Source organism: Thalia democratica, chromosome 4 (assembly GCF_965202585.1).
Source record: "Thalia democratica chromosome 4, ktThaDemo2.hap1.1, whole genome shotgun sequence".
Taxonomy (NCBI): domain Eukaryota; kingdom Metazoa; phylum Chordata; class Thaliacea; order Salpida; family Salpidae; genus Thalia; species Thalia democratica.
Genome location: NC_139168.1, coordinates 81,105,860 through 81,250,038, shown reverse-complemented (window position 1 = coordinate 81,250,038; position 144,179 = coordinate 81,105,860). Strand labels below are relative to the sequence as shown.

Sequence of the window (144,179 nt, the reverse complement as noted above, 5' to 3'; positions counted from 1 at the left end):
TTTAATTAAATTTTTAAGAAATCTATTGATTTAACATACTGAAATTAACCTTGTACCAAAGATGTTTCTAAAAAATGTCCACGTATAAAAGAACCAAGGTCAAAACAATTATGAAAAAATAAAATGTTTTTACTCAATAAAGTATCCTTTCTAGAAAATAAGACGCTGTAAACTCAAAGTTAGTAATTTGAATTAAAAGTTCAAGTTTTTCTAATACAATATATCTTAACTTTTAACAGACTTTTCTGTTTTTTTAATTTATTTTTATTATCATAGGTACAATTAAGTTTTTACTTAAACATTGTTATAATATTTTAACTTGTTAAAGTTTTAATAATAACCTTATATTTTAGTTGTTTATATACAACATTCTTAAAAGAGTTATAAGTCTGCTTTCCACCGGTTTTAATTCGGTAAATTACAAAAACTAAGTATATTAAATTCAAACAATAAAACGTTCTAAGTGTTATAAATATTTATATTAAAAATATCAAACTTGACAAATTCTGACGTAAACGTAAAACACTTATCAATATAACATTTCGTTCAGCTTTAATTTAAAACAATATTACAGTTATTTGAGTTTATCGAAGTATAGCTCATGTGTATTGTATTATGTATGCACTACAGAAGAACACAAGATAGTTGTTTATAAAAACAATATAAAACCTTGTGTTTCATAAACTTACGCTACATACATAAAGGCTAGACGAAATAGCTGTATACACTGTTAGAAAACACAAGTAAATCGTACCTAAGTGCATAATGTTGAACGCATGTTTTATTTGCAGTAACAAAAGTATACACATGTTTAACTGAAACTAAACTTTAAAACAGCAACAATTACGTTCAGTTTCTGTTTAACATCTGACAAATACATATAGAGTTGTACATATTTAGTGTTGATACAACATTAGAATTAAAGAAAAACTAAATTATTTACAAAGTTTTGTTTTATTGCATGGCAATTTTTTAAATATAACAATAAACAATGCTTCTTTTAGAATTTGGTTTAACACACCATAATGCTGTATGTGTAATAAATTAATTTTGATTTTTTCTATTACTCAAAAAATTTTATTAGTATTACAAAAAAAGTAATATTAATATGATATAATGCAATTGCACCATTAAATTAAACTTCAGCTCAATTGTTTTATCAATTTATGTTCTGATTGAACTGTTAACTTGTATTAAGTATTATGAAATACTCCTTTTTATAATTTATAATAATATCTAAAGTAGTTTGTTTCATAAAGTTTGTTATCATTTTTAAATAAGAAGTTATTAAAAAATGTTGATCAAAAACCACAAGCATACTTTATTAAATGATGAAATCTAGCAACAACAGTATTATACATTACATAACTCAAACCATTTAATAATGATATATCTAACTTCAAAATTTGGTATTGGTGCAAAATTGGATTACGGTTTATTGGTTAGTTAATAAACTCAAATCTGACAAATATCTATCAGAGTGGGTTACGAGAGGTTTTTCAAGTGGAAAAATAACATGCAAAAACAAAATAGTTTTGTAAAGTTTTATCAGTAATTCAAATCAAACATTTTGAAAAGCTTTACAGAAACATTTAAATTATTAATAGTTTTACTAAAGAAAATATTGTTTACTTAAAATATATTAACAGCGTAATATATAAAATTCTTTATAAAAAGATACTTACTGAAAAAAAGAAGTAATAAAAGTTGTTGTTAATTATCTAAGAGACCTTATAAAAATAACTAAATGTTTATTTTTTAATTTGTGCAGTATGCAATATTTCAATGCCTTTACTGAAGGAAATTTCAAAACTAAACTAAAAAGCCTTTTAAAATTATTTTTATTTCGCAATCAAAACACAAGCCTTTGAAAATTTGCCACTTTATATATGTTTTTATTGAATTCTACATATACTAAGTTAGTTTTATCCGTGACTTTTATCTATTTTAGATACACTTAACTTAACATTCTTTATTTTTCCAAAAAATTGACGAAAGTAACATATAATGTTCAACTTTAATTTTATAATTTACTCAAGACACTTTAGAAGTTCGTAGAAAAACTAATTATTTTTTTTTAATAAAATGATGCTTATTGCTAATAAAATTAGCAAAAAGTAATTTTGACTATTTTTAAAAAGCTACACAAACTTAATAATGTTGTTTAAAAAAAAAAAAAAACTTCAGCTATATTCTTTAGTCTATTTAAATCTCGTTATACACTAAACATGGCAAAATAATTAAATTTTTGACTTTTTTTACAGTAAAAGATTTTAAAAATAAAACAGCTTGACCGATTAATATCTGAAAGCTAGATTGATGTGCGTATTTGTCTTACCTAGCGAAAAAAAAGTATTTTAAGCTGTTTTAATACCTACTTAAAATGACCAATAAGATAAATAAATTAGTATGTACATCTTTACAGCTATAAGTTGTTTTTTGTTTGATTTTCAACAATAAAGGTGAGTTTTGTATAGCTTTCAAAAGTGTAATATAAATAGTTTCTGCAAACTTTTTTTATTTTTTAAAGTTTTATTAATATTTTTTCGAACTTTATTTAGATAAAGTTGTTTACATAAGGTAAATACAATAATAAAGTTCACAAAATTTTCGAAAATATAAAACTTGAAAATACTTTTAGTAACTTAAACTGTCAAACTGATTATTTATTTCAAATTAGTTAGCATTAAACAAACTACTTATAAGTATATTTTGGTTTTAGTTTAAGGCTATTTGAAATAGTTTTCTATGCATTTTTGCACTTAACTTTAAAAAATGTAGAAAGTAAATTTTTGTGAACACTACCATTAGAAATAAACATTTAATTATTGCAAAATGGATTGTTTTAACCGCAAAATAAGTTACACGCTTTGTGGTTAGTCCAAAATTTAAATACCTTAAAAAAGACTTGGTATTTATTTAAACATTTAAAACATAAAATTATAACTTTTTAAACTGAAAAATTTTAGAAATTTTACTACATGTAAAAAAACTAATATACAATGACCTATTTACAACATATGCTTTGTACTTTTTGATTGATTTTAAAATTAGTGCATAATTTTTAAGCTTACTCAACTAAACTTTTATATTAGAATATATATATATATATATTAAAATACCTGCTTCATACAACCAGGTGTCAGCAAGTATTTAGTTTTAAAGGGTAAAGTTTCCAACATAAGATATATTTTTGCTGCATTTGTAGTTATAAATTTTGCAATAAAAAACTAAACAAACCTTGTTGTTAATTATATTTATTTGTTTCAATAACCTAAAAATAAAACTTTGTATGTTAATAAACAATTCTGTAGTTGTTTACATATTGTATAAACTTTCACTACAAGAATGTTAACGAAAAAAATGTTTTATTAACTAATCTGCCTTAGGTGAAGTTTATGGTTAATTTCGCTAATTAATTTTTACTTGCTTTATTTGGAAACTATGAACTTTAACTTTATTTTAAAATGTTAGAAAAATCTTAATGTGTTTTGTACTACATGAAATAAAATCCTAATGTAAACTAAAAAACATTTTAGCGAAAAACATCTTTACTTTAACTTCGTTGTTTAAACACAGTATATATTACAATCGCACCTTTATTCGGGGTTTTATAATTTTTTTACTTTTAGTAGGAATTTATCTATCTCGTGACTTTTATCTACGATTGAGATACGCATTGTCATGAAACTTAGATTAGTTTCGACATTAATATACCTTTATTAACCATGATATATATTTAAAAGGGTTGTAAAAGAGAAAAGTAGCACAATTGTCTGAAAATTTGATAGTAATGTTTTAATTTATTTGAAAAAACTTTTGTTTTTACTACAAGTTTTAGTTATTTAAAAAGTTAAAAATATTTGATAATTTTTTTTTGATAAAATAAGTATACCGTCGAATGTTAAACAGTTTTTCAATGGCTTTAGTCAAAATAGATTGCGAAGTGATATCAAATCACTAAATAGTTGTACATATTCCATGAAATAACCTAATTGCTATTTTTTTTTTATGTCAAAAATTTTTTTTTAAAGATTTTAGTAATTAAAAGCTGAACGAAGTTTATGAAATATTTTAAAACGAAATTTACAGATCAAAGTGATTGCAAATACAAATAACAACTTTAGAAGCTGTTTTATTTTTATTTTTACTTTAATATTATTCAATAAAACATATTTTTCACAGACTGCACAAAACAGTCTGATTGCAAATGTCCTGAAGGATACCAAAAAACTCTTGATGGTTTCAGTTTCTACCTGATTTCAGAGGAAAAAGTTCCTTGCGCTGATGCTAACACTATGTAAGGTTTTTGTTACGTCATAATAAAACGATTCATACATTATACACAATAAAATAACATGTAACTTCTAAAATCAATGAAGTTTTATTTTATCTAACGTATTTATTTCCTACTTTTATAATCAACTACAAATTGATACAAGCATTTGATATATTAAGTCAAAATAAACTATCAAAAATTTAAGAAATCTTTTTTAAATTTGTGCTACTTTAACCAAACTGCGGCATTTTTTAAATTTGTTTTATAATAAAACATAAACAGCTCATCAAAAATTAATTCGATGCCATCTGGATTTCTTTATTTGAAATTTAAAAGATGTGGCATAATTTTTATTTCCAAGAAAACGTTTCAAGCTTGTGTTGTCAATTTAACAAATTGTTACCACGCCTAATGTCCTTCGTTTAAAATGTTTTGTTGTAATTTAAACCGTTTTTATAATTTTAAATTTATTAGTCATTATAAATTTGAATCGGTCGGTTAGATAAATGAAAAATGTATTTGATATATTTAAATTAAACAGATAGTTAATAAATTTAAATTTAAGTGTGCACAAATTTTGCATGTATACATAGGTAATCGTAAACTTTGTTACTTCTTTTTTTGCTGAGTTTTATTAAATTTATTGTTAAAACTTACTTAATGCATTTGTTACGTTTAATACTAAAAACTGAAAGTTAGTATTAATAAAATGATTTTTTTGCTCGAAATTATACTTAAGCTATACGTATCATCTAAAATTTAAAAAAAAAGTTAGTTTAACTTGATATACAGCTAAATCAAATATTTACTTATTTAAACAATAAAAAGAGATTAGTATTTCCCAAGACCTGTTACTTAATTTTTTTTTTCTAAATACTGTTTTGTGTTTTACAAATAATCATGTTGGCATATAAAACTTTAAAGTTATACCTAACATAATTTAAAATTGCATTAACTTTAGAAATTAATGTTTAATACTCTGGTTTACTTAGTTATTGAAAAATTGATTATTTTTTAGTTTGTTTTTGCTTATTCATTATTTGTTCATGTTAAATCAAGTTTTTTTTATTTTAAACTAACTAACTTTAATTTTAGAAAAAGAAATAAAGTCGAAACTTGTTATTTTAATTATTGTTACTTTGATTGAAACTACGAAAAAATGGAACTTGGTTGTTACCGTTTGTTTATCTTTTTATTTCAATATTTGCAAAAAAATAGTTCTACTTACTTCATTTTTATCTTTTAAATTACTAAATTTATAAAATCAAATGGTCAGAAAAAATATATATAGAAATGCAAACTATACCAACGTATGTATTCTTACTTTTAGTCTGTAAGTTTTAATAACTAATAAACAAAAGCTATCTTAAAGTGACTTTATAAATTTATTTTAAAAGTAATCTAAGGTTTTATAGTGTTTTACTTGATAAGGACTATGTTACTACAACAATAAGAAATCCTCTGTACGCACTAAATTCTGCTAATTGTTCGATTATTATTGTTTTTATTATGGCTACAGATGCATTTACAATAATTTTTTACCACTAAATTACTGCACATAAGATTGATTAGTAGTTTGTCTTACCTTTTTAACAATGTATTTAAACATGCTTTAGTACCAACATAAAACAATTAATAAGGTATATAAGATCGTACCTATTACATCTTTACAGTTGGTTTTATTTAAATCAGATAAAGAGTTATCTTTTAAACGAAGAAAAATTTTCTGGTTTAACTTTAAAAAAGACAAAAAGAAAAGTTAGTTTGTTTACATTAGTTTACAAGTTATAATTTAAGAAATTGTATGCTTATTTTTTGTTAATTAATATTTTTAGACGTTAAAACTGAACACAGCTTAAAAGTACACAAGTTTTTTGATTAAAAACTTGAACACAACTATTACTATTTACTATCTGAACAAGACACAATCATGGGTTTAAAACTAGTCAATAAAAACTAAAATTGACTTTAATGTTTAGTATGGTATTATACTAAAATTAATTCAAAGTATATTTAAAAAAAGGTTTAATAATTAAGTCAATATATACGCGTTATCAATTTGTTTGAACAAACTACACGCTTCTAGTTTGAATAATAAGTGATATTAGTTAAAACTGATTATCAAATGCCAATAGTTAAATTTGAAAAACAAGCGATATTAGTTAAAATTTATAAAAAAGTAAAAGTATGTACTTAAAAACTTTTGTTAACTACAATAGCACGCTTACTTGGTTATTCATATATATCATAATATTCATATAAATTCAAATATATCATAGTTATTCAAACTAGTTAAGCTACGATAAGCTAATATAAACTATTTTGTATACTTTAAACTCTTTTAACTGCTTTTAATGATGTTTTTGAACTTAATAAAGCTACTTGCAATCTCATAAACATTATGGAAAACTAGAGTAAGAACTAACCTTAAGGTTTGTAGACTTATGGTCTACAAAGTTTAATTTTACCATTCAAAATGTGTGTTTTTGATCAAAATATGTGTTTTTCAATACTTTAAGTTTCACTATTTAAAATTGTTTTAGAGATAAAAGTTTTTAAAATTTAAACTTATTAGAAGTTATGAAACAATGTAGATATTAATAATAAAACCACCAAACGTGTTATTTAACAATACAATTAGTTTACGAAGTAAATAAACGTGTTACATCTAATATAACTAAGATATACCTTATCAGTGTAGATATTTAATTTCTTTATTTTTCTAAAATTAAGTATGTTTTAAAGTTTTTTGGCTTGTCTTTCTTAACACAAAACAATCTTTTTAATCCTATAAATAATGTTTTTTTATATGGCCTTAAAATACGATTAAAAATATTTTAGTCAACAATAAAATGATAAAAGTATTATTGATTTATAAAAATATATTGTTTTCTATTTCCAATTATTAGTTATAACATAACTCCATTTAAAAAAACTATTTTGACATTTAATATAACAATACTTGTTTAAAATAACCAAAATTAGTAGTAGAAAGTATAAGTATAAGTAAGTACAACAGTATTTAAAACAAAACAAGTTTTAGAATTTAAGGAATTTTTTCTACTTACATCTATAGCTTTGAACTTAAAACAAACTTAGAATAAAGTTTTAAAACTTAATTTAAATCAAATACGTCGGAAAACTTCTATACGTGATAAAGTCGTTTTAAAACTAAAAACCTAAACATATTATGATTATATTTAATTTCGGGGAAAAAATAAAAACCCTATAAAGTTGTCAATAACAAAATACCAACGTCAGCTCATAGTTTTTGAAAAGTATGTTTTTTTTATGTTTGATCTAGACATCGATGTGAAAAAATTTAACCACTACCAAATTACGTTTTTAGGTTGTTAAGGTTAATTAAATATTAGTTTCAGTTTTATGTTGGAAATTTATGTGTGACTTATTAATTTGTACCGTAGTTAGACGATTTCTTAGATAACGTTCGAAAAGTTTTTATATCATGTTTTGAATTAAACTATTCAAAATTAAACTTGCCTAACCTTGTTTCACAGTTTAGGTTTTTAAATTTCAACTTCAAAACATTTAGTCTCAAGAAAAATTTCATTAACAAGCAGATTAAAAATACTTTATGTAAAAACATTATTTTAATACTTTTTCAAATGCTATACCAAACCCCATTTTACAGTTTATTTAACTAATTATATTTTAATAACAATTTTATTAAATTGAGATCTAAAATCAAAATAACACTTATGCTCAATAAAGTATTAATAAAAGTACAGTAAATAAAATGAAAATTTCACAGTTTCGTTGGAGGGGATGTCCCGATTGAGAGAGTTGCGATCAGCAAAGACATGGAGGGAGCGAGATGGAAACAGGAGGAGTGCGGAGTTAAGAGAGGAGGTGAAGTGTCTATGCACCACTACGTTTGTGAATAGTGAGTACAAAAACAATATATATATATATATATATATATATATATATATATATATGTATAAGTTAATGTAGAGTTAAGAGTAGTAGTGAAAAAACTCTGCCTCGCGTTTTTGGATTAAAAATATAAAATTTCTATTGAAGCTACTTGGTTTGTTTGTTGTTATATATGTAAAAGATTACTTAAATGTAATGTATAAAATGGATAGACTGTTTATTTAATTCAGATAATACATTTATTTGTGATGAATGTTTGTAAAGTTTTGGTACATTGTGTTCTTGTAATAATTATATACAAAACAAGTGTTTTTTAATGATGATTGTTACTTACATTCTGTATGCTATCAAACAGAGAATCAATATAATTAAAATGAAAATGGTTTTTGAGAACTTAACAGCTTTATAAAGCAACTAGAATACTAAAAACTATAAAACTATTCAAACATACATACTTTTATACTTACAATTTACACTTTGTAAGCCATTGAATAAATTATTGCTCAATAAATGTTTAATAAAAACATCTTAATCAATCACCGAACTAGGTCAATGAATAGAAATAATTGTAAACACCAAGTACCAATGCTTACAAAAATGTCATAAATCATGTGATTATATAGACAAATATAATTTAAAAAAACATTTTTTTTAAATATATTGCTACTAGCAGTAATTATATACTGTTGGAACATATGAAACGTGTCTTTAACTAAAAATATTGCTAAGTAATTTTAAGTCATAAAACACTTCCAATGCAGATACTCAGTAACTCAGTTGTAGCTAAGTTAAAATAATATTTATAATATTAATATAAGAGACTAAATATACTAGTAATAAAGAGTAGCTCATAAATGAGTTAACTGCTATAACATAAAAATTAAAAATAAAATTTATTTTAACACAGCACTATGTTCAAAGTTGAAATTCTGAGCGAAGAATAATGATACCAGAATAAAAATCAACAAAATGATCTACAAAATGATCTACAAAGTTTTTTTTTTTATTGGTTCCAGTTTTATTAGACGTTTAAACTTTATAGTTTTTAGTTAATTTTGCTTCTGTAAATACTCAACGACAAATAAAAGTGTCCTTATGCAGTTATTATGTGATAAAAAAACAGATTTCAAATATGTTTTTATTTTTATGGCTTTGTGTGCTTTTATGAATTTAGTTTTTTTCTTAAGCTTGATGTAAATAAACTTATTTTAAACCTTGAAATCTCAATTTAAAAAAAAACTTTTTCGATTTTGTTTTACTTAAGCATAAAATTATATTATTCAAGAAAAAATTTACTTTCAGTTTGTACTACATTTTTTTATTTATTTTTGGGGTTACTTTTTAAAATTGTCAAACCGTTTTGATACGATATTCATTGTACAAACGATATTTTTTATCACTTAATAAAATTCGTACGATTATTTTTGTTTATTGTACTGTAAATAAGTTATTGCTTGCTAGAAAATAAATGATTAATAATACAAAAAGTCTTATTTTATTAGCTTCACTTGTGATTTAATTATTAAACTGTATTTTTAACAATTCTTTATTATCATTATTAAGTAGCTTAAGTTTGAAAATAAAACTTTAATAAAAGTTTTTTTTTATGTATGTTAAACTATATTTTTTTAATATTTTTTGTTTTGGTTTTTCTCTAATTTTATCATACGTAAGAGTACCTAATCCATAGTAAAAATTTCGTTCATGCATAGATAGGTTTAATGTAATTAAAAACTAAAGTATTATTCTTGGTTTTAAAGTAATTATAAATTATTCAAGTTAATTTATATTTTACAATAAAAATAGTTAAATAAGATAGGAATTTTAAGTATACCTTACAAATAAACACAAATAGTTTATTTATAAGTAAAAAAATATTTTTAATTACAAACTGCATGAATTATCTCTTATTCTATATTAGTATGTAAATTTTTAAATAAATATGAACTGTAATTTTTTTAAGGGATTTGCAAATTAATTGCTCAGAAAACTAAATCAACTTTGAAAATTAGTTTACAATTTTCGTTTCTGAAAAATAAACATTTTATATTTTCTTTAAGAGTTTGAATCAAGTTGCTCTAGCGTTTTCTCTATTTATAGACTATTTAAGGCTTTTCCACTAATCAAACTTACAAAAAACACAGTTAGAAAATACTTAAAAAGTAAAGATAAGATATTGGTTAATAAGTATACTCAAAATAGTCACATGGTGAAATCCAAACGATTATCAAATAATTATAGTAGTGCAAATATAGTTATTATATATTTATTTTAAAGCGTCTTTAAGTCTACCCATTTCAGAACTTTTTTCTAAAAATAACTAAAACAAGTATTCAAATGAATGATTAAAAACTTTTAAATTGTAAGAAATCCTATATAACCATAATAAAAATGTTAACACTTTAAGCTTAATAAAACAAGCACCAGACCGCTAAAACGTGATGTGACTTTCAACATTTTTGTTTACAAAATAATTGAACGTGTTACTCACACATTTTAGCAATTACATGTAAAGTTATCAGTAAAAAAAATATAAACAGTGGTATTCATTTTTTATTGTCAAATTAAAACATTGGATATAAATTAAATTCTTGAAATTTTACTGAAATATTGACGCAGCAATTAATATACTACGCTGTAAATGTAAATTATGGTACATTTTATTATTTTTTGTTTTTTAATTTTTTTTTATAGCTTACAACTTAAACTTACATTAATTTAGCTAAAACTAATTTCTATGTTTTTAATGAAAGATATTTTAAACTATGGGGTAAATAAACACAGATTTTTTAAATAAAGCTGCATTTAAAAGTTTATGGATAACTATAAAAAATAGTTTAAAGTAAAGTTTAATATAAAAAAAATATTTCATTATTTAAGATAAACATTTTTTACTTTTTTACCAATCATTGTAAAATTCTCAAACAAAAACTAAAACAAATAGTTTATACCGTATTTTATTTTATCAATAAAAATTTATTATAAACAAAATTTAAACGATAACATTTAAACTTTAAAAACATATTCAATTTTATTTATTTTTGAAGTTTGAAAACTATTAGCTAAATAGTTAGGAAATATTCAGATATATTTTTATGTTTTTGACTAGTTATCTTTAAGCTCTTAGCTGTAAGTTGAACAGTATTTTCTATTAAATGAAATTATTATAAAAAGTGTAAAAAACTTTGATATATAGTTGGCTTTTAATGTGGATTTATAACAAACAGCGGTTTTTAATAATTTCTCAAATAATCAATAATCCAATTTTCAAAAAAATAAAGTATTATTAAGTTAGCACCAATAAAATTAAATAATACTATGTTATATAACTATGTTAACCTCGTAAAATATCATTTTTTATAAATTTTTAATGTATAACACAATCAAGGTTGAAACATATTTGAAGAAAGTAATATTGTATAAAATGTTTAAACTAAAAAATTATTTAAGTTTTATATTTAGTAGATAAAACCCTATTAAAAAATTTTAGTTAGTTTAATTCAAAACTTAAGGTTAACTTTTTCCTTAACAAATTATATATTTTTAATAACTAAAATACAAAAGAAAATGGATATAATTAAAGTTTTTTTAAACCAGAGTAATGGTATGTAAAATTTTTTAAATTTCTTTCAAAATTTTATCATAAGCTTCACTTTATTGTAATACAAAGAAAGAAATATAATTTTACTTTCAACCAAATCTAAATATGACAAATTTCGAAATACATTTTATTTTCATAACACATACATTTAATTCAAACAATAAAATGTTTAAATTTTACAAACATTTATGCTTAAAATATTAAACGTGACAAATTCTGACGTAATTGTCAAATACTTATCAAGGCAAAAAATTTTTCTTAAAATTGAATTAAAAACAGTGTTTCAGTTATTTCTGTAATATCGAATTATAGTTTATTGCATTATATACAGTACACCACAAATTAGCGAAAAAAGTTTTTACAAAAACTATATAAAACCTAATGTTTTGTTTTATAAGCTTACATACATTAAGGCTAGACGAAACAACTATTTACATTGCTAGGAAACACAAGTAAGTTGTATATAATGTTAAATGCATGTTTTATCTACAGTAACGAAAAAAACCCACAAGTTAAACTAAAATTGAACCTTATAACAGAAACAATTTTGCCCAACCTTTGTTAAAATTTTAACGAAATGCTTATTAATAATGTTGATCAAACATCAAACGTTGAAATAAATAAGTTATAATTGTACAAAGTTCTTTTTATTGCATATAAAAATTTCCTAACAATAAACATTGCTACCTAAAACATTTTGTTTTAACATCATAATGTTATGTTGTATATCATAAAGTTGTATGTGTGTTAAATTAATTTTTATTTTTCTGTTGTTACTCAAAAAATATTGTTTAAATTTTTTAACGTTTTTATTAGCATTTTTTAAAAAGTACTATTAGTATGATTTTTTGTATCGCAATTGCACCATTGAATTAAACTTTAGAACAATTATTCTATTAATACATGTTCTGATTGAACTGTTGACTGCTTTTAAGTAACATAAAATATGTTTACTAAGAGAAATATTGTAAATTAATATCTAAAATATGTTAATAGCGTGTTCAAGTTAACAAAATTTTTTTTATAAATACATACTTACTGAAAACAGAAGTAATAAAAGTTCTTGTTATCAATCTACCAGAATTTATAAAAAAAAACTAAACGTTTTTGTTGATTTGTGCAGTCTGTAATATCTTAATGTCTTTTACTGGACGAAATTCCAAGACTAAATTAAAAACCCTTTTAATTTTTTTTTCGCAATCTAAACAACTGCCTTTAAAAAAGTAATTACTTTATTTATGTTTTTATTGAATTTATATGTACTAAGTTAGTTTTATCCGTGAATTTTTTATTTTTAAGATACACTTATCTTTTAAATGTTTAAAATATTTGAGACGAAAACAAAAAACTATTAACTAAATAAGATTTTTTTTTCTTCGGAAAACATACTTAATTTTTCTGAAGAATTAAAGTTGATTGTATATAATATTCAGTTTTTATTTATTAATCACGTACACAAAACACTTTCAAAGTTCGTAAAAAAACTTTTTATTTTTTATATAAAATAATGCTTATTGCTAATAAAATTAGTACAAACTACTTTTGATTATTTATAAAATGTTACACTAACTTAATACTGTTATTTTGAAAAAATAAATAACTTCAAGCTTTATTATTTAGTCTATTTAAATTTTGGTATACACTAGACACTGCAAAAATTAATAGTTTTTAGACTATGTTTTCACAGTATAAGATTAAATAAATAAAACAGCTTGACCTCTTAATACTTGAAAGCTAGATTAATGTACAAATTTGTCTTACTTAACGAAGAAAAAGTGTTTTAAATTGTTTTAATCCTACATAAAATGACCAATGACATAAATTAGTATGTACATCTTTACAGCTATGAGTTTACGTTTTTTATGTTTGAATAATTAAAATTGATATTTTCTAACCATAAATGTGAGTTTTGTATAGCTTTCAAAAGAGTAATAAAAAAGTTTGTGCACATTTTAATTTTTTTTTTAAGTTTCAAAAAAATTTATTTTTTTTAACTTAATTTAGATAAAGTTGTTTACATAAGGTAAATACAATAAAAAAGTTCACAAAATATTCGAAAAAAGAAAACTTGAAAATACTGTAGTAACTTATGTCACACTGATCATACATTTCAAATTAGTTAGTATAAAATAAACTACTCATAAGTAGAATTTAGTTTTATTTTAAGGCTACTTGAAATACTTTTTTATTTACGCATTTTTGGACTTAACTTTATTAAGTGTACAAAGTAAGTTTTTGTGAACATTACCATTAGAAATAAGCACCATTTTTTGCATAATGGATTGCTTTAACCGTAAAATAAGTTACACGCTTTGTGGTTAGTTTAAAATTTAAATTATTTCAAAATAACTTGGTATTTATTTAAACAGTTAAAATATTAAATTCTAATTTTTTAAATTATAAAATTCATGTTATGAATAAATCTCCTACAAAAATAACTACTACATATCATTAAAATACAATACTGTAGTATCATTTGTATGATAAATAATTTATAACACAACGTCTAAATCAAAAACATTTTTTGTTAACTATTTTACTATGGGTATAGATTCGGCTCTTAATTTTTTTAGTTTTATTTTGTTCTAATAAACATTCTAATTTAATTTTTGACAGTTGAAAAATTTTAACTTTGCATCAGAAATATTAATTTTAAGACATACAAGTTCAAAAAGGCAAATCGAGAAACACTTGTAGCTAAAAGCATTTTAAAATTTTTATTTGTTGCTTAAACACTTGTAAATACAACAATTGCATTTTTATTCATGTTTTTATAACTTTTATTTTCAGTAAGAATACTTTAACTTTGTGTCTTTTAATTAAAACTGGTAGAGTTAACTTCAGTAATTTACAAAAACTTTGACAGAGGTATACTAAGATTGAATATTATATAAAATTGAAAGGATTTTATTTTTATTGTAATTCAACTTTAGATTTTAGAAAATATGATACTATCTACCGCACCATTTCTTCAAACTTAAATCACATTAAATAATGCAAGTTAAAATGTTGTAATTAGTTTTTATCTGTTTAAAGGTAGTGTTGATTTTGATAACTTTTTGTAAAACTATACATATGGTGATTAAAACCTACTTATCATTTATTTTTAAACTACAAAGAACTACGTTAAATTATATAACTTTTCTTGTACAAACCAAAACGTATCTAAACTAATTTTGTGTTGTAACAACTTTATGACAGCTTATTTACTAAAAATAATTATAATAAACTATAATAGTTATAATGTACATATTAATATTTATAATAAAAATTTAAAAATATTTTAAATTCTACTATATGTAAAAAAACAATAGTACAATGACCTATGTAACAACATATGCTTCCTACTTTGTAGTTGATTATAAAACTAGTAAGTAATTTTTTAGCTTACTCAACTAAAATTTTATATTAGAATATAGTACATTAAAAAAGGTGTCAGCAAGTAATTAGTTTTTAAGAGTAAAGTTTCAAACAAAAAACATATTTGGTCGCACCTGTAGTTAATGAAAAACTATACAATGCTTATTGTTAATTAATTTTATTTGTTTCAATAATTGAAAAACAAATTATGTAAGTTAATAAACAGTTCTGTAGTAGCTAATATATTTTAAAAACTTTCATTACAACAATGTTAGCCGAAAACATGTTTTATTAACTAATGTGCCTAAGGTGAACTTTATATTAAATCTTATTAATTTACTTCAACATGCTTTATTTGGAAACTGTAAACTTGAATTTTATTGCCAATATTTAAAAAATCTTGATGTGTTTTGTAATAAATTAGCCGAACTTTATCTTTAAGTAAAAAAGAAGCGCTGCTAATGTAACTAAAAAACGTTTTTGCAAAAAAGCATTTTAACATATATTTTAGTGGTTAAACATACGCGTATACAACAATCGCACCTTTATTCACAGTTTTATTACTTTTTACTTTCAGTAGAAATCATTAATTTCGTGACTTTTATCAACGATTGATATACGTATCGTCATAAAATTCAGATTAATTTTAAAGTTCATATACCTTTATCAACCATGATTTTAAAAGGGCTTCATGTGGAAAAATAGCACAATTGTCTAGAAATTTGACAATAAACTTTTATATTTTTAAGCAAATTTTCGTTTTCGTCTATAAGTTTTAGAACTTTACAAAATTTTATAATCGTTCTTTAAAAAAGGTATACTGTAATTGTCATATAAAATCTAATGGGTCGAAATGTAAAAAAAATCAATGATTCTATCAAATAATTCTATATTTTTACAGATTGTACAAAACGGAGTGGTATACATTGTATATATACGCTGTTTTTACTCAATTTTATTAGAATACCAGTTAAATAAATAACTTTAAAGATTGCACAAAACAGTCTGGTTGGAAATTTCCCAATGGATATTAAAAAATTAAATTAAATTTATAACCTTTAATTAGCTATTTCTTATTTTATAATAAAGAAAATTAAAAAATATTTTTTTCAGACTGTAAAAAACTATCTAATTGCAAATGTCCTGTAGGATACCATAAGACTCCTGACGGTTTCAGTTGCTACCTGATTTCAGAGAAAAAAGTCCCCTGCGCTGATGCTAAAACCATGTAAGTCTTATGACGTCATAATGATAATTTTTTGTTTTGATTTTTATTTAAGATTTCTTCGTGCTAAAGCTCACACAGTGTAAGTTTATTGTGACGTCATCATAAAACGAATCAAACTTTCTAGGCCATTAAAGAAATATATAGATAACGTCTTAAAACAGTGAAGTTCTGATTTTCATATGATAACTAGTTTATTTTCTACCAAAAAAGTCAACCAAAATTAATATTATGATTCAATGTTTCAAGTAGAAATATTTTAAAACTTCTTCATGTGAAATAATACAATCAAAAAACTTCATAAACATTTAAATTTATGTCAAAATTGATTTGGAACATATTTAAAAAAATTTTTATTGAAAAAGAAACATTCCAATAAGTCGTAATTCGATACCACCTGGTTATGATGTTTGAAATCTAAAATGATGTGGTGTTATTAAAAAAAAACAATAAAAATTTGTGTTTTCAATTTAATAGATTGCTACCACACATAATATCCTGCTCTAAAGTTTGAATTGTTTTTATAATTTTAAATTTATTTGTCATTATAAATTTGTATCGGTCGGTTAGATAATTTAAAAGCCATTTGTTATAATTAAATTAAAAAGAAATTTATTAAATTTAAATTAAACGAGTTTCGCATGCATACTTAGGTAATTGTAAACTTTTTTACTTCTTTTTTCCTAATCTTAACAATTTATTTTTTTAAATACGATGAAGTAGGAATATAACTGAAAAAATATTAGTATCAGACAAGACAGTTTTTTTATTAAAAACGCGGACACAACTATTCCTACGTACCAAACTTAACAATACACAAGTTATGGTTTTAGAACTAGTCGGTATAAATAAAAAAATTATCTAAAGATTTTATCCGGTAATTAAACTTAAACTTAAAAACTTAAACTTTTAAATCAAAATATACTTTCATCGATTTACTTACTTTTTGTTAAAAGTAAACAATTTAGGTTTAAAAGTAAGAAATTGTGTATATATATTTTGAATTACGCATTATCATTTTTATAATTTCATTTCGACCACAAGATAAGTTACACGTTTTTAGTTTAAATATCAAATTGTGATAGTTGAAGCTGATTAATAAGTAATAATATTTCAAAACTTTTGTGAAGCGCCTAAAGATTTTTTTTAAGTTTGCTATATAGATTAACGAGTACGCTATTTTAATTTATGTCAACCACAAGACAATTTATACGTTTCTAGTTTAAATCGTAAATACTAACAAATAAAATTTTATTAACCGCAAAGCACGTTTATTTGATTAGCATAATCAAACTAGTTGAAGTAAAATAAGCTAATATAAAATAACTAGCTGACTTCTAGGAGGGTTTTTTTGATTTTACTTACAATAATCACTTTAAGCCGTAATCTATTGACTAGGTTTGGAATTTTATAAGTTAACTCGGTTCATATACTGGCCTTATTTGACAATAAATGTTTGATAAAGAAGAATGATGTAAAAATTAAGTATTTAATTGATTTATAAACAAAAACTTAAGAGCTTATTTTAAGTATAATATGTTAGTTTTAAAAATCTTTCTACACTTAGCACAATCTACAGAAATTGTTTATCAAAAAATACTAATTAATTTCTTAATAACGTTATTAAAGTATGTACTTTAAACTATTTTAGCTGTTATGTAAAAATTATGCAAGTTTTTACTATATGTTAAAGTGTAAAAAAATATAATTCAATGGCTAGATATAAAAAATATATGTTATAACACATTAATTCTACAAACAAATGTCAAATGGAGTTCGAGGGACAGTTAGCTGTTGCAAAAAGTGAAAAAACTTTTATGAGTTTGGCTCAATTTATTAGTGATAATGATAAAAATGATAGGGAATTTTACTGTTGGAGATTAATTAGAGAAAATGTCATGTATTTATATATAAAAAAAAATTTAAATTTTTGTGATTATTTTAATTTTAAGTTACGTTTATAGTATACTTTGTAATTTCAATAAATATGTTTCTTTTTAAGTTTAAAAAAGCAATTAGCCGTTTTACTCGTTTGATGCTTATAATATCCATTTAGAAAATTATATATTGTTTATTGTTAATTTGATACTTCAAAAATTAATCTTAATCTCTAAAAAACATAAATTTGTCTTTCGATACCTACTACTCTAGTAAAGATAGTTGTTAAACAAATCTAAGAGATTATCTAAAAAGAAAACATTTACATATAAATAAAAAGAATTATTCCTGGGAATAAGCTTTAGTTTGTAAACAAAAGCCCTTTTACAATGAAAAACAAAGAATTGTTTTGTTATTGTTTTTTGTAGACAAGAATGTTTTGTTTACAATTTTTACAGAACTGAAATTATAAAATTTTGCGTTTTATATTATAATTTAAAAACGAAGTAAAATACCGAAAACATTAAAGCGTATTTATAAAAACTTTTACTCATAACTTTACCTTAACTTTACTCGTAACTTTTCAAGTAACGCGATGACAAAATATACAATGAAAAAAAGTTTAGATTAAATTCTTTAGAATTAATACTTTTTTCAAACAAACTGTACCTTTGTAAAAATTTATTACATTAAAGCATATTTAAAAAAAAATATTATTACTTTGCCTCAACTTTCTCGTAACTTTTCAAGTAACGCGATGACAAAATATACAATAAATTAAAGTTTAGAGTAAATTCTTTAGACTTAATACTTATTTAAAACTGAAAGTACTTTTGTTAAGATCATAAAAATTTTGAACTTTTGAAATTGAGATTTCAGACTACATAAGCAAAAATTATGGTTTTATAAGTCTGAAAATAATGGATTTACGAAATAGGTCAAATAAATTATTAAAACATATTTGCGTAGTTTAACATTTCTAACAACAATGAAAGCTATAGATTCTGTAAAATTACTTAATTTGTTTTCAAACATAAAACTCTGATTTGAAAATTACATGTTATGTAGGTATATTTAAAAAAATTATGTTTGTATCTCGCCTATATTTACCCTTTTAACAGTTATTCAAGTTTTTCAAGTTTAGTCCTTTAAATCAAGTAAAAATAATATGACTTTAATAAGACTTTGTAAATAAACAACAATTAAACAGAAACACAACAGGTCTTTCTTACAACACAACTATTGGTAATTCACCAGTTTGGAAATGGTCTGACGGTAGTAAAGGTAAATACGAAGTAACCAAAGAACTAGATAGTAAACCAGCAAGTGTTAAGAAAAGCCTATTGAAGTACGTATTGTTGTTTACTTATATTTTTATTGTTTCAGCTAACGCTGTACAATTAGTATATCATAAAAAACAGTAGTCTGAAGGAAGCATTGGTTTTTATTCTTTAATTCGGTAACTAGTCTATTAAGTTCGTTAAAGTAGCTTTTACTTTAGCAAAATTTATTTTTATTTCTAAGGTTTTGTAGCAAGTCCTAAAGTACTTAAATAGTTCATACATTATCGATCGTGTACTTAACTACTTTTTTAGTTTTTAATTAAAGATAATAATTTTTTAAGTTAAATGTTTTGTCAATAAAATAATTTAATTAAGGTAGCTACAACTCTAGCTAGACAGACAATTTTTAAATACGTCTATATTTTTTACCGACCTTGTAAAAGGTTATTAAAGTTATAGTTAGCATGAATTTGGTTAAGCTTTAAAACCAAACATACCTCAATTATTTTCTTCAATAACTTTACTAACACTTTACTTCTATTTATTTTTTTACTTCTGTAAAAGCTACTACTGTGTATTACGTAATGAAAATTAATATAGTTATACATATCAGTCTTAAAAAAAGATTATAAATATTAGTTAAATTTTTTTTAAATAGTTACATTGCTGGTATGTATATAACATAGTAAAAGATATAAACGAATAGTTGTAATTAACATTTATATGGTAAAATTTATATATATATATTCTATCATCATTAAAACAGTAAAAATTTCAACAAAATTGTTTTTGACTTTTAACAACTCAAAGATATAGATAAATTTTTAGGAAAATATCAATTTAAGTTTAAAACTACCAAATTCAGTTATATTAGGTTTTTTTTGCGTGGTACGCGAAAAAGTTTGTTAACTTACAAAAAGATTAAATATGTTAGTTCCAAATGGAAGTTTCAAATACTAATTAGCCAATGCTAATAATTAAACTTACGTGTAGTTTTGTTAAATTCGTGGAAACGCTAACATATTTATAATTTTATTCTGAAATAAAAAAACTGCAAGTTTTTTAAACGTATATCTACTAATAATTAAACCAGTGTAAATAATTAATTGTAAGTTTTTCTATGCAGTACAATTTATTTGAAACCTTAGAAGCATTTAGTTTTTAGAATTGTTTTTAGTGCCTAGTTGTTTTGTTTTTCTACTTTATTCTAAATTAATATTTACATTAGATTCAAAATTTTATACAGCCAGAAATATAGCTTAAACTTCTTGATGATTTGTTAATATAAAAGTTAATACATTTAATATATTCGTATTTTTTGCAGTTATTTAATTGCATTGTCATATAGTTCAAGATAGAATAAGTGCAACGCTATAAGAGTTTTACTTACAATCCTGGCATACTAATACGAAATTTCATGCTCTTTGAATTGATTAACAAAATAGTTTTTCAAAAACAACGTTAACATAAGTTTATTCCTATTTTTTATTTCAAAATATATTTTTTTTAATTTTTTTTATCCAAAACTTAGACTAACGTTTTATGGAATTTTTTACGTGCTAAATAATTGTTGTTTTCGTTTAGACAGTACGTTATTCACTTGTTTTTACGCAGTAACAAAATTACAAGGTCATTAAACTTTAAGTAACGTGACACTTCGAACATTACAATTATGTCGTAAAGTATTTGTAAAAGTATCAAGTTACATATAGTTATACTTCTTTCATTTGTATATTTTATTTTTTTCTTTTGTTGGTAAAACAAGTTAGTTTCGAGACAGTTTTGTTATTTAATAGCTAAAGATGTTTTTGTCTTGATGACGCTTTTTCACAAAGATTCATTGAACTTGTAATCTTTATTTCTAATCTTAATTGTGTTTTAACTGCTTCTAATAATGTTAACAAACTTAATAAAGCTACTTGCAATCTCAAAAACATTATGAGAAACTAGAGTAAAAACTAACTTTAAGGTTTGTAGACTTATAGACTAAAAAGTTTTATTTTACTAAAAAAAAATCACAAGCAAGTTCTTCATTATACAAAAATTAATAATTTAAGACTATTTTAAAGATAATAATACTTAAAATTTAAACCTGTAGAAGTTATGTACAATATTAACAATACAATTAGTTTACAAAATAAATAAATAAAAAAACGTGTTACATCTAATAGAATTAAGACATACCTTATCTGTGTAAATATTTGAATTATTTTTTTTCACAATTAAAATAGGTTGCAAAACCTTTGGGTGGTTTTTTGATACAAAGAAACCTAAAAATAGTGTTATTTAATACGGCTTTAAAATTATCATTATTTAATACTTAAGACCACATTAAATTGGTAAAACTAATAATTTATTATACAAATTTTTTTTTTTTTTTAATTTTTAGCTTTGAACATAACTTAATTTAAAAAAACTAACCTGACATTCAATATGATATAACTTTTTTTAAATAACCAATATGATTAATATAAAACACAAGATTCAGTCCATATATTTTGATATTTTTAAATAAAAACAGTATTAAAAAAAGTTTAGGATTTTAGATAGTTTTTTTGTACATACTTAGAAGAAAATTTTAAAACTTATATTAAATCAAATACTTTGGAAAGTTTGATTTTGTGATAAAGTCGTTTTAAGACTAAAAAAAACAACATACTTGTATATACTTGTATATACTGCAGTGACAAAATTAAAACCCTATTATATCGTCAATAACAAAATACCAACAAGTTCATAGTTATGTAAAAAAAAATGTTTTTTTTTACGTTCGATGTAGACATCGATGTAAAATATTAAAACAAATTATGCTTTTAGGTTTTTAAGGTTAATTAAATATTAGTTTCAGTTTTATGTTGGAAATTTGTGTGTGACTTATTAATTTATACAGCAGTTAGACGAGCTCTTAGAAAACGTCCGACAAAATTTTTATGTCATGTTTTGATTTAAACTATTCAAAATTAAACTTGCTTAACCTTGTTTCACAGTTTTGGTTTTTAAATTATAACTTCTTAATTTTCAATTTTAGGAAAAATTTCATTAACAGGCAGATTAGAAATATCTTATGTAAAAACGTTATTTTTACAAATGCTATACCAAACCTCATTTTACATTTTCATTGAACTAATTATATTTCAATAACAGTTTTATTAAATTAAGATGTAGAATAAAAATAACAATAATCCTCAATAAAGTATTAAACTATATAAAACATTAAAATTTCACAGTTTCGTTGGTGGGGACGTCCCGATTGAGAGAGTTGCGATCAGCAAAGACATGGAGGGAGCAAGATGGAAACAGGAGGAATGCGGAGTTAAGAGGAGTGGGGAAGTGTCTACGCATCATTACGTTTGTGAATAGTGAGTACAAAAACAATGTGTATATATATATATATATATATATATACATATCTGTATTGTACATGTTTATAAGTAAGTGATTAATGAAATGTTAAGAGTAGTACTGAAACTATTATGTATCGTGTTTTTGGACTATGAACTGATAGCTAATTAGTTTGTTAGTTGTTAAATATGTTAAAAACATTATATATATATATATATATATATATATATATATATATGTATTAATTATTGTAGAGTTAAGAGTAGTAGCGAAAAAACTCTGCATCGCGTTTTTGGATTATAAATATTAAATGATAGTTTCTATTGAAGCTACTTTGTTTTTTGTTAGTTGTTAAATAAATAAAAGATGATTTAAGGTAATATATGAAATGGATAGACTGTTTGCTTGACTCAGATAATAAATTGGTTTGTGATGACTGTTTTTAAAACTATGATACAATGTGTTCTTGTAATTATTTTTCATGAAAGAAGTGTTTTTTTAATGATAGTTATTATATACACTTTGTATACTATCAAAAAGAGAATTAAATTAACAGTTTTGTGAAAACAGTTTTTGAGAACTTAACAGCTATATAAAACAACTAAAATGCTAAGACTATAAAACTATTCAAACATACATACTTATCTATCTTACAATTTACACTTTGTAAGTCATTGAATAAATTATTACTCGTTAAATGTTAAATAAAAACATCTTAATCAATCACCGAACTAGGTCAATAAATAATTGTAAATACCAAGTACCAATGTTTACAAAAATGCCATAAATCATGTGATTACAAAGACATATATGATTTTAAAAGTTTTTGATTTTTTTAAATTTATTGCTACTAGCATTAATTATATACTGTTGGAACATATGAAACTATACTAAAAATATTGTTTAGTATTTTTTTAAGTCATAAAACCAATGCAGATACTCGGTAACTTAGTTGTAGCTTAGTTTAAATAATATTTATAATATTAATAGAAGAGAATAAAAATATTAGTAAAATATTTTACCTCATAAATAAGTTAACTGCTATAACATAAGTATTAAAAATAAAATTTATTTTAACACAGCACTATGTTCAAAGTTGAAATTCTGAGCGAAGAATAATGATACCAGAATGAAAATCTACAAAATGTTCTACAAAATATTTTTTGTTGGTTCCAGTTTTATTAGACGTTTAAACTTTAAAGTTTTAGTTAATTTTGCTTCTGTAAATACTCATCGACAAATAAAAGTGTCCTTATGCAGTTATTATGTGATAAAAAAAGACATTTTAAATATAGTTTTATTTTTATGGCTTTTGTGCTTTAATGAATTTAGTTTTTTTTTCTTAAGCTTAATGTAAATAAATTTATTTTAAACCTTGAAATCTCAATTAAAAAAAAAAAACTTTTTAGACTTTGTTTTATTTAAGCATAAAATTATATAAATCAAGAAAAAAATTACTGTCAGTTTGTACTATGTTTTTTATTTATTTTTGGGGTTACTTTTTAGAATTGCCAAACCGTTTTGATACGATGATTTTCGTACAAACGATATTTTTTATCACTTTTTATAACTCGTACAATTATTTTTGTTTATTGTACTGTAAATAAGTTATTGCTTGCTAGAAAATAAATAATTGATAAAAAAAAATTCTTATTTTATTAGCTTCACGTGTGATTTAATTATTAAACTGTATTTTTAACAATTTTTTATTATCATTATTAAGTAGCTTAAGTATGAAAATAACACTTTATTAAAAGTTTTTTTTATGTATGTTAAACTATATTTCTTTTATATTTTTTGTTTTGGTTTTTCTCTAATTTTATCATACGTAAGAGTACCTAATCCATAGTGAAAATTTCGTTCATGCATAGATAGGTTTAATGTAATTAAAAACTAAAGTATTATTCTTGGTTTTAAAGTAATTATAAATTATTCAAGTTTATTTATATTTTACAATAAAAATAGCTGAATAAGATAGGAATTTTAAGTATACCTTACAAATAAACACAAAAAGTTTATTTATAAGTAAAAAATTATTTTTAATTACAAACTGCATAAATTATCTCTTATTCTAAATTAGTATGTTAATTTTTGAATAAATATGAACTGTAATTTTTTTAAGGGATTTGCAAATTAATTGCTCAGAAAACTAAATCAACTTTGAAAATTAGTTTACAACTTTCATTTCTGAAAAATAAACATTTTATATTTTTTAAGAGTTTGAATAGAGTTGCTCTAGCATTTTCTCTATTTCTAGACTATTTAAGACTTTTCCACTAATCAAACTTACAAAAAACACAGTTAGAAAATACTTAAAAATTAAAGATAAGATATTGGTTAATAAGTATACTCAAAATAGTCACATGGTGAAATCCAAACGATTATCAAATAATTATAGTAGTGCAAATATAGTTATTATATATTTATTTTAAAGCGTCTTTAAGTCTACCCATTTCAGAACTTTTTTCTAAAAATAACTAAAACAAGTATTCAAATGAATGATTAAAAACTTTTAAATTGTAAGAAATCCTATATAACCATAATAAAAATGTTAACACTTTAAGCTTAATAAAACAAGCACCAGACCGCTAAAACGTGATGTGACTTTCAACATTTTTGTTTACAAAATAAATGAACGTGTTACTTACAAATGTTAGCAATTGCTTGTAAAGTTATCAGTAAAAAAATTATATACACTGGTATTCTTTTTTATTGTAAAAATAAAAACAATAGGAATAAATTAAACTATTGAATAGTTACTGAAAAATAGACCCTGTTGTTAATATACTAAGCTGTTAATGTAAATTACGATACATTTTATTATTTTTTGTTTCTTAATTTTTTTTTAATGCTTACAAGCTTTTTACATCTTAAGCTTACATTAATTGAGCTAAAAATAATTTCTATGTTTTTAATGAAAGACATTTTAAACTATGGAGTAAATATACTCAGTCATTTTTAAATAAAGCTGCAATTAAAAGTCTATGGATGATTATAAAAGTATAGTTTGCGGTCAAGCTTACTATAAAATAAATATTTCATTAGTTAAGATAAGCATTTTTACTTTTTTACCAATCATTGTCAAATTCTCAAATAGAAACTAAAACAAATAGTTTATAATTTTACCGTGTTTTGTTGTATAAATAAATATTTATAATAAACACTACTTAAATGAAAACAATCAAAGTTTAAAAACATATTCAACTTTATTTATTTTTGAAGTTTGAAAACTATTAGCAAAATAGTTAGGAAATATTCAGACATATTTTTATATTTTTGACTAGTTATCTTTAAGCTCTTTGCTGTAAGTTGAACAGTATTTTCTATTAAATGAAATTATTGTAAAAAAATGTAAAAAGCTTTGATATATAGTTGGCTTTTAATGTGGATTTATAACAAACAACGGTTTTGAATAGTTTCTCAAATAATCAATAATGCAATTTTCAAGTAAATAAAGTTACATTAAGTTAGCATCAATATAAAAAAATAATACTTTGTTATATAACTATGTCAACCTTGTAAAATAACAATTTTTATAAATTTTTAATGTATAACACAATCAAGGTTGAAATATATTTAAAGAAAGTAATATCGTATAAAATGTTTAAACTCAAAAGTTATTTAAGTTTTATATTTAGTAGATAAAACCGTATTAAAGCAAACTTAGTTAGTTTTATTTAAAACTTAAGGTTCTAAAATGTATTATAAATTTTTAGTTAGCAGACTATTTTAATTAATTTTTAACTAAAATACAAAAGAAAAGGGATGTAATTAAAGTTTATTTAAACCAGAGTAATGGTATGTAAACTTTTTATTTTTTTTTCAAAATTTCAACATAAGCTTCACTTTATTGTAATAAAAATAAAGAAATATAATTCTACTTTCAACCAAATCTAAGTATGACAAATTTCGAAATACATTTGTATATTTATAATACATATACTCAATTCAAACAATAAAATGATTAAATTTTACAAATATTTATGCTTCAAATATTAAACGTGACAAATTCTGACGTAATTGTCAAATACTTATTAAGGCAAAAACTTATTCGTGAAATTAATCTAAAAACAATATTTCACTTATTTCAGTTATATCGAAATATAGCTCTAGTTTATTGTGCTATATGTAGTACACCTCAAATTAGCAAAAATCAATCTTTACAAAAAAAATATAAATTCTAATATTTTATAATCTTACATGCATTAAGGCTAGACGAAATATATGTATACATTGTTAGAAAACACAAGTAGATTAAACATAAGTAAATAATGTTGAACGCATTTTTTCTCTGCATTTACATAAATATACACATGATTAACTGAAACCGAACTTATTAAAAGCAACAATTACATTCAGTTTAAGTTAAAATCTAACAAAATTCATAAAGTTAGTGGTGATCAAACATCAAACGTTGAAATAAATAAGTTATAATTGTACAAAGTTCTTTTTATTGCATATAAAAATTTCCTAACAATAAACATTGCTACTTAAAATATTTTGGTTTTACATCATAATTTTATGTTGTATATTATAATTGTGTATGTGTGTTAAATTAATTTTGATTTTTGTGTTGTTACTCAAAAAATATTGTTTAAATTTTTTTACGTTTTTATTAGCGTTTTTAAAAAAGTACTGTTTATATGATTTATTATAATGCAATTGCACCATTGAATTAATCTTTAGCACAATTGTTCTATCAATATATGTTCTGATTGAACTGTTGACTGCTTTTAAGTAACATAAAATATGTTTACTAAGGGAAATATTGTAAACTAATATCTAAAATATGTGAATAGCGTGTTTAAGTTTACAAAAAATGTTTATAAATATATACTTACTGAAAACAGAAGTAGTAAAAGTTATTGTTAACAATCTAACAGACTTTATAAAAAAAACTAAACGTTTTTGTTGATTTGTGCAGTCTGTAATATCTCAATGTCTTTTACTGGACGAAATTTAAAAACTAAATTAAAAAGCCCTTTAAATTGTTTTTTTTTTCGCAATCTAAACACTTGCCTTTAAAAAAGTAATTACTTTATTTATGTTTCTATTGTATTTTACATGTACTTAGTTAGTTTTATCCGTGATTTTTATATTTTTAAGATACACTTATCTTATAAATGTTTAAAATAATTGAGATGAAAACAAAAAACTATTAACTAAATTTGATTTTTTTTTTTCGGAAAACATACTTAATTTTTCTAAAGAATTAAAGTTGATTGTATATAATGTTCAGTTTTTATTCTATAATTACGTACACAAAACACTTTCAAAGTTCGTAAAAAACTACTTATTTTTTTATATGAAGTAATGCTTATTGCTAAAAAAATTAGTAAAAACAATTAAAATTAGTAATTTGTTGATTATTTATAAAATGTTACACTAACTTAATAATGTTATTTTAAAAAAATATATAACTTTAAGCTTTATTCTTTAGTCTATTTAATTTTTGGTATACACTAAACACAACAAAAATTAATAGTTTTTAGATTATGTTTTCACAGTATAAGATTAAATAAATAAAACAGCTTGACCTCTTAATACTTGAAAGCTAGATTGATGTACAAATTTGTCTTACTTAACGAAGAAAAAGTGTTTTAAATTGTTTTAATCCTACATAAAATGACCAATGACATGAATAAATTAGTATGTACATCTTTATCTTATGTACATCTTAATCTTATGTACAGTTTATTTTCTTTTTATGTTTGAATAATTAAAATCGATATTTTCCAACATAAATGTGAGTTTTGTATAGCTTTCAAAAGAGTAAGAAAAAAGTTTGTGCACATTTTTATTTATTTTTTAAAGTTTCATAAACATTTTTTTTAACTTTATTAAGATAAAGTTGTTTACATAAGGTTAACACAGTAATAAAGTTCACAAAACATTTGAAAACAGAAAACTTGAAAATACTATTAGTAACTTATGTCACAGTGATCATACATCTCAAATTAGTTAGTATAAAATAAACTACTCATAAGTATATTTTTGTTTTAGTTAAAGGCTTTTTAAAATATTTTTTTACATTTTTGCACCTAATTTTTTAAATGAACAAAGTAAGTTTTTGTTAACATTATCATAAGAAATAAACACAGTTTTTTGCATAATGAATTGTTTTAATTGCAAAATAAGTTACACGCTTTGTGGTTAGTTAAAAAATTTAAATACCTTTAAAAGTACTTGGTATTTATTTAAACTGTTAAAATATAAAGTTATAACTTTTTAAATGATAAAATTCATGTTATAAATAGTTTTTTTACAACAATAACTACCACATATCTTTAAAAAACAAAACTATAGTATTATTTGTATGATAAATAATTTATAGTACAACGTCTAAATCAAATACATTTCTTATTAAATAATCTACCATGGCTAAAGATTCAACTCTTAATTTTCTTAGTTTTGTTTTGTTGTAATGAGTATTCTAATTTAATTTTGACTGTTGCAAACTTTTTACTTTGCATCAGAAATTTTAATTTGAAGAAATTCAAGTTCAAAAAGGCGAACCGATAAATACTTTTAGCTAAAAGCATTTTTTATTTTTTATTTGTGGCTGAAACACTTGTAAATACTACAATTGCATTTTTATTCATGTTTTTATAACTTTTAATTTTCAGTAAGAATACTTTAACTTTGTGTCTTTCTTTTAATTAAAACTGGTAGAGTTAAGTTCAAAAATTTACATAAACTTTGACAGAGGTATACTAAGATTGAACATTATATAAAATTGAAAGGATTTTTTTTAATGTAATTCAACTTTTAGGAAAAGTAACACTCAGAATTTTGAAAATATTATACTATCTACGTTACCATTTCTTAAAATTTAAATAAGATTAAATAATGCAAGTTAAAATGTTGTAATTAATTTTATCTGTTTGAAGGTAGTGTTGATTTTGATAACTTTTTGTAAAACTATACATATAGTGATTAAAACCTACTTGAAATTTAGAAATTTACTTTTATTGTATAAGGCACTACATTAAACTAAAATAGTTTTTCTATTTATGTCAGCAGGTATTTAGATTTTTTGGGTAAAGTTTCAAATATAAAACATCTTTATTCCGCATTGTTGTTATTGTATTTGCAATGAAAAACTAAACAAAGCTTATTTTAATTGTTTTAAAAAGCAGTTCTTTAGCAGCTAATATATTGTATGAATTTTATTACAAGAGTGTTAACCAGAAACATGGTTTTATTAAGTAATCTGCACAGTGTCTAAGTTAAACAGTTTCTCAATGGTTTTAGTCATAATAAATTACGAAGTGATACTAAACCACTAAATAGTTGTACATATTTCATGCTATAATCAGATTGTTAGTTCTTTTTTTTTATATCAAAAATAAATTTTTGAAGGTTTTAGTAATTAAAAATTCAACGAAGTCCTTGAAATATTTTAATATATAATGTAAATAAAACAAATTGTACAGATCGTAGTGATTGTAAATATATATAACAATTTGAGAAGCTGTTTTTAATTTATTTTTAACTGAATGTAACTTAATAAAACTTATTTAACAGATTGCAGAAACAGAGGGATTGTAAATGTCCAAAACATTCCTGATGATTTAAGCTGATACCTGATTCCAGAAGAAAGAGTTCCTTGCGCTGAAGCTAAAATTATGTAAGTTTTTTGTTACGTCATAATGAAACGATTTATACATTTTACAAAAAAAAAGTAACTTCTAAAAACAATAACGTTTTTTGATCATAGCTAATTTAATTTTTGGTTTTAAAATCAATTACAAATTGATATTAATATTTTATTTATTAAGTAGAAATATAAAATCGAAATCGAAAAATAAACATTTTTAATTATGGGAGGCTTAAATGAACTGTATTTTTATAAATTTATTTAATATTAAACTTCAATAATTCATCAAAATATAATTTGATGCCACCTGGTTTTTTTTCAATTTAAATTAAAGAAATTACTGTATCATTATAATTTCAAAAAAAACATTTTAATTTGGTTTCAATTTAATAAATTGCTACAACACCTAATTACCCGCTTTTAATATGTCTTTTTATAATTCAAATGTTTTTTGTAATTTTAAATTTATTAGCCATTATAAATTTGTATCGGTCTGTTAGATAATTGAAAAATACTTATGTGATAAATAAATTATGAAGAAAGTTATTAAATTTAAATTAAAGTGTTCACGAACTTTGCATGTATACTTAGATAATTGTAAATATTTTTTTTTTCTATGAGTTTTTTTAATTTTGTTCTAAAACCTTACTAAATGTATTTTAATATGTTTTATACATCTTAACTAAAAAGTTACTAACTATACTTAAACTTTATGTAATATCCAAGATTTTTAATACAAGTTAGTTTAGCTTGATATATAACTAAATCTTATGTTTTAAACATAAATTTAAACAAAATTAGAATTAGATTTTTCTAAAACCTATCACTCAAAAGCCTTTTTAATTTACTGTTTTGTACTTTGCAAATAATCATGTTTACTATTCATCTTTAAAGTTGTATCTAACAGTAGTTAAAATTACATAAATTTTGAAAATAGTTATCTAATACTTTGGTTTAATTTATTACAAAGAAAAATTAATTTTTTCTTAGTAATACTTTTTTATATTCAATTTTTGTTGATGATGTAAAAATCTTAGTTTTTATCAATAGAATAGTTACTGATGTAAAGGTTATTATTTTTAAAAATTATTATAACACCTTTCATTGAACTATTCACTTCAAGTATGTACTTTAATTTATTTACCAGTTTTACTTCTAAATAGTAAAGCCCTTAATCAAATTTAAGCATCTTGTACTCATTTTTTTTTTTATTATCAGAAATTATATATAATATTTTTAAAACATTTAAAACGATTAGTTGTAGGTTTTTATACGGAGAAGCAGTGAACAAAAATGTTTTTATTTTCATTTAAACCTAGAGAAATTTCACATAAAAACAAAGTAAAAACATATAAAAATAGCATAAACTTATAAAAGCTAAATACGCCTACGTAGACGAAAACATTGACTGAAATTGTTCTCGACACACGAGTAATTTAACTAGAATATCGTTAAATCATTGGGACCTTTGTGCAACTAACTTTCTTAAAGTTTTCTATCTCCATCGAAGTTTTAAAGCTAAAAGAATTGTTCCCAATATCATAACAGTGTAAATTTAATTTACTGTCTTCTTTTCGCAAGAAATAAATCTCATGACTAAAGCTGACTATCTGGGTAATGTCTGCCATTGATGTTCTCACCCATTCTGGAAGAGTTTTGATATACGTGAACTTTCTTGTGACGCTATCAAACACTTCAGAATATTCAATACTACCTCCGATGATAAACATCTTGTTACTGATACTAACTGCGGAATGGTTGTACCTTGGTGATAACATGTCAGGAAAAGAACACCGTTTGTTTTCATGATGATCATAAGCTTCTACCGAATTTGTATCTTTTTTTACAAAATCTGTGCAGTATTGAGGTGGGTAGCTTAATAGCGTTATTTCCGTTTCAACCATCCTATAACCCCCAGATAAAACGATCCTGCCTTCATAAACTGTACAGGCAGCTTTTTCCCTACTTTCCATCATAGATGCAATAGAAGTCCATTTGTTGGTCTTTTTGTCGTAAAACATACATCTACTACCATTCACTGTTTGGGTGTCATTTTCACAAAGAATAAACAGTTTATGCATAAAACAACAAACACAATAAGTCGATTGATCATCAACGATTGCCGGTAAGTTTTTCTAACTTTTATTTGCAGATGAATACAAGCTAATTGAAGTCAGATACTTTCTGTTGAAATGTTTGATGTCTTCCATAATCTGCTGGTTGTAAACATAAATGTCAGTACCACTGCCTACCGATTTAAACTTACTTTCTTTCATGAATGTTCCAGGATTGCAACTGGTTTCTTCAAAAGATTTTCCTTGGACTTTAGGTAGATACTTTTTAGAGTCAAAGTCGCTCAGTAAGAAAGGTTCATCGAATCGTGCACTTCCACTAAACACAGCAATACTGAAGTCTTTCTGATCACAAAATCTATTTTGATACAAAACAGAAAACTTGTCACTCAAATTTCTATTTGCAGATTTGTTGAAACTTGATGACATTTTTAATGATCTGTTGACAAATTTGTTAGAAAGTTTAAAAAAAATTGTCTGTAGATGCTTTATCATTCTTTTTTCTTAAGTTTTTCAAAAATAATTTATTTTTGTAAAATTTCTAATTTTTTATTAAACCAATTAACGTAAATAGGTCAAATGTTCTGAAACCATAGTTTGTAAAAAATAAACTTAGCCAAGCTATTTATTTAAACTTCGAACTTTTGATTTTAAAGTTATAAGAACTTATAAACTATACCTATTTTTAAGTAATTTACTTAATTTCCTGTACAATTAATCTAAATTACTTTTGTGGTGTTTTAGTTGATAATGACTTTGTTATTATTACAAGAATAAGAAAGCTTTTGTACGCAGTAAAATCTGCGAACACTATCAATATTATTATTCTTATTGTGGATGGAATTAGTTTAGAAACTAATTTTAATCACAAAACTCCTGCAAGATAGATTGATTGGTAATTTGTCTTACTTTTTGAAAAAAAATTCAAAATTGCTTAAGTACCTACAAAAATCATCCTACAAAGTATATAAGTTCGTACCTATTACATCTTTACAGGTTATTTCTTTATAATCAAAAATCTTTAAAATAAGACTAAATTACGCTGGTTAAGGTTTTTTCAAAAATTAAAAAATCTTAGTTTGTTTACACTATTACTGAAGTTATAATGTATAGAATTATATATTTATTTGTTGTTACATAATATTCTTTTAGAGTTTTAAAATTTAAAATAGTTCGAAATCAGAAAACTTTTTTAGTAATAACTTCGATACAAGTATTGCTATTTACTAAACTGAACAATAAAAAAGTAAATCTTTTAAATTACTTAGAACAAACTAAAATCGACTTTAAAGTTTAATCTAGTGAACTATATCAAAAGTTTTTTAGCAATAATACGTTTTTGAACGACTTAGTTTTAAAAGTCGTAAAAAGTATAAACTTATAAGTAAGCTTGATAAATAAAATTTTATCAAGAACAAATTTATATATATATATATGTAGAAATACGCATTATCAATTTGTTTTAACATTAAGAGAAGCTAAACGCTTTTAGTGTAAATCGCATATGCTAATAGTTGAAACTAATTAACAAGTACTAACAATTAAAACTGATTAACAAATGCTAATACTTGAAAGTTTTGTTAACCGCATAGCACGCTTATTTGGATAGCATAATTATTCAAACTAGTTAATTACAATAAGTTAATATAAAACACTAGTTGACTACTACTGAAAATTGTAGTGATTTTATTTAGATTAATCATTTTTTAGCTGTATTTTATTGAATAGGTTAAAAGATTTGTAGGAAGGCTCAGTTTATATAAACAACTTTTAACTAGGTGTATAAATTGATATGATAACTCAGGTCATATGACCAGCTTTATTTTGTGATAGTTTAAAAGTTTAGGATTTTAAATAAAAGTTTTTAAGTTATTTTAAGTTACTTTACAACATTTTTTTGACTTATTTTGAAAAATTGGATAAATTATATCATTTATCATTATTAGTAGTCATAGTAAGTTTTCAAAGATATTACTGTTTAAGTACTTTGAATCATTTTAACTATAATAACGATAAAATGAATAATGAGGTATTTAAGCTATAACATTTGATATAATAAATAACAAACTAAAAAACATGGTAGATTTTTTTTTATACTAATCATTTTAACAGCTGTCAAGTGGAGAATTGAAGGGCAATTAGCTGTTGCGAAAAGTGAAAATCATTGATTAGTTTGGCTCAGTTTAATAGTGATAACGATAAAAATGATGGGGAATTTTACCGGATCGGTACGTTTAAAAATGTTAAAACATTTTTTGAAATTTAGAACTTTTAAACTATTTACAGATTAAAAAAACAAATCAATAGCATTCTTTTCAAATCAGATCTAATTTTATTTTCTTGTTGAAAATAGTTTGAGTTCTTTAGACTTTTGAAGTATGAACCTAAAGCAAATAGCCATGAAATTTTTACTTTGATTACTATACATATATAAACTTAAGCTTAAACCTCAAAATGTGTTAAATTTTTCTTTTGATACCTGTAATACGAGTACAAGTAATTCTCACAAAAATCTTAGATAAAATAAACCAAAATATCGTATATAAACAGATAAGTATTATTCCTGAGAACAAGCTTTAGTTTATAAATAAACATGTTTTTCTATTAAAATACAATAATAAAGTTAATGTTTTTGTTTTAATTCTGTTTTGTTTGTATTTTTAACTCAAGAAAAATATTTAAGTTTTATTTTATTTTTAGTTTAAAAGTGTAGATTTAAATTCTTTAGACTTAATACTTTTTTTCAAAACTTTAAGTACCTTTGTTAAATATTGAAGTAACTTTGAACTTTGTAAATTGACATTTCAGATTGCTTAAGCAAATATTGTGGCTTTATAAATCTGAAAATAATGGAGTTACGCAATAGGTCAAATCAATTTATAGTACGTATCTGTCTAGTTTTAAATTCATAAACAACAATAAAACTTTAGATTCTTTATACTTATTTTTAAAGAATTTTTTAAATATAAAACTATACTTTATAATTGATAACTTATAACAAATTGTTTAGGTCTATTTTCTAACACTAAAGTTTGTAGCTCACAAGTACTATACCCTGCTAACAAATGTTATTTTTTTATATTTCAAGTCTTCTACACAACTCATTTATACAACATATTTCAAACAATCAATAGAGTATTACTTATAAACCATACTATATAAATAGTTTCTACATATTAATATCATTACACAAACTTGGATACTGTATACTTTGCGCAAGTTTGTTGTTAACAATATAATGGAACATATTAGTCTTTCTTTCGTTACCTCAATTGGTAATTTACCGATTTAAAAATAAGTAGTACATTTATACATTGAAGCATGGTATTATTTTTATATTTTATAAATGCTTGCACATTTAACAGGTCCTACACAAGACAGATATTAGTAATTTACCAGTTTGGAAAAATATAAATCTTTTAAACGTTAAAAGTTTGTCATAAATGTTTACAGGACTCTCATACAACACAACTATTGGTAATTCGCCAGTTTGGAAATGGTCTGACGGAATTAAAGCTAAATACGAAGTAACCAAAGAACTAGACAGTAAACCAGCAAGTGTTAAGAAGAGCCTATTGAAGTTAGTGTTTAATTTTTTTCTTTATACATGTCTGCTATTTATTAAGTTCGTTTAACCATTTTTTACAAATTTTAACTGGTTTTTATTCCTAAAATTTTGTAGAAAGTATCATATACTTAACTGTTTTATATAAAAGCAATTGTATAACATTTTAGTTTTAAATCAAAAGTTATATTTAGTTAAAGTCATCTTTTATTAAAACTTTTTTTTTTCTTTTAAAAACTAGAACACTTAAGATAAGGTGGCTATAATTTGAGCTAGACCGTCAGTTTTTGCATACCTTTTCATTATGCAGATTATTTAAAACGTTATTAAATCTATAGTAAGCATAATTGTGGTTAAGTTAAAAGCCCTTACCAAAAAAATCTCAATTATTTGCTTCTATGAATTTACTGTCACTATACTTCTAAAGAAAAATTTTTAATTTATTTTCTTTCTGTACAGGCTACTGTTGTGTATTACGTAATTAATTTTGTTATAGTTATGTATATCAGTCTCACAGAATACCTATAAAGATAACTTAAAACTATTTAAAAGAATTATATAGCGTTTGTGTATAGCATATTAAAATTTCTAAATGAATAGTTGTTACTAGCATTTAGATGATAAGGTTTGAATCTAAGGTAAAATTATTTAAAAATTTCTATCAACACTAAAACAGTGAATATTTTAATAAATTTTTTTACATTGACTTTCAATAATTAAAAATTGAAAAAAACCATAAAAAAATTCCATTTTAAAACTTAAACTACCAAACTCTGTACTACTAGGTATTTTTAAAGTGGAACGTGAAAAATTTTGTTAATTTATTAAACAAATTAAACGTTTCAAATGTAAACGTCAAATGCTAATTAACCAGTATAATAATTAAACTTGCGTATAAATTTTTGGGATATAAGTTAGTGGAAGCACTAGCATTCGATAATTTTTTTTTAACTAAAAAAATTGAAAGTTTTTAAAACGTACATCTACTATTTAATTGGTAATTGTAAATAACTAATTATAAGTTTTTATACAGTACAGTTTATTAAAAGGCAAAAGTTTACTTTTTAGGTTTTTGTTTAGCTACTTAATATTTAATAAAAATTTGTTTTATTTTATAAATTGTTTTAAGTTACTACTTACATTAAATTTATCAATTTTATACAGCGGGAAAAATAACTTAAACTTCCTGATGATTTGTTAATATAAAAGTTAATATATTTAATTTACTGTTATTTCGAGCAGTAATTCAATTATATTGTCGTTTAAATAGAGATAACACATGAGTAATACTATAAAAAATTAACTTATAACCCTTGCATAAAATTTCATGTCCTTAGAAATAATTTTAATAACAAAACAGCTTTTAAAAAACAAATCAAACACAATTTTTTTTATTGTTTTCTTTTGAACTATTTTTTTTGTTCATCATATTTTAAATTTAAACTAACGCTTTAGGAATTTTTTACGTGCTAAAAATTGTTGTTTTTGTTAAACAGTACGTTATTTGCTTGTTTTACATAAGTATAAGGTCATTGAACTATAAGTAACGTGATACTTCGAACATTACAGTTATGTCATAAACTCTTTGTAAAAGTATCAAGTTACATTTAGTTTTACTTCTTTCATTATTATATTTTACAATTTTTTGATGTAAAAAAAGTACTTTTAGGAGAGTTTATTAATATTTTGTCTTGTTGACCTTTTTATATCAAAAATTAGTGAACTTTTTTTTTTGTATCCTTTAGATTGTTGTAACCGCTACTAATATTATTAAACCTAATAAAGCTATTTACAATCTCATAAACATTATGAAAAACTATAGTTAAGAATTAACTTTAAGGTTTGTAGACTTATAGTCTACAAAGTATTATTTAACTAATAAAGTAACAAAAATGTGTGCTTTTCAATACTTTAAATTTCGTTTTTAATTAATTTTAGGATGATAGTATTGAAAAGCGAAACCTACAGGAAGCTTTAAAACACTGTAGATGTTAATTAGAAAACCGCTATACGAGCTATTTAACAATACAATTAGTTTACAAAATAAATAAACCTGGTACATCTAATAGAACTAAAACATACGTTATCAATGAAAATATTTAAGTTCGTTATTTGTTTTTAGAACTAAAATATGTTACAAAACTTTTGTGTTGTTTTGGTTAACACAAAGTACTCTTTTTAATTCTAAAAATATTTCTCTTTATATGGCCTTAAATAGACCTAAAAGTTTTTTAGACGTTAATAAATGGACAAAATTAATTTTACAGAACATATTTATTGATTTTTATTTCAATTTCAAACATAACTCAAATTAAAGAAACTAATCTGACATTCGATATGACATAACTTGTTTAAAAGGACCGATATGAGTAGTAGAAAATGTAAGATTTGGTCTAAATATTCTAAATGACAGTAATATTTAAAACAGAACAAATTTAGGATTTTAGACAGTTTTTTTGTGCTTATGTCTAAAGCTTAGAAATTCAAATAACTCAGATTTAAGTTATGAAACTTGGTTTAAATCAAATACGTTGGAAAGTTTCATTTCGTGATAGAGTCGTTTTGGAACTAAATAATTATACATTATATGTTTTATCTTTCGGTGACAATATTAAAACCGTATTAAGTTGTCAATAACAAAATACCAACAAGCTCGTAGTTTTGTAAAAATATTTTTTTTATCTCTGATGTAGACATTTATGGAAAAAATAAAAACATTAACGAACTACCAAAACATTACTAAGTTTATTAAAATATAAGTTTCAGTTTTATGTTAGAAATTTATGTGTGACTAATTAATTTGTACCGTAGCTAAACGAGCCCTTGAAAATGCATAAAAAATTTTTTTTTGACATGTTCTTAAAAAAAAATTTAAATAAAACTTGTTTGACCTTGTTTTCAGCACTTATGCAGTTTGCCTTTATAATGCTTCATCTTCAAAAGTTTTGGTCTGTGAAAAACTTTCACTTACAAGCTCATTCAAAATATTTCATGGATTTTTTGAAATTCATTTCACAAACACTATAATCAAAATCAATTCGCAATTTCGTTGAAAATATATCTAGTAAAACGAATTATAACAAGTTAAATTATTGAATGCTCTTAGTTTCATCAGAGGGGACGTCCGCATTGAGAGAGTTAAATAAATTGAGATCTAAAATAAAAATAACAATAATCATCAATAGAATATCAAATAAAGTACAACAACGATTAAAATTTCTTAGTTTCATCAGAGGGGACGTCCCCATTGAGAGAATTGCAATCAACAAAGACATGGAGGGAGCGAGATGGAAACAGGAGGAATGCGGAGTTAAGAGAGGAGGAGAATTATTGTTATGTTAGCAAATAGTGAGTTGATACATATCTGTATGCTAAAATGTTATTGCGGAGTTTAGAATAAGTGTGAACAGTATTTTTTTGTTATAAAAGTGTATACGAACAGTATGTATTACAGGAAAGTTGTACTAAGATGGGTGGTTAGTAAATAATGTGTGGAAACAGTTAGTTTTATATACATGTTTCGAGTTGAGCGAAGAAAAGTAGTGAAATTTCATTGTAAGATGTGAATATTATTGTTTTGAAGAGTACACATAATAGGTGTATTGTATAACTGGTGTACATATATTTCGTTTGCAATAGACTAAATGATAAAAAATATAAGTTGTGTTTAAAACAATCTTATGTAAAAGTAGCTCAGTGATTATGTTTATTAAAAGTAATATTTAAATATAAGTTTAAACGTTTTTGAATTTTAAAAAGAGTTGATTTGCTATATTGTCGATGTATCACATATTTAGATATTTCTTATTAATCAAACTTATAAAAAAACAGTTAAAAAAGACTTGAAAATGTGTATATCTTATTAATAAATAAGAATACTCATATTAAGTCTCACAGTAAAATCGAAACGATTATTATACAATTATACTAACTTAAATTGATTTTTATGGTTATTTACAAAGCGCCTCAAAGTCTACCCATTTTAGATTTTTTTAAATAACTAGAATAAGCTTTCAAACAAAAATAATGCTCACACATAACCCTTATCAAAGTGTAAATTTATAAAAGCATCAGACCAATGGAACGTGATGGAATTATTGATATTTTTGTTTACAAAATAAATAAAATGTAAGCGTTGCATCAAAGCAATTATTTGTAAACTTATCAATAAAGGAACTTATAAAATTTTTCAATTTTTCTTATTGTCAAATAAATATTACAAAATGTTAATTTTTTTTTGTTTTCTTTTAGATTTAATATTTTATTTAAAATACTTTATAATAACTTATAATGTTAATGAATTTGATTTTTCGAAAATGAAGCTAATTCTTTAATAATTTTTTTATATAAACAGCTTAAATAAAAAATATACATATATATATACTAATTGTGAATAAAATAAACTTTCTAAATTTTTCACCTTAAGCTTTTAGTCGTTTTTGAAACATTCGTTTTCTGATAAAAGCAACTTTAACAGCTTAAAATAAATCCTAACTGTTTACATGGCTAGAATTTATATTTACAAAAAAAGCAGTGCTTTTTAATTCTAATTCGAAATAAACTATTTTTTATTTCTAAAAAAATAAACTTAGTTACAGTATATGTTAATAAAGTTTTAAGTAATTTTTAGACTTAACATACTAAAAATAATCTTGTAACATAGTAAGTTTCTTAGTATTGTCAACCAAGGTTGAAACAATGTATAAAAGAACCAAGGTTAAAAAACATACAAATAAAATTTATTTTTCAGTTGGTTTAAATTATTTTCACTCAAAAAAGTTTCCTTTTTAGCAAACAAGACTTTATAAACTCAAACTTATTTTTTTTAATCAAAAATTAAAGTTTTTAGAAACATAATTCAATTTCGATATTGACAGACTTTCTGTTTTTTGAGTTTGTTGTATTTTAGATATAACTAAAATTTGTTTAAACTATTTTTATGATACGTAAAATTAGTAAAATTATAAAAATAAGCCTTATTTTATTTATCTAAATATAAAACTAGTATAAAAGTTATAAGTCCTTTCAACCACATTTAAATTCGAAATGTTTTTTAATACAAGTATACTTAATTCAAACAATAAAATCCACTAAGTTTTTTAAATATTTATATATAAAGTATCAAACTTGACAAATTCTGACGTAAACGTCAAATACTTATCATAAGAAAGATTTTTAATACAAATTTATAACAATATTTCAGTTATTTCTGTTATATAAAAATGCAGCCCTTGTTTTTTATTATAAAATGTACAAACTGCGGCATACTACAGGAAAGTTCTTTCAAAAACCAATTTAAAGCCTAGTGTTTTTTAAACTTAAATTACATGAATTAAGGCTAGACAAAATAGCTGTACACACTGTTAGAAAACACAAGTAAATTATACATAATCGCATAATGTTGAACACATGTTTTACATGTAGTAAGCTAAGTATACACATGTTAAACTGAAACTGAACTTGTACAAAGTAACAGTTCCGTTAAGTTTCTGTTTAACATCATAAAGTATGCTAATAGTTAATATTGATCAAACCTTGAATGTTGAAAACTAGGTTACATTTGTACAAAGTTTATTCAGTTGCAAATGCTTTTTTATTTTTGTAAAAAGAATTCAAAAGCTCTTAGTTTAACACACCATAAAATTGTTAAGTACTAAATTACATGTTAAACTAATTTGAAACATTCATTAAAAAGTTTTTCGAATTTAAACATTTTTTTCTAAGAAATAAAAAACAGAGTGTTATCAAAATGATATTGTTTACTTATTTGCTTTTAATGCACCATTAAATTAAACTTGATCACAATTTATTTAACGATTTATATTCTGATATAAACTTAAACTAGCACTGGCTGTTATAATCTGTAATGATATTGAAAAAAAACATTAGCAACGTTTATTATAAAATCTATTTTTGTATTATTTTTTACTAAGAAGCTGTAAACCGCAGGTGTGTACTACACCTGCTAGAATCATACTGAAATAACATTAAAATATATAAACGACAATTTGTTAAATAATAAAGTGTTTTTAATTTGGTTTAAGTGAAAAATTAGAAAATTGGATGATTGTTTATAAATTGCCTAATCTTAACAAAGATCTGTCAAAATGGGTTATGAGAAGTTTTAAAAGTCTAAAATTTTGATTCAAAAACAAAATTGTTTTGTAAAATTTTAGTCAAAAGTTAATATCAAACACTTTTAAAGGCATAATAGAACTATGATTAACCTTTAAATTTTAGCTAGTGAAAAGCTTATTAATTAACATTCTAAATTATCAATAAGCGTATTCAAGTTTACCTTTTTTTCACAAATTTTTACATATCAAAAGAAAAAAACTAACCAAGTTTATGCTAACAATCTGAAACAGTTAATTTGAAATAAAAATAATTTTATCTGATATAAGTTAGTTTTAAAGTTTTTTTTGAATCTACTTTAAATTGAAACAAACCACAATTGCTGCTATGCTGCTATATACAGATTTTATCACTTTTTGCTACAAGTTATTACTTATTGTTTATCTGATTTTTTTTTAAATTTATATAATTATAAGTTCCGATTTTAAACTAATTTTGACGCTGATAGACCATTATTAACCATATTGCATATTAAAAATGATTTTATTGTTAAAAAAACTTTATTTGCTTGATAAAAATTTGGCAAAATCTAAATTTAAAATCAAACTGTATCCTTATGTATGACTCGATAACCAAAAAGTATTTCGTACACCAGGTCCTTCGACCAAAACTTTTGAGCTAGGTAAACAATAAAAAAAAATGTTTAGAACATAGGATATTACTGTTTTACTTATTTTATGCAGAATTTTCAAAAACCTAAAGCGTCACAAAGCAAACTATTGATGGGTTTTGAATAAGCTGTAATGCTCTCTTAAATTTTTTTCAATGATATTAGCTATGTCATTACCGATTGAAATTCAGTTTGCTGTTTTATAACTATTTAAAAAATAACAAAACAATTCAAGCTTTTTTGTAGAACTAACACATCTATCAGCCTTTGTATACACTAAACTCTGCAAACACCTAAAATTTTTAGACTTTTTATTACAGTAAAAACGTATTTAGTATTACAGTTTGATCACTAAACTTCTGTACATTAGGTTAATTAAGAACTTTGACCTAATTTTAGTAAAAAAGTATGTAAACTGCTTTAATAGCGACATATCACTATCAGTTATATAAATAAGTTTGTACTTAATACATCTTCTCTTTTGTGAAGAGTTCATTTTGGTTTTATAAAAGCTTAACTTTCTTAACAATTAATAAAGTATTTTTATAATTTTTAGAGCAGAAAAAAGAAACTAGCTCTGTCTTATTTGTTTTCTAAATCTTATAGTTTCATTCATACCTTATTTAAAATTTTATACTAACAACAATATAGAATTAATTTTTTTAAAGTACTTGAAAGTAAAACTATTAAAATTATCATTAGCTAACTAGTTGAACACTTGAAATTAATTATCAAAAAATAAAATTATTTAAAAGTATAAACTTAAATGAAATATAATTTTTTTTCAGGTTTTTAGTTTTTATTTTTGTATACTTCCTGTTTTGTAAATTGTGAAAAGTAAGTTTTTAAGAACAGTTTGGTGTACAGATGGATACCTGCATTATAATTTATTTTAACCGTAAAACAAGTCACATAGGTATAAGTTAGCAGACAAATGTTGACTAGTATTTTCGATGAACGACTGATAATGTTTCAGAGTATTTCTAACCGCAACACACGCTTATACGATTAGGAGAACTTATGATAACTAATCGATTAGATTTTAATCTATTTTGTTCGTGTGTAAAGTGCTTGGTATTGATAATAGATTAAAAACTGCATTAAAATTTTACTAGCTTAATTTTCAATACTTAAGGCAACTAGGAAGTTGTATTAGTTTTACTGTGGTTTGTATATTACAAGGTTTTTATAAAAAGTATTTTTGAATTGAAATAAAACAAGCCTAACCAATAACTGTGTTTTAATGTTTTAGCTGTATCAAAAATTAAAAAGAAAATTAATGAGTTTTATTAAGTTATCAGCGTAGTTACGATAACAATGATAAAAAAATTTATTTTTTGTTAAGTTATAACCAATAAACTTTGTAGTAGATTAGAGTAGGACAAAAAAAAAGCAAGCACTTTGTTTGTTAATTTTTTGATTTTTAGTTTAGTTGCAAACAATTATTAATTATGTATTTGTAACTGTTTTAAAAATATCATAAAATACTTTGTTTAAACTGTCAAGATGAAGATTTTAGCTTGAACCAATTGTGTAAACACAAAGGCTATTATCATGTAGTTCAAGTAAAGCAACTTTCACAAGAACTTCAATAAATTTGAATCAAAACATTGACATTTAAACACTTAAGTATTTTTCCGAAAAAAAGTTTTTTTTTTCAAGTTCATAAATACGTTAATCATATAATATAATAGAATATATTATATATATATTTCATATATATTATTTCATATTATTATTTCATATATATATATTATATATATATATTATATTATATATATATATATATATATTTCATAATAGAATATAACAATGTATTTGATATTTTTTTTTTTTGTGACAATAATAAATTTTTTTAATTATGTTTAAAATTGCTACATCATAACCCTTTTGTACTCATAAAGTATTAACTGAAAAATATTTATTGTGTCAAATTTAAAGTATTTTAAGTTCGCTAAACAAAAGTTACATACAGTCTTGAATAATTAAAATCAGATACCTAAGACTAAACACATTTGCAAATACTTTTTGTTTTCTAACAAGTTTACCTTGGTTGAATGCTTGGTCAGAACTTTATGAAAAAGTATAATTATGACTTAAAATAAACTTAAGCAAAATTGATGTTTTTTTTTTATATGAAATTATTTAAATTAAAGATTTTTGTTTCTTAGTAACGTATTAGAATTTGCTAAATATATATAAAACAAGAGTAATTTATTTTCTAAATCGTTATTGTGCTACTTTTGGTAACTCATCAAAGTAGACATAAATATCACAATTTAACTTTATACAATGGTATTTGTGATATAAAAAAGTTTTTATACCTCATTTCATGCAGATAGGAAAAAGTTCAGTTAAATTATTCTTTGTGGTGTATTTTATAAACTTAATACGTGACAACGTTTATTAACTTAAAAAACAATTAAACGTGTTAGTACCAAATGGATACACCTAGTAACCACTGAAACTAATTAATTTTAGGTGAAAACTTATTCGGGTCAAAGTTAGATGAAATGCTTTAAATTTCTTTTCATTAATATAACTTGAGACTTTTTGAAAACTTTTTTTTTTTTTTGTTTTTAAAATTCATGGTTTATTGTGTCAGAAATAATTGTAAGAATTTTAAAGATTACCAAAATACCATGTGTTGAAGATTTTCTTCATAAACAATATGTTTAATGTGCTTGTATTTTATTAGGAAAAGAATTATTTACTGTCTAATTTGAGATAACACCTCATAATGATTTAAAACTACTTACTTGTGGATACTTGTGAATGTCACTAAAAACAAAAGTTTTTGAATATGTTCGCAAATAATAGCTGTATTTATATAATGATGTTAAAATTTAAGATTTCTACTCTACAATTTCAAGTAAATAACATATTTTAAGTAAAAACCAGCTAAAACTAATGTTATTGGATATTTTCATTACATTCTAAATTTCAGTATTTTTATTTGAACTAAAAACTATTCGCTTTTGTTTTATTGCAGTAAGATAACAATAAGGTCATAAAATTATAAGTAACATGAAACTTCAAACACTCAATTATGTCATGAAGTATTTGTAAAGTTATGAAGTTACACATTAAACTATATTTCTCTTAATTTTCTTAAAATTTTATTTTGATGTAAAACAATTTAATATTAGGGCTTTATCTTGTTTCATAGGGCGAACACAACTGTTTATGTCTTAAGTTTAATAGAAGTACAAAACTTTTGATTGGCCTTGTTTTGAACTTTTTTAGATAGGGAGTGGACAAATATGCACAGAGGATCAATGTTGCACCAGATTATAAAGAGTAAAATAAATATAAAAAATATCAACCAAAGGTAAGGGTTAGGGGTAACAGTGACAGTGGAAAAAACATACCTACAAACAAAATAAATAAGTAAAATATTAATATAAATACAAAGTTACCGACTAAGGTATGGGATAGGGGTGACAGTAAAATTTATTCATGCAAAACTTTTCCTTTGTGCATATTTGACACCTATTCTTTTAGATACCTATGAGTTGTTTTAAAATTTCTAAAGATTTTTTAAGCAAACTATAGTTATAGAAAAGTTTAAAAAACAAAATTCTTGTGTTTTGTTTCATTGAATTTAGTTGTTAGCAATTTTTTTTTCTAAACTTATTTTTAATTTTTCTTTTTGTCAAGTATTTTTTTGTAAAACCAAAATAAAAAGACATAATTAACTTAATATTTCTAAGTTTCACAATTTATTAATTTTTAAATTCTATATTATTAAAAGTTAAACGTAATAAAAAGTTATTATACGTTGTAGCTTTTAATTATAAAACCGCTAAACGTGCTACTTTTACAGTACAATTAGTTTTCCAAAATAAATAAAAGTGTTATATTCTAACTTTAATATTAAGGTGAGACGTAAGTTATTAGTTTTAACATTTTCTTTTTTCGACCGAAAAAATGCAGCAAAAGTAGAAAAAAAATATCATTAAAACTAAGACAACTATATACAGGGTAAAAAATTTTTTGTTGTTAAAAGCCTAAATATAGTATAAATAAAAACTTTTAAACCTTAAAATCAACAGTTTACTTCTTAATAAAATATCTAAGAAAGCCAATAGAAATATGAAATTAATCAACATTACTTTATTTATCATCTATTTAGTTATAATTCATATCTATCTATAATTTAGTTATACTTTTACACTTTTTTATTTAATAAATTTCTTTAATTTGAAAAACAACTTAAACAGTTAAGTTACTAAATTACGCTATAAAATACACTTATTTACAGATGTATTTTTGATAAATTTAAATTCTTAAAATTTCTCACGGTAAAGTATAAACAATTATTTACTAGTTATAAACCATTAACTAAATTTTTGAAGATAAAATGTTTGTTGAGAACATTAAAAATAAAAATTATATATTTGCGAAATAGATGTCTTTATAAATTATCTTTTTGATATATAATTTATTTATTTGTTTATTTTTTATCTTTAAGAAGTTAACCTCTAATTTTCAAGTTTTTGAAAACATTTTAAGTCTACTTAAATAAAATTTGTAGTTTTATTAGTTTTTTCAAAATTTATTCTACAGTAAAGCTAAATAAAATTAGTTTTGAATTAGTGTATTTTTATTTAACTACAACTTTCAATTATCAATACTGTCTATGTCTTCAGCGTTTAGTAAACTACTAAATATGGATTAGAATTTGTATGAATTAAATCTTTTACAAATTGCAAATAACTTTTTAAATTATATGAAACTTTTATCGAAATTTTCTAAATGTTAATTACAAATTTAGACAAAACTAAAACAAGTTTAAAAACTGAATTCTTAAAAATCTTTAAATTTTTTTAAACAGCAATACATTTTTAAATATTAAACTTTTTAATTCATTTTTTTAAGCTTTTGTATTGTTTAGTAATTTAAGTTCTAACCAGAAACAAATAACAAACCACAAAATTAACCGATATACTCAAATATTTAGTAAAACATAATATTGGTCCGTGAAAAAGTGTAAACTCGGTTTATGAAAAAGCATTGACGACTAATAATTACATATATAATTAATACAACTCTTTCTTTTTCGATTATTACTTTTAAGTTTAAACGCTTTAAAGCGTGTTTAAGTGATATAATAAACCGTAAATTTTTAATACTTTTAAAACCGTTATGATCTTTAATTTTCACTTGTTAAATGTAAAATGACTTTAAGCAGTTCACGAATAATCATCAATCAAAGAATTTAAAAGTAAAATATGATTGGGTTTCAAAAAGTGTTATTATTTAACATAGCTTAAAAACTAAACTAGATTTTGAACATTTTTTAATACTAAAAAAAAAACTTTTGCCATCGATTACATTTAGTTTTGTGGTTACAGTTATAGAAAGTTGCTTTTTTTTGCTATTTTTTTTAGTCGTCATAAAAACAGCATTTTATCGTAACACTATAGTTGCCTAATTTAAACGTTTAAAACTATCTAAGATTTGAAAAATAAGATGTAAACTAAAACAAGGTTGTATCGGTTTAACCTGTTTTGATTATATTTAAAACATGACATAAATATTTTAATAATTTTTTTTTATTTAAAAACAACAGTTAAATACGTGTCAAAATGCCACACGCATAAAATTCCAACATAAAAATGAAACTAATACTTTTTTCATTAATTAACTTAGTATGTAAGTAAATGCTTTGATCTTTTTACAGCAACGTTTCAAAACTAAAGTTAAAACAAACAAAGATAATAACATTTTTGAACATAACATCTTGAACATGTTGGAATTTTTTACGTAATTTAATAACCTTTTAATTATGCAAAAAACACAAGCGTAGGGCAGTTCCGCTTAGTTGGTAAAAATCAAAGAAATTTTTTCAAGTTTTATCAATTACAAAACAATACAAACGATTTAAGTGATCTTTTTAGAAACTATTTAAACGTTAAAACTATAATTGCACAAATAAAAAGATGAAAAATGTTAAAATGCATTTGCTAAGAATTAATTTAATACCGCAAATTTAAAAGCTTTTCAAAACAAAATAAATAAGTTTTAGGTACTTCACGGTTATTTCAAAATTTCCCTAGATATTTAAGGTCTGTTATAAAGAGTAAATACTGAACTACAACTGCGGCCCACGAGTATTCTACTTTATTACTATATTTGGAAAAAAACTAAGTATAATATTTTTGAAAATCTTAATGTCACTTTTCCCGACACTTGAACTACATTTCCCAAAAAATCCTTTTAAATATTCATTATGGTTAATCTTGGTATATCTTTGTCATAAATTAATCTAAATTTTTGAACAAATGCTATATCATTGTACGTTAAAGTCACGAAAGTAAAGAATTCCTACTGGAAGTTAAAAGTAATGAAAAAATGAATAAAAAAGCGATTGTAGTATTTAAGTGTGTTTGAACCACAAATAAAAAGATAAAATGTTTTTAGATATAAGTGTTTCTTGATCTATTTTTTTAATTCGATTTTCTTCCAAATGAAATGAATGAAGTAGTATGATAAAATTAAGAATTTATAGCAGTCACTTATTAAATAAAGTTTACTTTACAACGAAAACAAGTTAAATTAAACTACCAGTCGAAACTTTACCTGTGGTTGATTAGTTGGAAAAAACATTTGAATGTTGAACTAAAAATTATTAACTATATAACTGTTACTATGTCTGAAAGATATGTAGTAAATATATTTATAATTTTTAGTAAAAATTATTAACTATATAACTGTTACTATGTCTGAAAGATATGTAGTAAATATATTTATAATTTTTAGTTTTGTTAAAATAAGTATTGTCATTATAAAAAATTAAATATATTTTTTAACGATTTAAATTGAGTTTTTTTTATAAAAAGCAAGCAATTTTAAAAGTAAAAGTTTAAAAGAAAAAGGGTTTTCTTTAAACAGGACTAAAACAGCATAGTTCCTGTATTAATTTTTTTTTAATGCGCTTTTCTACATTTTTCAAACTATTACCCATCAAATTATCAAACTAAATGTCATACTTGTCTACTTGTTACACTAACACAGTTGTTAAGTTTTATAGAAGTTGACAAGCTTATAAATTCACATATTAGGATAAATTTGTGTTTGTTGTAATAAACACATCCTTTTTATTATAATTTTTATGAAAAGTACGCTGATTTGGTTCATTAAAGTTATAGTTTTTTATACGTTTTATACAAAAATTAATTTAAAAATTTTCAAACATAAATTTAATATACCTGAAAAATTTTGAGTATTTTTTTTATTAAAATAAAGTTTTTATTTTAATTCTACATTAAACTGTTAGTGAAAAACATTTATTATTATACGAAAAACCTTGAATATTAAATTTGACTTTAATAAAAGAATTTATTCTACTGTGAAATTTTCAATGCTCAATTTTTATAAACTGTAATCAATGTGCGTTGAGTTCTTAGAAATCCATGTTTGCATAAAACTATCGTCATTTAAAGAAAAACATTATCCAAACACTACATAAAATGAAATTACTGTAATTTCTTCTACAAAAAACACTTACACGTATTTCACATACACTAAAATACAAGGTTGAAACCGTAAACAAGACAGAAAATAATAAATCATGCAAATTTATTGCTTAAAATTTAAATAACTTTTTATTAGTTTACTAGTGTTTACTAGTTTACAATGTTTTTAGTCGTATCTAGTGTAAAATAACTTTGTAAGAATTGAAGTTCTTATGAAGTTGTCTAAGGGTTAAATAACAAGGTTTAAAAGTATATTAAAAAAGCAAATTACAGATAAAAACATTTTCAATTTAAACAATAAATAGTGTAGTATTTTGTAAATGTTTGTTTGAAAACTGTCAATTTTGACAAATTGTGAGGTAAACGTCAAACATATAGTAATGTAAAGGTTGTTTAAAACATTATACCCAAATAGTTACTAAGTCAAGCAAACAAATTATAAAAATATTATTTGTTTGAATAATTTTATTTAATTTATCTTTTCTGCAAGTTTCTATCAAAATTGTTATATTTTCAGTAAAATAAGATTTCATTTTAACAAAAAGTCAAATACTTTCAACAAAAAGTATTTTAAGTTTGTCTTAGTGTTTATTGAAAAAATATAAATTTTGTTATTTATATTTGTATTTTATTAATAAATATTCATATTCATTAGCATGTTAATAGCTAATATTAAATTTTTATGTAAAATTAAAAATTTAAATAAAAATGTGTCACTAAAAATTATTTTCAACATGCTTTTAAAAACGGAAAAGCTATTCTAAAGCATTTAATGTTTCCGTGATGCAGTCTAGCGTTTATTTTTTTTTACTTAAAAGAGTTAACATTCAAAGGCTTTTTAAATATTTTCTGTGTTTTACTGTTTTATTTATTTTTATGTAATACTTTAGAATAAATACATAGAATGAATATTTAGAAGTAGGAACTTTAATATTTTTTTCAATTCCAATTTCTTACAAATCATTATAAGGTAAAAAGTATTATAGACATTAGTGTTTGAAATATACTTTTAAAGTAACTTACAGAACTAGTAGATGTGAAAAAAAATAAACAGACTTAAACTGAATAACCTCAGACAGTTGAATTGTCTATGTATAAATATTTACTTTTAACCTACTATTTATTACATTTAACGTAATTAGGTTACTTTACATTTTTATATGAACAAAACGAAAGTATTAGTATTTTTTGTTTTGTAACTCATTAAAGTTTAAATAAAGTTAAACGATGATTTTAAAGAACCAAAACTGTTAAATTCCTTTTTTAATTTAACAGGCATACGTTTTTGTCGTCAAGTAAAATTTCTTCTATGTAAAGATTATTTATAATGAAGTATTAAAAAAATATTTTAAGAATATTATTTTACAGACCACATAAACGTGATAATATTTTTATACGTTAATTTCAATTATTTAAATCGTATTACTTTTAAACCTGTAAACTTTAATTTCACACTATAATGTGAGTCTAAAGTCATTATAAAACGTTACTATTATCAGTTATTTAATAAACAACAAAATAATTACAAAATTGTCTTTTTGGTAGATAAAACAGTCTATAAAGTTTTGAAACTCAGTGTTAATTAATAATTTTTAACTATTTTGTTTCAAAAACTTAATAAAGCTCAGTCAAAAAAATGGCTAGTTTTTGTTTTAGTTGAGTTTTTATTTAAAAAACTAATGTTTTAAAACGTTATCTGAATTTTTACCCTAATTGGTCATTTAAAACATTTTATTAAACATGTCATAAAATTCAAATACACATGTATTAATTAGTTTAAAAATACATTTGAACAGTAAAAAATACTAATCTTTCACATAAACAAGTGAAAAACACTTCGCATAAATTATTTTTATTTCTGATAAAGGGTCAACAGAGTTTAAAGCTAGGTTTACTTTTAGTTTTGAAAAATTTTACATGCTTTTTTGCCAGACAAAACATCTGTTTTCTCCGAACTTTTTAATCAAATAAATGTTAAATGCATGTTTTTTAATACAATAACATAACTTCACAAAATTTGAAGTTGTTTTATTTGTTATTTGAAGTTTGTTTTCATTTTAAACTGAAATTGAACTTTGTAAGACAAATATTTATTCTCCAAGTTGTGTTGTCCAAGTATGCCATACATGATATGTTTTATAACTTACTAAAGCATTACTCATTTAGTATTCAAAAAATTCGTTAAATTGAAATCTTTAACAATTTTTCACTCATTATATGTTTTTAGATGAATTTTATTTTTTCACAACAAAACCAAGTTAGAAACAAAAATAAAACATTTTTAATTCTTTTAGTATTACTTTTTCAAGTTCTTGCGACCTTTAACGTTCGAAAAAAAAATTGTATCGTTCTATTTTAAATGTGTAAAGTTATAAACACTTATATCCTACTAAAAAGCGTTTCAATTTCAAATTTTAAAACATCAAGTCCAAACCTTTTGCGTTAAAACTTGTAGATAATACCATTAACAGATAGATAGTGACAACTTGTCCATTACTGACCAAGAGTTATATTTTTTTTTAAACTAGATAATACTAGTAATAATATTTAAAACTACAACACTGACTTGTCAATTTGTCAAAATTATCAAACAAGAAACCGACAAACGTTTTCAAGTTTGTAATCGTTTGTACTTAACCAAAGAAACGTGTAAAAACTAAATTTAAATAGAAAATGATATTTCTTATACAAGCCATTAAATGTAAATTTAAAAGTAACAAATATAAAAGAAAATTTTCCAGTCTAATCAATCAAAAAACGAAGTTTTTTTTTCAAGTGAATTTTTATTTAATGTGCAGCATTATAAGTTCTTAAAAAGAACTATTTTTCTAAACTATTTAAATCCTAACATCAAAGTGTAAATTTCAAGTTAAAGATGTTATCATTCTACAAGATTATAGATAACAGTAGGTCAGGGCTTCTCAATTTATTTACATAACCGCCAACATGGCAGGAACTAAAAACAATGACTGCCCTGATATTAAACATGTGCCCTTAATTTGTTTACTAGTCATTTACTTTTCGCCTTCTAACTAGTTATTTCGGGATGGTGTCAAATAAGCATGAAGGGACACTTTTGCACAAAGGGTAGATTTTGCAAAAATATACATTTTAGTAAGGAGTCACTTTTGCTCAAAGACTTTTTTACACAGGTTGAATTTTTTTAATTTTTAAGTTTTATTTTCACTTTAACTTATCTTTTTATTTACTATCATTGTTGCCCTTAGCTTTTAACCTTGGTCGGTAATTTTTTTTTTCTTTTTTTTTATTTTTTATTTTTTAAGTTTTATTAATTATTTTAATTTGATTATCTTCCTTTTTATATTTTATTTTTACTATCACTGTTACTCCAACCCTTACCCTCGGTCCGTAAATTTTTTTCTTCTTTTCTATATTATTATTCTTTTTTTTTATTGTTTTTTTTTTCTTTTTATATGTATATTTCTGTTTTACTTTCGTGCAAAAATGTCTTCTTGCAAAATTTACCCTTTGTGAAAAGTGTTCCTTCGTGCATATTTGACACCTACATAACTAGTTAAAAGGCAAAAAGTAAATGAGTAGTTAACAAATTGAGTTAGCAAATACTCCAGTTATTTCAGTCTGATAAACAAAATCGCCATAACTAGGTAAAATATAAAAGTATAATTTAGTAACATATAGATGTGTATTTTTGTAGTAGCTAGTAAATATGGTAGTAAAACGTAAGCATAATGAATGTAATAACTTTTTGAATAAAAACTGTACCGTATGTTAGCCTACTAATTGTAGTAGAATTTTAGCATAATAGTTTCAATTAATACTAGCTTCATAATTGCAATAAACTTACTGTTGTAATTGTAGTAATTTTGTTGTTTACATATTTTTATGGCGTTTGTTTTATAATAAGTAAATAGATAGACGGAACAATCATAACAATAAATATAATTTTACTCAAAAAATTTTACATCATAAACTTTAAAGTATTAAGTAGTACTGTATATATTAACACATTCAATAAGTTTTACGTATATTACCATTACCATAAAAATGATAACATAAAAAGGCAACAAACTTAAGTTCATACATGTATGCAAATTTTATTAGTTTGTAAACTTTTTTGTCATCTAAAACTATAAGCATCATTAGTTGACATTTAGGTGATAAATTATTTGTTCATTTTGTATGTAAACTACGATTTTCCCCAATAAAACAAATTGTTTATCTCATTTTTAAAAATTCTCATTTTTTTAAAGGCTTGAAACTTGAAATTGATGCGTTTTGTGAAAAACACCAATTAACTTTAAGTGACTTTAATTAATATTGAAGTGGTAAACAAAAAGAGTGATGAATTAGTTAATAATTTTTTTGTCATCTAAAACTATAAGCATTAATAGCTGACATTTAGGTGATAAATGATTTGTTCATTTTATATGTAAACTACGATTTTCCCCAATAAAAAAAACAAGTTAGTTGTCTTATTTTATAAAACTCTTATTTTTCCTGACGTCTTAGAATTTAAAATTGATGTGTATTAGGAAAAAACCAATTAACTATATTGAACTAGTAAACAAGAAAAAAAGTGACAAACTAGTTAATACGAAGATGCAAACTTAAGTAAACTTGTTTGACATGTTATTTTGTCTTGTCCTTAATCATTATTAGTAGACACTTGTATGAGAAATTTCGTGTAGAATAAAATTTTAACTACAATACTTCCAATATGTAATTCTAAATGGACTAAACTTTTGCGTAATAATTTATTTTGAAACTTCAAAATGTTCAAAAATTGTTGTTAATTTTAAGTTAGGCTTAAAAATAATTTGAGAATAAAATTAAATGCTATACACATATAACTTTTATATTTTGCTGCAAAAAAAATACGAAAAGTATTAACGTTTCGCTGTTTTAAATGCAAAAAAAACGTTTTAGCTAATAGTATTGATGTTTAAAACTGAATTTCAATAAAATTGTTAAACTAGACATTTTTAGGACAATTTCTTATTGTTAATTTTTTAACATACGTGGTTTATTCAAAGTTGTATTGGCGGATTATGGTTTTAATATAGTAAATAAAAAACGTATACGAAAACCAGTACAACAATTTATTACAGTTCCCAAAATACATTACTGTTAATATTGTAATTAGAACTTTGATCGGATATAATTAACCGTGACAATGTTTTGAGGGCAGTAATTGGAATATGTCAGCTACAGATAAAAGTTTTGAAACTTTGAAAAGTACATGCTTTTTTTTATTTAGCATTTATCTACAACTCATCTTAAGAATCTTTTTTATGAATAAATATATGTATTTATTTACTATTTGAAAAATTAATGTATAAGAAAGTAATTAATTTAAACACTTTAAATTCGTTTTAAAACTATATCTTTAACCTTTTAATTGAAACTTAAACCTCAATTTTGTTTAAACATGTGATTAGTTAAAAATACTAATTTAGTAATTAAACTAGTGTTAAAAATATGTAAAAGTTGTTTTGTTTACTGAGTAAATAGTTTTTGTTTGTTAGTTTTTAGTTTACAATAACAATTATTACGATTATGTACTTAACAACTATAACAACACTTGACACTAAAAAACATATAATGGTTAAATTTAGTTTTAAAGTATCTTCCAAACTATTTACTTTGATACCTAAATTAATATTAGCATCTTAATCGAACAGTTTGATGAAACACTTTTAGTATCAAAAAAATTAAATTAAAATGAGCATTTTAATCAGTGATCACAAAGAACTTTGTAGTGGTTTTAAATTTTATCGATAATAATTTGCCCTTTAAACTTTGTTAAAAGATATAGCTATTTATTTAAACTACAAAACAACAAAAAATATTATAAAACTAAACTATCTTAAGTCTATATAAATAAAATTATCCTTATGCTTATCAAAATTAATAAAGTTTTAATAAATATTTCACTTACCTAAACTAAGTGTTTACAGCGTCAAAAGTTAAAGGTCACGCAAAATCTTATTAACTTTAGAAAGTTTTTTATTGTGTAGGTTCAAACTTGCATAAATATGTAAACATTTACATTATATTTAATAAACGTATTAAGTATCTATTCTTTATTTTGTCAGAAATTTACAGGTAGACACTGTCAAGTTGTTGCATTTTTTGTTGCATTTTTACAATAAACTATTAAAATAAAGTTATAAAATACAATGCAACCAATTTAACAGTATTTTCTATTAGAGCATACGACAATCCTAACAATTTTATTTAATTTATTTTTTCACGAAGAACTGCAATTATTTTCAATGTTGTTTTACAGTGTTTGCAAGCTTTTACTTTAAAGATATATAAAATACTAAATGAAATATTATTACTCACAAAAAAACGTTTTTTTTTTTTGATGTTCAGGTTAGTCTTTGTTAGTTTAATTTATTGGACCATTTAAAAGTAATTCTTTTTTAAACTAAGATTTACTATAATTAAATATATATTAAATGTGTATGTATGACCAATATTAATTTTCTAAAGTAATTTACTGTGTTGGAAAAAGTCGACAAAAATAACTGTATACATTCTTATAAAACTTTATGAGACTATATTTATAAGTTTTTACTAAAAAAAAAAAAACCTTCACAAACTTTGTTTTTATAAGTATTCATTAACTTTTTTGACTATTTAATCAAATTTAGTCTGCATATAACCGACTAAAAACTGTATAAGATACCTTAAATGTAAATTACAAATTCCCATTTTAATTTTCAACCCGTTACATTAACACAAAAAATAATAAATATTAAATTGTTAAAATGGTTACATACAAATTTTTGCTTTTGTCAAAATTTTGTCTCGCGACTTTACTATTCTAAATATAGTTATGACATATCAGTGATAGATTGCTTTTAAACAATAAGCAAATTAGTAGTATGTGAAAAATATTAAGAGTCAAACAAAATAATTCTGCATACAAACTTACTTTAAATAGAATATTTAAAAAAACATCTACTTTAAACAAAGTTGTTTAGAATAAGATTATAATTTAATAGTATTGCGGTTTTTTACTGCAATACTATTAAACACTACTTTGTTACTGCAGTTTTTTGAAGTTTAATTAGCTGAAACCCTAACTGTTGATATAAACTATTCCTGTAAATTTAAATAGTTAACCATACTACAACTTTTAAAAAGACTAATTATTACAAAGTAAAAGAAATTTTTTTTTTCTTAATAAAAAGTATAAGATATTTTCCTAAGATAAGTATTTTAATTGAAGTGAGTTTTTTTAATTTTTAAAATTTTTGGTAGTTTAGTTTGTTTTGTTCTTAGTTGAAAAAATATATAAATTATCATTGAGTCGAAAATGTATTTTGAATACTTAAATTTCTTAACCTAATTGTGCTATTATTACTTGCAAACGTTTATTATAGCTCACTTTATTTTTTAATCTTTCTAAGTATTTAAAGCAATATCAAAATATGTTTAACTTTGTAGGCCCCGAAGTAACTTTTATTTAGAGTTACTTGAGTTTTTTACTAGTGGTTATAAATATTACGTGTTTTTACTTTTGATCATCATACTTATAATTTTGATATGTTAACAAATTAGAGTATAACAGTAAGAACCGCTATACATGATAAAAGCTAATTTGTAAAGACCCTGACATAAAACAAATAAACATTTAAGAACAAAAATGTACTACAGTGCACGATTTGTTTTTATAACTAATTGTTAAATTATTTTTAGTTGTTTTTAGAATATTTTGTTACCCCTAATTTTTTTAGTAATTGTAATTTTAAGCAAAATATCCTTGTCAGCTTATTAAGAAAACCTGTAAAAATATTCTTAAACAAACTTTGAACAAAATGAACAAATGTTTGCAAAGTTTGCGAACATAATTAACTAATTGCAAACTCTTGAAATATTTTTTGTAAAAAATTAAAGTTATTTCCAATATTAAGTTTAAAACTTTTTTTAGTTTAACTCGAAAACAGTTTTAAGCTTAAATTTTTTAAATCCCTTTACTTTTTAAAAATTGTTTAGTATGTTAAATGCCTGTACATTAGTAATTTAAAACACAAGCGAAATGTTATAGAAATTTCTTTTTGTATTACTCTAAGTCTCAAACTACATTTCTCAAAGTCTCAAATTAAACATCCAAAGGGTTTTTCTTTAATTCGATTTTATAAATCACAAAGTACGAAAGTAACATCTTAATGAATAAATCATTATTAGTACTATTTAGGTTCATTTAGTTTAGTTTTACCGTTTTGTATACATTTGTTTGTCCAAAAACTCTAAACTAAAACTTTTGGTTAAACTTCATTGATAGTTGTTCGGAAAATTATGACTAAAGTAAATGATTTGTATGCAACATTTTTTCTACAATTACAAAAATTTCAAATATAAAGCATTATTAGCACCAAAACTTATGAATACATACAGGCGTAATAAAAAATTTTAAAGTTATTGTCATTTTTTATATACTTTTAATAAAACTTTTTGAGTTGAATATACAATTAAATAATCATATAAAGAATAACATTCGTACAATTTAAAAATAGATTATTTTAATTTTTACTTTGTTAGTTGAATTTATTTTATAACATATTATACATTAAACCACAAAAATTTTAATGAAGTTTATTATTACCAAAAAAAGTTATTCAAGCTCGACATTAAGGGGAGATAATCGTCTATCAAAGTTTTAAAGTTTTTTTAGATTTTAATTCACTTAAATTAAAAGGTTTCATTTTTTGTAATAATAGTTGCATTTTAAGTTGTTTAATATTTTACTTTAATTTACAAAGTAAATATCTTCATCTAAAGCACTTGATCTAAAGTCTTGTAGACCATGAAGTTAGACATATAATGTATAGAGATTTAGCACCCTCTAGCTGATAAAAGTTTTTCTTTTGTAAAAAATAACATTGATTTTATGAAAAACAATGTTGTTATTCACAACATACAACAAATGTTCACACAGTCAATTAGTTTTGCGTATGTTACTCTAGCATAAAGTTAAAAATATGAAAAGGCATGAAACTCAAGTAAGTACGTGTATGCAAATTTTATTTGTTTGTAATTTCTTTGTGTCAACTAAAACCATTAGCATTATTAGTTGACATTTATATGATGAATTATTTGTTCATTTTATATGTAAACTACGATTCTCCCTAAAAAAACAAGTTATCTGTCCTATTTTAATTAATTCTTTTTTTTTTTCTTGACGTCTTAGAATTTAAAATTGTTGTGTTTTGAGAAAACACCGATAAGTATATTGAAGTTTTAAACAAAAAAATACAAAAGATAAATTAGTTAATACGCAAAAGCAAACTTAATTTAACTTTTTTGACAGGTTATTTTGTCCTCAATCATTATTACTTGACTTTTGTATGAAAAATTTTGTTTAATATAAACACTAAAGTATAAATTTTACGATATGTAAATTTAAACAAAATGTATTAACATATTTATTTATTGGAAAACTGAAACGTATGTAAAAAAAATTGATTTGATTTTAAAAAATTTTTAAACTTTGATTTTATATCAAATGTTAATTAGTTGTAAATACCAATTTTATTACTAAACATACATATGATAAACATGTTTGAATATTTCGTGAAACAAATTATGTAATTTAGTATTTAGTTTACAAAAGTGTTTACGAAAACTTGATAGTGATTCTTATAGTTTTGATAAATTAACACAACAGTATATGACAGTAAGAATCGCTATACGTAATTAAATTTATAAAACCCTGCCTTAAAAAACAAATATACACTTGGAAATCAAATTGTACTACAGTTCACGCTATGTTTATATAACTAATTACTGAAAAATTTTTAGGAAATTGTGTTTATTTATTTTTTAAGAATTTTTAGCCAATAAAATTTTAAATATTTCTGGTGTTTAGTAAAATAAGATTGTCAGCTTGTTGCGAAACCTCTAAATTTAATTCTTTAATAAACTTTGAACACATTTTGCGAAAATAATTAACCAAAAAACAAACTCTTGAAATACTTTTTAATAAAAAATTTAAAAAAATCCAATTCTAAGTTTAAAACTTATAGTTCAACTCGTAAACTACTTTTTGTTTAAAGCTTTTTATAAGGGATACAATTTTCAAAACTGTTTTAATACTTCATATTTTTGTTTAAAAACATAACCTGTTTAACAAAACAAGCAATATGTCATAAAAAAACTTACTTTGTGTTACTTTAAGTTTTGAAACTTTATTTCTCTAACTTTTAGATCAAATATTTAAAAATTCTAACTTTTATTTGATCTTATTAATGACAAAGTACAAAAATAACATTATAATATAAATTTTAGTTTTTGATATTACTTAGACTGACATAATTTCGTTTACTGCTCTGTAAATATATATAATATACGTCTTAAAACTTAAAACTAAAATTTGGGTTAAACTTTATTGATAATATTTTGGAAAATTATGACTAAAGTAAATAATTTATAAACATTTTTTTTAAACTTACAAAATCTTTAAATGTTATGTATCATTAACATCAAAATGAATTTTTTTATATAAGTGAATATATAGGATTAAAAAAAAAAAACTTAAAGGCAATGTCATCTCTAATATACTTTTAATTAAATGTTTCAACTTAATACATATTTATATAAAGAATAAAGTTTGTATAATTAAAAAATATATAGAAATTTTACTTTGGTTGTACATATTTTAAGACATATTGTACGTTAAGCCACAAAAATTTTAATGAAGTTTGAAAGATGTTGATTATTGTTTAAATTATTTATTCAAGTTTGACAGTAATGAGAGATAAATGTCTATAAGAGTTTTGAAATTAATTTATTTTAAGTTCACACAAACTTAAAGGTTTCATCGATTTATAAAACATTTTTCTTTAATCTTTAAAACTTTAAAGGATGTAAAGTGACAATAAATAAATTAATAACACAAGGTATTTCTTACATAAAAATTTTATAATTAAAGTAAGTTTTAACTTTTTGATTCAGGTTTCTAAATGATCTTATTTTTTTTTTAAGTATTCTTCTTTGCTAAGTAGTAGATCATTTTAGTTAAAGTCTTTTAAACATTTAATGTATAAAGCTTTACCACCCTCTAGCTGATAAAAGTCTCATTGTAGGTACAAGCACATTTTTTTATGAAACTTGTTAACTAAAAAGACTCATTCAAATTAAAATTAATATATATCGATAAGTGTGTCTAAAAGCGTGTTTAAGTATTTCTTAAAACTTTTACTCAATATAATAAAAGTTTATCTCTTCATCATTCATAAGCAATAAATAATGTATAAACACTTTCATTTTAAATGAAATCATTTAAAATGAAATAATTTAAAATGAAATCTTGAAATCACTACGATTTAAATAAAAAACACGAAAATAAAAAACAAACTTTTTTGGTAATTTAAGTTATCTTATTTAAGTTTAATTTTAAATTTTTTTCGTTGACATGAGTTGCAGTTACTTAACTGCCAACGGTTGGCAGAGTGATCATTATATATAAGATCAAATTTAGTATACAGACTTACTTTGAATCTGGAAAACAAGAAAATGTTTTCGAAGTCTTGCTTAAAACGTTTGATCAAATTAAGTAGACAGACTTACTTTGAATCTTGAAAACAAAAAATATTTTTGAAATCTTGCTTGAAAAGTTTGTTTTCATAATTTGCAAACAAACCTGTTCGACTAAACTTTAACCGCTTTATAAATATTCTTGAGTTAATTTTTAATAAATTTCTTTTCAAAAGATTGTTTGAAACTTTATTAAAATAACAGCTATTTTTGACCTGAAGTAAATAATATAAATTATAAAACAAACTTACAGTTAACTAAATGGACTAAAAATATGTTTTCAATAAACACAATTATAATATATAATACGTTTAATTATGTAATATATAACCGAATATGTTTTAAAACAATTATACTTATTTCACAAATAATTTCAAAAAGTTATTATAATTATTTTATACTTAGATTTCTAAAACATTATAACATATCCAAACAGTATAAGCTTTGTACGACAAGATAAAACTTTTAAAGTGCACTACAACAGAGTTACAACAGAGTTATGAATGTAGATACTACGTGTTTTAACTTTTGATCTTCATATAGTTTAGCAGTACACAATAAAATTATACAAAAAAAGGTGTATAATGTTTAGCTTTGCTATACATAATTAAGCCCAATATATAACAACCCTGCCTTATAAAACATCATGGAACGAAATTGTACATCAAATCACGCTTTGTTTTTATAAGTAATTATTATTAGTAAAGTATTTATAGGAAATTGTACTTAGTTGATTTTAGAATATTTTTTAAACCATAAAACTTTAAAAAGTTGTGGTTTTTAGTAAAGTAACAGTGTCAGCTTGTTACGAAAACCTGTAAAAATATTTTTAAATAAATTTTGAACTTTGCGAACAAAATTAACCTAAAAGCAAATTCTAAAAACAATTTTTGGTAAAAATATTAAAGTTTTTCATATATTTATATCAAACTTATAGTTTCACTTAAAGCTACTTTTAAGCTTGAATTTTTAAATCTGATATGATTTCTTTTTTATATATATGTCTGATTCAATATATAATTAGTTTAAAATACAAGCAATATGTTACAGAAAAATCACTTTGTGTAAGTTTAAAACTATAATTCCCAAGTTTTCAGTTTAAACATTTAAATTGTCTCACTTTAATTTTATCGATCAAAAAGTATTTCAGTTCAAAGCAGGGGCGTCGCGTGGGGTGTTGCACTGCCGCAACTGCACCACCTTGAAATTTTGTAAGAAAAAAAAAAGTATCTATAACGTTTTCGGTATTTTTTTGAACGAAATCTCTTTTAAAACTTCAATTTTGAAAACGACCATTTTGCCCTCTTCACTGCCGCAAACTCTTAGCTGACTGCCGCAAATGAACTCAAAAAAGCAAAAATTTTTCAAGAATTACCGCAAAATCAATATCTTGCGGTAATTAAGCTAAGTTGAAAATTCCCTAAAACAGGACTGCTTAAGTATCATCTACAAGCTATTGTAAACATAAAATAAAAACAAAGCTAAGCTACTGCAAAGGATTAAACTTCAGTTTATGTACCCACATGATTTTTTAAATTTAACAGATCACTTCTATTAAAAGATTTGTCATAAATTGCATATTTTGAAAAAAAGATAAAAACCCTAAATCACCAAAGTCTTAAAAATTTGATTTTTTATTTTAATCTGCATACATAAACTTAACTATAACTGATTATTGTTGTCATAAAGTTAATAAAATAAATAATAAAATTTAAGTTCTGAAAAAAAGAATTAGAAGTTTATTATAAACTTCTAGTTCACTCTTACAGAAAAATAGTTTAGGTTTATATTAAATAAAAAATAGTATTATTTAAACAAACACATATTTAAATAAAGTAAATAGCCTTAACTTAGAAACTTTGATTACTTAGAGTAGTTTAACATTTTAGGAAAATTTAGTCTACCTCTACTATATATGACTTTTGGTTTAATTTTTTCATAAACAAAACAAAAAATTTAGAAAAAAATTGTTGAAACATGGTTGCCTTGCCTCATAATCAGGATAACTTAGAAATGTTAAAAACTCTAGATGACCCAAGATAAATTAAAACAGACCAAATTAGGAAAATATTCAGGCTGACTAAAGCAGTTTTAATTTTTACTCTGAAAATAACAAGCTTATTTAAAATTAAAAAATAAGTGTTTTACTCCTATGACCACATGAAAACTAACTAACCAAATTTTTACTTCTATAATGGTTACACATTTATAAGTTACCTTTAAAATTCATGAAAAGTTCAACAGCCTCACAACTAAACCTAAAAAATTGAGCTCCTGACAAAAATACTGTCATCAAAATGAAAAACAAATTAAAATTATGTAAAGAAAAGATACCCTTAAAAAACTATTGAATTTAAAACTCCAACAAAAAACATTAAAATTAGAAAAAAAGTTTATAAAAATTTTAATGTTTGTAAAAAAAGTGTGCAAATTAGTGAGGGGTAAGGGGGGAGGGTGTATAGACACTTTTTTACATGTTGTTCTTATTTTAACTTTTTCAGAAAGCTAATAGTTACTCTTTAATAAACTTGAAATTTCCAATTAAATTTTTAGTTACAACCAGTCAAAGCCAGAGAGTACAATGATTTATTATACAAGGAGCAAACATTTTTTTAAACACTGTTTTAGTTTGTGGCTCCCATTATGAACCTTTTGTTGCCTTTGACTTTGACCGGCTATATCTTAAAACATGTACTGATTTTTTAAAATCTGTAAAAAGCATCTTGTAGCTTAGTAAAAACTACATAAAATAAGATCAAATTGTGAAAAAAGTGTTTTATCCCCCCTATGCCCTTAAAAGCAAAGCTTATCTTCAGGTGTAGCAAAAGTTCAGTTGTTTTCAAACTTGACAGTAAAAATATATTTTTATTAAAATAATTGATTTTTTTTAAATTCTGCACCACCTAAAAAAAATACCACGCGACGCCACTGGTTCAAAGTACTAAAGTACTTTTAGTCTGTTAATATTGTTAGTTCGGTTTTACGGTTCTTTAAAGAATGGTATTTCATTTCAAAAACTCAAAATTTAAATTTTGGGTTAAACTTTATTGGTAATATTTTATAAAATTATGAATAAATTAAATAATTAATATTCTACATTTTCATGAATTTACAACAATTTTAAATGTAAAGTACCATTAACACAAAAATCTATTAATACATATAGGCTTAATAAAACATTTTAAATTAATTGTAACTTTTGTATAATTTTAACAAAATTTGCTAAATTCTGTATAAAACTAAAGATATATAATTATATAAAGAATGATCTTTGTAAGATTAAAATACATAAAACCTTTACTTTGTAGGTAAAATTTATTTTCTACATTAAGCAACAACAAGTATTATAATAAAGTGTGTGTATGAAATTTATTATTACGAAAAAAATATTTATTCAAGTTTGACATTAATGAGAGGTAAACGTCGATCAAAGTTTTTAATTTAAAGTTTTTAGTTCACCCAAACTTAAAGGTTTCATTGTTTTTTATTGTTAGTTGCATTTTATACTGTTTTTACACTTACAACTTACAAAGTAAATATGCTAAAAGGTAACAATGATAATAAACATTAAATGTACATTGTGAGGTTTGTCATAACTGAAATTCTTTTAAAGTTTGCTAGTTTTGATTTCTAAATAAACTTTTATTAAGATTGTTTGTTTATTTAATTATTAAAGCATTTGACTTAAAGTCTATCAGATACGTCATGTATAAAGCTTTAGCACCCTCTAGCTGATAAAAGTTTTGTTGTAAATAGTAGCATTGTTTTTATGAAAAACTTTTAACAAACACAATTCCTTTTAATTATGAACCAAAATTATTAACCAAAAGTATAATAACTTGTAAAATTATTTCCGAACACGTTTTAATTTTTACTTGTGTTTTACTATGAACCTTTTTTGTTTGTTTTTTCTTTATATTGTGAAACGTCGACTTATTTAATTAAGTTTCTATGTTTGCTGGTAAACACCTTAACTTTTAAACAAATAATTATATAATTAATAAATTCTGAGTTTAAAAAATAAATAAAACACATGTTTTGTTCAATCAAATTTAGATAAAAATTTTATATCAAGTTATAATTGTATTAAAAAAAGAAATTCTGTTTTTCACCGACAAGTTTAAAAACTAATAACAGTTATTAGTTAAAAAAGTTTTAAATTTATTTAATAATATTGAAATATATTAAAACTTTATTAACTAAGTTTAGTGTTTTTCGAAAAAACTTTAAAACAACGACAAAGAAGTTAAACACGTTATTAAAATAATTCAAACCCAACAATATAATTTAAGCGTATCTTTTCAACCAGTCATAAGCAATTAATAATTCATAAAACCTTTAATTTTAATCAAGTCAATTTACTATGCATTAAAATACGAACAAAACACATACCTAAGCCTCATAAACAAAAACAGTTTGTTTGTGTTTTCATCAGTTTTTAAATTTAATTTTGAAATATTTTCAATCGACTAGAGTTGCATTGCAGTTACTTTGCTACCAACGGTTAGGAGCGCAATCACTTTAAATGAGATCAAATTAAGTATGCATAGAACACAGACTTATTTTAAAACTCGGAAACAACAAAGTATTTTTGATATCTCCCTTAAAAAAGTTTGTTTTTATTTTTCGGAAATAAATTAATTTGGCTAAACTTTAAACGCCAAATAAGTTTTTTAAAGTTCATCTCTAACAAAGCTGTTTGAAAGTAGATGTTTCAAAAGTTATTTCAATAACAGTTCTTTTTGACTTCAAATAAAGTTTACTGTGTTTATAAAAATTTTGAAACAAAGTTAAACTTATTGGACTGAATTGAAAACATTTTTTCTCCCGTTTTATATTACTTAGTAATAACAAAAATATCAATGTCCGTTAAATAAGTTAAGTTACAAATACTATAGTGTGCTGTTATCTAGCATTAATTTAAACTGTTACAGCAATTAAAATGTGATAAAAAAGTTTTTTGTAGTTCTTGGTGAAAATTAGCAAAATTTTTGAAAATTTTTTTTTGAAATCGTAAATATTTAACAACACCCTTATTAATGTATAAATATTAAATTAAGCAATAAAATGACTAATGTAATTTTCAAACGACTTTTTATTTATAAGATGACATTTTAAATGTTTTTGAAGTATATTTGAAAAGTTATAAGTAAGCGGAATTCCCCAAGTTATTTTCTACTAAGTGTTTTTGTATAAAAAACGTTTACAGTACATATATGTAACAAAACAACTTTTATGTAATTTTACAAAAGTTGGTTATGTTCCTTTACGCAACTTAGTAGTGTAAATTTGTTTAAATTCTATTTATTTTTCCTTTTAATTCTTATAGTTTCAAGGGGAAATTTACTTAAAGTTTTTTGAAATAAAGATTGAAATAAAATGTTATTATCCATTTGCTTTACGATTGCAATGAAGTATTATTCAAATACAAAATGTACTTAAATTTACCAAAACTTGTTTTAAATGGTACCATTGCTACTTGCACCAAGCAAACCAAAATCTTAAAGAATTCCGAATTGTATAAAACTTAAAATAATTACTTTTTTGTATACAATCAAAACCTTTAGAGTTTTAAACATCAATAATCAATCTATTTGCAGTTTAAATGTACATTTCCAAGTTTTTGAACAACTGTTTGTAAATTTTGCTAAGCTATTCAAAATTCTTATTCATATAACAAAGTTTATTTTAACCGCAATAAAGCGTAGAAAAGAATCAGATTAAGCAGTAAAAATGAATGAGAGAACTATTTAAATATTTTCCCCGGTAATTGATATATCTGTTGTTTCAAATTATTACTTAAAAATTAAGGTTTAAGTAGGTTTTAAAAGACTTTATAATGCTTTTTCTATAAATAATTTAAACTGACAAGATTTAATACTATATATTCATTTAAACATTGTTAATGATGTTTTTTAATTTTTTAGGTTTTTAAGTAATTGCTATATTTTACTAAGGGAGAAATGTTTAACGTTTTTTGGTCACAAAAAATGAAACGATATATACAACAAATATTTGTTTTCCAAGTGCGTAAAAGTTAATATTAAATAACAAGTAAAAACTTTAAATTTTCAGTGCGTTATAACAATAACGGTATGTAAATGTTACCAAAGCTTACTACAAATTTTCTAATGGCTATTTATGGTAGGCAAATAAAAACCATAAAAAAAAACAAACACATGATAAACAAAGTAAATAAAGGTTTTATATTACGCAGTAATTTTTTATTTCACAATTTAAATTTAAGGTTAAATTAAGATTTGTTTAGTAGTTTAACTTTCTTTATTTTGTTATGTAAATAACTTAATTCTTAAAAATGAATATCATACTTTCTATTAATAATTCTACACTATCTAGTATTAGTCAATCAGTCAAATATTTACGATGTAACTAAAACTAACTTATTTTAATATTATAGCTATTTTGGTGGAAATAGAAATATTAAAATATAAATAATTCGCCGTAAAAGTTTTAGAAAAAGTATAACATTGCTATTGTAGTATATTTGAAGTAATTTTTCAATGGGCTTTAAGCATCTTAATTTATCTTATTAAGAAAAAATTCACTTTTTATTTTTATTTTCGAAATTAAATACCTTGTTTTCTAGTGAAAACGAACTTTTGAACAATAGTTTCAAAAGTAATTTTATTGTTTATGAAACGTAGTTCTAGTATAAAATTTTTTTAGTAAAAACAGCATGTTTTTCAAATCTCTAGCTTTTAGTTTTTTTTATTTAAAAATAGTACAGTTGTACTTTGCCAAATAATAATACTTTATTAAATTAAACTAAAACCAGAAACTAAGTTACAAACTTGTAAATCAAATATCAAATTAATATTTTACGTATTGTAGCTTAATTATTTAAGAATTATAACGAAGTAGTCATATCAAATGTACATACCCAATGATTAAAACATAAGAAGAAAATATTTAAAACTTATACAAAATTTAGAAAAACAAAAGTTTAAATAGTGCAATTATCTATCACATATCCAATGATAAAATAGTTTAATAAATATTGCAATAATTGTTTTCAATTAATATAATATAAATTATCAAAAAAATAGAAATAAGTTATTAATTATAAGTACTAAATAAAGTTTAAAGGTACAAGGAAATTGTACAACACAATTAAAAAACTTTGTGGGTTGAACATAAACATACATACATACATGTAAATGCATATATTGATTAAATACTCAAAACTTCAATATATTTTATAACAACATCTTACTATGCTATAGTGAATTTTTCTATTGGGGGATTTGCTTTAAAATTATTTTTTAAATTTTAGTGGTTTTATCATGTTTAATTAAGGCTTAATGTAGATGATTAAAACCCAACATTTCCTAGGTACGCACTGCCACTTAGGTACGCACTACCAGTTAGGTACGCACTTTAGTACTGAGTTCAAATTGCGTACCTAGTTGGCAGATCACTGTACTTCATAACACAAACACTACACTAAAAAAAAACTTTACACAAATAATACAGGTTCTTAAAACTTTGCGTATGAAACAAGTTGAACTTTAGATAATGCAAAACAAAGTAAGTCTCCGCTATAAATCATATTGAGTATGTGTTTCAAAACATTTAAGACAGTTTTTTGCCAGTATATGTGTTTTCAGTAATAGTTAGTGTTTGTTATTTAAAGCATATTGTTTTGCTATTGACTATAATTGTGACCAAAATGTCGAATTTTTAACTTTTTGTATCACCATTGTAGGGCGGTTAAATCAAAAAGTTAACATTTAAAAAATAGCTTAAGTGGTAAAGAAACAAGAAGTATGATTTTAATTTCAAATAAAGATAGTATCTAGCTTTTTAAGCTAGTATAGAATTTTAAGCTACGCCCTTTACTTACTAGTGCGTTAAATTTTGATTTATCAAGTTATACGTTTGTAAATTTATATTGAATTTTGCCAGTAAAAATGATAACCATAAGATTATATCTACTTAAAAGAGTTTTGTTCCAACCAAAGTCAGTTTTTTATTGTAAGTGTAACCTACCATTAGGTTCTTAAAATAAAAGATATAAAGATTATTTAAAGCAACAATTTATGTACTGTAACGTTTTTTTTTAAAAAATCATAAATAAAAACAGATTAAATACAAGAACAATTACTGTTTATGGGTTTAAGTTTTGCATTGGTGAAACTGTCGATTTTATTTGTTTTGTTTTTGTTTCTTTTTATTTACGAAAGTTACTTTGGTCCTCAATATTTAACCTAGTTATATATATCTGGCATAAAAAGTAATTATTTTTAAGTACCAGTTTTTAATTATTCCTAAAAAGATAAAACAAAATTATTGAAAATAAAATTGCTAAATTGTAAACTAACTATGTTTAGTAAATCTCAACGCTATTTATGATTCGAAAACTAATCATGATTTATCTAGCATACGTATTTATGCAAAAACAAAATTTTAGGCATTGAAATGTTTACTAATTGTAACTTTATTTAAAATTGAGTGAAAATAAGTATAAGTGTAACAAAAGAAAGAAAAAACAAAACTGCCTTATCTAGTCTAATTGATTTTATGGAATTTTAATTTAGTAATACGAGTTAGTTGTTCTTTGCTACAAACTAGAATTTTAAACTTTAAAAATCGTAATCTACTTTACTGCCTTTTTAGAAAACAATACGTTTTATAATCTAAACAGACTTGTTTATTAACATCATATTCAGCTAATTAATTTATTAATAGATGAATACAGCACTATTAATTTTTGTTGTTGTTAAACTAAAATTCTCCTTATTTTCAAACACGTTATTACGTGTTAAGCAAACATTTTACAAGAAATCTAGCTCTTTCATTCGAAGCTAATAATACTTTTTTAGTTTGGCACGTACTTATAAATTTTGAAAATGATCAACTATAATTTTTAAAGCATATAGTAATGCCTCAAACATTTTAGTTAGCAAGAATTATTTTAATTAACAAAATAGTTTGTTATAGAAGCTTTATATTTATTTGTAGAAGAAATGTATACAACTTTGCAATTTTACATTACAAGCAGTATCAATTTTAGCAATTTAAGTTAAAAAACTATAAAAGTCTACAATTTTAAAATTATTTTAAATGTTTAAGTTGTTATAAAAACTTTAACTTTAAGTTTTTATGTGTTAAGTGAACATTTTACAAAAGTTTTAGCATTTGTATTCGTAACTAATAAAGCAACACCATCCAAACCTATTACAAAAACATTTCAATTATTCTAATATTTTTGTAATTCGCTAACTTAAACCTTTTTAGCCAGCATAGAAAAATTTTTTACTCTAACTTTTATACCATTTTTGGTTGAAGCAACATTAATATAAGTTTAACAAGTTTATTAATAACGCATTATTTCATTTATATAAACACTATCAGTTGAAATTGCACAAAAAACTTTCCGCTACGAAATACTTTTTACCAGAAACTTAACACTTCTATTGTTGGCCAATGAGGCAATTTGATTGTTTTCTTCTTTATTTGCAAAGTCATTAAAGAGAAAAAGCAAATAATGACGTTTTTTCATTATTACAATACCTACTGTAGTGTTTCTCCAAATACTAATTTGTGTGCATATAAAAGGTGTGAACTGGTATCATTTCATTAAGTGTTTTAAGTGCTTAGTGATAGAAGTTTGTACAGTCAATAGGTTAGTTTTTAGCTTAAAATTAAATGTATAAGTAGTTTTTAGAATAATTAGGTATAATTTTTATTTTGTATTTAGTTTGTATTTAGTAGCGTGAAAATATAAATAAAATCATATCATTTTAAAGTAGTATACTTTAAAGAAAGATGTTTATCAATATATAATAAGCATTAAATAAGTTTGTTTTCTTTATTAAAAAATTAATTATCTAATAAAGTGAGTTTTTAACGCACTTTTCTAATTAAACATTAGTATATTAGCATTATAATATAGGTCGATTTAGAAAATAAACTCAAGCATTTTTTATAAAAAATTGCTTTAAAAAATTAAGACAAACCACTATGAAGTACTTATTTAATTTAAAATAATTAAAAAATATTAAGTACTAGTTTTATTTGTTTGGTTGAAAACGCTATATTGCTAAGCTACAATAGAATAAGTACAGATATAAGTTAGCAAATTACTAGTTTACAACTACAACTTCTAATCAGTTTTTTTTTTTTCTGAGAACTTTTTTTTCAACGTAAGTATGGAAACATAAATATATAATAATATTAAACATATTACAGTTTTAATAAACGATTTTCTAACTTTGTACTAATCAGAACAGTTCATTAACAAAACAAACATATAGTGGTAAATGTTGGCAGTATATTATATTCTCTAATGTTCATTTTATAAGTATTACTAAATTTCACAGATTTTAATTAACAAACAAAAAAGCAATGGGCAACGCAGCAGGTGTTTTCTACGCGCTCACAATAATCTGTTGCTGGGGAGCTTTCGGGTTGGGAGTGAGTTCGGTGGGGGCCAAGAACTGGTCCTACATAGGTGGTACCTCTAAACAAGGACTGTGGGTCGCTTGTGTGAGCAATGACAACTGCGTGTCAATAAGTTAGTTTCGTATTTAATATATTTTTTTAGTTTTTGTTAGATATAAGTAAGTTATTTCTATATATCATTAACATAAATGTAAGAGATAGGCATCTATTAGTTACTTTTTATCTATTTAAATCTATTTTTCAGTTGTTGTTAGTTATGAATAAGATATTTCTATATTTTTATATAACATTAGTATAAATGTATAACCTGGGCTGAAAGAAATGTTTGAAACAATTATATAAAAAACTATTGGTGGTAGAGTTCTTCGGATTCTTAATCACTTGATGAAATGCTAACAAGTTTTCGGCAATCGGTTAATTTGGTATTTTTCTTTAAATACGAACTTGTAAAATAAATTTATTTATTTAGATACCATAAATACACTGCAAACATATATTTATGTGTATTGTCAGAGTGGTATGTACTTGAGTTTTTCAAATTTTGGTTACTTTTGTATGAGTTAGTATGAGTTCGTAAAACTTACATACCACAAGTATTAGTTATTATAAATTGTATTTAATGTTTTATACCTATCTACTATTGGTACTTGGTTAATTTATTTTTTATCTAGTGTTAAATACTAAGTAAATTATTATTTTATTATTATAAAACTAACTATATTAAAGATATATCATACATGAACTAGTTTCCAGTTCCCGAATAGTTAAGTTGATATTTATTAAGAATTGTAAATACTTATATACATATATATAATACATAAGTTTTAAAAATACTTGAAATTGGAAGCGTTCTTAAACTGTTTACGCTATCGGAAAATTGTTGTTGTAAAACGAGTATAAAATAGTTTAAGCAAAGTTACGGTGAAACAAAACAAAACGTTTTATTTTTAAACAACGAAAATTTTACGTGTCTCAAAATAATATTTCGGAAAAGTTCATGTTTGAACATGGTTTGTTATTACTTGGTTAAGCAAAAAAATTTCCTAGTACTTGTAAAAACATTACATAGTTTTTATCCAGATAAATATTTAGCATAAAAAAAATACAAACTAAATTTCGAAGTAGGTCTAGCAAAGCTTAAGTTAAAACAAGTTTATGTAATTTTATTTGGTTTGTTTTATTATATTTTGTTCAGTCTTACAATAATTTTTTACATTTAAAAGAAAGTTGTTATATCTGCGAAAACTTAACAAAGGCTAAGTACTTAATAAAACAGGAGATAGATAATGTTAAGCTTAATTGTTAAAAAATAAAGTTTAAAATCTCAAGAAGTGTTTAAACTACCCAAATAGTTTATACAACTGTTTGTCAGTAAAACTCAGTTTAAAGTTTACTTTAATCCTTTAAAATTTAGCTGAAATTAAAGAAGTTTAGACATGAATTAACGCAACGTTAATGTTATTTTAAAACGGGGACTGTTTTTATTTCTTTAAACCCCGATAACGATATCTCGGTTGCCATGGAAACGGCTTAACCAGGGTCGAGCTGTCGACAGGCTCAAGTTGGCAACAATGGGTTAGTATGCATTGTTCGACCCTAAGAAAGTAAACACAGTGACTACAAAACCTTTTGTCGTTTATAGCGAGCTTTATTTCACGGAACCAAAATGATTTATGTTCCTGTAAGAAGCAGCTTGCTTTTATTCAGCTTTATATTTTTAGAGTTTTCTTTGAAAATTATGTTTTGAATGTAAATAGTTTTGTTGTGTATTGTATATATACAACAGTTAAGGTTATGTAAATATTGTTTTACAGAAATAAAAAGTTGTTTTGTTGTTTAAGTTAAAGTATTCAAATTTCTGCACTAATATGTTTAATGATTTAGTTTACTAAAAAAAAAAGTTTCATTATTTCAATTTTTTTTTAATAAATAAAACAGAAAACTCTTTTTATTGTAACGTTAAGTTATAGAGCAAATATAAAACAAAATCTATTGCTTTTTTATACTTATTGTTCGTTTTGGAGGTTGTGGTTTTATAAGCAAATTTGACTAAAAATACTGTTTCGTTTTATTTAATTGTTTTACATCATAAACCTTACTACGATATCAAAAGTAATGTACAATATTAATAGTATTTGAAAGATAATCTAAACACATATAACTTTCCTTCTTAGTTTTTTGATTTGTACATTGAAAATTTTTTTTTATTTATGTTTTACTCTGATAAAAAATCAACGGTTGAGATTATTAGTTTTCAGTATTTTGGTAATATAAATACCAATTATAAACTTTAACAAAAGTGTAAGAATAGCCAACGAAGTGAATCAAAATAGTATACATTAAAAAAAGTTGTTTCAAACTTTATGCATGTTTTATATTAAATGAAAAAATTTTATTAAATTTATTTAAAACTTTTCGTTTGCTTTATTTGAGTTTAGTTTTTGGTTTTATATAGAATGAAAAATTTCTAGGTATAAAACTTTACATTGTGCTTTTTTATCAAGGTAAACATAAGATAAATATAAGAATATATCTAAAAACAATGTTTTAGTAGTTATAAAGTTAGAAAGTTTAAAAAGAATTTTTTGTGTTTTAGTCACATAGCAGATATTAAGTTTTACTTTAGTTATGTTTTATTTTTTTAAAACAACTAAGTTTACAATTAAGTTTCCAATAAGGTTTACAATACACCTAGCTAAAAAGCGTTATTTTGTGGTTTTAGAAGTTTAGGTGTTTTATAATTTTTTTACTAATTTTTTAATACATATACAGATATTTTAATTTTAAACAATTAACATTTATCTAACTACTTATTTAAACTATGACGCGTAACAGTCCAATAGTCTTATTTGTCATGGTCAAGTTCATTATATGGGGCGCTTTCGCCCTGGGACTGAAAGCTTGTCTGAGCAACTTGTGGACTTACACAAGCGACACTCAACATTTAGGTTTATGGAAAACTTGTACATCCACAGCTACTAGTAAAGACTGCGAAAGAATAGGTAGAAATATATTCGTATACATTAGAGGTTGAAACTTTACTAGTTTAACATAATTAATTGTGACAAAAGTATATAAAGATACTAAACTTTTTCATATAGCATTTACTTGTTTTTTAATACATTAAAACTGAATTGTTCTCTTTAGAATATATAAAAGTATTAATATACTAGTATCTATGAAAAACATTCAACTACTTAAACTAGTAAAAAAGTGAAACATTTGGTACATAAATCATTCTTAAGGCAATTAAGTGTTTTAATTGTTTACTTTATTCCACAAAAAGTATAAGAATGCTTAATATTCTCTTTAAAGCTGTTATCACTCTCGATGTTTTAAATGAGTTTGTTTGTTGTGTAAAAGTAGGTTGTTCTTATTTGTAATTTAACTCTAATAATAAACTAGACTTGAAATCATTTGTTTTAAGTTTATATGTGCTAAATAATTTCAATCGAGTACTAAAGAATATTTCAAAAAAGCACTATTTTATTGAAATTTGTTTAAATTATTAAACAAAGTTATTTTGGTGTACACGATGAAATAACTAATAGTAAGTACCATGCAATAGCGTATGTAACTACCTTGTAAAAGCATCCGAAAACATTAAGTTTAATGATTGTTAAAAACATATAATTATTGCTCTGTTTAAAATATAAAAACTTGCTAAAGCTGTTTGAATTTTTAAAAACTATTTTTAACTGGTCTTACATGACTAGCCATATAAGTTTATAGATATACTTTTTAATTAAAAACGTTAGTTGTTTTAAACGTAAAAATAGAACCTGGTGCTATTAATCAAATTTAAGACTTAACGAAATTCTAAATGAACTTGTGTTATTATTCTTTATGTAATTTAATCAACTTGATTTAAATATTTTCTACTTTATAACGATGACTAGGCAAAATCTCACTTGAAAGATAAATTTTAAAATATTTTTATAGCAATTAATTTAGGGCAAGGTAGACTTATCAATCATTACTTTCGATATTTAGCATAAAAATAACATCTATTCACACGCAAATTTTTATCATTTTAAGTTTTGGTTTTAATTATAGTAAATAGAATAATTTCAAAACCAACACAGCAAAATTGATTATTACAAAGTTTATAAAAATTTCAAGTTTTACTATTTAGTTGTTAAAGTATTTTATTAAACAGCTGATCCAAAAAATATATAACATGAAGGTAATATTTTGCTTTTACATAACATTTAGAATTCAAACAAAATTAACCTTTTCATAATTGTTTTCGCACATTTAGATCAATAAGTTTTTGTAAACTTACTTTTGTCTTACAAATATCTTTTCAAAATTTTACGAAACGCGAAGTTAAACAAAACACTCCTAATTTTATGTTACATTTGCTATTTATATTTAATATATCAAAAGAAAAGCTGTTTACTTAAAAAACTTAAAACAAATGAATGCTGTACAATAGTAACTAAAGTTTATATAACCTTTAAGGGACTAACAATATCTTTAAATTAAAAGTTACTACAAACTTAATAGTTTTGAAATTATGTATGTTTAGTATGTACGTTATTTTGTTAAAATTTACACTTTATAACGTTTTTTATAATATTGACTTTTTTATAAAACATAGCTTTATTATTTTGTAACGATCGTAATAAGAAATTTATTTATTTTAAAATAATATAAAAACGCTAGCGTTACATTCAACGCATTTATAGCAACTGTAGTAACTTAAAGACAACAATTTATTTTTTCAATTATCATTTTTAAAATGCTTATATAACCATAATCAATTTTATAATAAACAAAATCATTCTTCATTGCACACACAATGCAATAAGAGCGTAAAAATTATGCTAGCGAGTGAAAAATAATAATATAATTATTTATTTTAATAAAAAGGTAATAAAGTTTAACAAACTATAAATTATAGCTGCAAGCCATCAACGCAATAAAAGCGATGGTGATAATGTTATTTAAGTAAAAATATTAAGTGTATCTTTATAAACAAATAGTAATTAAAAATAATAAATTTAAAGGGTGATGGTATAAATTAAAGTTACAAAATAATTTCATAAACAAATATTAATTAAAAATTACAACTAAACAGACGCCAACGCCACTCTCAACGCCATCAGAGCGATGGTAATCATGGGAATCAGTTTCGCGTTTATCGGAACAAACCTGTTCTCAACCGGATATTGGAGGAAGGGAGCCATAAAAGCCGCACAGGCAGGAATCGGTTTCATTCACCTCGGAGGTTTGTTGTTACGTCACAATTTACTACATGAAACGTCATAATAAGTTTCATTCGCATTGTAGATTTGTTGTCACGTCATAATTAACTATGTAGTAATAAAAGCTGCTAAAGCTGAAATCGGTTTCATTTATTTTGGAGCTGTTTTACTTACTTTATATTGTACATTTATTCATTCCCGGAAGTAACCTGTAGCGTGTACAGTATTTTACTTTATAACTGACTTTTTTATTTTTTAAAGTCAAAGCATAACAAGCGGGAACGATTTCTTGTGACGTCATAATAAGTTATTTTTGCTTCACAACAATTTTTATATTACGTACATAATAAAAATGTGAAATTTTAAACTTCATACCAAGTTATAAATAGTTTTCTAGTTAGTTTGTCAACTAAGTATGTACACAAATATAAAGTAAAATTTATGATTTATTCTTAACAAATATTTCATCTAAAATAGTTATGTAACTTTGTTACGTTATAAAAAGTATTAAAAATCGTCACAAATATAATCATATTTATACAACCTGTTTGAAGGTGTTGTTGATTAATTGAAGAAGGCTTCAGTATCAAACTTCAGAAGAAGTTCGGTATTTTGTTTATTCGAGGTTAAAGTTTTACGCAACCGGTTATTTTGTTCAATATAAGCTTATATTTGCTTACTATACTGTAAAATATAAGCTAACAAACTTGTTTGTTGACGATTGGTTAACTTATAAAAAGGTTTTTGGTCAAGCTTTTGTTTGTATAACAAACCAATACCTGATTGTTTATTTAGGTTAAAGTTTAATAAGTTGGCAAAAACTATTTGTAATATGTTTTATTGACTAAACTCTTATCATCATTATTTAATTAACTTAACAATTTTTACATCACATAAAATTGTTTAGATAAAACAACTAAAGTCATTAACTTAGATTGCCAAGTAAGATAACTACTATATAAGAAACGAGTATTCTTAAAGATACTTTTCAAAACTGTAGTAACAGTTTTACTAAAAACTTAAAGTTAGCTTTGAACTTGAGTTTACTAAATCTCAAGTATCTAAATTCAACTTGGCGGAAAATAGTGCGTGACAGATTGTCAAATAAGATAAAAAGTGATAAAAGCTAAGTCATTTCATCAAACAAAATTTGTCGCTTTTGTTGGAATTCTTCTCTTTATAAATAACCCTATGTGCTAACAATAGCTTTTAAAGAAAGAATATAGTTGTCAATAATAAGTTGTGTAAGACTTAATTTAGTTGTACGTAGTTTTATGTGATGTAAAAATTGTTAAGTTAATTAAATAATGATGATAAGAGTTTAGTCAATAAAACATTTTACAAATAGTTTTTGCCAACTTATTAAACTTTAACCTAAATAAACTATTCATAAAGTAAAACTTAAGTATTCATCAGTTTTTTACAGTATTGTGTTAGAACTTCAAAGGCGTATTTTTCAAAGTTGACAAACCATGTATATAATGTTATTATATACCTTTTTATTTTTATAAATAAAGTATATATATTTATTACATTTATTAGTCATTTTCTACAACTGTTGGGCTGTGAGAATGTTAATTTTCATTGTAATATAGTAAAATTTGAAAATGTAACACACTTAAAATACAAAAAATCATAGTTCAACTTGTATTTTAACAATTTTACAGCCGTTTCTTAGACGCTTGAAATGATATTATTCATTAATAATTTGTTGTTACGAAAACGGATTAATTAGGGTTTTTCATTATGCTTAAATAATTTTGACTTAGTTTGTAAAATGTAGTTTTCAATATTTAATTAATGTTTGTTATTTTACACATTAAAAATATAACAACTACCTATAAGTACCTAATTTTACAACCAGTTATTTAATTGATTATTTTTACAGAAATTTGTTGAACTGTTGGAGTAATTTTGTTCACAGTAACAGTTGAAAAACAATATATTTAATATTAGTTTAATAATATTTTTAATACAAGCTTTCAGCGATTTGTTGGACGGTGGGTATGGTATTGTTCACGGTAACTTATGACGACACTAGTGTAGCTTGGGGGTATTAATATACTGTTAATTAGTACGTAATATATTACAGCTATTTGTTGGACGATTGGCATGATAATATTCACAGTCACTTATGACGACACAAATGTAGCTTGGGGGGATCCGTTGGCATTAAACACATAACTATTAAAAATAAATATATAATCATTTAATTAAACTTATGTTATTATTCTATTACAGCGATTTGTTGGACGGTGGGCATGATAATATTCACAGTCACTTATGACGACAATAATGTTGCTTGGGGGTACCCGTTCGCGTTCGGATGGGCGAACGTTGGACTCCTCAACATCGGAGGAGGATTGGCGCACGCCGGAGTGAGCAAGAGAAAGCAGCAGATCGATAGTTTGGCATAATAATATTTTGTTTTTATGAGTCTTTTTAGATACAGTTAAAACAAAACCAAGGAAAAAAAAAAGTTTAATTATTATATTACCAATATATTACCAATATATGTACGTTGAAAACAACATTACTAATTATTTTTTTCTTTTTATACTTTTTTTTTTTAATTTATAAGTTGTTAAAGATTTTTTGAGAAAAACAAAAAAAAAAAATTACTATATTTTATGGTTTTGACATATTTTTACTTCTTACTACCTTTTTGGATAAAAAGTGTGCAAGCTTTATTTTTTCTATTTTATTGTAATCTAACAAATTATTGAACTTGGCTGTTTTATCTTATTAAAAAAAATACTTTATTAGTATACTTTTTATGCAAATATTAATTTCTTTAGAAATATTTTCAAAACTGTCAATAATGTATTATAAAAACGTTTTTTATTGTTGTTTCAAACAAATTCTATTTCAAAAAAATATTAATTTACTTTTACAAAATCTTTTACTCAAATTATTTTCGTAAAAATGATAAAGAATATTTTGCTTTGAATTATAGATAAAGCACTATTAATATGTAACCAGTCTAACGCTTAAACAGCTATGGCTCTAACGTCTTAGTTTTAGAACTGCTTATTCTATACAATACTTCCTAACCTGTTTTTTACTAAAGCCTCAATGTTTTTTATGTGTCTTAATAAACATTTCAAACTCAAAAAAAATTGTTCTTTTATAACTAACTTAAAGTTTTTGGTGTGCTTCTAAAGGTAAGAGTAGTTTGTCACAAGTAGCTTATTAGTTTAATAGTTATGAACGTTAGTTAACATAAATGAAACTATACCCACTATTGGAATTTTTCTTTAAAGCAATTGTTACTGCTTAGAATATAAAGTGTTAGTTATGAAAATTTAGTTAAAAATTTACGTCACATTATGTAAACAATTAAAGAGAAGCATATGTCATGTTTTAAATAACTAGATTTATAAAACTTAAAAATTTGAAAATTAAAAATTAACAATTAACTTTTAGTTGATAATTCTAGTTAACATATTTGATTCTCATGAGCTATTTTTTATGCACAAAGTAAATTAAAAAAAATCTCAATTTCTCTTTTCATAACTTTTTTATAGTTTTCTTTAAACTAATGTAAACTAGTTTTTTTCAATCCACTTAAAGTTACTAACTCCATAAAGAAATACTTTTAAATTTTTAATTATTTAAACTGCTAATTTTAAGAGTATCAAAAAAACCCTTATCAATTATTAAATACTTGAAAAATCATATTTACTTATCAAAACAAATATAGCATTAAAAACGATTTTGTCAACATATCTTTAAATCTAGAAAGTTTAAGATATAGATGAATTTCTTTAAAACAAAAACTTTATAATTATTTTAATATTTTGATTTGTTTTATATTTTATAGATTTTAATATTGAGCAACTTGACAAAACTATGCCACAATTACTCAACAATTATTTCCAAAAATTATAATACTTATAGAACAAGCATATTAGAAACATTGTAAAAGTTGTAAATGAACCTCTGCAGAAAAATTAAGATAAGTTTTAAATTAATAAAATATGAGTTTATTCTTTTAAGTATTTATTTTACAAACTAAATTTTGGTCAAAGTGCTAAAAAATAAACTTGTCAGTACATAAACAAAATATGACCGAAACTTAGTTTGTAAAATAAATTCTTGAAAGAATAAATTCATTATTTTTTCTTTAGTTTTTGAAATCTCTTTATTTGTTTTCTTAAAACCAAAACATATAATATTAAAAAATGTATATAAACTAAATATTTGTGCTATGTTCATTCTGTTTATTATTTCGTAATAGAGTAGTAGAGTTTATAAGTTTTTAAATTTAATTGCTTAAAAAACAAAAGTTCAAGATTTTTTGTTTTGTTTTATAAAACTGTTTATTTTTTTAATCAAATTACTACTTCACTAAAAATTATTTTCTAAGTAAATAATAAAAACAACTCGCAATTGCATTAAATTGAAAACAAAAGCAAATAAAAAAACAAATAAGTTATATTTCTAGAAATATTTTAAAACTAAGTGACAAATTAAATCTTTATTAGTAAACAAGGTACCAATGATGGCTTTTTTTTTAAGTTCGGATTTTAAAGACTTTTAGTTTTAGTAATTTTATAGTGGATTTTCAAAAAGTTAATAAACTTAAACTTTGAGTTTTTTGTTGTATTTTCCAATAATATAAATTTATTCAAAATGCAATAAAAAAATTTTGGCAATGTATTTTTATTATAAAGAAACGAAACTACAAGTTTAACTTCGTAAGTTTTTCAATAGTAACTCAAATATTTTTGGATACCCTCGATTAAATATTAACTTTAGTATAATTATCGAAAACACAATTTTGAAGAAAAGAAAAATGCTTATACCTTCCAAGCTCTTTTAGTAAAAAAACTTGAGCATGCCATATTATTAATTTATATGAATTCAGTTAAATTTACTTTAACTTTATACTGATAAGTTTTATTGTAGTTAACTGTATTTTTTTTCAGCTCTACTTGTCAATGATAACTTAACTTTACAAGATTTTCAAAATATAATTTAAACAAACTTATTGCTCTACTATATAATTTTTTTTAATTGCGTTTTTAAACGATAGCAAAAAACATTTAAACTCTACTGTTTGTGGATAGTTTTTGGTCTTGCTACTATATTTTGTATGCAACTCTTGTTGTAAAAAATAATGATTAGAATATAAATGGACTAATTGATCCTAACATTTATATAAGCTAAAAACTGCTTTTTTCATGAAATTGTCAAACAAATAATTAATTTTACAAAAAATATCTCATCACTTTTATTCATAAATAGAAACTCTGAAGTTACCAAAATCAATTTAAAATTACATTCTTCTGCCTGTATTAATATAGTTATTCTTAAAAGACAAGAGTATCTTAACAAAGTTCTCAATTGTTTTATAAATTCTAAAATATTTTTAAAACTTTAAAGTAAAAAAGTCAGTATAAGTTTTAGAAAACTATAAACAGAGATAGCAGATAGCAATAAAAAGTATCTTTAATTACATAACTTAATTTAAAATTAAGAATTAGTTCTTTTGGTTTAGAAAGCATGTGTTTATGAAAATTAAATTTGCATAAAATACTAGTATTAAAATCAAGTATTCAAAAATATTTGACGCAAGTTTTATAAAGAATGCTTTTAAATTCAGACCAGGGGCGTAGCGTGGGAAGTGACACTGGCGCATGCGTGCCACCCAAAAAAAGAAAAGAAGTAAAAAAAAAGGAATGTAATATCTATATCGTTTATTGTTTACTTTTTCTGCTTTTTATGCTAAATAAATGCCAAGACTACTGCTAGTTTTCTGATCTTTATTTTTGTGAACATACAAGAAAGAGCGTGTCGGCCTATGAGAAATAAACTTTGTTTGTGATTTTTTTTAAGCAAATACAATCAGATGAATTAAAGTTAAAAAGTATACTTTTAAATATTTTACAAAGTTGTAACAAGTTGTAATAACAGTTATAAAGTTAGTCTACTTTACCTTCTGTGTAACTTTATTTAAGTTATGTGCAATGAGGTGTTGTAATTACTGTTGTACTGTATATTAAAGAGATTGATATTTTTTTCGTAAATAAAATAGATACTTTTGTTTTATTGTATATTAATTTTTAAAGATATAAAATTTACTGTAGGTAGTAAAAACATTTTTTATTTAGTAAGTTTACATTTGTGCAAGTATAAGTAATTTTAATGAAATTTATACTTTTTTTTATTTGTTAAATTTTGTAATATATAAGTATTTTTTTAAACAGTTACTTTGAACTTATTTTACTCAATGAGTTTAGTTCAATTATAATATCTATAAAAAGATCTTCTTATAGCTAATTACAAAAGTCTTAATTTAGGGGATTTTTTGAGAAAAAAATTTGCGCACCCCCTGATCAAAATATCTCTTAAAAAGAAATAATATAGCGTCAAATGTTTCGGAGAGTCGCTGGTCGTAAACAACATGCGTAAATCTATTTACGATCACCTGTATGAATGTTTATTGTGTCAAAACTTAAACATCAAATAAAGCTTCAAAGTTCTTAAAGGTGTAATTTGGTGAATTATCTAGCTTTGAATCGATACTAATCGGTTAGAAAAACTGAAAACAAAAACACAAGCAGCGACAAATGACAATTGATTAACTTACCTTTGATTTTAAATTCAATTTTAATGGCTTTTTTATATAACCTTTGATATATTTGTTATAATCAATAAAAAATTAAAGCTTTAAAAGTCTTCTAAACTAAAGTTTTACTTTTTGTTAACCTTTAGATAAGGTATTAAGTAATCTAAAAGTTTTAAGGGCAAATAAATACATAAAAAAATTGTTCAGTTTTCAGGTTATATAGTTATAAATAGATATAATTGTTTTTTAATTTTTAGACTTTTACGTTAGGTTTTGTAAATTAAAGGTATTTTAGACTTTGTATAACAAATAATACATTTATTAATAAAATTTTTAGTAAGTTTTATAATCATATATTTTTAAAAAGTATTTTGCTTAAAAAAAACAATTATTTAAAGGTTCCTCGATAATATTTTAATGGCAAGCATTTTTATAAAACTCAAAATTATACTTTAATGCCAGTTAAGTGTTGTGTTTATGCCATGACTTTGTTTGCTTTCAAAACAACCATTTCAATTACGACCATTTTAGTTAGAACAACACAGCTGATGTAGTTATAAACCAGTTAAATGGTTGAATGGTTAAAAATTTGCTCATAACAGTGTGTCAAAGTTTATAATAATTCAAGTTCACCATTTAATGGTGTCTAGACAACCCCTGACTGACATGGGTTCCTGTAATGAAACAACCAAAATAGTCTATTGTCCAACTTTGATAATAATAATGCTATTATTATTTTTCCTAATATACTATTAACTAAATTATAAGCTATTTTAACTTATTTTTGATCTATGACATACAAAATAAAATTAAATAATACATGAATATTTTAGTAGAATTAGTAGAATTAAATATAATATTATAATAAATAGTGTTTTGTTAAAAATTTATTGGTTTAGGTTATCATATTTTGTCTACTGGAGTTAAACTCAAGACAAGCAATACAAATTTAAGCACAAATGTAGTCAATGTAGTTTAAAAACCTTATTGTATTAAAACTTACAAACAAACTATAAATAAGATAATGTTCTTCATTTTGTTTAAAATTTAATGTTTATATCAGTTAAAGTGAGCTGACACATTGCTACAAAAAAATAAGTTAATGAATATTTAAAATAACAGTTAAAAGCATTATTAAAATTCTAAAGTAACAGTTTTCCTTTTATTATTAGTAACATATCCTGAAAATTTGAAGAAGATTGCTTGAAAAATGAAGGAGGAGATAGATTTTTAGTGAATTTTTAAATTTCTGAGAAAATTGACCCCAAAAAATTTTTGTTCCATACGTTTGTATCGGAAACTTTTTATAAAAAATAAAATATCTTAAAAGTTAAATGATTTTTTTGAATTCTATAAAAACATGTTTGTAGTTTGTATTTAAAGCTTTCATATAAAAGACAAAGTTAATTTTTGTAAAAAAACATGTTGAACCCCCCTATGGCCTTAACAGTTCTACATGTTTGAAGCTTTATTTGCTGTTAAAATATTTGAGAAAATAAAATATGTTTCAAAAAATTATATCTAGTGTTAGCCAGTTGTGTGCAACTTAACTAAAATAACTTTTTTGCATATTTATCTAAATTTTAGTCTTTTTTGATCAGTACAAAACTGAAGTTAACAAAATCAATGAGTTTTTGTATCTTGCTGTGTCTGAAATAAATAGCTAATGTTAAAACCTAAAAGTTAAAGACTATGGATCATTTTGTGATTAAGTTCATTAGGAATCTTTATCAGTATTCTTTGAAATTATAACAAACAAAAAATAAACTTTAAACGTTAAATTTATTAAAAATAACTAGTTTTTGGCTCTTTTGTATATAAGGCTTCTGCTATTTCGAATAGATATAAATAATAATGATATTAAATTAAAATATGCAAAAAAAATACATGGCTTATTTGTTTGGTACATAACATCAAATACAGTTTTGTAAATTCAATACAATCACTGTGGTATGAAATTACAACTTATTTATATTTAATAAAACTAAGTTCAACAATATTTTGCAACTGTACAAATTTGTTTTATACAGTATTTGATTAAAGTTTAGTATTAAAAATAAGCGACATAATATACAAAGTACAAAATTTAAAAAAATAGTTTAGCCTCCAAAATGTTAAAATTTTTTTAATTTTATACTGTTTTTTTACTGAACTTAAATTATTTATTTTGTATTATTATCAGGAATAATTTTTATACATTGCACAAAATAAAATAAGGTAAAAATTATAAGTAAAAACTTATTCTATTGCTCAAATTTTATATTAAACTTAAGAATGAAATTAATCTGTACAAAAATAGTTTAATTAGTTATTACTAGTCTGATTTTTCCTAGTTTAATTGTTTATTTTCTTTTATAAATAACATTGTTTTATTAAAGTTGGATTTTATTGTTAACTTTATTTGTGTAACTTATATGTTTTTATAAAATTAAATTTATTAAAACAAGACCAAGTTTGTTATGTTTAGTTGTATACTAAATTTTTAATGTTATTGTAGTTTAATATAATACAAAACTTAAATATTAGTTAAATTAATGTGTGTATGTAATCTTACAAAAAGAGTGTTTTAATTTTTTTTATATTTCTTTAGTTCAAGGTTTTTTTTTAATATTTTCATGTTGATCTAGTTTTTATTGAAACTAATTTTTATTAGAAAAAGTTTTAAACTGTCATATATTACTAAAATTTAGTTAAGTCCAAAGATCAGTTAAATTTAAATTTAACAAAGATTAATTGCACAATGAAACATTATCTTGATTGTAATAAAAATCATTTTTGTTTTAACTTTTCAAGTAATAAAATGCAGTATAAGATTATAAACTATTTTATAAATTTTAGCTTTTGTGAACATCACTTACTTTGTTCTTAATTTAAGATTGTTGCTTATTAGCACAAATTATTTAAATCTTGAAAAACTTATGAATGAAGTTATATAATCAAAAAGTTTTAATTAAACTGTAGACATAAAGGTATGTTTGAAAAATGTTCACTATATAATTGTTTTATTGAATTTATGCAAGTCACTGAACACCATTTAAAATGGTAAAACCAATGAATTAAGAAAATTGCATTTCATTTAAGTTAAGTAATTATAAAACTTTCCAGTCATAAAGTACCATTTAAAATAGTTCAACTAGTAATAGAATAGTTTTTCAGAATCTTAAGTAGATATATGCCAGTCACAAAAGACCATTTGAAATGGTGGAACCGACAGTAGATCTGGGTGGCTTCAACATCCACGATTTTGATCAGACTCAAGTCACGGTTGAGCAGAGCAGCGATCAAAATGTGGTGACCACAACCCAAGCTAAAGATCTTATGGCTGGTGACAAAATTCCTGTTGACAGGTTTCTTTTAAAATGATTACGTTCTGTAATTTGTTAAATGTAGCTTTTTTTTTTTGATACCTACTCTAAACAATAAAAAACAGTTAATAAAAATTACTTTATCTCATGGCTGGTGACAAGATTCCTGTTGACAGGTTTCTTTTAAAATGATTACGTTCTGTAATTTGTTAAGTGTAGCTTTTATTTTTTTGATATCTACTCCTAACAATAAAAAATTCTTAATAAAAATTACTTTATCTCATGGCTGCTGATCCCTGTTGATAGGTTAATATTTAAAAAATAATAATATCTTTCATTATATACGACAATTTGTTGTATGTTTGAAAGTTGTTGTAGTCTGTTATTTATTATGGCCATTGGGGGTTTATGCTGTTTTTCACATAGAAATTTTATTTGAAAGTTTTTTGACTTTGCATTTTACCATTTTTACAAGTTTAAATTAGTTTTTGAGATATGAAGGTACAAAGTCAGGGAGTTCAATAGGTTCCATATGGAAGGACCAAAGTTAAAAGGCCAAAAACTATTTTTTTAAAAGTAGGTTTTTACTACAATTTTAAAGCAGTTATTCCTAAATTTTCTCAGATTAATCTTAAATTAATGTTATACAATCCTATTCTAAACGTATTTGACATGTTGTGTAAAAAATAGTAATCATAAGAATAAAGATTTATTTTTTTGTCATAGAATTCAAATTTTATTTTTTGTTATAATAGGACTTTTTTTATAAATGCAAGGAACATTTTCTATAAACTTAAGGCACCAATAAATAAAAGTATAAATAAGTAATGTGTTAGCAAGTTTTAGAAATCAAGTTGTGTCCTATTTTTACTAGAGTTAAAATATAGTTTTATTGAATTTTAAGTAATTGATAAATTATATAAAGTAGATATGATATTTTTAGAACTAACATTGAGTTATGGTTTTTACCAACAAATTATAAATGATATTTAGTATTAAGTTTTTTAAATTATTTTTGGTATTTAAGTTTTGATTTTTGCTGTTCAAACTATTACCAACTGAATATGGTTATATAAGAAACTTTATAGTATTGCAATTAACTAATATTACAATTAATTAATTTACAAAAACTACTTTTTATGGTTTATATATATTACTATAGTTCAAACTATACATCCATGAAAGATGGTTTAAAAATAATATTGATATTTTACTTGTATATATTTTTGGCAGTTCAATCTACATATGATGGTTATATAAGGCACACTATATTATTATTAATAATAAAAAAATTACCTGCTTTTTTTACTGTTCGAAATGTGCATCTACAGAAGATGGTTTTATAAGAGATAGAACTAAGATACTTAAACTTTCTACCATTTTTATTATTTAAATTGATTTATTTTTACAGTTCAAACTATGCCACAGATGATGGTTATATAAGACATACAATCATGCCAGAAGACGATAGAGTATGTTTTTGTTATATCTATCAAACATTTATTGTTTAATTAATTTTATAAATGTGGGTTTAAGAAAATATAAGTTTTATATTTCAAATAAATAATAATTATTTGAAATTCATACAAAGTTATATAGTTTAGTTTGCACATACAACTTTACTAATTGGTCTGTTTTAAAATATTTAATTAAAACTTTGAACTTTTTTTGATACAATTATATCAATTTTAAAACTTACTTTATAAACATAAACTTATAACTAAGTTAATGCTAAAATATTTATATAAACACTTATTACTGTTTGTGTTAGTTTTTACACTTATAATCAAACAAATAACCTTTAAGGTTTTGTAAATTTTTAAACAAAAAAAACTTTTAAACTTGCATATAAATTTTAAATATCTTAGACATAAACAAAAATATTTAATATTTTTATCATACAATCAACTAACAAAGTATTTTGTAATTTTATCACTGAAGTTGTCCTCTTAAGTGATGATACAATTTTCACCTGGAAATATTTTTTAATACAAACAAATAACACAATAATTAAGTAATATGCTGTGGATATAAACAACTAACTAAATATTTTTGTAATTTTACCACTGAAGTTGTCCTCTCAGGTGATGATACAATTTTCGCCTGGAAATACGGTTCAGATGCCAACTGAGGGTAACATTGGTGGAGCAACAATTACCATGGAAGCTACCGATGTTAATACCAGGAAAACTCTTAAGAAATTCAAGTTGGTTTTGTATGATTTTTTTTTATATATGTAAAATTATTTTGAATACTGCTACAATTACTATTGAAGCTACTGATGAAAGTGCAAGAAAACTGAAAAAAAAAAACCAAGTAGTTTGTTTTGTATATAATAAATATAAATTATGTTCTTAAAATATTATAAATAGGGAGGTAACTTATGTTTACACCTGGAAGAATTATTTGTAATATATGTAAACATACAATATTTTATTTAAAAGTTATTACTAAGGTACTGCATTTAATACTTAAAAAACAGTGGGAAATTTGAAGTCTATTATTTAAAACTTATTTAAAATACACTATATTTTACAAATATTTTTGATATAAAATTACTGATGTTAATAGATTGTGAAAAACTTCAAGTAGGTTGTTTAATAAGGCAAGGTGACTTTGCATATATTGCTTTGAAAACTGATGATTTAAATCTAGTTAAAAATATTATATAACTATTTAGGTGATTAACTTGTGATGACTTTTATCTGACTTTTATTTGACAAAAGCTTCCTTTTATAATTGAGGGGATATCATAGTTTTCCTAAAAAGTTCAAGTTATTTTATTATATACAAATAATACCATATATTGAATAAAAATTATTACTAAGGTACTGGTTATAATACTTTAAAAACAGTGGGAAAATTCAGGTTTATTAACATATTTAAAATACTCTATGCTTTACAAGTATTTTTGATGTAAATGTACTGATGTTGATAGTATAAAGATTGTGAAGAACTTCAAGTAGGTTCTTTAATAAGGCAAGGTTGACATTGCATAATTTGCATTGGAAGCTAATGATTTAAATGTAATTAAAAATGTTATATAACTATTTAGGTGGTTTATTTGTGATGACTTTAATCTGACTTTTATCCCACAAAAGCTTCCTTTTATAATTGAGGGCATACCATAGTTTTCCTAAATAAATATATTTATAAGACCACTGTGTAAAAAAAAGCTAAAAATAGAACATCTGGTTAATATTTAAGGTGTTTCTTTGTTATTACAAAAGATTATATGTGGTTGAAATGTTTAATCAAATGTGTCAATAATGTTTTATCTCAGAAAAAAAGTACAAATGCTTTAAAACAATTTGTTATTAAGGGCATAAAAGGTCTAACTTATTTTTTGTACTATTTTATTTTTAAAAATTAATTTTAACTATTAGAACTTTTTTGCTGCTTAACAAAGTCCAAAGCAATTTTTGAGATTTTGGGTGGGTGAATTGCTGATGGAAGGCTGAAACTAATGAAGTGAAAAAAGACTGTTTTACTATTTTCTCTTTCACTTTTTAACAAGTTTTCTTTTAATTTTTAGAGTGAATCCGTTGCTAATATTTAATTTTATAGGTGTTGATTTTAAAAATATTTTTTCATAATTTTTTAAGTTTCTTTTTTTTATTTTTATAAATTTTAAATTTAAATTTGTTTTTATTTTTTTTTTAATTCTTTGAATTATATATGAAATTTCTGTTGAAAATGTAAGATCACTAGCTTAAAAGATTGAAATTTAAATGGAGTTTTAGTGATTTTTTAATTTATGAGAAAATGAAAACAAAAGTTATTGTCCGTATGTATCTATTTGAAACTTTTTACTAGAACTTCTACTACCATAATAATTATACATCAACATTTGTTAAAGTTTTTGTTTTTTATACCAAATGACTCATAGTTTGTACCTTAAACTTTTATAGAAGACCCATAGTAAATTAAAAAAAAATTGTACTTGCCCAAGTATGCTTATAAAGCTTTTTATTTTGTGTTTTTTTATAGCAGTTATTTTAAATTATAAAATGAAAACTTGATATGTTACAATACACTAAAAAACTCATTTAAAGTTTACTATTTTATATACATATGATTGTGCATAAACTATTGCTAGCTTAAGTTTATTTGTCTTATTTAAATTAAAATAAAAAATTTTTTTAATACAATTTAAATTTATAATAGATATGAAAATACTGTATATAGTATAATGGTATTATATAATAAATTAAATTTATAGATGTGATTACATTAGTTGTAATAGAGAATCTACAATTTATGTATTTTGTTTTCATATAATAAGTTATAAAAAATAATCTACAAATGTGATTACACTAGATGTGATAGATAATACACAATTTATGTGTATGTAAATACATATATCATATTTATATTGTTTTCAGATGTGACTGCACTGGTTGTAATAGAGAATCTACAATTTATGTATTTTTTTATCATATAAAAAACTATAAAAAATAATCTACAGATGTGATTACACTGGATGTAATAGAGAATACACAATTTATGTGTATGTAAATATATATATCATATTTATTTTTTACAGATGTGACTACACTGGATGTAATAGAAAATACACAATTTATTTACACAGATAAAGTTTTAAGCTATTTTATTTTACAGATGTGATTACACTGGATGTAATAGAGAATACACAGCTAATGTGTATATAAATATATCATTTTTATATTGTTTTCAGATGTGACTACACTGGATGTAATAGAGAATACACAACCGCTGGGAATTTGAAATCTCATCAGAAAACACACAGAGGAGAATACTCATTTGTTTGTACCCAGGTTTGTTAGTTTGATTAAAATATAGCCATGAGACTGTTTCTAAGAAATTAATTAAATAATTAATCACAAAAAACTTTTTTTAAGTTTAAAATCAAGGTTGAATTAGCTTTGAAAAAATAATGATCAGTTATATTTATTTAAAAAATAGTTAATTAATAAGTAAATTTTCAGCAATACCTTTACATTCTAAGACAGTTTCTCATTGTTTGTTAAAATACCTTTACATTCTAAGACAGTTGGGAATATTTGTTTAAGTGTTTATTAGCCTCTGTTAATAGATAACTATAAGGTTTTTATGTAGAAATGGTGTGTAATTCTATGCTAAAAGGTCCACATTGTATATGTGCAAACTATCTTGGAACGTTAACAAAATAGTTGCAAACAACAATTTGCAAAGTACTCAGTTTATGCAGATGAGAGGCACGTTTCTCTGTGTTAAACTAATAAGACAGAGAAACATGCGTTAGTTTTAACAAAAATGAGTACTTAGCAAATCATTGTATACACCAACATACTTGTTTAGTTAAGGTCTCCATTACCAAACATCATGACCAAATATTTGTTATTATGAATCGTTAAATTATTGTTAATACATTATTATAAATTAACAGGAAGGCTGTGGAAAGGCATTTCTAACAAGTTACAGTTTAAAAGTGCACGTAAGAGTCCATACCAAGGAAAAACCTTACCATTGCTCTGTGAAAGACTGCTCTAAAGCTTTCAACACTTTGTACAGGTTATTATTATAATTTAATAAACAGTTTTTTATCATGTATCATAAATATTTCCAAAAAAAGATGCGCTATAAAGAATCAATATATGTTGTATGCTTATTTCTTTTAACAAATGCACTTTACTAGATTGAAATACATACTACCCTTATCATTGCTAAGACACATACTGCAATATTGGAAAACCTTTATTAACTGCAATATTGAAAATACTACAGTTAGAAAACCCTTACAAAAGCAGGGTTTTCCAACTCATATTCATAATCGCCCTCTTGACAACAGAGTGTTAAAAAGTAATTGCCTAGTTAATCACCCATTTACATTTTCCCCCTTGCTTATTATTTACCTCAAAAAATCCCCTACACAGGGATGTTGCCAACTGTAAAAACCCTGCTTAAAAGCCCTCAACAGTTTGATTAGTTTGTTTTAAAAACATTTATTTTAATGTTATTTATCATTATACTTTATAAAACTTTGTATTACTATCAAAGTAAAGATAGTTTTAAAGCATTCAATACTATTTTTCAAAGTTAGAAAAGACTATCATGGCAATTATTTCGTACGCTTTGTACAGGTGTTTGTGGTAATTTTTTTTATCTTTTTTTAAGTCTTTTTATTGAATCTATTTGTAAAGTGTAACAGTATTGATGTAAACCAGTAATAAAAAACTATATAGATGCAACTTTTTTAGTTTTTTTGATAATTTTTTTTTTCACTTTTCAGCTTTAAAAGTGATTTGATGGCTTACAGCTTTCTTTTTCTAAACTGTACACCAATTTGCTTTTATATGAGTATAATTTATGTTAGAACTTCTGTTTTCTTGTACTGTGTAGAATTTATATGAGTTAAAATAATTTTGAGATGTTTTGAATAGAAATAAACTTCTAAGTTTTACTGTGAATAAGGGATTGGTTAAATTTTTGTTTCTATGAAATAGTTTAAATCTGTTTTTATTATTAATCAAACACAAGTATTATAAACTAATTTGAATTATCGCATTTATACCGTTATTTTTTTTTGATTTGATAAAATTATATAGCTTATAAGTTTACATACGTATGATTTTTTCAGTGTAAGTGTTGTATGATTTAAAAAAAAAACTCACAACTATTTTTTTATTTTTTTTTACAATTAAGTTTTTACATTTTGTTATTGTTGTTTGTTAAGTGTTTTTGCATGCTTTATACAGACTTTAAGTGCTTAGGTGTGCTTGAACCACGTAAACTTAGTCTACAAAATTACACGGTTTAAAGTATAGTGGTTAAAGTGTATCTCTGATAACAAGACACTATTTAAAAATTAGTTGAGATGGCTTAAAATATTACTTTTTTGATTGATGCTTTTAGTTGTGGTCTCTTATGTTGTAATACAAATTTAATAGTTTGTACGTTCACATTTGATTATTTATACCACTTAAAATTTGATTGATAGCTTGTAAACTGTCGTTTGAATGAAAATTTAAGTAATCAACCTCAAAAATTGTTAATATGTGCTCAATGTATATATATTTTTTTCTTAATCAGTTTTAATAAGACTAATGGAAACCTTTTACTTCAAAGTGTAAAGTGTTACTATAAATTAATACTTTAGTAAAATGAAAAATATTTAAAATAGATTGAATGATATAAATCCTTTGTTCAAATGAAATCTTTGAAAGTTTTAAAGTTTTACAATGACATATTTAAAACGTCTGCTACACGCTATCTTAAAGTTGTTCAATCTGGATTAAAAGTTGTCAATTACATAAACACTATTTAAAAGGTGTTATTTTTGGTGGGCTCAAAATATTTGTAGTTTTTTTTGGCTAAAAATACTTCTAAAAGACTTTATATATGTTGTTATGATTACAATTACATAGTATACTTTAATAAAGTTTTAAATGAATTTACATACAGTATGTTTTAATGTATGTTTTTTTATTGCAAGTAGTATATATAAATGCAGTAGTAAATATTGTAAATTACATAAAAACTATTTAAAAGGTGCTGTAGTTTTTATGTCGGCTAAAACTATTTGTAGCTTTTCGGCTTAAAAATATATTTTAAAAAGTGTTAATTTGTGTTTTTTATTACATGTGTATTTATATCGATAAAAATGTTGAATGGATTTACATGCAATCAATGAATATACTTTAATTTTAACATCATGCATGTTTTAAATGTTTGTTTTGAAATTACAGTACTTGTATAACTTTCTCAAACAAAGAACATTTAAAATGTGGTTTTTAAACCTTATTAAATGCAATTTTGTTGTCTAAACTCGTTATAAAACTAATTGTAAATTCTGTTTTTAAATATTTAAACAATGTTTTACATTTGGTGTAATTTTTTAAATTAAGTATATACTTATATTATAAATTTGAAAAAAAAGTAAGTATTTTGTCAAATAAAATATTTTTTGAAGTAATGTCTTAAGTTGATTTTAAGTATTATGAAGCTATCATAAAGTAGGTTTTTTAGTGAAGATTTTGTGATAAAATAATTGATTATAATTAAAGTAACTAAATCATAAATGTTAACAGCACGTTAAGAGATTATTAATTTTTATGTTTTTTTATGTATAAGTTAAGGCCATAGGGGGGGGTAGACCATGTTTTTTACAAGTTGATCTTGTTTTATAGAGTTTTTACTAAGCTTCAAGATGCTTTTTACCGTTTTTAAAAATTCGAATTAGTTTTTGAGATATGACCGGCCAAAGTCGAGCCGCATAACAGGTTCCTTATGGGGAAGGAAAACTAAAACGGCGAAAAAAGACTAATGCATTCAAAATCTATCTCCTCCTTCATTTTTTAATCAATCTTCTTCAAGCTTTCACAGTCTATTCTTTATACAATAACAAAAAAACGTTATTTGTGACTTTAAAAAATTTCAAGTAAAAATACCTTTTTTTTGTAATTATATGACAAAAATTAAAAAAAAAAGTGAATTTTCATCAAAAAAAAATTTTTTTTACAAAAAAAAGGTATTTTTACTTGAAATTTTTTAAAGTCACAAATAACGTTTTTTTGTTATTGTATAAAGAATAGACTGTGAAAGTTTGAAGAAGATTGCTTAAAAAATGAAGGAGGAGATAGATTTTGAATGCATTAGTCTTTTTTCGCCGTTTTAGTTTTCCTTCCCCATAAGGAACCTGTTATGCGGCCCGACTTTGGCCGGTCATATCTCAAAAACTAATTCGAATTTTTAAAAACGGTAAAAAGCATCTTGAAGCTTAGTAAAAACTCTATAAAATAAGTTCAACTTGTAAAAAACATGGTCTACCCCCCCCCTATGGCCTAAATTAAATTCCACCTGATAAAATCTAGTTTTAATTAAATGTTTAAATGTTTGGTTAAAAAGTAATAGTTTTTTCATTTGTGATTTAACTTAGCAACTTCTGTGATTGAGTACATGTTTTCAATTATTGTTTTGTTATACGTTAAAAGTATTACTGTGTTTGAGGTTAGTAAACAATTAAATACTCATAAAAGTTGTTAAGTAATTTTCTTGATATTAAAAAATGTATAATTATTTTATTAACATGTTTTAACCAGACTTTACAGACCCTATTTATTACAGACCTGATTTTTGATTTTTCTGATCAATTTATGCAATAGTTATTGATTATATTTGAATGTTTTATCGTAATGCTATTTGAACGTTATATGTTCTGAAAAATTTTTCTATTCAAGTTTTTTTTTGTTTTACAACGTTGTAAACTTGGAAAAAATAAGTTTGAAATACTTTTTTTTAAGTTATGATAATGATTTCGGTTTAAAATGATTTTTATAAACATTTAGAAGTCAAATAACTATACTAGGATTAATTTCTTATTTTTAACCAAGTTATTCATAATAATATAATAAGATTATTGGATTAAGGGATTTAGATGCTCAGAAATATCAAATTAAATTTATGTTGCAAAGCATGCCTAATTGATTGTGATTATTTTGTTAAGTAATGTTGTTAGTTCAAACAAAAAACGTTTTAAGAAAATTAGCATATTAGTTTTTGTCTTACTTAAGATAAAGCCATTAAGATGTTAACCAGCTTATTTTTAAGTTGGTGTTTGATTGAAAATTAAAAAGTATTGTTGAATGATATAAATTTGATTTTTTTTATAAGTTAATCTTCAGGCATTTCTTTGTGTTTTTACAGAAATAAACAAGTTTTGTTTCAAAAAGTAACTTATCTTTGAGTAAAAGATTTACCAATGAGCAAGATGTAAAAAATTAGAAAAAGAAGTTAAATGATATAAATAAAGTCGTTTTAAAACTAACTTTATGGAATTTATTTATTTAAAATAATAAGTTTACCACTTGAGTGTAAAATTTGACAACATAAGATATAATTATAATACATCTTTTGAAAATTATTCTCTAATTGAGTATACAGTGTTCATAACCAATTTGAAAAAGTGTGTGTACTACAATTACAATAATTAACATGGTACTTAAGTTATTAACACTATACTGTCTAATAACTTGCCAATATTTAAGCTGATTATAGTTAAGCAACATGGTATTAGTTTCAGTTATTTTAATTTTACACAACACAAATTATAAACAATTACTACAATTAGCAACACAACTTTAGTTATTGACACTTTGGAATTAACTGAAAACCTGCCAACGTTTAAGTTAGCCAACAGTTGAATATCTGGTATTAGTTTCAATTACTTAAACTGAAAAACTTCTAAGTTGGTTTTAAGACAGTTTTACTGGTGGTTTAGTTGGAATTTCTAAAACCATTTTTTCATGTTCTTTAAAAGTTATTTAAATGGGACACCTTACTTAAGTTGTATGAATAATTATTCCAGATTAAAATTGTATTAACTTTTATACACATGTAATATCAGTTAAGTTTCTTGTATAAACGTATTATTTTCAAAAAGTGTTTTTGATATTTCAATATAAATAGATCCCAAAAAAGTTTACAAGTTGATAAAGTTAACACTGTTTAAAAACTTAATTAGTATATGTATTACACTAACATATAAAAAGAGTATTTAAGACTGCATGCATTCAATTTTAACTGTTTTTAAGTTTTATTAATATTTATATAGTCACAGTTAATAGACGAAACATTTGATGCTAATATTTATTAATATTTTTGATTTTTTTATAGATTTTAAGCGTATTATAGACCGATCAAATAATTTAAATAATAATACCCATAAAAATTAAAAACGCAGATATTTAAGTTTTTACATATATGTGTATCTTTTTGTTTTGCAGATTAAAAGCGCATCAAAGATTTAATTCTGGTCAGACGTTCAGTTGTGGTTTTTAAAAAAATTTAGATGTTTTATAGTTAAAAGCTCATCAAAAGATTTACAAATAGTCAAACTTTCAATTTAAATATAGATTTTATTTTTAGACTGAAAGCGCACCAAAGACTCCACACCGGTCAAACTTTCAATTGTGACGCCGAAGGATGCACCAGATTCTTTACAACGAGATCCGATCTCAGAAAGCATCTGAGGACTCATACTGGGGAGAAACCTTTCAAGTTTGTATAATAAATTAATTTGTTAGTTTAAGTGTACAAGATGTAATAAAATTTCATAGAACTTGTACTGCAGTTAGTTTAATTCAACGTGTATAAAATAAAATCACACTGTGGAGAAACCATTTAAGTTTGTATTTTTACTTAAAATTTAGTGTACTTTAACATATATATATAATTATATGTTGTTAGTTAGATTAATATGTTAAAACTCTGCTGTAAAAAATATAATTTTTTGATATAATTTGCTAAGCATCTGTAATAACTACTTTGTTCTATATATTATTATAACATGGAAAAATTTAAACTATTATAATTTTATTATTTAGCTAATAATGCTAAAAATATTATAATTCAATAAACATGAATACAGAGAAATAAAATTATAGAGTAAATTTCTGCTGACCTATAAAAATAAAATAAATAATCAATAATAGATAGGTAGAAGATTTCGCGTATACTTATATGTGCAATGATCGTTTGTTATTCTAATAATTTTCATACTAGTGACTTTTCAGTTAAAGTTTTATATTTAAAGAATAATACAAATAGAAGTATATAAATAAATTTAATAATAGATAGGTAGATAGATGTGTTTATAAATGCAATGATCGTTTGTTGTTCTAAAAATTTGCATACTAGTGACTATTCAGTTACAACTTTTTGTTTACATATTGTCATTGATGAAAAAAAAAAATATTGTTCAAGGTTTTTTCTATAATTCCTATATATCTACAATTAAAAAAGGAGAGTATTCTAGAATAAATCAATTTATTAAATTTTGAAGGATTAACATAAAAAAGTTTTAAAAGTGAGCATAATTAAAGCACCAGTTTTCAATTATAAAACTTTCCATTAAGTTTAATGCATTTCGTTTACATGTAGCTTTATATGCTTCTTTTGTTTCATAATCCAAAACAAACATTTACTTAATTTTTAAAAAACTGGTAGCATATTATTAATATAAAAGTTTGTTATATCATATTTATTTTTGTTATATTTGTCTAGAAAAATTGATTTGTATTTATAATAAAAAAACGTTTTTATTCTACTTAGTTATTAACACATTGTAAAACCTTTTAACCCAATATTTTTTTATGTTACAAATATTTTAATCAATTTGTAACAATATAGTTATTATATCATTTAATAAAAACATTTTACACATATTGTATAACGAAGTAAAATCATATTATTTAATCATATCATAAATTTTCAAACTCAGTTAGTTCACTAAATTTAAAGTTTGTTTAATTAGTCTGCTATATAATGTTTGCTTTGGGTATATATTAACTAAACATTAAATTTTTTTAAGTATAAAAAACTTTATTTAGTAGCAAAGATAATTTAAGAAACTAGTATAAGTTATTTATTTGATAAATAAGTTGATTTATTGAAGAAAACTTGCTCTTAAAAACTTAGTTGGTTATATTTAAAGTTTGTTTAGTTAGTCTGACACTTTTGTTTGCTTCGGTTATCTATCAACTAAACATTAAATGTTCTTAGGTAAAAAACTTAATCAAGTATAAATAAAAATAAAAAGTTGTACTCATTTTTAATATAATAAACAAGTTGAACCTGTTGAAATATAAAACTTCAATTTAAATATGGTTGGTTATAATTAATGTTTGTTTAACGAGTCTGCTTTTTCTTGTTTGCATTAGTTATATATTAACATGAGTTTTATTTCTCTTTGATACTCATAGTAAAATGCTGATTAATCTTTTATAAGGGTTACTACATGAACTTTATTGCATATAAAGTATATAAATAAAAACTTTGTAAAAATTAAAACGTTTATAAGTAAGTTTTTTAAATTACTTTGAATGTTTTTTTATTTTATAAGTTTGTTTAAAGCTTATATAATAAAATAACCTTGCAACCATAAGTCATTTCTCTACATATATATGTCATTGTAAAGTATTTTGATTGAATTTATGAATAACATCATTCATGAAAAATCCAATTGAAAAATATCATATAAATTTCTTTGAATTTTTAGTGCACTGAGTACTTTTGTTTTAAACTTTGTAAAAAACATCATTTTCAAGTATTATAGTAACAAAATTAGTTTGGTATATTTTCAAAATATTTTTTGCTTCAAAATAATAAATACAACAACATTTTGTAATTACTTACTCTAACATCAGATGTTATTTTTATTTGCAAAATTTTTACTTAAAACAAAAACTTTTTACTTAAAATTAAGCAGTATAAAATAGATTTTTGGTAATAAATGTAAAAAACTATAAAAGGTTTTCATACATTTTACATTAAGTGCATAAACAGAATAAAGTTTTTATTGGAAAGTAGTAAAAAGTGTTTAATGTAGCAATTGATAATTTATAACCTTGTTGTATATAGGTTGATAAATTATTATTTTCAAGTAACATAACTACTATTATTTAATTATAAATAAAAACTAATAAAACTATTTTAAACAGGTGTAGAAGTTATAAATTTAAAGTAGTTTAAAGAGGTAATAAATTTATTTTATCAATAAAAACTAATAAAAATAATTTAAAACAGGTGTAACAGTTATAAATTTAAAGTAGTTTAAAGAAAAAATAAATTTATTATAAAAAAAATTAAAAATAATTTAAAACAGATGTACAGAACCAGATTGTAATAAGAAATTTGCTGTGAGCCATCATTTGAAATCTCATATTAGATCTCATAAAGGTTAGAATTTTAAATAACTATAAATAGTTAATATAATAAACCATCATTTTTAAAAATTGTATTAGACCTCATAAAGGTTAAAATTTTTAATAATTAATATAATAAACCATCATTTGAAATCTCATATTAGATCTCATAAAGATTAGAACTTTAAATAATTAATATAAGTAAATCATTATTTAAGGTTATATTATTACAATATTTTTTATAAAGTAACATAAATAAGCCATCATTTGAAATCTCATGTTAGAAATCATAAAGCTTAGATTAGTTTTAATATGTGTAAATAATTTAAGCAAGCCATCATCTTAAATCACATATAAAAAGTCATTAAACTTAGACACAAAAAGTAATGACTAAAATAAATTTGTTTTAGTTAGTCGTCATCTAAAAGTTTTATATCAGAAGTAGTTGTAAGTTGTTTAATTTTATAAAGTATTTGTAACTATGTACTTATTTGAAATAAATAGTTAATATGTAATAAATACAGTAATAAAAACTATTTTAATTAAATATCGTAAATGTTTGGTATAAAAATAATTTTAACAGTTAAAAGTTTCGTGATTTTAGAAACACTTGTTAGCCATCCTCTAAAATCACACAATTAAGATCATGAAATTGAAATATTAAATTTATTGAGCTAATAAGAAAAATTTTTAATAACAAATTGTGTAATTAGAGTAAATAAAATGCACTCTATTAGAAAAAGTTTTATATATAAATAGGACAACAATTATTTTTAACAGGTCTATATAAATAGACCGTATCGGTATAGTTTTAATCTTCCGGACAAATTGCTTATTAATAATTCAACTCTAAATTAATAATTCAGTATTTCACTTTTATGTTAATGTTTTATAGAACAGATGTTCTTTTCATGTGGTTTTAAAGCAGATTTTATTTTCTGCTTAATGGCATCACATAAAACTTTAGTTTCGAGAAATTTGTTTAAAACTAAATCAAATACTTAAAGATTGTTTTTAAACTTCCAAAAACTTTACGTTTCAGTAAGTGAACACATTAAGTAATGGTATAGTATAAAAATAGATAGCAAAAAAAATAGTTTATGTTATACTTTATATAACATTAGTTTCAAAATTCAATGTAAGTTACAAATATCTACTGAAATGATTTAAAGTAGTATCTAAGTTCAATTAGGTTATAAATTCTTTCCAAAATAGATTATTAGCTTACATTCGGTATAGTATAAGTATTTCCCTGTACAGTACATTATAATTTGTTTTAAAAGATGTTACTTTATTATGTTTCTGTTTGTTTTCTTAAATAAATAATCATGTTTTAGTTGTACTACATTACAAAAAAATTGCTGATAAAAATAAGATTTTTTATAGAGAAAAATCTGATTTATATTTCTGGTGTTAAATATAAGCAATATAGTATTGAATACAAACGAATATAGAAAATAAATATTGTACCAATGTTAATTTTGCATTACGACTATCATATAATTTATTATGATATAAGTTTACACCAATTTTTTATCTTACAAACACGTTCGTGAAACTACAAGTGAAATATTGAGTTTCAGATTTATATGCATATCAACAAACTAAGAACAGTTAGACTAGTATGTTTAAAAGTTTAAAGTAAATACCACATTAAATTATTCGAACTAAGCATTGACATTAATGTAAAAATTAAAATAAAAAGGTCCCTTATATTTTATTGTCTCTCGAAAGGGTAATTAACATTAAAAATTAATAGTTTTTAAAATTACAATTTTCATACGATATAAATAAAAAAGAAGTTAGTTAATTTTTTCTATAAGTTTGATTTATCAAAAAATGTTTTAAAACAAGCTTATTGTACTAACTATACAATTAACAAAAACCATGAAATTCTGAAAAGTCTAAACTAATTACATAATATATGCGTTTAAAGAGAATTAAAAGTTTTAAAACATTAATAAAACAAAACCTCATGCTTATGAAACTGAATTGAACACCGTAATTATGGTTGCATGGTTATCCTTCACGGTAAAAATTGAAACCAAAAAAAGTTCATTTCAGTTTAAAATTGCTGCAAAAACCATGAAATTGCTCATTCAAGCGTGACCTGTTTCACAGTCACGTGATTAAATTGAAAGTAATTTGCGCACTGAAGCGTACATTGGTCACGTGATATCGATTTGCTCGCTTTTAATTGGTTTAAGTTGGGTCGCATTTACTACACATGAGTTGCTTGTCATTAATTACAAGTTTTGCTGATAAATGGTATCAATTTGTGGTTTTTTACTATGTTTTATTTGTAGTATTTTGTCTATTTTAATTTTAATTGTCAAAGAGTTTATTACTTTTTGTAATTGGTGTTTTTGTTTCAAATTATTACCATAGTTTCAACATTTAATGGTCTGTAATTTAATTTTGTTATTAATTTAAGTTTTTTGGTCTTTAACTTTTGTTAGTAGAGTTTTTCAACTACATTTGTTTATTTTAAGAAATTGTTATATTTACTGCAGATTAATTTTACATAAAAACATTTGTGTATTTCTCTTTCAAAATGTACTTTTCCAGTAAATTACTTATGTAGCCTAATTTTTAAACTTAATAACTAATAGCTCAACAATGTAATGAAATGCTAATAATTTATAACTATATTAAGGTTGCCATAGCATTAATTATTTATGTAGAAATTGCCTTGTGTTATTTACCTAGTATGTTATATATGTTATGTTTGTTATTTTCAATTTGTGCTCCTTATTTAGTTTGTTTAATAAAATTACTTGTTTGCTTGTTCAGGCATTTTTATTTAGTTTTAAAGTATTGTTATATAGTTTTTTATTAATTTTATTACATAAAATATACTGAAAGATTAAAACTTAAAGAGTGTTTTTATTCTGTGTGTGTTTGTTACATAATCATATAATTTAAGATTATACTAAATACTTGTTCTAAAAGTACTGCCAGATATGGATAAGTAACATTCATCGCTAATTTCATCTTTTGTAATATAAACTAATTATTTTAGTTAAATTTAAATACTGCTAATTTTTTTTTACCTTTATTTTTTATAGTATGCAAGTTACTAGTTTATACATATAAATACTATAGGAACTGTTTAATTTAAAATTTCTGATTTCTTTTTAATTGAACTTCTTACAGTTTTGAAAATATTATTTTTCTGTATGTTTTAGTCATTTACGGTAAATCGTTTATAATTATTTTATAAAAACATTCTTTATATGTTAAATGGTTTGAAACAAAAATATTAAAAATTAAGGTATTTTTCTAAAAAAACATATTATTTTATTTTAAGTATAGACTTCAAAAATTAGTAGCTAAACTTTTTTAGTTAAGTTAAATAAACTTGAAAACATTTTTCGATAAGCAAAACACATATCTAATTATATTATAAATTCATTAAAAAACAGTATATTTTGTTGAAATACAATTCAGCTTCATAAAGCTTTTAAAAAGAGTATCTTTGAATTTGTTATTATATATTTTTTTAGTAAATCTTAAAAACTAAAATTTGAAATAGATGTATTTTAATTTTTTATAAACAAAAGTACTTGAAATACATATACAAAATTAATTCTCTGTTTCTATAATTTTTTCAGTTCTATCATCTTATTTATTTTTTATTTTCAAAAAAAGTAACTGTCCATAGTTTAGCATAAAATCCTTTAAATATCTTTTTTTTTCAATAGTTAAAAGACTTGTTCTAAAACTTGTTATCCATTTTACCAAAACTTTTTTTGTTCCAATAGTTTCTATTAATTTTAAGCACTTTATAAAGAAAGTGTAAACTTTTTGAGTTAAAATCAACTATTGAGCTTAACTAATGATTTGAACATTTTATTTGACCTTTTAAGAAAAAATAGCTTCTATAGAAATTTAATAAGATATGATTAATTAAACTTCATTTATTTCCTTTTTATAGGTGTAGGAGCTTAAATAAAATTAGTGTGTTCAAACGCGTAAATTAATTAAAATCTCATTATTTTACTTAATCTTTACAAAGAACCTTCTTATCATTGTAAAAAGCTTTTAACATAACTTATAATTTATTAGATCAATTCAATTAATTTAAAAGAAAGCTCTACCAAAAAAACTTCAAGGTTTTTAAAACTTATTCAAATTACATAACTTATAAAGATTTATAAAAAAATTACAAAAATAAGAAGCTTTTCAAGCTACATTTTTATCAACCTTTATGTTTTTCATGATTTAAAGCTTAATAGTAATTTTCAATAATTCTTATATGATTGCTAAATGTTTAAGTTAAGCATCAATATTCTTTAGAAAATTACTGGAAACCAAACTTGCCTGCCTTACTTAAGAAAAGAACCTTTTATTTTTCTGAGAACCATATTTTAAAAATTGATTTAAAATTAGCTCCTGGTTACAATACATATGTGTCAATTTAAACTACATATAGACGTTTGAACAAAAAGTGCATTGACAAAGTAATATTTTTAGCCAAATTTTAATTGTATTTAAAATAAGATATGATTGAATAAATTCGTAACAACAGGTGTTAGAGTTTGTATAAAAGTTGGTATGATTAAATATAAAGCGTAAATTAATAAGAACCCCATTAATTTCTATTAATCTTTACTTTTTATCATTGTAGAAGACTTTTAACATAACTTATGGTGTTTTGGATCAGTTCAAGTATATTAACTTATTTAAAAAAATATAGAACTAATGTTTAACTAATATTTGGTATACTGATGAAAAAATTTTAACATATGAATAAAATTACTTTTGTTATATTAAAAAAGTTTAAAAACATTTTTTAATGTTTTAAAACATAATTAAGTAATTAAAAGCTCACTAACTATAGTAGGCGTTAGAAGTTGTTAGATGGTTGTTATATTTCATTATTTTGTAAAACATTTGTAAATTACTTAAAACCACAAATGTCTGTCAAACTTAACAATAGAACTGTTTATCTTTTTTAAAACCATTTTTTAAAAGCAAGTAATAATTCATTTCAATATCAATAATTGTTTGTCAAAAAAATATATATAACAGTTAATTTCTAGATTGTAATTAGTATAAGCTTTTAAGTAAAATATTTCAATGTCAGTTTAAACAAAGGTATTCTTTGTATTTTTTTTCAAAATATTATTAACCAAACTTTGTCATCATTTATTAAACACTAATAAATAACTTGAAGCGAATTTGTAACGGCGATTTAATAATAATAGTAGGTTTACTTAAATGATTTAAATTTATGACAGCTTCATAAACTTCTGTCAAATATTAAGTATCCCTTAATAACTTTTTTATTAAAAGAGACATATAAATTTATTGAATTTCAGTTGATTATAGCACATTAGGTTTGTGGTTTTAGCTCTTAATAATTAAATATAAAGTAGAGCTCAGTATTAAATTTAGATTACTTTTCAGTAAGTTTATTTTTGATGACAAATTAAACAAAGTAACGCTTTATAATTTTGACAAGATTATCAACCAACTTTTTTATTTTGCAATTAACTTTGGTTAACAACTTAGACAGAGGATTAAAGATAAATCCGTCAAAAATATAACATTGAAATTTATGTGAATTCGCAATAAACAAGTTAAAATTTATTAACTTGCCCGTAGGGTGTAAGAAGCAATAAAAATAAAGTTGTTTGTATCGAATTCATAACTTGTACTTTGAATTTGCAAAAAAAATATTACAAAACTCTTATTACATAAATATTTTTCATATCAAGATTGAGACATTAAATTTCATTTAAAAAAATTAAGTACCTTGTAGATTCGTAACATATAGTGTTAGGAATTAATTTTGAAACTTACAATAAGTTATCTCTAACTGTTAAATAAAGTATCTGTATATTAATAAGTTTGATACTTGAAAAAAAGGTTAGCCAAGTCTTAATTATACACCTCCAAAAATGCTTGAAATTCTAGTTTTTTATATATACTGTTCTTGGATACAGTTAAAAAATCATACTGTACTTTATTAAACTATAAAATTTTCAATTTTAGTGCAAATTTACATGTAAATTAACATTTCAAACTATGTCTTGCCTCATTTTTTCTAAAGAAACTATTCAGTTAATAGTTATATACGAAAGTTTCTTTTGTTCTGTAAATCTATGGTTTTATGTATTTCAAATACTTTGAACATATTTATTAAATATAATATGATTAGAGTGGTTTGTTAGAAGTTATTACTATTTAGTTTATACAAAATAACTGAACAAAATATTTTTAATCTATTTTTAACTAACTTTTTAAGTTTGTTCACACACATGGGTAGGAACTAAAGGCATTCATTTTAACACCTAAGATAGCGTTTCAGACTTAAACTATTAAAATTTTTCATGTTAATTATCAAGTTTACTTCATTAAACTTAGTTGATATCGGTAACTAAAGTTTGCAACTTATATGCATATATTTCTTTTTTGGAACTTAATATTCTATCTCATGAAACTAAAATGTTAATTAAGTTTCTATCATCAGAGAGTATAAAACTACAAACTTTAGTTTTGAGTTCAATAAGTTGTACACTTAGTTTATTCAAACTCATTTTAGATAATCGCCTGAGGTTGTTTTTTACAATAAAAAACTAAAAAAGTATTTTGAATAGTTTAAGTTTACATAAAGTCTTTAAACAAACTTTCAACAAGTTTTTAATCAAACTTTTTATACGTTATAAAATTTGTTTTTGTATGGTAACAACTTTTTTTAAATAATACTAAAATAAATTTTACTCTTAAATTTATCATAATTAAGAAAGGTATTAAGAAGGTATAGCTTTTTATTTAATAAAAATTTAATTTCAATAAATAAATACAATACTGGAACCATTAAAAAAAGTAACCATATATTAGAATATATTTTTTAAACTTTTTATTTAAGGTTCCAAACAGACCAAGGTATAACTAATAAAAAAAAAATTATCTGTTTTTGGACATTCTTTTAGTAAGGTAAAGTCTAAAAAAAATTATAAAAGTACTGAATAAATTGAATTTAATTTTTGCTTTATCAAGTAGTACATTAGCAAGCCGTAGTTTTATTTTTTCAATTTAAATGTAATTTCATTTGCACTGATAAAGACGAAACAGGTTGAACTATTTAAAGTAACCATAAGTTTGAGAATATACTTTTAAACATTATTCTTGGTTCAAAAAAGTGTAAACAATAAAAAAAACATTATCTATTTCTGTAAAGTAAAAACTAAATAAACGTATTATTAATAGTTTGTTAATACTTTACAGGAATGAAACTGTTTGTTTATTTTACTAATTTTTGTTATAAACTTTTATTAAATAACATTTATAATAATTTTACAGGAGAGAAACCATTCGTTTGTGTTGAATCTGGCTGTGAGAAGAAATATGCGACTCAACATTCATTGAAACTTCATAAAATAAAGTGTGAACATAAGAATCACAACGAAAATGTTAGTTATTTAATAAAATATTTATTTTAAGTTATTAAACAAAATGTAAATCACAAACTGTTTAAAACTGTAAGTATTTTTGTTATGTGTTTTTTTAAACTTCATAAGGTATGACAATAATACAAAAGTTTCAACTAAAATGTTGACTTTAACAAAATACTCATAAAATTTGATGAAAATTTATTTAAAAATCAAAATCATGAAGAAAATTTTGTTCAAGTTTTAATCATGTTTAAGTTTTTTTTAACTATTTAACCATGTAAAGTTCTTGTAATATAAATAAATTGTAAATGTTCTTGTAAATAATAAAGAAGTTGTGTTTTAAAGTTATCTTTATGTTTTAAGATTGGCAAAACAGTTTGTTTTATATATAAAAATTTGATGTTTAAGTTTGTTAAGTTTATTAAACAAATGTTTTTTTAATTTAGCATATATTTCACATTACAATCACTTGTTGATTTATTTTCTTTTTTTTTTTGGTGTTTTTATTTTACAATGTTTTACAGACTTAATTTTAAAACTTAACTAACTAACTTAACTTATTTAAAAAAAATCTTTTATTCAATTTCTATAGATCAGATTTATTATTAGACAGATATAGAACTAAGTGCTAGTTATTATAGTAAAAATAAAACTTTTCTTTCAGTTTTATAAATGTAGATTAAAAGAATTAGTGGCGCATTATAACAGTTTTTTTAATATAAAGTATGATAAAAATTTTGTTATTTTTTAATGTAACTAAGAGATTTAATATTGTTATTTTTCAGTTTTTTAAGAATAAACTATGAATTATAAAGCTTGTTTTTTTTTTCTTAACATATCAGACTTTAGTTTACATTAAAAATTTAGTTTAGTTCTGTTAGTTCAGGTTTGAAATTTGAGTCTTAATTTTTGTATAACTGTAAGACTTTAGTTCAACTTTTGAAATTAACTACAGTTTTTACTATATTTTTACAAATAACTGTACACGATCTCTAATAAAACTAATAGTCAATTTTGGTAAATTTTTTTTTGAATTAGATCATGGGAAAAATTTTTAAACTACAACTCTTTAAAATTGTTTTTTTACTAATTCATAACAAATCAAGTATTTTGTGTTAAACTTTAATTTTTTCTCAATAAACTGAAATATGTGTATATTTTTAACATTTCTTCTCATATGATGTTTTCATACGTTTATACGTCGGACCAAAGTTGTTCTAAAAATAAATTTACGTAAATTGATATCCATAAAACTAGACAAAAGAGCGTCACATTAAGTATAATTGTTTTCAATTAAAAAATTAGTTCCAAGTAAATTATTATATTTCATGGAAAACCATGAGTTAATATACAAAATATAAAACAACACATGATTTTAATTCATGGCTTGCAATATATTAAAACGTGATGTTAATAGTAGTATTTTGTTTATTATCTATAAGTACAAAAAATATGAGTTTTGTCAAATAAAGTAGTAAAACTTTGATTTTTTCAAAGTTGGTAAAAAAATTATCATTTATATGAAAGCCTTTAATTTTTGCATGTTTAAAAAGTAATTCTTTAAAATATATATGAAAATTTTTAATTCTTAATCCATAATGTATAAAAAGCTTTAAACAAAACTTAAGACAAAAATGTCTAAAAAAAATTGTTAGTTCAAATTCTTTAAGTAGTATTTTAACAAAATACAGTTTGTTCTTTAAGATAAGTTTTTACTTAAAACAAAAATGATATTAATTACAAAGAAAAGTATTTTATTATTTACTTGTGTCATGATCTTAAGTATTCTTAAAAATTAATAAATACAGTTAGCAATAAATAATTAGTTTAATATACATATAATAAAAGTCTGAGGTTATTTCAGTATAATTTTGCGTTAAAGTTTATATCAAATCTAATAATGAAATGTATTTTAGTTGAACAATTCAACCTTGCAATGAATATAAGTTGTGTTACTTATTTACAAAAGTATTAATAAAAGTTTTAAACCCGCTTATAATTTTTTGTAGAGCGATTATAGTTCCATAAAATTAGAAAGTAATCTTAAAGTGTTTTCATCTAAAATTTAAGAGGCACCAAATAAACATTATAACATAAGAATTTTTTTTCAAGTTTTTTATACTGGAGATAAGTAGTAAAATATACATGTTTGTTTCAAAGACAAGTCATACGTGGATCTAGAATTTAACTTCAACCAAAATATCCGGTTTTATTTTTAGGGTTTAGTTTCGAATTAGATTGAAACACAAAAAAGGGATTTGAAAGTATAAGTTATTTTTTGCCAGACAACATAATTTGATTGCTTATCCTAAATGTCAATGATTAATTATGGTTTAAATGAACTTTGAATTTCTATAAGTGTATTTTTATTAATGAACAAACTACATTATGAGTTAAACTCAACATAAAATTTGAGTAACTTTAAAAAAAACTTGATACATAAAGTTTTTGTAAATTTTTAAGAACTTTACTCTTTAAATAGATAATCTGATAACTAATCTCAAAATATTTAGATTCAACCTTAAATGACAAAAGTTAAGTCTATAATTAAGTTAAAATACTTTAACAAAAATACCAAACGTACTACATAGTCTTGGATGATTATGGTTTATATGGGGCTAAAAGTAGTCAATTGTTTTAAATGTATAAATAGATTTGATGATTTAAACATGTTTACTTAAAATATACTATTGAATTTGAAATGATGCATCATAATTGTACATTTGTAAACAGTTTATTGTCTAAATGTATAAACTACAAGGATAAAACAGTTATCAAAAGTAATACACATGTTTATGTAAAGTATTAGTCTGAACAGTGTTTTATGTATGTAGTCATGTATGAAAATTGACTTATCTTAACAAAGTCTTTGAAGGAATTTGAAGTCTTTGAAAAATCCGGAAACAGAAATCTCTAGCAACGTACTTTTTAGTTCAAAAACAACTTGGCTAAACAATTTTGCGTCTTTTTAAAGTAAATATTTTTTACATGTGCTCCTATTTTGATTATCAGAAAAAGCATTTTGTTTATTAAACAAGCATTTGTTTACAGTTTTGTTTTATGATAATTGTTTTTAATAGATTAATTGTTCAAAGTTACGCAGCTCAAGTTTAGATTATTTCTGGTAGATCTAGCCCACCGGATAAAAAAGTTGCCAACTTTTTTTATTCCTTATTTACCTATCAATTTTTTTGTTAAAATATATAATTGTTATTGTACTTGACAGTCCAAGCATGTTAGACTAGTACTACTGCAATTTTTAAGTTTAAGTATGTTATACTTGCTTCAAAACATAAAAACCAAAGCTAATCTCCAGTAAGTATGTTGCTTATCTAAGTTATAAATACAAAACACAGTTATGTAAGGTAAGACTAGCAAGATAAACTGTGACTTTTTCTAGCTTAAGTCTATTGTATTTAACAATCTTTCGTTCATCATATAAAAAAAGGTAGTTTTTAATAAATGTGTTGCTAATTATTTTGTCGAAAATAAAAAATTCTCATGTGATTTTATTATAATATAAGTTATAAATAATATAGAAAGTAAGTTTTTGTTATCAGTAAAGTTAGGTTTAAATCTTTAAAATTCTGAAGCTAATCCCAAGTATATCAGACAGTTTGATAAGGTATAAAAAAAACAGACACTTATTTTTGCAAAAATAACAAAGAAGAAAAAGTCTACTATAAAAAGTTAATCGACTTTGAAAATATTTCTGTGGTTAAGCCTTATTTCTTTAAAAATGCAAAGTAACAATAGTAAATAACTAGTTAATTTAATTTTCTTTCAATATACATAATAAAAAAACATAAGTTTTATTGTATTTTTGCATTCGACCATACAAAGTGCTATTTGTGCTTAAGTGTATTGCAAGTGTTACGTAAAAGTATTTGTTTTGAAATCGAATAAGATAATTTGGCCATTTTGAACTTTAATATACTCTTTTGTGTTTTCGGGGGTATTGGTTAAAATTTTTAGAAAAATTGTGCTTTACATAATAGTTTTTTTTTGAACACGATGATATATTATTAGGTATTTTAAATGCAATTTTAACTAGTTAGCTAGTAGAATAGAATACAAGTTTGGTTTGACAAATCAAAAAGTTTTTCTTTACAATTTAAGAAGTCTTTTTGATTTCTAAATATTTTACTTTAAGTTGACAAAAAAATAAGTTCAATGTCCCCGGCTTACAAAAAGACATTTTTCTGTTAATTTAAACCACGTATCAACCGGTCTAAATTAAACAAGTTTTAAGATAATGTTTTTTTTAATATCTACAAACTTATCAAGACCAGTTGTCAAAACTTAATAAAACTTTAATGGCCAAAATAACTTAATCACAGGTACAAAAGTTCTTTTAATCAAACTTCTTTTTAGCACTTTAAAAATAACTACTAATTAGTTGGTTCATGTTTTACTTAAAAGCAATAATTTGTTAAGTTTATGATATAAAGTCTTACATCCGTATAAAACTGTTTTTTTAGCAATTAATTGTTGATTCAAATAGTTAGCTTATATATTGCTTTTTTTTTGAGTTTATTTTTTCAAGAAAAAGTCTGTTAATTTTTTGTTTCTTTGTAGTGACTTATAAGGATATTCGGAAACGTATTATGACGTATTTTTTTAACTAATTGCAGCAGATTTTTGTAATATAGTAATCATGATGTGATTCATAAAAAGTATTGCACAAATCATTAGAAACTTTATAGTAAGTTAAAATGAATAAATAATTAGTCACAAAGTTGTGTCGTGCGAACTCGTTTATATTAAAATAAATCTTAATATACGAAACACAGAAAAATGCAACAAAACTATGAAAACCAAGTTCTCAACTAATATTTTTTATAAAAAAAAAACTTATTCAATAAATAAAAATAAAAGCAAGAAAATATATAAAAACTTTAGTTTTAGTAATAATTTTGCAACTAAGTCATCTACAAAAAAAAAACTTAACAAACTTAAATCGAGATAAACAATTTTCAAATATGCAAAAACTATTTTATTTTACTTGAAAGTAACAGTTTTTATTTGGAGTAAATATTTCTTTGAGAATGTGGTATCATTTTTGAATATACTTTGTATTACTTTAGTGTTTTTGCAGACAACATTTTGTGAAATTATTTTAGTAAAATACATTCTGCAATCCGAATAACCGGCTTTAGGACTAAATTGTAGTGAATAATGCGAATTTAAACTGGTAATTTATCTGTCTTGTACAAATTATTACAGTTGAAATGAACTATCAGCTATCTTTAAATGTATATTATTAGGTTTCAACAAATTCAAATAAAGTTTTTACTATCGTTTCCAATTTACACTACTCTCCATCTGCATAAAGTTAAATGTTACACCTTCTAATCCTTATTAGTCAATAATGGCTTTGTTGTTTGTTTTTACAAATATGGTCAAGGACCACATTTTTTTAATGTAAACCAAGTTTTTTTTTATTATTTAACTCTTCGTAACCATCACTATAACGTTTTTTTTTTTTTTAACTTTACCACCAGTTAGATAAACTTGGTAATACATAAATTAATTGTTATCTTAGACATTTTATATGGCTTTTTTCTATAAGCAAACTAATAAATGTACTGTCATTTACTACAAACTCCAATATTTTTTTAATAAACCAACTCTTATTTTTTGTTAATTTACACCAACAATGGATTTATTTTTAATAAAATTAAAAACAACTATTTATATAATTAATTTTACTAAGTTTAGATATTTTAACAAAATGCATAAAATTTTACGATTTATGAATAATTAAAGTGTAGTTTAGCATATAAGCTCTAATTAATTCATTAAGGTCAAATCTTTATTGAATGAGTTTTAAATAAGGACCTTAACTAAACGTTTTTTGACATAACATTTACATTAAATTATATGCAATTAATGCATAAAAACCTAAAAACTAAAATGTATACAAAATCGCCATAAAAAATAAAACAAATGCTATGCTAGTTAGAACTGAAAAAGTAAGCAAAGTTTTTTTTTAATTTTTTCAAGTTGTATTCTAAGTATTCCAAACATTAGTTTGAAACTTTTTTTTGTTGCAAAAATATTCTGCATTTTAAATTACCGGTGTTAAATACATTGTAGAAATGAATAAATTGAATTTAAAACGGTAATTTAGTTTCATTTCTCAACAAGTTGCATTTTAAATACATTATCAGTCGAATTTTGCTACTTCTTATGTTGCAGCCAATTTAAGTTTCAGTTTATATAAGAAAATAAATTTGTTTTAAACTGTTTATTTGGATTTCTCAAGAAGAAAAACAAGTCTTTGGCTAACTAACCAAAAATAAAATGACACAGAACTTAAATTGTAGTTTTTGTTTAAAAAATATATCGATCCTTAAATATTGAAGCATGGTTTTTAAGTTGCAACTTTAATTTAGGTATGCTACTATTAAAGTTAAAAATTTTTTACAAAATTTAATTGATTTTAATCAAAAAACCTAGACTTCAAAAAATCTAAAACAACAAATAACCCATTGTTACTCAAATTTCTCGCAAAATTAAATTTCTTGAAAAGGTTTATTGAAGGCAGTAATTCAATCAACTTATTTTTACTTTTCTCTAGTTAATCCAATTAACTTTGAACTTTATCATTTTGACCATGAAGGGATTATTATTAAGACTTAATAACTTGCAAATTACCCAAGTGTGAACTTAAGATGTATAGTACATTTAAAAATGTTTGTTTTTATAGACTTATTAACGTCAAAACTTAAATGCTAATCCACAAAACGCGTATTAAAATTTAAATGCAAGTTTTAAGTTTGATTAGTAGCATTAAAAATGCGTCAAGTTCAAGTATTGTTGTTTATACTAAACCAAAATGAACTCTGCTTAACTTTCATTGGTACGCTTTTAATCCTTTGCAAAACTTTCGTATGTGTTTTGTCACATTTAGGGTTAAGTTTGAACTTTATATCTAATGACAAAATTTCTACTCGTAAAAATATAAATCACAAAGAAAAAACGTATATTTCATAAACAGTGTAGGTATAAAACTTAGCCCTTCAACAGCTAAGCGATAAACTTTATTTAGCGAGTTTTTTTCAAATTTACTAAACTACTAGTTTGTATATACCGTAATACATCTGAACCTTTTAACTGATTTTTTTTCCTTATATATAAATACAGAATTTTTTTTCGATCTCTTACGCCATAATATTGATTATAAAAACATTTAAAAACCATATGAACCTCAAATAGTTCTTAAACTTCAAAAAATCCTAAAGTTAAACTTTTTTAAAAAAAGGGTCTAGCTAGAAAATCAAATGTAAATAAATATAAAATTTACAATGTTTTTTTTTCTTTATTTGTTTAATATTGTTTTTATACAACTATAACTTTAGTTACCGACTTTAGATGAACAAGAAATGTTATTAAACGTATATGGTTTTTTAAGGACCAATTAGTTTTTACTAATCATATTATAGTATATTCTACATATTTCAATTATTGTTTTATATGTTCGATTTAAAGAGCTTGTTGGTTTTAATTTATAATCTTATTAAAGTTGAACTTTATTGAGTTAACCATGAAAAGATTATTGTTTTAGTTGATAACATTTTATGTAATCAGGTGCATATTTAGTATGCATAAATTGACTTCAATACAACTTTTTAATGTAAAAGAAAAATGTTAATGTTTTAAGTACGTATGTGCAAGATTGCATACGCAATTAAATGCAAAATCCGTGGTTTAATTTCTATTGTTATGATGGTTTTATCTATTTAAATAAAATCAAACGATTTAATTTACAAGTTTTAACTTTTATAACAACTTAAACTGCTTGTCTACTTTTAATACGATTTGTTTAAAGTAAAATGTAGAAAAGTAAACTAAATTAGTATAGGAAAATGAAACTATAAATTTCAATGTAATAAATTTTGACACCTGAATAAGTTTATTAAATTGTTTGCGTAATTGACTAATAACTGATTTTTTTCAAAATGTATTTCTACATTAAGTCAAGAGTTGTCTTTTTTAGTTAAACTAATATGTAAGATTAAACTGGATTTGAGCATTGTTACGTAGTTTTTAAGTATTTATTTGATCCATAAACACTTTTATTGTTCTAGTTCGAAGTTGTTTTCAAGACTACTTCAAAGTGTAGCTTTTTGTAGTAAAAAATTATTAAAAATGACTTCTATCGATCAGCATTATACTAAGCTACGTTCATAACTCATCATATTTAAGTAGAAATTTTGTTAAGTTAATATTGTCTATAAACTTCTAAAATTAAGAAGCTGAACAAGTTTAGTGATATGTTAGTTGGAATTTAATGAAATAATTAATAGTAAAAGCGATATTACTTGACTGTGTTTTAATTGCAGAATGTTTAGAATAATGTTTCTGTTTAACATAAGTTTTTAAGTAAAATAGCTTTTTATTTATTTTTTCTAAATTTAATGTAGTTCACATTCCTTAAAAATCATAAAACTGACTTAATTTATTTTAAAGTGTTTTTTTGTATAAATTTAAGTCTTACATTATTAATACTTTAAAAGCATTAATAAATTTGATTTTTAACTTATTTTATTTTGGAGTGTATTCATTTTGACAGATCTTTATTTGTTTAATCGTATCATTTTATTAACTTAATAGTTTTATATTAGTGCTGTCGAAAAAACCAGTTTAGTTCGATGAACTTCAATTTAAAGACGCTAAATTAGATTTGAAATAAATATAAGCAGATTAAACTTATTATTGTTGACAGAAATCTACGTAAATTTAACAAAAATAAATTTTACACTTGGTGAAATTAACAGGATTACTAGATAAAAGTATCTTAAGAGTAGAAATAATAAATTATACTAGCAGAACTATTTTAGAAATAGTTAATAAAGTATACGACATTTGTTTAAATTAATAAATGTTCGTTTAATAAACTTAGTTATGCTTTAATATAGAATACAATATAAACTACAATATAAAACTTACCTAACGTAGTATAAAAAAAACTTTTTGAGTATACATAAAAAAATTCATTTATGACAAGTAAGTCATTTTTAGTTCATATTAATATGAATCATACATACTAGTATAAAATTCTTAAAATATCTAATCATCATTTTAGACACTATAAAATGTGTTTTATAAAGAAATTTAAAATAGAATAAGTTGTAATTTAAACAACAGAACACGTAAAATACTTCTTTTAAATATAAAAGCTGTTAATTTATAATCTGTGCTTTAGAAACTTTTAAGTAAATTCCTTTTTTAATAACTTGCCTAAAAAAATTTTCAAAGATGAAAAAATATTAAGATATTTTTAGCTATTTTAGCATACATTAAACTTAAACGATAAACAAAATAAATATTTCAAAACAATTTTTTAAAAAGTTTTCCCACCATTAGAAACCGTAATTAACTTTAAAATAACATTTGGAAAAAGTTTATGTGTGAACTCCTAGATAAAACATATTTACTTTTCAACTAATATCTATGTGATAAAATAAGTAAATTAGCATTTCAAACCACATCATATAAAGATAGCTTGATAAGTAATTCCAGTTTAAACTAAATCGTTAAGTAGCAATTACCTACACAAAGATTAAAGTTGACTTTATTAATTTTCTACAGCTTAATTTAATAAATCTTCAAGTTTAATTTGTTTTGCTTGTAAGTTTGTAAAAAGTTGTTAAATATACAAATCATGGTTATGTTTGTTATATAAAATACTAAGATTAGACAACAACAAACACTTCTTACAAATCTTTCAAAATTGAAAAACTTTATTTTCGCGTTTGAAATGACAAAACAAAAGTTTACTAATTAAAAATTACTGATAGGTTTTATTTGTCGTATTTAAAAAAACATAACACATTTTAAACCATATTAAAACCCAATAATTCAAGTGTTTTTTAATAGAGTTTTGATTAGAAGAAACTTACTTCGCTCTATTTCGTTTTTTCGAAATTAACAGAAGTTTAAAAAATTTTATATTTGATTAACATACATAAAAATGAAGTATTTTTTACCAAGGAGTATTGTAAACACTTAATGCAGATTATAAATCTAATACCAAAAAATTTTTATGGTTTTATAGTCCCACGGTACAGAACTTTTACTAAGCTATATAAAAATTATATTAATTTTTTTGTTACAAAGTATTAGTCATTTCAAAAGATGAAAAACAGTTAAATTAGTTACAGAGATAGTGTTTATTTTCTTTACACAACATGTAATAAAAGTTTTAGTCTTTTGTAGTCCTTTTTTTGAATAGTCTTGCTGAAGCTGTTTTTATATACGCACATAAGATATTCCAGCATTTGGATGAAAATTAAAAAAAATAGTTATGTTTTATTAACTACTTATTTTATTTTAAATACAGCCAATCTACCATTTCAAATAAACATTAAAAAGTAAAATACTAGACGCATATTGAGTTTAAGGCAAACTAATGTCTCTAGATAAAAACATCAAAAAACAAAAAGGCAAACAAATAAGTTCAGGAACATTAAAAATCAGAGAAATTCGTAAACTAAAGTTTCCATCAAATATCTCATATTATAAGTACGACCCAAAAAATTAAGGCAAACTAATCTTTTTAGCCAGGTCAATAAAACCCTTATATTGTGTCAGTAAAAATAAACTACAAAGAAAGAGATAAAAAAATCCGTAAACTTCAGACTATAGACAGGATAAATCTTCAGTAAACACAGGAAGTCGAAAAACCACTTTCACTAAATTTTTCACCAGAGTTGTTTTGACTTGCTAGTTATTTTTCTGCGGCAGTACTGCGGTTTCGTGCGTACCTTGCCTACCAGGTATAAGATCGCAATAAACATCAATAACAAAGTTACCTGAGCATGAAAAGATAGGCGTTGGTTGATATTTGTTTCTTCTTTTTACTTTTATAAGTTGCTGCAATTGGTGGTAACAAACAACTTGTTGCCAGGCTTGAGGCTCTTTTTTGTTCAGTTAAAATGTTGCTGTTGTTTAGTGTTTGGTTTACAAGTGGTAAAAGTATTTGTTTGTTAAAATTTGTTGTTTTGTTGTTTTTTTTAACTTTTGCTTTTTTTAAGTTAGCTATGTCGCTGTTAGTAGTAACTTTTTTCTAGTAAGTTTTTTTGTTTAGACTTTGAAGAGCAAGTACTGAAACAGTTTTTTGTTTAATCAAAAACAGTTAGTTTTTATTTATTTTTCCTAAAGAAGTTAAACATTTTTAGTTTCGAAAATTCTAATAAGCTTAATGATATTTTACGTATTACACTTTAGCTTTGTGCCAACTAAACAATTTTATTTTTAAATCACTCAAATGTTGTTTGTAATAGCGTTAGTTAGATGCAAAAACCAATTACTTTTATCTATGCTGCATAAAGATTTTTTAATCTGTAAGAAAATCTCGTAGACTTAATCAATTTGTGTAATCGAAACTAAAATTGTTGTGTTTGTTAATTTGTTAATAATGCTATTTTTTCTTTTATATGTGTGTACACGTTGTTTGTTTAGTAAGTTTAGTAGTAGAAATTATGCTACAATTATTATAGTTCAGATTAATTTTATTTCTGAAGCTAGAATACTTACTACGTTTACTTTTGTTGTCAACATTGAGTAAAAATTTCACAGGTATTTATTTAGCTTCCTATTAGTTACAATAGTAGTTTTAAAGTAATTGAAGCATCATAAATTTTACAGAAACAAGATATGTTAAGATTTAGTTTGTAAGTTTTATGTCGTGAAGTTTATTATCTGTCTTTAAATTAGAACTATTCGGTTTGAAATTGAAAAATAACACTTTTTGTTATAAAAACATATTTTTTTACATAAAAATCAAAGGTAAAATAAACTAGCTATACAGATATTTTTCATATTATCAAAAATAAAACTCAGTTACCTAGTTTTTATCAAAATATTATTTTCTGTTCCAGATTTCTGTTTTAAAAATGTATATTTTAACATCTCAATACTTAAAATTTCATTTTCACACAATAGCTATATTTTGTAACTAGACTGTTTATTTCAAGAGTTTTCGTTTTAAATAGTCGTGAATTCGTTTATATCAGCTGATATTTTAAAAAATGTTCTTCAAAGTGTGTTTAACTATTTCTTGTGATTTTATGTACTTTAGAATTTTTGTTTTACTTTTGTTATATTACAATGCTCATATGGTTAATTCGCTGTATTAAAATAACTTACGTAAGTATTATATATTTAAATATTTATTTAAAAAAAATTGTTGGTATTATTTATAAAATATATTTTGTATACACAGTCTTTAATCATAATAAAAAAGTGCTTATTACATAAAAAAATATTGGTTTTATATAAGCAATGCATATTATAAATGCTCTCTAGCATGTTTTAAGCAATGTCAAGCTTTTTAATATAACAATAAAGTACCACTCAACTTTAAATTGTTTGCTATAGTTTTAAAAAAAAATGTTTATGCTTTTCTGAATTACTTAAAAAGACATAAATCGTAATCAAAATTGTGGTTTTTACACAAACTAATATTTATTTAATTTTAAAGCATAGGAGTATTATACATATGTAAGAAACATCACACTGGTTATAACTTATTGAAATTGTTTTGAAATTATAAATAAGTAATTGGAGACTAAAATGATTGAATAAAATAAAATACATCGTTTATCATATTAAAACTTGAAATTAAAATATTAGTGCAATTTGTTAGAAGATAACCTTAAATATTTTTTATAATCCAATTGTATCTAAAAATATTTTAAAAGTTTTCAAAATTTACTTTAAAAAATTATTTTTTTCTTTGGTTTCTTGAAACTTTTCAAGGGGTTACACTTTATTTTAAAGGCAGAAACAAATAATGTTAATATAAAAATATATAAAACTTCTTTTTTAATGATTAAACAAAACACTTTTTTTAATATGGATATTTGTTAATACAAAAAAATATTTCAAAAATAAAGTAGTTCAATTAGTGTTTGTTCTATATATTGCTAACAAAAGTTAATTTTTTTTTACGATTAGCAGCTATTTCTATGTTTGTACTAAAAACTTATAAAACTCTATAAGATCTTTCGAAAACAATTGCTAAGTATTCCATTATGAATGTTGAAAAAAAAACTTGTAAATGAACTCGTCTTTTGAGTTTGTATATTTTCTCATTAGCTTACTACGAAACCGCTTTAGATAGCAAAACTAAATTCTTGACAATAAAAATTATTTAAACAAGACAAGCATACAAATAAAATTTACTTAACTTTGAAGATTTGACAAGAATGAAAACTTAGTTTTTTATATTTGAAGACCGAGAACAAACTTAAATATTTTTTTTATAATACTGCAATACTGTGTAATTAAACATATCATACTCTTGTTTCTAACACAGTTACTTATATTTTTAGTTTTAAATTGCAAAAGTTACGTTTCATACAATAGAAATAAAAACACTGGTTAGTTTCTAAAATTACTAAACATATTAATTTCGTTTATTAAGTCTTTTAAAAACATCTTACAACTATTAGATATCATTTGTATAGTGAACATAAAATTTAAAACATTTGAATCACACTAGTTTGAATTTTACACAATCTTCCTTTTTACTTTTATTTTAACTATATATATTTTTAAAGACAAACGAAATGGTATTGGAGCACCAAGGCAGTCCCCAACAGCAGGTTTACAATGAGAACCACAACCTGCACAACCTAGGCAACCAAAATCAGGTTCTTCAGAACCAACGGTTGCAAAATCAGGTATTGCAAAACCAGAACCAAGTTAGAAACCAACCCAGAATACACAGCAGTAATGTGAGTTAGCTTATATTATTGCTGTTTGAAAAGTTTAACCGTTTTTAAGATTATATTTCTATATTACTTAAGTTTTCTTAAATAATATAGTTTAATAAATAATAGTTTGTAAAAACACAAAGTTGTATCTACTTATAAGAAGTACCGCAAGATACACATTTTAGTTTCATCACATCTATTATTTCACTGCAGATTTTATAAATATTATGTATTACCTAACGAAATATTTCTAAAATAACATATACATTTAAACTTTCATTTTTTTTTATAAATCTTTCTTTGTTTAAATTTTTTTAATCTATACAGTTATTACAAGTGCCTCAACCAGTATACGGCCAGCAACAACAACAAAATCAAACTGTACAACAGCAGAGAGGTTTTTTATTAACTTGTAGCATTTATTTTGTTCTAACTTATTAATTTAAAGTGTACATAACAAACAACAGGACTTAAAAAAGTGGCTTTATTTGCTTTAACATATTTTTAACTTAAAACATTATGTATTTTTCTCCTACGGTTTAACTTGTTATAAAAACCAAATTTTAGTATAAATTTAAAAAAATAAAACTTACCACAAACATTGACTACTACTACTACTAATTGTATTTGTTTGTTGTAAGCTTTTAAAGAAATAAGAAAGAATTCTGATAAATTAAAAAATATGTATAACTAATGATAATGTAGTAAACCATTGTAACTGAACGTTATTAAAATAGAACTAAGCTTGTGTTATGTTTTTAATAAAGTTTTATAAAAACGGACTTTTTTGAAAGCAGAAATTACTATCGTTTTTTGTTGTAAGTCTTTAAAGTAGTAGTTTTGAGAGAAATTCTCAAAAAAGAATTTTTTTAAGTTTAATTCCGTCTAACTTTTAGTTGAATTTATCTATTAAAAAAGTATACTTTTATAGTTTTCGGCTATGCTTTATCTCTAAATTGTAAACTTTTAAGTTGAAACTCCTAAAAATTAACTATTTCAACAGCTTATGTATAATTCCTAACCCAAAGTAATTTAACAACTCTTGTAGGTCTCTTATAATTATCTTTAAAAACAAGCAAATTTATAGTTCGAAATAATATTTTAGTAGTACGAAGACACAAAAATTGTAAATATACATTATTACAAATTTACCAGTTGGTACTTTTTTATATGCATTTTGTTAATAAAAATTGTAGAGAAGAATATATAATTAGTGTTTTATTAACCAATAACAACATTGAGAATATTAAGTATTAACTTATTGAAAATTCTATATACAATAATAGTTTTATTTAATGTTTTACTTTATAGGCAGATCTCCTAACATATACCTGTTCTATATGTTTAGTTACTATATACTTTTTAATCTAAACATACATCTGTGTTTACATCAACTATCATATCTACAGGTAGATCACCTAACATAGACTTGTTCAGTCTTCCCAACAATGGAGATGATTACACATCGATTACCGAACAGGCTTTGAAAGCTCTTGAAGGTAAAACTAAAATAATTAAATCAGTACCGTTATCTATGAAGGCTTTTGAAATGTATATTTAAAAAATTTCTAGCGTTTATGTGGTCTTACATACATAAACTAACCTAAAATGTTTTGAAATAATTTTCAAGTAACAAAACCTTTTTTGAACGTTCAAATTTTTTTCTTGCTACCACATTAACAAGGTATTGTTTCCTACAATTACTTCGGGTTAGTTTCACATAAAACTTTAATGATTAAAAACTATTTATTATCTAATAATTTCTTTCAAAAACGTTTATTTCCGTTTTATTATCGTATAAAAAACTTGTTCGATTTAAAACTACTTTTTAGTAAACAAATTATTTCTCAATCAGGTCTCCAGGAAGAGCAAGGTCCATTCACGGGAACTCCAATCGTCATAATACAAAATGACAAACAGGAGAAATGCGCTTGTCCGTGCAAGGCACACCCTAGTAAACCTGATAAGTGTCCTGGTCCAGGTAAGAATCAACTTATTTATTATCAAGATTCCAATTACACTTTTTTCTATTTTATTTTATAAATTTTTAAATGAATTAATATCTATAGCAAGGCCATCAAAATAAACTTTAGGGATAGGTAAAATAATGAGTTACTTTTTTGTGTTTTATTTTAGATAAAGTAACAGTTTTCATTATTTTACAATGCAAGACTTATCCTCAAAGACCATAAGTTTTAAAAAGGTATAGTTTGACACACATCTCCTTAACCTCATTACGTTTCTACTTATCTTATGTAAATATTTGTGTTATCTGTGCAGGACCCCAACACCCACCACCAGAGACATTGGAGAGCAACCAGATGATCGTCCTTGACTACATCCCCGACAAACCTCAACATAAAACCCCCAGCAAAAAAATCCCCTCAACCAGGAGTAGGATGATGAGGAGGTCGGTTTGAATAATTTTATATTTTATTATTTATTGAACAATATTTTATAGCATTTATTTAATGATCTAATTTCTATTAAAATATTTAAGTATGATTATTTCAATTTATTAGAATTTTTATTCAAACCTGTTTTTTATTATAGTTGAATTATTTAAAAGTTTCTATTTTATTTTATTATGTTGAAAATTTGTTCAGGTCAATTTCTCCCAACACCCGTTTCACCCCGATGAGGTCACCTAGTGGTCGGGGTTTTGGGACTTCCCCGAACAGTTTGGCACCCCAGCATAGCTCCCTCCCTCAAAGGTCTTTTTTTTCGGATCACCATTTCTTATAAAAACTTATTAAAATAAATACAAACCTGTTGTATATAACTATTAAATAATAGAAATAGTTTTTGTAATAAACCAAAAATTAGCAAAAACTAAGTTTATATTTCTCGGCAGGTTATCTCCAGGGAGACCTCCAGTGGTGACCCCGAACGTCGTGACGTCATCGATGCGACCGCGGACCAGCATTTCACCGAGGCGGCAGGCCGTTGCCAACAGCAACCAGTTGTTCTACGATGACGTCACAAACACCCAACGGTCTCCGTCTCCCCTTTTGCGCGGAAACCCCATGGTGGGCGGTCGACCGGAACAGCCGGTGACGTCACATAGCAACGAAGCCGGTTACTACGCGCCGCCCAACAATACGCCCAACAACGTAGTGACGTCATCATCAAACCTTACCCCACCCCCTCATTATTTTGGCGAGCACAACACCCGTCAGTTCATGGGTTTCAGCCACAGTAAATCCCCTAATCGAGGACAAGTGTCAACCGTCAACATGAACGACTTGCAGCAGGTTCAGAATTTCCACCAAAGGACGCCCTCTAACGTCAGTACCTCTGGTGGAAACTTCTTGCAGGTTCCTCAGAGCCCCCAAGCCGGAAGGCAGAGGGTGAACAGTTTCAACGGGGTCAGAAAAAGCCCCTTGGCACGATCGCCCAGAAACAACACTCCAGCCAGGAACATAAATTTCGGGGGCAGGAACAGAACAGCTTCTGAAAGTTCAGGATTTGGAAACGCGAGCCCAAGGGTTCCCAACTCTTCCAACGTTAATTTCAACAACCAGAGCCCGAGACCTGCCCACTTAGGTTTCGGTGGTCACAGCCCTAACAACCAAGCTTTTGGCAACAACAGTCCTAGAAACGCCGGTTTTGCGAACCAAAACAGTCCAAAAACTACCACTGTTGGGTTTCAGACGCCAACTAAAAGCCCTGGAAACCTTATTTTTGATTCCGTGGGTAATTCCGGGTTTCGCACCCCCAACGTTTCGACAAATTTGGACTTCGATTTTGGAAACACTGCTGTTTCAAGCCCACAAAAATCAGGATTCTCAAACAACAGCCCCAAAGTCGCTGGTACTTCAAATTTCAACTTTGATAACCCAATGACGTCAAACGCAGCAAACTTTGGTAACCAAGCCCCCATAACTACTAGCTCAGGAACCTTTAGTTTTGACAACCAAAACCCAACAACTACAAGTAAACCAGATGACCTAAACTTTGGTACCCAAAACCCAGTAACATCAAGCAACCTTGTATTTGGTAACCAAGGAGTACCCTCTCAGGGAAACCAAAATTATTCCAACCAAAGCCCCACCGTTTCAAGCTCCATTAACTTGAATTTCGGTGATAACAATCAAGTAGAAACATCAATGGCCGACACTCTCAACTTAGGGCCTTTTTCAGGGATGCAGACCTCAACTATCGAAACCCCTACTTCTTCGGGTTGTTGCGAGAACGGACAGCCTTCGTTGCTATGCGTTACCATCGGTTGCGACGACCCCTGCAAGAGTGCGACCCAGTTTGGTGAGGACCAATCAGATGCAAGGAATCAAATGAGCCCGGCTACAATGTTCAAGAACTCCGTTCCCAATTTCTCATCTTCCTAAGACCTGAATCTTCTGATCTTAAAGAGAGAAATTAAATTAAAATTAATACAAAAATATTGCTCTTCCATAATTTTTTTCAATTTTTTCCAATTTTGTTAAACATCTCTTCTAATTTACTTTTCTCTTCCGTTAACGTCTTAACAAACTAAAAGTTTTACCTTAAATATATTAAATGTAATTTTTATGTAGTATTTTTAGACAAAACTAACTTCTCGACTTCTTGAGATCTGGGCTTCCTTCATAAAAATAAATGTTCTGAGGTTATTTCCAATTTAGTGTAATTTTTCTTCCAACCTAACAACAAAACATTTTTTTACCTGCTTTCCTGAATAAAACCTTCTGATTAAAATACTGCTCTTTCTAAGTAAGAATTACTGTTTTTCTAATAATTTTCCTTTACAAATATTAGTATAATTGTTCACCCATCTGAAGTTACAAATTTTAATACCTGCTTTTAAAATTTTTTTTTAAGATTATTTCTGCTTTTTTTTTAACTTACTTTAAGTGATTTAACATTTTAGTGGCTTATATTAACATGGTGTCTAAATGCTGTTCTTATTTATTTTAAAAAATATGTTAAATGTTTTAAATGCTTAAAATGTTAAAAAACTTTTTTTAAACTTTATATATAAAAGAATATAAAAAACTTTTTTTAAATATTCTTATATAGAATTTTTACTGGTTTATAAAAACAGCATAAGTACATCTGAAAATAAGTGGATTTTATCTCTAAAAATACAAAAAAAAGTTTTGTTTATCGGGGATTATTTATATTACGTTTTATTTTTTAACCAGTTATTTGATAAAACAACGAATGGCCTTTTTTCCAACTTAAAAATCAATTTAAAAATAAAAAGATTAGAGCCTTATTTCAGATTTATGGTACGTTTCTTGGTGTAAAAGTTTTACAATATAGAATACATCAGAAGTAATTAATTGCAGGTTTTACTTTTAAAATTATTTTTATTATTAATTTGAAACAACTATGTAAACATTACTCTGTATATTTCTGTTTTATTTTGTTAACTAAGAGCTTAAACAGTTTCAGGGTTACCTAATAACAAGTATCAATCTAAGATAAAACAGCTTGTTTAAAAACTTGCAAAGGGAATCAAACAATTTCAATCCTCAAAGAATATATAATTGGTAGTTCGTACAAAATTACAGCTGCTTTTCAAAATAAACCAACACAAAATTTGTTGTTTTCGAACCCTTGCATAATTGTTGCACTTGTGTTTTAGTGTTTTTTTTTTCTAACACCGACATAATTTTGTATATTTCAGAGTTTGTATGTTCAAATGTATTATGAAATGATAATTTCCGTTTTTTATGATCAAAACTTATTGAATTAAATAGATTATATATTGCTTAGCTTAAAATTTTTCAACAAAATTACTAGTGAGCTTATGCTTTAAAAGCAACTAGCTTGATTATTTATAATTATACGAGGTTTTTCTTTAATATTCATTTTTTCATCTTATCAAGTGCGTTCTTTGGTTGTTAAACTTATAAAGTTTATTAAAACTTTAAGTGTTTTATTTCATTTGAAGCTCTCTTTCTAATAAAATGTAGATTTTAAAATTTCAGAAATGTAGACTTCAAAACTTAATAAAACTAAACTTAACTATAGGTTTAAAATTTCTAAAGAGCCTTACTTGCTTTTAACATTGCATTTAAACTGTTTAAATTGTTGCAATAAGTAATGAATATTTCTATATGTATTAAATTAAAAGTTAGTAAATTAAACGCTTCCATACGTAAGTTTATGTTTTATTTATTAAATGCAATTTGATTCTTTTACTAACTTATTTCTTACATTTTTAAAATAAAAAGCGGTGAAAATTTTGTATTTCATTTGTAAACTAACAAATTGTTTACAAATTATTATTTGTTTTTATTAACTTATGGTGAATGCATAATAATAAAATTTCTACATTAAATATTGTAGTCTTGTTTTTAAAACTATTTTAAATTGTGTTATCTCAATTGATTGCCAAGGTAATATAAAACCTAATAACTACTTCAAATAATTAACTGTAACACAAAACTATTTAATAAATTTTAGGTAGTGAACGCTACAGCTCTTAGAAAACTAACTTGTAGCTAGTATTTCAGACTATCTGTTAAAAACTAAAATATTCGGTAATATTACACACAGTTCGCTAAGTTATAGCTCCAAAGAGTTAATGTTTTAAAACTTTTATTAGTACATATAAAGTATTAGTTTATATATCAGTATATGTGAAACACAGCCTTTAAGAACTTTTATATAAAGCCTATTATGAACTTTAGAGGCAACATATACATTAAGTAAAAAGCTTCATAGTTATTTATGAAAATACGTTATAAAACAAAAATAAGCTTTATCTTTAGCACTTTTTTACAAACAAATTTTTTTAGAGATATTTGATTTTTTTTCAAAGTTTAATAAACTAAATTTGCATGATTGGTAGAAAAGTTTATGTTTAAAATCATTAAAACGTATCAATAAAATTTTTTATTACTTTTGCTGTAGAGCAGGGATCGATAAAAAAAAATATATAAAAGATTTAAAGAGTGCCCTTATTTTTGTTGTGAATAAATATACCTTTTAATAAAAGTGAGAAATTAAACTGTTTTTTAATTTAATTTTCTAAGGAGGCCCATGGAGACTTTCTTGGTACGACTGGCCCATTATTTATATACAACTACCACTTACATAAATCGGTAGATAAAAGCTAGATGAAAGTTATTTTGTGATAAATAGTTGTTATCGGTAGATAAAAATTAGATCAAAGTTATTTTGCGATAGTGTCTATCTTCAATTATGACGTATGTTTCAAGCTTATTTTTGTTTAATTCCATTGAAAGTTTTCGGCGGCCTTTTACAAGCTCGCGGGCCGCACTGTATAAAGAAAAGTCTTCCGCGGGCTGCAGTTAGTTAAAGCAGGGTTCGTGCGCGAATTTATTTTCATTTAGCCTGACTGAGACCAATTTAGCCTGACATTTTTCAAAGTAAGGAAAATCCCCTTTAGAAGTCATTTTTGGTATTGGGGGGGGGGGGGGTCTTGATTAGTACTATTGTAGTCTCCGACTTCAACCAGCTTTATCTCAAAAATATTTTGAGCTTTAATAGTCTGCAAAAAGCAACTCATAGCTTAGTTACAACTCAATAAATTAAACTAAATTGTGAAAAAGGTGATTGACTCCCTATGCCCTTAAGATAACAAATTCAGTGATAAGTTTTAAAATAAAAGTTATATCTAATCTATTACTAGTTTAAAAATTTAATATATATTACTAAACACAATTGTTAAATTTAATTAAGCACTAAGTAAAAACATTACAACCAGAAGATTTATAATAAAACAACGTGCATTGTTGTGTTTTATTAAAATTTAAAATGAAACGCTTACACGAGTAAGCCAGTAATAAGTAAAAAAAAAATTATTGAAGTATTTTGACTAATCTTAAAATTGATACATAATTATAAACCCTCTAAACTCTAAATAAATACAGTGATTGTTGATGTCATATCAGATTTAAAAAGCTTACACTAAAATTAATAAAAAACCTGTAATGTTTTGTTCTTGTAAAGAAAAATTAATTGTACCTAAAATTTGTACTCCCACAACACTTAGTACTTATATATTTAAGCTAAATTTTAGTGTTGTGAATATCTCTAATAACTTTAAACATACAGTTAAATATATGAATAAACTGCTAAGAGTTTTAATCTAAAAAGTATTTGGTAGAAAGCCTTCAATTAGAAATTAAAACAGTTCAACCAACTTAGCTCTGAAATACATAGCTGATGTAAACAAATTCAAACAAACAGCTAAGTTGTTGAACTAAACTGTAATGTTTAAACTGTATTTTTTTATGAATTTTTATAATTATGACGTATATAATCTACTTTAAACAAAATAATGAAGATTCTTAAATTGTTTTTAGAGATTTAACAAAAGGTGTTAAGCGTTTATTTTTACAAATAACTAAATATTTATTTAGAAATAAATTTACATCTCAACTTGATCTTAAAAAGATTTCTCAACTATTAAAAAAAAAATTTCAAGTATTTGAACTGAGAAAAACTGAGATTCTCAAATTTTTAAATAAAAAAACTGATTTAGCCTGACGTTTTTCAATTTTTTTCAAAAAACTGATTTAGCCTGACTTAGCCTGACGCGCACGAACCCTGTTAAAGATAAATGTTTAATATTTAACTGACATTTAGATGTATTAACGTTTAGAAGTTCAGCACATAATTCATTTGATCAAGGATAAGTTATTTATGCTGATAATTAATAAAATGTATATAACAGAGGACATTTGGCTGAAGTAGCTAATCATATTTCGTAATTTTTTTTACATAATCATATTTTCTAGATTTACTTAGACTAGTTAGCAAAATGTGTTTAAACTATTCAACTTTACTGGTTTTCCAGGAGATTTATAATTTTATAATGTAGTCAAAAATTTAAATTCAGCTTTGATAAATTTTAGCCAAGAACTACAACAAAAACATTTAATGTATCTGGATCTTAAAATAGTTAAATTTCATTCTGAAACAGGGTGTAAAAAAAGTGAGCCATTTGGCATCCTTGAAAGCCATAAGCAGAAAAATGTCCAAAGGGGTTATCAAATTAGATATTCTGGAGCGATATTTAAAATCAAAAAAAGAATTAATGAAAGTTTTAAGAAAATTAGCTTTTTTATTTTAATAGGAGGCCTTAAGAAAAAAAGGGCTTCTGTTCTAAAGATTTACAATTACCATATTGCTTTTAACTAAAGAGTTAACCAAACAAAAAACAGACAGTTTTGTGCTATTTCACAATTTATTTACGATATAAAAAAACATAACACCAATAACTTATATATATCACATTAAACAGCAAAAACTATGTTTTATAGCATTAACTTATACAAATAAAACACAACAAAATTGTAGTTAAGTTCCACACCATAACATATTTACTACCTAACATAGAAAACGCTAATAACTTATAAACATGCTTATACTAGAAACTGTGCACTACATTCCTACTACTTCGGTTCGAACTTTTTGCCACAGCCATTGAACGCGCACATTCCATCGTGCTTTTCACCCCATTTCGTGATGCAGTGGTCGTGGAAAACGTGGTCGCATTTTCCGAACGATGCGGGGCATTCCCCGGTCTTTCTGGCGGACAGGCACGAGATGCAATCGTCCTGGAGGTGGTGCTGGCAGATGGCGCAATTTTCGGTCTCGGTGTCGTACGACCACGTGGCCACGGCGTAGATCCTCTTCACTTTGAAGATCTTCTTGTCTTGTGGAGTCGCCTCGGTGATCGAGATTGTTGCGGTTTTTTCCTCGGAATATGAACGTTTAGTTGGCTCAGTCATTTTTACAAAGTTGTAGCTTTCTGGAATGTGATAAAATTCTAAATTTTATTAATTTGAAAATAATAACAGCTCAAATTATACAAATCTGAACCAAAGTTTGTAAGATATACAAATACACAAATATAATAATATCTAATAAATTAACTAAAAAGTGAAAAAGATTTACAAAAGTTACTTATTTTTCAAATATAAATCTGTTATAAATTAAGTAAAAATATTGGCTGGTAAAATAGAACGTAATTTGTCAATCAACTTTTGTATCTTAAAGTGTTATCCTTTTTTAAGATGAAAGGAAAAATTACAGTTGAACCAATGCATTGAATATAGTAAGGTAATAGCTAAATTTAGCAATAAAATGTACAACTGAAAATAACTGTTATGTAGAGTAAACTTATCTTAACATTACTATTTTTTTTCATTACAAAAACTTGTTTAGGACCAACAACTATGCATTACTTTAAAAATCACTTTTTTACACCATAAGCTATTACTCTTAGCTCTGTTAGCTAGAAATGATTTAGTTGAACACCTTTACTTATGATAGAGTTTTAAATGTCATGATATTAATGATAAAAATCCCTATTTAGTTCGAGTTAATGATTAGTTAAAAACAATAAATTAAGTATTTTTTAATATATTTTGTCATAATTTAGAAATTAAAGAAAATAAGGCAAACCTAAAAAATTAATAATTTAATTCGGATGTCCCAAAAATGTCTAAGACTAGGTAAACATTTTAACTGGTAAAAAAAAGAATGTAAAACTGTTAATATAAATTGTCATTAATTTTTTTTGTCTTAACTTTTGGTCTTTTTTAAAGAGAAATAAGTAAAAAAATAAAATTATTAAGTAAAATTGTAGCTGCAAATAAACTGCAACGAAAGATTATTAACTTAACTTACAAACTCTTAACAATAATACTCAAAATCATTGTGAAAATTTTTTAGTGCCTTTTCAACTTGTTTGAAATTAACTTTATTCTCTAAGAAGTTACTCAAAACTATTGTAGCCACATATGATATAGTACTGTTATCACTGCTATTAAAGACTTTCAATTTAGTTATATTTATGTCAAACGTTTTAATTTGTTCAAACTAGAGATTAGTTTAAATCACTTAATTCAAGTAATTTTCAAACCTATTTAGTAATAATTATGAAATTCACTATACTTTAAATAATAACTGTTTCAGTTTTATTCCTTAAGCAGTTACTTATTGCTGTTTAAGCTACAAATGATTTAGTGTTATGCATCAGCTATTATATAGCTTTAAGTTAGAATTATTTCTGATAAAATTTCTAATTAGTTCAAATTATAGAATAGTTAAATCACAAAAACTAAGTAATTTTTAAACTTTTTTCAACATAAACATGAAAGTTATTATTCTTTGAATGAAAATTTTCAACCGAGAGATTTATTTTTTATAGCAAGTTAAAATAACAGTTTACCTTAATTAATAAAGATTATTATTAACAACAAAAAAGAACTTAACATCTAAAGAAGAAGTTTTAAACTAAAAGTAACTTGAAATTAAGAAAACGTCTAACTATTTTGTTAAATTTGGATGATATGTATTTAAAAAACTCAAACTACTGGTATAACTGTAGATTTCATTTTTAGTAAAAACATTTAAGTGAATAAAAAATCTTTAAAAATAAGCACAAGATTTATAAAATATTCATTACAAGCAGAGCTATTAAAATTCTAACTTAACAATCATGATAATGTACAAGTTATATCCAGATTCCTTACGATTTCTTTTAGAATTCTTAAATTTAGTAGGAACCTAACATAAAGAACTTTTTTTCCTTCTTATTATTCTAAACCCTTAACACAAAAAAATAAAAAATATAATTATTAAATTCCGAAAACTCATTAAAATTTTAAACTTAAATGACTTAACAGCTATTTGTTAATTTGAATTAAAAAGATGAAACTATGAACATGTACATTTTTAGAAACAAACAAGTCTTTATCTGCTTTACAGTTGATTAATAGTGCTCTACATGACAGACAAATTTGGTTTACACCCCACACATAAATTACAAAATGCTTAGCTTTGTGACTTAAAGAAACTTCCAAGAAGTAACTCTTATTTAGTAATATCGTCAAATTTGGCAAAATTTATAAAGAAACTTATCAGTCTTATTTTATTTAATGTGTGTAGTAAGTGCAACAATACCAAAAAAATGTCAATTAAGCTTAAACACTAAAAATGAATAAAAAGTAAACAAAAGACATTTGTACTTCAAAAAAATATTTTTTGTACACAAGTCTTTTAACTAGTTTACGATTAAGAAAATTTTCTTTTAAACTTATACTTTGTACAAAACTCAAATCAAAGCTTGAGTATCAAAAAAGTTCTAAAATTTAAATAATCACAAGTAAGCCTGACAGTTTATATAATGTCGAATGATCTCTGTGTTTACTTTAAATAAGATTTTCAGACTTTTCTAATTGGTAGAAACCAATTATAATCAACACTTTCAATGAATGATTTTACTTTTGTTAATACAATTTTTTTTTTAATGTTGTTCTTTTTTAACTTTTCTTTACTAACCTTTAATATTAATTAACTAAACTAATATTTATTTATTTAAATTTATGAGATAAAATCACGATTATATATAAACTCAACAAATTATTACTTTGTAAATTTATTGTGTAATTTTTTTTCAAGTAAAAACAGGGTGAGTTTGTATTGGTATTGAAAAACCTGTGAATGTGAACTCTTTTACAAAAAAAAGAAAAAAGAATTGGTTTGATCTGTTCTGTTCACCAAATATAGTAGAAATTAAATAGTTTTCTCTTTATTTTATTGACTAAAAAAGTTACTTGTTACACTTATTACTAATTCTTGTCACGTTAATGTAATTATAAGACACTATGAAACAGGCCACAAAAAAGTAATTTATGATTTTGCAACCTAGAATTTTTCAAGTTATTTTTTTGTGCGCTGCATTTCAGATAGATTATTTGCTAAAACTAGTTTTTAGTCAGAGTTTTGAAATTTTGCTTGTCCTTTTTATTAGTTTTCGAATATTTAATAAGTAAGGTATGAACATTAGATACAAGATATCACGAAAAGAAAGCGCCTACCTTCATAATTACTTAAACTTTTAAATCATTTTTAGACTTAAACAAACATTACTTGATTGTAATATTAGAATTTGAAAACTGTGAAATTTTAAAACAAAACTATAATTACACTTAAATAAAACCGCCCTCTTTAAGATTTTTTTACTTAACAAACTCAAACTATTACCGTATTTTATAATTAGAAAAAAATAAAGCAGGGAAACTAAATTATTAAAGAATAAAGATATTACATTCTTTTTTTTTCTTTTCTTTTTTTAGGAGGCTTGTATGCGCAAGTGTCCCTCCCCACGCTACGCCCCTGGTAAATCAACTAAACAAAGTTGTCAGACCGGCTTTGGTAATTCAATAAACCCTGCTCTTATGTTCAATAAGTGGTGATAGTTTGGATTAATTAAATAAAAAACATTATCAATTTTGATTACAGTGCGAAGTACTTTAAATGTTTTGCAAGAACTAATTAGAGAATTTTGGAATATTAGTCAATAACTTTAATCACAAATATTTTAAAATCTAACTGTATATATAACAAGGACAGTATTTTAAATCAGTTGTAGCTTAATAAGCTAAGAGATATAGGTTAAGAATTAAAACATTATATTAAATAAAATAAATAGCTAAATTTTTATCAAGTTGTTCTGATGAATTTAGCTACTAAAGCTGAGTTCATGTCAATAATAGTGAAGTGAACAGTAATTCTGTATTAACTTGCTAAGTAATAATTTGCTATTTATAATCTTTTCATGAAACACTTTTATAATATAAAACCAAAGTCAAAAGGTTAACTTTAAAGGGTTAATGGTATTTATCTTTAATTTAATTTCTAGTGAATTATTAATTTGGTATAACATGTGTGGGATATAATTTAAATTATGTATTGTTTACTACTAAGTACATCCTATATCAAACACTTTATAAATCCTTTTTTTTTGATGATTTTTTTAAATTTTGGATAGAGACCTCAAAGCTTAATTACCAGTACTTTGTTCTTTTTTTTTGATATTTTTTCATGAAAATAAAAACCTCAAACTATTTCAGAAATTCTCAATCTTGCTGAACTGAGATAGAAGTGATATATTATTATTAAGTATCAAATGCTCTTAATTGTTCTTTTAACCCAGCTTATTATCTATCTTTAACCTGGAGTATTTTTTGAAATGAAATTTTTTTATAAAAAAATAAAGTTTATCAATTTAGTTGTAGCTAATATATCTAAGAGTAAGAGCTTAGTGTTGAACATAATTAAAAACTCAATCCTGTTTAGTTTTTCAGGCAATTTTAAAAACCGAATTTATTTTGAATTTTATTTATAATTCCTTCTAATTGTTTACTTTATTAGTCTCAAGCTACTTAAATAATTTATTTTTTTCAATTCAAGGTAAAATAGTAGGATTGTCAACTAATCCTTATTTGGAACTAATTATATACTTAAATCAGGATTATCTAAAAAATGAATCCACATCATAGTAAAAGGGCATCCTGTTGAAACAGTTATTAGTTTAAGAAGCTAAGATTCATTTAAGATAACAAAATGTTTTCTAAATTAAATTAATAAAGTTGTCGAGTTATTCTCTAGATTAGTTTTATGATTTTATAAATATATAAAGATTTTAAAAGTTAAGATTATTAATTAACAAAAAAACAACAAAAAAAATTATAATGAAAGACATTTTCTAGCAAGCTACAAGTTTGTAAAAATGACTGAGCCAACTAAACGTTCATCTTCCGAGGAAAAAACCGCAACAATCTCGATTACCGAGGCGACTCGACAAGTCCGGCCGAAGAAGATCTTCCAAGTGAAGAGGATCTACGCCGTGGCCACGTGGTCGTACGACACCGAGACCGAAAATTGCGCCATCTGCCGATTCCACCTCCAGGATGACTGCATCTCGTGCCTGTCCGCCAGAAAGACCGGGGAATGCCCCGCATCGTTCGGAAAATGCGATCACGTTTTCCACGACCACTGCATCACGAAATGGGTTGAAAAGCACGACGGAATGTGCGCGTTCAATGGCTGTGGCAAAAAGTTCGAAGCTAAGTAGTAGGAATGTAGTGCACAGTTTCTAGTATAAGCATGTTTATAAGTTATAAGTGTTTTGTATGTTAGGTAGTAAATATGTTATGATGTGAACTACGAGTTTTTGTTTTAATGCATTTTTATTGTATAAGTTAATGCTATAAATATAGTTTTTGCTGTTTAATGTGATACATATAAGTTATTGGTGCATTGTTTTTATATGGTGAATAAATAATGAAACAGTACACAAAACTGTCTGTTTTTTATTTTTTTAGGTAATAATAATATAGTAGTCATAAATATTTTGAACATACTGAAATATTAAGACCCCTTAAAAAATAAGAAACTTCTCTTTTCAAAGCCGAAATCTCCAACACTTCTCTAGTTCAAAGTTATAAATCTCCTAGAAACCAGTAAAGTTAAATAGTTTAAACACATTTTGCTTACTAGTCCCAAGTAAATCTATAAAATATATTGATGTAATAAAAATAATGAAATATGATTAGTTACTTCAGCCATATGTCCTTTGTTTTATACATTAAATTAATTATCGGCATAAACAACTTATCCTTAAACAAATGAATTATAAGCTGAACTTCTAAACGTTAATACATCTTGACGTTAGTTTAACATTAAACATTTATCTATTCAGGAAACTTCAATTCAAACCTGCGCTCAATTCCCATCCGAACAAGGGTATGTGGTAACAATATTTTTAACAAATTGGGTGGAAGTTTCGAGTACATCGAATTCAAAAATGCAAACACATTTCTGGCAGTCCTGATATAAAAATTGATGTCAGTGTGGAATTAAACAAACATATTTGAATGATATAGAATAATAAAATAGTATTGTAACAATTAATTAAAAAAAAATCTACATAATTAATTACGCAAATAGGATAGTTGTTTATATTAAAAAGTAAAAATAAAATAAATAAAGTTTTAATAGAATAAAATAGTTCATTCTGCATTTTAATAAGTTTTCCACTATTTTCAATTGTATAAAATAACCACAAAAATAAAACTAACAAGATCATCATACTAAGAAACCTAATAAGTTAATTCTAATTAGACTTTTAGTTGTAATTTCAAAAATATATAATTAAAAAATAAAAAGCACAGTTGTAAATTTTCATAAAACAAAACCTTAGTTATGCTTTTTATCAGTTAGCATTCAGCTATAGAGTACGACGCAATAATACAAGCCGTGTTTTAGTGCAGGGGTCGGCAAACTGCGGCCCGCAGGCCAAATGCGGCTCTCAAATTTAAAATATGTGGCCCGCGAGGTACTTTCCAGCTGAAAACATGCCTTATTATAAACAGCAATAATAAAAGTTTCTGTAGTTAAAGCTTGGGCTTTAGTTTAGTATTCACTCATTACTTGTGCTCTACCAGTGCTTTTTTATCTCGTTTTTAGTTTGAAACAGTGTTTTTATGTTTAATAATACACTAATTTTAAATTGACTGCAGCCCGCGGAAACTTTTTTTATACAGTGCGGCCCGCGAGCAACTTTTTCCGCCAAAAACTTGCAATGGATCAAACAAAAATAAGTTTGAAACATACGTCATAATTGAAGGTAGACATTACAACTATTTAATAATTTGTTAGTTTTCAAAACAATTACTAAGTTTCACTGCAGAGCGGATTTTCAAATTGAAGATCTGTAATAGGAATTAACTGTTAAAATAAATATTAGGTAAAATAACAACGGTACAAATGACAAATAATTAAAAATTGGTTAGAGTTATTTTTTTTTACAATTTACTACAATTTCAAATTTTAAAATCCGCTCTGCGGTGAAACTTTGTAATTGTTTTTCCAAAAGTAATAAATTATTAATTGTTAATCTCCCTTGCAAATAGATTATTGTGTCTTATTTATTTGTTTTGAACTCAATAGTTAAATCACAACTATTTATCACAAAATAACTTAGATCTAGCTTTTTTATTTACCAATAAAATTGTCAGTGGTATTTGTATACAAATAATGGGTCAGACTTATTAAGTAAAAGTTTTTGTGAGAATACTATACTAAAAGACGATAGTTTAGTTTCTTACTTTTATATTTAAAAGGTATTTTTTATTAGCAACTAAAATAAGGGCATTCTTTAAATCTTTTATTTGCTTTATTGGTTTTTTGATTAACAAAATTCTATAAAACTTTGTTTAGGGGAACAGGTCAAAATTGCACGAGGGGACAAAATTGGACAAAGACAAAATTGAACGAAGGGTCAGTTTTGGGCGAAGATACTTTTGCACAAAGACAAATTTGCACGGAGGGTAATCTTTGCACGAAAGTAAAATAACAAAAAAAAATATATACGAAAAACATTAAAAAAAGTTTAAAAAAAAAAAGTTACTGACCGAGGGTAAGGGTTAGGGAATAGGGATAACAGTTATAGTAAAAATAAAAATAGAAAATAACTAATAAAAATTAGTATTAAAAAAATATATAAATAAAATTGATTTTAAAAATGCTACCGACCGAGGGTAAGGGTTAAGGATAATAGTGATAGTTAACATAAGAATTAAATTGAATAAGACTTAGGGGTAACAGTGATAGAAAAAAAAAAATAATAATAAATAACTTACCGACCGTGGGTAAGGTTTAGGGATAACAGTGATAGTAAAATAAATAAAAAATAAAGAAACTAAGTTAAAAAAAATAAAATAAAATTAATAAAAAATTAAAGGATCAAAATAAATAAAAATTTAACCCGATCAAAAATATTTTCAAGTAAAATTGTCTTCGTGCTAAAGTATCTTCCCGAAATTTAGTCCCCTCGTGCATATCTGGCACCTACCTTTGTTTAGATAATGTACTATGTACTAAAAACTGAATGAAATACTTTAAATCGTGCTTGAATATTGAAAACAAACCAAATGATAGAACTTTAGGACTAAAGCCTGAAAAAAAACTAGCATTTATTTCTTTTTAATTCAGACAGTTTAGACCTTTTCTTAATCTCACGTTAAGTATAGTTCACTTTATATTTTTGTTCATTATATGTAAAGTTGTTTTCTGTTGTTAATGATAATTTTTATTAATTGAGATTAACTAACATTAGTTTATTAACTTTTAGGAACTTTTATATTTTTTTAAAAATATCAGGCTAATAACTTTCATTCAAAGAGTAGTAACTTCAAAAATAAGATTAAAAAAGCTTAAAAATATTTAGTTTGAGTGCTTTTAGCTATTCTGTAATTTAAAGTAACTAGAAACTTTAAAATCAGAAATATAACTAAATTGAAACTATATAATAGCAGAAAGCTCAATACTAAACCATTTGAAGCTAAAAGAGCTATCAGTAAAGGCTTAGAGAATAAATAAAGCTAATTTGTTTCAAACAAGTTTAGTGGAAGGTTATAAAAAGTTTATAAATTGATTTCGAACAATATTGTTATCAGTTTGTAAGTAATTTAAGTCATTAATATTCGTTGCAGTTAATTTACGTTTACAATTTAATTTACTATTTTAATTCTTTAAACTTAAAATTATAAAAAATTCATTGTCATTTACATAAACAGTTTTACATTCTTATTCGCCAGCCAACGTTTTTACCTGGTTCTCAGACATTTTTTGGACTTTCTTAATAAATTACTGTCTTTTAACGTTGGTTAATTTTTATTAAATAGTAAATTATGACAAAAGAGACAAAAATACTTGAAAATTATTTAGTGTTTTAAATCTTAAAAAATTGGAATTAATTAAGGAATTTTATCATTAATGTTATGACATTTAAACCCTATCATAAGAGAAGGTACTCAATAAATCATTTATAGCTAACAGAGCTGACAATAACAGCTTTTGGTGCAAAAAAGTGTTTTATTTAATAAAGTATAGTTGTTGGTTCTAGACAAGTTTTTGTAATGAAAGAAATAGTAATGTTAGGGTAAGTTAACTCGACAGTACAGTTAATTTCAGCTGTACATGTTATTGCTAAGTTTAGTTATTACCTTACAGTATTGATATTCAATTTCAAATGAAATTTTTATTTTCTTTTTCTTAAACAAAGATCAAAGTTAAAGATATTAAAATTAATTGACAAATTACGTTCTATTTTACCAGCTAAAATTTTTACTTTATTCATTAAAGAAGTTTATTGATTAAGATTTGTATACTTTATGTTAGGATAATAAATAACAAGTTCAATTTAATTAACATATTTTTTTTTTTCAAAACGTTGTATATATATCAACAACTTTTGATAACTTTGAAATGTTCTACAAACTTTGGCTAGTTTTGTATAATTTGAATTGATACCATTCTCAATTAAAAATAATATATTAATAAGAAATAAGCTACAAATTTGTAAAAATGACTGAGCCAACTAAACGTTCATCTTCCGAGGAAAAAACCGCAACAATCTCGATTACCGAGGCAACTCGACAAGACCAGCCGAAGAAGATCTTCAAAGTGAAGAGGATCTACGCCGTGGCCACGTGGTCGTACGACACCGAGACCGAAAATTGCGCCATCTGCCAGCACCACCTCCAGGACGATTGCATCTCGTGCCTGTCCGCCAGAAAGACCGGGGAATGCCCCGCATCGTTCGGAAAATGCGACCACGTTTTCCACGACCACTGCATCACGAAATGGGGTGAAAAGCACGACGGAATGTGCGCGTTCAATGGCTGTGGCAAAAAGTTCGAAGCTAAAGAGTAGGTTATTAAAAAATTAGTAGTTTATTTTCAGGTTTTAAACGGATTATATAATAGAATGAATTCTAAGTTTTCTTATTTGATAGTTGATGTTATAAGAATATTGCGCGAAAATAAAAAATACTAAGTTTTGAATTTTTTTTAAACAGAAATAAATTTATACTACAACAACACTTTTGCGCATGCTCATATATAATAAACTGTTTTTTTACAATAATGAAAAAATTTCTCTTAACTAACATAGCAGTCCGAACAAAAGTATAAAGAAGAAAGATGGGCAGAGTTCCTCGGGCAGACAGGGGCGTGGCGTGAGGAGGGACAGAGACTTTGTCCTCGACGCATGCCCCATTAAAAAAAGAAGAAAAAAAGCCCAAAGTATGGAAATGTTATCTTTATTTGAACATTAAGTTTCATTGCTTTTTTTTTTAACTGTGTACATGTAATGTTCGATAAATTTACCCACTTTTTTATTACCTAATATACACAACTGGTGTGTGAACATGTTAGTTAATGAAGGCTTTGATGAAGAATTTCTATAAAGATTTTTTTTCTTTAGTTTAAAACTTGAAATAAATTAAGCTTTAAAAAGTGCGCAGTGACTTTTGTGCACCGTGATGTGTCAAATTTATAATTGAGTTTTTTAGAAGGAAAATATGATTATGATTCGATAATCATAAATTAAAAAAAAATCCAATAACTATTAACAAAACAAAAATATACTAAAACAGAATATAAAATATATAGTAATAATAATAGAAAATTAACAAAAACAGATGTATCCGACATTCATGGAATCTAAGGGGATCTGATTTTAAGGTTCCGATTAATTCTGAATAGTATTGTGTGGCAAGCTCTTTTACGAAAAATGCTCATTACAAAGTTTTTCTTATTTGTATTAATTTAAAGCATTTATATCTTTAATCTGAATAATTCAAAACCTTTCTTGTGTAGTTTACTTGTTTAAAATGTTTTGGTATGAGATGAAAGTAAAGATGTTTTACGTTTTTTTTTGGTATTAGCATGAATACAAATTTATTAGTGTCTCGTATTTAGGTCTCTAATATGTTTTGATATAGAGTTAAATTGTAAGTTTTTGTTTTATTGTATTTTAGTTTATAAGTTATTGCGATAATTGATTTATTTTTCTCTTTGTTTTCGGGAATAAACTATGAAACTACTTATTGTGATTTATTTTAAATTAGTAATAATTTTACTTACGAATATTTTAAAACTTATACATATATATCCGTAAGAAAAAAATATGACTTTTAGCAGTTTAGAAATTCTGGCATGTTAATCTGAAAACCACTCTTTTATGTTACTGTTTATTATGCTTAGATTCTGAAACAGGCCGCAGAATTAAAAAATAGACAAAAACAAAAATACTAACTAACTAAAAATTTTTTGAATGTTAGCTTTCTTTAACTTTTATTATAACCTACAAGTTAAAAATAAGTTATACTAGTTTAATTTTATCTTTTAAACGAAGAAAATTATTGTAAGTATAAAAATGTTTTAATTTTATCTAAGTTTTAAGTTAAAAATTAAAAAATATCTTTTTTCAATCTAAAAATTGTATAAGTATTTTAACATACTAGAATTACTAAAATTAGTAAAATAGAACCTTTATTTACTACAAGTTAAAAGTCTTTCATAATCAATTACTAAAACTTTTATACTTATTAGTATTTAAACAGCAAAAATATTCAAAACTAGTTTTCTGTCAAAGTAAGAAAATCACTTAAATATGTTATCTATAATTTTAACTGTGTAAAATTAGTTAAGAACCTTGTTTTTTAGTAATTATACTCCGAATATAATAAATATTTTACTGTATTTATTCACTTAACCCCTAGTATCATAATTCTCTTAATAAGACATCTGGCTAGAAATTCAGTTCTATAATTTTTGCACTTTAATAATTCGAAAACTTTTTCTTTGTAAAATTAGTTTATATAAAGTCTACTCTTGGACAAGACGTTAACCTATCCATGGTGTGCTATTTGATAATCGAAAGGTACTTAGTGCACTTAGTGTCCTAGGACCAAATGTTTTGAGCGTCTTTTTTTTTTGTTCAATTACCTATAACTATGCTTATATATTGATTGTTAAAGTAAAAAAAGCGCTCAAAATATTTTTGGTTACTTATTTTTGGGTATCTTTTAACGTCTAGTTTTGGACAGTTTTGTTTTTAAATGTATAATTGTAATAAAATAATTACTGTACCATAAAATAATAATTAGCGTAAAAATACTACTTTAAATCAAAAATGTTATAAAATAAGCAGTAGTAGTGAGATGTTGCTAAATTAATTGCCTGCTTTTACTAAAAATATCTTATTACTGTTTTTCCAAAGACGTGTTTTCAGATAAAAAGCACCATATGGGTCACAGATTTTGACTTTGAGGCTTAAAGTACCTATTTGCCACTGTTAGCTTTTACTTTTGATATTTGCTGTATTCTTTTATTTATACTTTAAATTTATCTTATTATTTAGAACACAGTTTTAATAATACTATGTAAATATATA

At 23.8% G+C, this 144,179-nt stretch overlaps 2 protein-coding genes across 3 annotated transcripts; both read left to right on the top strand.

Annotated features, from left to right (window-relative positions):
* The first annotated feature begins 71,471 nt into the window (after positions 1-71,471).
* Positions 71,472-80,570, top strand: LOC145834827 (uncharacterized). 2 transcript variants are annotated; one of them, XM_082942338.1, is made up of 4 exons: positions 71,472-71,503; positions 72,201-72,394; positions 77,366-77,515; positions 79,734-80,570. In XM_082942338.1, the coding sequence occupies exons 2-4, from the start codon at positions 72,226-72,228 to the stop codon at positions 79,907-79,909; spliced, it is 495 nt and encodes a 164-aa protein (XP_082798464.1). In that variant the 5' UTR covers positions 71,472-71,503; positions 72,201-72,225; the 3' UTR covers positions 79,910-80,570. The 2 variants fall into 2 exon arrangements, with proteins under 2 accessions (XP_082798464.1, XP_082798462.1); XM_082942336.1 differs by lacking the exons at positions 71,472-71,503; positions 72,201-72,394 and adding an exon at positions 75,064-75,284.
* A 6,656-nt stretch (positions 80,571-87,226) lies between these two features.
* LOC145834263 (uncharacterized) lies at positions 87,227-126,957 on the top strand. Its single transcript, XM_082941645.1, has 15 exons — positions 87,227-87,413; positions 88,783-88,843; positions 89,456-89,577; positions 92,071-92,170; positions 92,782-92,906; positions 98,259-98,390; positions 100,996-101,069; positions 108,347-108,456; positions 122,010-122,186; positions 122,493-122,562; positions 123,575-123,664; positions 124,021-124,146; positions 124,446-124,575; positions 124,772-124,879; positions 125,020-126,957. Exons 1-15 carry the CDS (start codon positions 87,265-87,267, stop codon positions 126,509-126,511), a joined length of 3,066 nt encoding a protein of 1,021 aa, XP_082797771.1. The 5' UTR covers positions 87,227-87,264; the 3' UTR covers positions 126,512-126,957.
* Positions 126,958-144,179: the final 17,222 nt, after the last annotated feature.

What these genes read in the sequence shown, in the direction of transcription:
- LOC145834827 (XM_082942336.1), top strand. Translation starts at nt 75,104, where the DNA reads ATGACGCGTAACAGTCCAATAGTCTTATTTGTCATGGTCAAGTTCATT. An exon ending in TAAAGACTGCGAAAGAATAG is followed by an intron (nt 75,285 to 77,365) that starts GTAGAAATATAT and finishes ACAACTAAACAG; the next exon opens with ACGCCAACGCCACTCTCAAC. An exon ending in CGGTTTCATTCACCTCGGAG is followed by an intron (nt 77,516 to 79,733) that starts GTTTGTTGTTAC and finishes ATTCTATTACAG; the next exon opens with CGATTTGTTGGACGGTGGGC.
- LOC145834263 (XM_082941645.1), top strand. Translation starts at nt 87,265, where the DNA reads ATGGTGGAACCGACAGTAGATCTGGGTGGCTTCAACATCCACGATTTT. An exon ending in AAAACTCTTAAGAAATTCAA is followed by an intron (nt 89,578 to 92,070) that starts GTTGGTTTTGTA and finishes TATTGTTTTCAG; the next exon opens with ATGTGACTACACTGGATGTA. An exon ending in TCATATTAGATCTCATAAAG is followed by an intron (nt 101,070 to 108,346) that starts GTTAGAATTTTA and finishes ATAATTTTACAG; the next exon opens with GAGAGAAACCATTCGTTTGT.